Source organism: Neofelis nebulosa, assembly GCF_028018385.1.
Source record: "Neofelis nebulosa isolate mNeoNeb1 chromosome Y unlocalized genomic scaffold, mNeoNeb1.pri SUPER_Y_unloc_3, whole genome shotgun sequence".
In the NCBI taxonomy this organism is placed as follows: domain Eukaryota; kingdom Metazoa; phylum Chordata; class Mammalia; order Carnivora; family Felidae; genus Neofelis; species Neofelis nebulosa.
This window is the reverse complement of record NW_026691919.1, coordinates 211,297-342,679: the sequence shown is the minus strand read 5'-3', so window position 1 is coordinate 342,679 and position 131,383 is coordinate 211,297. Positions and strand designations below refer to the sequence as shown.

The following is a 131,383-nucleotide window of genomic DNA, read 5'->3' as shown; positions in this document are numbered from 1 at the left end:
TACTGGAAGACAAAAGAAAGCTGGAGTAGCCATATTTATGTCAGACAAACTAGACTTTAAATTACAGGCTGTAACAAGAGATGAAGAAGGGTGTTATATGGTAATTACAGGGTCTATCCATCAGGAAGAGCTAACAATTGCACATGTCTATGTGCCCAATACAGGAGCCTGCAAGTATATATAATAACTAATCACAAACATAAGCAACCTTAAGGATAAGAATGTGGTAATTGCAGGAGAGTTTAATATTCCACTTACAACAATGGGCAGATCATCTACACGGGATGAATAAAGAAACAAGAGCCCTGAATGATACATTGGATCAGATATACTTGACAGATATATTTAGAACTCTACATCCCAAAGCAACAGAATATACTTTCTTCTCAAGTGCACATGGAACATTCTCCCAGATAGATCCCATACTGGGTCAAAAAACAGCTCTTATTAAGTATGAAAGAAATGGGATCATACCATGCACACTTTGAGACCACAAGGCTGTGAAACTTGACATCAACCACAGGAAAAGGTCTGGAGAACCACCCAAAGCATGGAGGTTAAAGAACACCCAACTAAAGAATGAATCGGTCAACCAGGCAATTAGAGAAGGAATTAAAAAATATATGGAAATAAATGAAAATGAAAATACAACAATCCAAACCCTTTGGATGCAGCAAACAAAGGCAGTGCTGAGAAGAAAAAAACATGGCTACCGAGGCCTATCTGAAGAAACAAGACGAAATCCCGAATACAAAAAGCTAACAGCACGCCTAAAGGAAGTAGAAGCAGCACAGCAAAGACACCCCAAACCCAGCAGGAGAAGAGAAATAATAAAGACCAGAGCAGAAATAAACAGTATAGAATCTCAAAAAACTGTAGGGCACATCAATGCAACCAAGAGTTGGTTTTTGAAAAAAATAAACAAATTGATAAGGCTCTAGCCAGGCTTCTCAAAGAGAAAAGGGAGATGACTCAAATAGATACAATCATGAATGAAAATGGAATTATTACAACCAATCCCTCAGAAATACAAGCCATTATCAGGGAATACTATGAAAAATTCTATGCCAACAAACTGGACAACCTGGAAGAAATGGACGTTTTCCTAAGCACCCACACACTTGCCAAACTCAAACAGGAAGAAATTGAAAGGACCCATAGCCAGCAAAGAAGTGGAATCAGTGATCAAAAGTCTCCCAACCAATAAGAGTCCAGGACCAGATGGCTTCCCCGGGGGATTCTACCAGACATTGAAAGCAGGGATAATACCTATCCTTCTCAAGCTTTTCCAAAAAATAGAAAGGGAAGGAAACCTTCCAGACTCATTCTCTGAAGCCAGCGTTACTTTGATTCCTAAACCAGACAGAGACCAAGCAAAAAAGAGAGAACTACAGGCCAATATCCCCGATGAATACGGATGCAAAAATTGTCAACAAGATACTAGCAACTCAAATTTGACAGCATCGAAAAAGAATTATTCACCGTGATCACGTGGGGTTCATTCCTGGGCTGCAGAGCTGGTGCAACATTCGCAAATCAATCAATGTGATACATCACATTAATAAAAGAAAAGATAAGAACCATATGATCCTGTCAATCGATGCAGAAAAAAGCATTTGACAAAATACAGCATCCTTTCTTAATAAAAGCCCTCAGAAAAGTCGGCATAGAAGGAACATACTTAAACATCATAAAAGCCGTTTATTAAAATCCCACAGCTAATATTATCATCTTCAGTGGGGAAAAACTGAGAGCTTTCCCCCTGACATCAGGAACACGACAGAGAGGTCCACTCTCACTGTTGTTGTTTAACATAGTAAGAAGTTCTAGCATCAGCAATCAGACAAAAAAGGAAATCAAAGGCACAAATCAGAATTTGCAAAGATGAAGTCAAGCTTTCACTTTTTGCAGATGGCATGATATTATACATAAAAGAGCCAGTACACTCCACCAAAAGTCTGCTAGAACTGGTACATGAATTCAGCAAAGTTGCAGGATAGAAAATCAACGTACAGAAATCAGTTGCATTCTTATACACTAATAATGAAGCAACAGAAAGGCAAATAAAGAAATTGATCCCATTCACAACTGCACCAAGAGTCATAAAATACCTAGGAATAAACGTAACCAAAGATGTAAAAGATCTGTATGCTGAAAACTATAGAAAGCTTATGAAGGGAATTGAAGAAGATACAAAGAAATGGAAAAACATTCCATGGTCATGGATTGGAAGAATAAATGTTGTTAAAATGTCAACACTTACCCAAAGCTATCTACACATTCACTGCAATCCCAATCAAAATTGCACCAGCATTCTTCCCTAAGCTAGAACAAGCAATCCTAAAATTTGTATGGCACCACAAATGACCCCTAATATTACAGTAATATTAAAGAAAATAACCAAAGTGGGAGGCATCCCAATATCAGGCTTCAGCCTCTATTACAAAGCCGTAATCATCAAGAGCATACGGTATCGGCACAAAAACAGATACATAGACCAATGGAATAAAATAGAGTCTCCAGAATCGGACCCTAAAATGTATGACCAACTAATCTTTGACAAAGCAGGAGAGAACATCCAATGGAAAAAAGGCAGTCTCCTTAACAAATGGTGCTGGGACAACTGGACAGCATCACACAGAAGGATGAAACTTGACCACTTTCTCACACCATTCACAAAAATAAACTCAAAAGGGATAAAGGACCTGAATGTGAGACAGGAGACCATCAAAACCCTAGAGGAGAAAGAGGGAAAAAACCTCTCTGACCTCAGCCGCAGCAATTTCTTACTTGACACATCGCCAAAGGGAAGGTAATTAAAATAAAAAATAAACAATTGGGACCTCGTGAAAATTAAAAACAACAACAACAAAACAAAACAAAAACAAACAAACAACAAACAGTTCCTTCTGCACTGCAAAGGAAATAATAAACAAAACTAAAAGGCAGCCAACAGAATGGGAAAAGATATTTGCAAATGATATATCGGACAAAGGGCTAGTATCCAAAATCTATAAAGAACGCACCAAACTCCACACCCGAAAAGGAAATAATCCAGTGAAGAAATGGGCAGAAAACGTGAATAGACCCTTCTCTAAAGAAGACATCCAGATGGCCAACAGGCACATGAAAAGACACTCAACATCGCTCCTCATCAGGGAAATACAAATCAAAACCACACTGAGATACAAACTCACGCCAGTCAGAGTGGCTAAAATGAACAAACCAGGAGACTAGAGATGCTGGAGAAGATGTGGAGAAACGGGAACCCTCTTGCCCTGTTGATGGGAATGCAAACTGGTGCAGCCACTGGAAAACAGTGTGGAGGTTCCTCACAAAGTTAAAAATAGACCTACCCTATGACCCAGCAATAGCACTGCTAGCAATTTACCCAAGGGATACAGGAGTGCTGATGCTTAGGGGCACTTGTACCCCAATGTTTATAGCAGCACTTTCAGCAATAGCCAAACTGTGGAAAGAGCACAAATGTCCATCAACTGACGAATGGATAAAGAAATGTGGTTTACATACGCAATGCAATACTACGTGGCAATGAGAAAGAATGAAATATGGCCTTTTGTAGCAACGTGCATGCAACTGGAGGGTGTTATGCTAAGTGAAGTAAGTCATACAGAGAAAGACAGATACCATAGGTTTTCACTCTTATGTCGATCCTGAGAACCTTAACAAAAGACCATGGGGGAGGGGAACGAAAAAAAAAGAGTTTAGAGAGGGAGGGAGCCAAGCCATAAGAGACACTTAAAAACTGAGATGAAACTGAGGGTTGATGGGGGCTGGGAGGGATGGGAGGGTGGGTGATGGGTATTGAGGAGGGAACCTGTTGGGATGAGCACGGGGTGTTTTGTGGAAACCAATTTGACAATAAATTTCATATTAAAAAAAAAAAAGAAGTCTGCCTTAGGAGAGAGCAACAAGAACGGAGAAGGTGTATCCATAAGGTCTAAGGAAACTTCAGAAATTCTAGCAGGGCTCAAAGACGGTGTCTCCCTACTGAATACAGTTAGTAAACAGTAGAAGGGGTGGCTGCTATTTCCAATGGCAATAAAACAATGCAAAACTTCTAGGAACATGAAAAATAAGGACCCGTGACAAACCAGAAGAGCACAATAAACTGTTGTAACCAACTTAAAGGCATAGAAGAGACACGTGGTTTTAACCGAGAAGAATTCAAAAATCACTTTGTTAAGAAAGTCAATAGGCTACCAAAACCCCACAAGGACAATGCAACAAATCAAAAACCTCATAACAAAAATGAAAATTTAGTGAAGAGATGGTTGTCATAATAAAGAACCAAACAAATTCTGGAACGAACTAGTTCAATGAATAAAATAAATATCCAATAAAGAGCATAAACAGCATAATCAAGAATATTCTATCTAGAACATTTACTCTTCAGAAATGGAAAGATAAGAACTTTCCCAGTAACACAAAGGTGAGAGAATTCACCACTAGATTTGCCTTAGGAGAAAGGCTAAAAAGAGTTCTTTAGGCAGAGATATAAGGACATTCATTATTCACTAAGGGGACTAAAAGTAATATAAAAACACAGCTAAAAGCAAGTTTATACTGAAGTGCAAAAACGGTGGCCTATAACACAATTCTAGTGTAAAGATTAAAAGACAAAAATATTAGGGACCCCTGGGGGGTCAGCTCGTTAAGCATCTGACTCTTGGGTTCATGAGATCGAGCCGCACACTGGGCTCCAGGCTGACGGCGCGGAGCCTGCTTGGGATTCTCTCTCTCTCTCTCTCTCTCTCCCTCTCTCCCCCACCCCCCAACTGTCTCTGCCTCTCTCTCTCAAAATAAATAAACTTCTTTTAAAAAGACAAAAATGTTAGAAGATGGCATCAGTGTAGGAAAACCCTAGGCTAGTTTCGTCCCACAAACACAACTGTATAACTATCATATCATTCTAAATACCCCCAGAAAACAGCTGGATGACTGACAGAACAAACTCCACCCCTAGAGAGAGAAGAAGCCACATCGAGGAAGGTAGGAAGTGTAGAGATGTGGTTTGGGTGAAATGAATTGTGGATGCTACAGAGGGGAAGGATCCCTGGTCACAGAGAAGAATGAGAGAGAGAGAGAGAGAGAGAGAGAGAGAGAGAGAGAGAGAGAGAGAGAGAGAGAGAGAGAGAGAGAGAGATGGAAGGAGAGGAAGAGAGAGATGGAGGGAGAGAAAGAGAGAGAGGGACGGAGGGAGGGAGGGAGCGATAGAGGGAGGAAGGGAGGGGGGGGAGGAGCACATAGGGGATTTCAAAAGCAGGATGGTTCCTCAAAGCCATTGGTAGGAAGAAAAAGCAAGGCTGATTTTCAAGAGTTCTTACAACCAGTGGGGCTTGGAGCTTGGGGTTTCATAGGTCAGAATACTGGGCTGGGATAGAGCCCTGAGGGCACTGCCCTACTACTAGAGTAGGCAGTTAGTGTGATCTGAGGCATGCCTAGGGCACACAGTGGGGATTATTCACTCTTCTTGGATAGAATCACTGTGAGGTAACATTCATGCAGATTCCTCTCTGGAAACAAAGTAACTGGCTGGAATCATTTCCCTCCCTATCCCTGCAACATAAACACACAGCTGTATGAGGGAAGAAGCGCACAGTTGAACTAGCTGCTAAATGAATGATACACCAGGTCCCACACCTTGCGTGTGGTGGAACTGCCCTTTTAAGTCATGCTAGCCTCAGTCACAGAATGTGCAGGCCCCTTCCCCAGAAGACCAGCACAAAGTCCCGCCCATGCCATGTCCTGACCAGAGAGAACTCTTCAGGCCCTTAGTTCTAGCTGAAGGAGCATCAGGTCTTATTTCACTAGCAGACCAGAGTACACCTAGTTAAAACTCACCACATTCTGTCAAAGGACCACACACTGCCCAGAGCAGGGAAGGACAGCTGTGCAGACTACTGGCCTGAAAGATGGAACAGCCACAACCCAGCACCAGAGTTAAATCAGCACACACTAGAGATTACTCCGGGACACTACATGACCTGTTCTTCATAAGGCCATTGCTCTCAGGAACAGGACAAATAGCTGGTTTCTCTAACACAGATAGAGAAGCAGAGACCTAGACAATGCAAAGAAGTACGAATTTATCACACATGAAAGTACAAGATAAGGCCATGGTCACAGATCTAAGTGAAACAGATCTAAGTAATCTGCCTGATGGAGAATTTAAAAGAATGATCATAAGGAAACCTACTGGAGTCTAGAAAATAATAGAAGATGTCAGGGAAACCCTTACCACACAGATAAAATAGTTAAAAACAATCCATTAGAAATTGAAAATACAATACACTACATTGGAAACAGGCTTGGTGTGGTAAACATCAGGTGGAGAGAAGGGGATAAATAAATTAGTAACCTAGAAGAAAAATTAATGGAAAATACTGACTAAGCAAAAGAGACAAAGAAGAATTCTGATACATGAGAGTGGACTTTGGGAACTCCCTGGCTCTTTCTAATGTAAGAACATTTATATCATAGGAGTCTCAAGAAGAAGGAAGAAGAGGAAGAGGAAGAGGAGCAAGAAGAGGAAGAGGAAGAGGAAGAGGAAGAGGAAGAGGAAGAGGAAGGAGAAGGAGAAGAGAAGGAGAAGGAGAAGGAGAAGGAGAAGGAGAAGGAGGAGTGAATGACTGGGTGCAAGAGAGGCACAAGTGCAGGAGGAGTATGACCAGGAGAGGAGGAGGATGAGCATGAGCCAAAGGAGAAGGAGCAGCTGGGGGAGGAAGGTGAGGAGGAAGAGAGCAGTGGGAAGAAGAGGAGGAAGAGAGAAGATAGAGCCAGGGCTGGAAGAGCAGTAGCAGAAGAAGAGGAGCAGAAGGATGAAGAGGCCGAGGAGGAAGAAGTGGAGGAGGAGGAGGAGGAGGAGGAGGAGGAGGAGGAGGAGGAGGAGGAGGAGGAGGAGGAGGAAGAGGTGAAGGAGGAGGACGAGGAGGTGGAGTTGAAGGAAGAGAAGTGGGAGGAATTAGAGGAGGAGCATTAGCAGGAAGAGGAGGAGGAGGTAGAGGAGGATGACAGGAGAGGAGGAGGAGGAGGAGGAGAGAGGAGGTAGAGGGGAGAGGAGGAGGAGTGGGGAAGAGAGAAGAGGAGTGAATGACTGGGTGTAGGAGAAGGAACATATGGAGGAGGAGGAAGTCCAGGACAAGGAGGAAGAGGCCAGGATCCAAAGGAGCAGGAGCACTGGGGAAGGATGTTGAGGAGGACGAGAGCAGAGGGAGGAGGAGGAGGAGGAGAAAAGAGAGAACCAGGGCTGGAAGAGCAGTAGCAGAAAAGGAGGAGCAGAAGGATGAAGAGGCCAAGAAGGAAGAGGAGGAGGAAGAGGTAAAGGAGGAGGACGAGGAGGTGGCATTGAAGGAAGAGGAGTGGGAGGAATTAGAGTAGGGGCATTAGGAGGAGGAGGGGGAGGAGGTAGAGGAGGAGGAGAGGAGGAGGACAGAGTAGGTGGTGTGGGGAGGAGGAGGAGGGGAGAGGAGGAGGAGAAGAGAGGAGGTAGAAAGGAGAGGAGGAGGAGGGGAGAAGCGGAGAAGAAGGAGTGAATGACTGGGTGTAGGAGAAGGAACAGTGGAGGAGGAGGAAGTCCAGGACAAGTGGCAAGAGGCCAGGAGCCAAAGGAGCAGGAGCATTGGGGGAGGATGTTGAGGAGGATGAGAACAGAGGGAAGAGGAGGAGGAGAACATATAGAGGCAGGGCTGGAAGAGCAGTAGCAGAAGAGGAGCAGCAGAATGACGAGGCAGTGGAGGAGTTGGAGGAAGAGTTAGGGAAGAGTTACAGGAGGAGCAGAAAGAGGAGGAGGACGAGGAGGAGGAGGAGGGGGAGGAGGAGGGGGAGGAGGGGAGAATATCTGGGTGCAGGAGAGGGAACAAGTGGAGGAGGAGGGAATCCAGGACAAGGGGGAGGAAGAGCATGAGCCAAAGTAGCAGGAGAAGCTGGGGGAAGAAGTTGAGGAGGACGAGAGAAGAGGGAAGAGGAGGAGATAAATAGAGCCAGGCCTGGAAGAGCAGTAGCAGAAGAGGAGGAGCAGAAGGATGAAGAGGCCGAGGAGGAAGATTTGGAGGAGGTGGAGGAAGACGTGAAGGAGAAGGATGAGGAGGATGAGATGGAGGAAGAGGATTGAAAGGAGTTACAGGAGGAGGAGGAAGATGAATGATTGGGTGCAGGAGAGGGAACAAGTGGAGGAGGAGGGAGTCCAAGACAAGGAGGAGGAAGAGCCTGAGGCAAAGGAGCAGGAGCAGCTGGGGGAAGAAGTTGAGGAGGAGGAGAGCAGAGAGAAGAGGAGGAGATAAATAGAGCCAGGGCTGGAAGAGCAGTAGCAGAGGAGGTGGAGGAGAAGGCGGAAGGGGCGGAGGGGGAGGAGGAGGAGGGGGAGGAGGAGGGAGAGGAGAGGCATGAGCGAAATAGGGAACAGATGAGTGCCCTTACCCAGGCTTCCATGGCTCCTGGGCCAAGCCTGTGTCCTTCTTGCTTCTGGTGGAGGGTCCAGATGGGACTGGGCTTGTGCAAGAGCAAGGAAAGGCAGGTGACATTTACAGGAATGTAGTACAGCGAGTGGTGAAAACCTCCGCTCCAGTGGGCAGGAACGTGCCAAGGGGATCCCATCCAATGGTGCTGGCTCTGGAATGAGTGTGGGGGGAGGGGAGTGCAGGGGCGGTGTAAGCATGTGTGCTTTAGGTCCCACCTGGCACTGAAGCACCACTGGGGCCGTGGGGACTGGGTGTGGAGGTCCAGGCCAGACTGGGGCCTAGACCCAGGGCTTCTTCGCACACAAAACAGCGTGGGGGCACGCTTCTGGGTCCCCTAAGCATCTTGCTGCGGGGAAGGCGGTGTGAATGCCCAGTGGTCAGCGTGAGCCCAGGTGTGTGCTGTCTGGCTGTCTGCGAGTAAGCGTGCTCGGTGTACTCATGAGCACACAAGGATAGGCGTGGATGGGGGTGTCTGGGCATGCACAGCCTCCCGTGGGTGTGTAGCAGGGCCCTGAAGAAATCTGAGACCCCGTGGGCCTAGGGGCAGCCTGTGGGGAGGACGTGAGTCCCTGGGGGAGGACGGGTGAGAGCAGTGCCAGGCTGGGAACCCCCCTAGATGTCAGCACGGAACAGGAAACAGCTGAGGACGTCCTTCGCTCCTTGTGGAACCTGAAAGGCTGGCTGGAGAGCTGGAAGCTGTGTTGGGGAATGGGTGGCTGCGGACTGAAGGTGGTAGGGCATGAGATGTATTTCTGAATTCAGGCGGGGGCAAGTCTCCTGGAACAAGATTTCGCCTTGTGCCCGAACTGTATGCCAGCAGTTGGAGGAACTCAAGCTTCCTGGGATTGCTGCAGGATCCCACTCTTCTTTGGCAAGAACTCCTGCTTCCACAATGAAGTCGTTGCTATGCAGGATGCCCTTACCCTTTCTAGCAAGAGGCCTCCAGCGCCTCCTCACCTACGTGTCTTCCTGCAGGGCTTAAGGCGTCTCATTCCGTCTCATCCAGTGCTACCCAAATAAGGACACAGGCACGACAACAGCCGCCTCCCCTCCTTCAACAGGTTCAGGACCCACAGCATTGCCGGCCCTAGCAGGAGTGCTGAGGTGGGGCCTTGTGACAAGGGAGGTGATTTTGATGGGTTCTCCGGCTGCTTGGGGTACAGATCTGAGCCCTGGCCTGTCTCCCCTGCCAGATCATGATAGAGGAACATTGGCCCAAACCCCTGCAGTATTCAAGAGGACAAAGGCCCCAGGATTGGGAACTGAGAGGGAGACATGTGAGCAGAGGAGCGAATGGGCACTGAAATGTGTCCTGCAAGTTCCATGGCACGGTTGTGTTCCACATGGGGAATGTGAGCCTCGCAGGACGAATGGGATTGACCCTAGGTTAAAGAGCGTCTGCCTGGGACACGGAGTCTTCAGACATGAAATGACATCGAAGTTTGTGTCACTGGGGAGGCTGAAGGTGGGCAGTGGCTAAGCAACATGAAGGAGCTGGTTGGACATCAAAATTGGGTCATCAGATACCCCTGTGACAATTGTGATTCCAGGACCACGAACCCCACCCTCAAGACTCCTAACGCCGTCTTACATGCTGGCTGACCTGTGGTGCCACCTGTCACCGTGGGCACAGTTTACCACCCCATCTCATCACGTTGTTGGTGTGAAACACTCCAGCAGCGTTCAACGTAGCCAATATCGGACACTCACCTGTTGAGAGAGAGAGAGAGAGAGAGAGAGAGAGAGAGAGAGAGAGAGAGAGAGAGAGAGAGAGAGAGTGTGTGTGTGTGTGTGTGTGTGTGTGTGTGTGTGTGTGTGTGTGATATATTCCAGGGATCTGCCAGATCTTGTGAAGACTATGAAGGAGCATCACACTTCCCCACCCCCAGTGGAAACCCTTCCGATGCACGCAGATGGTCAGCAAGATTCTCCTGCCCATGAAATAAGGACAAGTGTGGTGGTGAAACGTGGGGCAGGGAGGGGTTCCAATACATTTGAACAAACATGGAATGGGAGGTAAACAGCATGAAGGGTTTGTGTGGGTTTCCTGCTTGTGTAGCGTTTGGGGTGTGTCGGCGTATACTTGCAGCTGTCTGTAGGTGAATGAGTTCTGTGCCTGCACATTGGAATTGCAAGGAATGGCCGGACTAGGACATTGTCCATAGGTATGGGTCACACTTTGCTACTGCATGTGAGGACATCAAGGTCTAACCAAGAGGGAGTTGAGTGAGGGAGGACACAGCAAAAACCTGAGAGAAAGGCCAGTTTTCAGATTCAAATCTTTCCTGGGAAAGTGTGCCTATTCAAGGGAAGGGAGAAGCCAGCACAGGCCAGGGATGTCCAAGACTGAGGGTTTCGAGAGGACTATGAGAGTACCCCCAGAATCCCGCATGGTGACATCCTCAGGCACGTTGGCTGAACCGCCGCAGAGGGAGGAGTTCTCAGGGTTGATTCCACTGTGGTCTTCAGGCAGCTGTGAATGCAGAGTGTCTTGGAGAGAAGGTCAGCATCTCAGGACCAGCCACATTTGAGGGAGCCTGAGCAGGCTGTTGTATTGGTGTCCCAGGGAACGAACCGTGGGACCAGAGGGACAGTGGGTGGGTAAGACAGATGATGATCTGGTTCAGGCAGAGGTGACAGGGAGAGAGTACACACTGCCACTAGAGCCTCACGCACCTCCAAAAACACACCCAAAATGTCTAGTCCCCCTTCCTCATCTCGGGCCCCCCACACACTGCTTCACTGACTGTCAGGTACTTACCCACATACACACAACCGCACCATAGAGACAAACAGTCACTCCGTCTCACACTCACACTCACAAGGACTCTTGAAGGAGTGGTAGTGCTGATGCCCTTGCGAGAGGTCCGCTGTGTGTGCAATGGTCTCAGGTTAGGAACTGGTGGCCCAGACTGCAAGTGGACACAGGGCAGGGTCGTGGGGACGGGGGGCTCTCAAAGGCCAGGAACAGGCCACCCGGTGCCATGTGCCCACAGCCCTCTCATCGTCAGGCATGATGAGTCGGATGCTGCTGTTCCTCTGTGTGATACAGGCTTAAGCCCTTTGCCCAACACGCCATGTGAGGGAAGACTCCCGAGCGCAAACACAACAAGAGGAACTCATTGATCTAGCATTGTCCCAGGCAACCTGTGTCCCCGCGGCTTACTTGTCTAGACACAGGCTGGTTCCTCATGTAGGCACCAAGAAACTTCTGCGGCCTTCGTCTTCTGTGCAGAGGTCCTGGGAAATCCAGGAACTCACAGTGCACCAGGGAAAACCTCACCCTGGAAAAGGTGAGCGCTGGGGTGCTCCTTCCACAGCGGAAGGCAGCTTGCCACACATGCCTCTGCCTAGGGAGAGGCAAAAGCCCTATTGTGCAAGCAGAGAAGTAGACATACTTCTGCGTTGTCCATAGGAGGCTCTGGTCTCTCCACGAGAGTTCCTCTTTGCGGGCGTCCTCATTTTTGTTGAAAGCTAGAGTGTTGGACCAGAGAACGTTGGTATCCCCAAACACCTACCTCCCAACCTCACTGGGGCTCCGCAAGGAGTCCAGTCAGGCACCAGGTGCCGGAACTTGTCCGGGCTGTGCTCTTTGCTCATGTCAGCGCAAAATTTTCTATTAGCTCCTTTCATGTAAGGCCATGGAGGTGGGGTGGGGCTGCGGCGAGTGACCCTGGATCCTGGTGGCGCCCACAGCATCCTGGTCCCCACCGTGAAGGCAAAGAGGAGAAACCCTGTAGACAGCGGTGTGGCGGCTGTTGTAGCAACACCTAAGGACTCCCCAGTGCGGCAGTGAGACTTGTGGTCTTGAGCGCAAACGTGGCCCAGTTGGGAGGGACTCAGTGTAACCGCTCTGTTCTCCACTAGATGGCACTGCCAGCCTACTGGGGTGGATTGTTGAGGCTCTCCTGGCCATGTATGCACATGCACGAGAGTGGTGAAAATGGTGTCACCCAGGTACCTAGTCTGTTCTCCTGGGTCAGCAATCGTGCACTGTCCTCTGTCTCCAGCTTCCGTCCACTGCCCGCTTTTGCACTCTCCGCGACCAGGCCCCAAGGGGTACCTCTCTCCTGAGTTTTGTCTCAGATGTGGTTGTTTTCCGTGGCCCCTTTCTTCTGAAGGCCTGCGGCTTTGACCTGTTCCGCGCCTCCGCGGGAGGGTCTCACTGAGCAATGGCCGAATGAGCAATGGCTGAACATTGGCTGCAGCTAGGAATGCTAGTTGGACCCTGCTGCTGCCGGTGCCCAGAGACTAAGGCCCAAGGCCAGCCCACCCCAGAAAAGTTTGCGAGGTAGTGTAGCAGCAGCATTTCAGGGATTATGGCAAACCACAACACACAGGCTTCACTCTTAATGACCTTCTTCCAGCACCAACGAATGTGGCCATGTTCTGGGGTCTGCTGGGTGCAGGTGGCTTCAACCGTCTCTACCAGATGCCCTTCCAGCAGTGGAACCACTTTTCCCCGTGTGGACTGAGAGCCTCCTACACCGAACCCTCTCTTGAGAATGTGCCCTTCCCACCACAACACCGCCAGGTTTTGAACTGCAGATTTGTGGATATTGCGCTCCCCTTGCTGACAGTCTTAATGGAATTCAAACCCTCTCCTTTCTCCTTTCTCCCTTTTTAGTTTAGTCCCTGCTGCCATTTCTATTTTCCGCGATCTCTCCACCTGCTTTTGGGACGGGTGGTATCCCGTATTCTCTGCCCCCCTTCCACCTTCCCAGTCTCCTTGGCCTCTCCACACACAGAAGCACCGCCCTTCCTGCCCCTCCTCACTCTCCAAGTTCACTTCTCCATGCCACATACCTGCTGAATTCTGTGGCTCAAGATATGCAATTGCTGTGCTAATCCTCCAGTCAGTTCCCTAAGTAGGTAGGATGGTTTAGTGTTGGTCTGGCTGTGTTTCATGCACACGAGACACTTAAGACACTTCCATGCTGTCTGCCATCTTGGCTCCTCCCCAAAGAGGTGAGATGTGTAGCACCGGTTCTCCGATATGAGGTATCCCACAGGACAGACTTGGTCAGTGACAAGGCTGAAAAGGACATGTAGCAAAAAGGGAGGCCACCCTGGAGGGGGAGGCAGAGAACTGGCTCCAGACCTGGGAGGGGAGGCAGGGGCTCAATTGCGGGAACTACAACCACTGCCCTCTAGCTGATTGTTCCTAAACAGTAGCCAACTGTCTGGGTGTGGCCCGGAGCTCCTTCACCCCAAGGACACATAGTCAAAAAGTTCACTGCCTCTGCCTCTGCCTCTCCGCCACGTCCACCGCAGCCACAGCCACTGCAGTGTCCTAAGGGCCACAGAGCTATGGGTGTGCTACCCAAATGCTGGTGGGCTCAGAGGAGACAGCAGGCATGTAAAAGCCTTGGGCCTCGACACTCCACCTGCTGGGCCTAGCCCGGAGCCTCATGCCTCACGTTCCCACTCCTTGTGCTGTATGGCCCTAGCCTGAGGATGGGCTAGGGCCCCAAAGCAAATGAGTCATGTTCCAGAAAACGCTGAGACTTCTGAGAATCCTGGGCCTCCATTTTGCTGGAAGAGGGTGTTCAAGAGTCCAGGAATCGTGGCAACACCCTTCTCTCAGACCCTTCACTCATTCGTACACACACACAAACACACACACGCACACGCACACACACACACAGCAACACACACTCCCCTCTGTGGCTGTCTCTAGTTGTGACTTCCTCCCCTTCCTCTGCCTCCTTCAATATTCCTCTGTTCTCTGTCTCTGAGTCCCTGTGATCATTTTCTTTAGGGAACGCTCCTCCCTCCCCACCTCTCTCTCTCTTTCTCTTTCTCTGTCTCGTCCTTGGACAGTATCGGTGCATCTGGGTTTCCATATGGACATAGTAGGTTGCTGATGGCACAGGGCTGCAAGGGAACACCCAAAGAAACACAAAAGTGACAGGGGTCAGAGCGCATCCAGACCTCCCAAGCTGTGAACGCCTCCAGGCAGCCCACATAGGCTCGGTATACATGTGAACTGTGAAAGGTCCGTCCCTTTCCCTTTGCCCTGTAGGTTGCAGCCAGCTGGGAGGTCCTGAAACCCAAGGGACTGCCCAGTGTTGAGAGGGTCTGAAGAAAGGGTAGGAACTGAGGAGGCTGGGAACCTAGTCATAGTTGGTGTTTCTCCACATGCCATGTTTCTCCTCCACCATGTCCTTACCAGAAAACAGCTTAATAGAACTCACCGCACTGAAACTCAGGAACATGGTATGTCTTTTCCTCTCTTTCAGGTTATTTTTGTTTGAAAGTCATTTTTATTTTAAGAGAGCATGAGCACTGGAGGGCAGAGAGAAGAGGAGAGAAATAGTCCCAAACAGGCTCTGCACTGCCAGTGTGGAACCCGACGTGGGGCTTGTACTCATGAGCCATGATTTGAAAACAAGGGCTGGATTTTTAAACAACTGAGTCACACAGAACCCGTATTTACTTACTTTTTTAGTTTAACGAGAGAGAGCATGAAAGAAGGAGAGGGACAAAGGTAGGGAGAATCTCAAGCAGGCTTCACACCCAGTGCAGAGCTCTGATGCATAGCTTGATTCCAGGATGCTGGGATTTAGTAGATGTCTTGGAGTAGGACTTGGAGAAGGGACATATGCTAAGTCTCACTCATTCCTAGAAGCTCAGTTCATATTTACTTTTTCTATTCAGCACTTATATTTGTGTGTGTGTGTGTGTGTGTGTGTGTGTGTGTGTGTGTGTGTGTGTGGTTTGGGGCGGGAAATATCTCTTCTCTTTTGGTGATATCAATACAACTGTTAATGTAATTATTTTTAAGTTGTATTAGGAGTATAGGTCTTGTTTATACAAATTTAAATATATTCTTCCAGAACCCTCCCCAGTAGGTATGACCTTTGTGGACTTCTTCTCCCAAACTCTATAGGTGGCCTAGTCAGCTTCGGCTCCCAGGGTAACTTCTAATCCCTTCTATTGGATTGCATTCCAGAATCATGCTTAAGACAGTCCTTCACCCACTGATGAATTCTTTCACCAAAAATTCACTGGGTATCTTTCACATGCAAAGTGCCACCAAAACATTTAACCAAGAGCCTTGGTGATACCGAGTATATAAGACTTCTACCTTCTACTGTGCTGCTTGGTTGCTAATAGGATTCACACTCTTCAGATGTTTAAATGACCTCAATTAAACTAAATGAATGACTGAAAAAATAAGGTTTTAATAGGTTAAGCATTAAAATGAAGGTGACATACTCATTTTAGTCTAAAGTGACAGTCTATGGCCCATGCAAAATTCCCAGAAGAGAAATCAGAGGGCTAACATGGAATGTCCTTCTTTCCAAAGAATATTTAAGTCTTTGATGGCATAGTGTTTGAACTTTTTTCCCGTGGTAACATAAGTCTATCAGCTGTTTAAATATTTTCCAAAACCACTGCCTGTAGACCCAAGCGGGCAGAGTGCTCTGGTAGAATGTTAAACAGGCACTTTGCCTTTAGGCTTTGTATTATGGTTTCTGGGCAACAAATTCTTCCTCTTGATGCAGATTTTGGAAAAAAAACAACAACATTTTTTTAATGTTTAGCAGAGACGTAGAGAGAGAGAGACAGACAGACAGAGACAGAGAGACACAGAGAGAGAAACAGAGTTCAAGTTGAGGAGGGGCAGAGAGAGAGAGAGAGACAGAGAGAGAGAGAGAGAGAGAGACAGAATCTGAAGTAGGCTCCAGGCCCTGAGATGTCACAGAGCCTGGCGTGGGGCTCAAGCTCACAAACCACAAGGTCATGACCTGAGCAAAAGCCTTACTTATGCTTAACCAACTGAGCCATGCAGTCACCCCTGAGATTTTGTAAAATTCTAATAGCATTCTAATATTTTTCAGCTGGCCGTTACTTACCTGACACCCTTAGCTCTCAAGTAGTGGGCAATGGGAGAAAATCCCATCCTTTTCCTTTAGTTAAAGAGTTCCTGGCTCCCTTCCCACGTCTTTGAAAAGACATGATGGCAAGTCTGAGTCCCATTCAGACTTTCAGGGTGGCCTAGGCCTGAGTCCCACATATTCTCCAGGAAACTGTAATGGCTTGTACAGTGGCTTCTGGGTAAACATCACGTTTCCCCCAACGAAAGCTTCCACTGTAATAAGTCTAATTAAGGCCCACTTCACAGATAGGGGCTTCTAAAGCGGAGTTGTGTAAATTAAGAGGATCCATGCCGCAGGTTACTTGGAAAACATAAGGTTGTAGAAGACATGCTTATGAGAAAAGGCTGCCTCAACCCACTTCTCTCACAGGAGTCGGTGACCACCAACAGAGTGACACACCTGCCACCTGTTGGTCACAGGGGAGTGGCTGAATTGCCTTTGGTGGGTGTTTGGTGGGTGTTTGAAGCTCTTTTGCCTGCAGTCTCAAGAGAGAACAACCCACTGGATCATAAGGACTTTAGATACATAAAGCAAGGGGATTGCCAGGGCTGGTTTTGCCTTGGGGGAGATGGGTAAAAGAAGAAAAGGAGAAAAATGAGTTTCAAGACCTCCCAAATTACCTCTTGGAACGATTATTTTTTACAAGAATAAGCAAAAAGAGTATGTCCTGTGTATTAGACATGGGAATGTATCTAGCACTGACTTAGGTACCAGAGGATGCTATGAGGGCTGGGGGCATTTCTTACATTCTTTCTCCCTCATGGATATCCTTCCAAGGTAATCAGGAGCAAGAGGGATTCCATATGGCATCTGGGCTGGAGACGAAATCGAAAGTGCCAGAATATTTGTTGTTGAGACTTGGAAATAGGGAGCCACATAAGAGTGACAGCACTCCCTGACCAAGGCAGGGAAGGTAGCACAGGCTAATGCTGGCAACTCCTCATCCTCTCCAGTAGTCCCAGCTCAGGTTCTGAGGAAACACCAGGAGGTGACAGTTATCATAATGCCCAGTGACTTGATGTTTCATGGTTCATGAATTGCTTTTACCTTTCTCTGTCTGGTAGCCCTGGAGAATGTGCTTGATTGCCTAAGCACCGGGAAGCACGGAGTTCCTGTGGCACAGAAAGGATGTGGGGCAGGTGGCTCCCACCCTCCACATGAGAGATCAAAATATAGAGATTCTAAGTGGCTTGTCACTGGTCAGAGGATGAGCTGGGATGAAATCTGAGGTCTTTTGACGGTCCTCCAACATAGTAGTCGACACAATAATAGAATTATCTGCGGGGGAGTAATTTTTATGCTCCAAAAGCTATTATTCACATGACTGAGTGTGCTATCAGAGACTGCACAGCCCAACTCAATGCCCTCTGCATATTTCTCTAGGATATATACTTTTTCTCTGCAAGAATGACGCAAGTCTTGTGGAGAATACAAGTTTCCATCCACCTGCCTTTCCTGGCTTTCTCCTCTTCTAGAAGACTCCCCCCAAACAGTGGAGCAGCAAATAGTGTGTGGGTTGTCTGTGAAGTGTTAAAAGTCCGTCTAGATTCCTGACTTGCCACATTTCTTTAGAAAACTAACTCTACAGGCAGGGGCAGCTAGCTGATTCTGTTGGTTGAGCATCTGACTTTGTCTCAGTTCAGGATCGGATCTCAAGGTTCATGAGTCTGAGTCCTGCATCAGGCCTGTTGCTGTCAGCACAGACGCTGCTTTGTATCCTCTACCACTCACTCTCTACACGTCCATAGCTCACACTAGCTCCCTCTCTCTCCCTCTCTCTCCCTCTCAAAAAAAAATCTAATTCTACAAAACACAGATTTCCTAACTGCTGCTTGAGCAAATGAGTTGACTTATAAAGGAAATATATGCTTTATTCTTAAAATATTAATAAACTCCTCCCCATAGTAGCCCCAAACTGGAGACAACCCAGATATTCATCTACAGAAGAATGGGTACACAAATCGGGTATGGCCAAACAACGGAATACTATGCAACAATAAAAATGAACAAAGTGATGATGCATTCGACAGCACAGGTGAATCTCACAAACAGTATGCCAAACGAAAGAAAGCTGACAGCGAAGATACGTTACATTCCGTGTGTTTCCATATATGTGAAGTTTAAGAATACACAACCAGGGGCACTTGGGTGGCTCAGTGCGTTAAGCGTTCAACTTCAGGTCAGCTCATGATATCATGGTTGGTGGGTTGGAGGCCCACACTGGGGTCTGTGCTGACGACTCAGAGCCTGGAACCTGCTTTGTATTCTGTGTCTCCCCCTCTCTCTGACACTCCCCTGCTCACGCTCTGTGTCTCTCTCTCAAAATTAAATATACATTAAAAATTTAAAAATAATATGCAAACACATTTATGGTAGAGGAAACTAGATTAGTTGTTTACACATGGGTGGGGGGGCAGGCCTACGTGACTATTGACTAGCAAGAGTCAAGAAAGAGGTTTGGGGGACTGGAATATTCTTTTCCTTTAAATGGAAGTTACTGTGGGAAATAGGTAAATCTTCCCTGAGCTGTACATTTAAGGTGAGTATTTTTTACTCTTTGTAAATTACACCGCAGCTAAAGTATGAAACAAAAAGAAATAAAAAAATGATAGTGTAAGTTTCTCTGTACTCTCCCTATTTGCTATAAACCTTTCTACCCTTGTGTCTCCTCTCTGCACAGTTCTGGGTCTGGGTCACTTAACATCTTGCTTACTGTGTGAGTTTTGATAATTTTGATCGTAGCCTTAGATTAAAATTATATAAGTTTACAACAATAAGCATAGCTGGCAACAAAAGGGGGGAGAATAGAACTGATCTTTCCAACTGAAACAAAACACAAAGAGGCCACATATGAGACCTACGTCAATATCTATCCACGCATCCCTGTCCACGGAAGCTTAAGGAAGGTGCATTCCTGTTGGCCCTAACTTTGGCTCCTGTCATGACACATCTTTCTTCCAATTCAATATGGACCTTCTTATAGTTTTCCGACTTAAGACTCTCATGAAGTACAGTGATTATTTGATGTAGGTCCTCCAAAAATAAATTTCTCTTCTAGAAATATTTGTCACCTCTCCAAGGGGTGTTTCACTGCTCTGGTGCTCTATAGCATCTCTTGGAATGTACCTGCCACTCATAATTCACAGATCCGCACTTGCAGTCATGGAAAAAGAAGGACATTTGTTTGTTTGGTAAATCACCTGTAGGCCCAATGTGGGGCTGGAACTCACAACCCTAGATCAAGAGTCAGGCTCTGACAGCTGAGCAAGCCAGGCACCCCAAGAATAATTTGACTTATTTCCCTTACAGTTTGGCAGCTACTACGACTCTGTGTGTCCTTAGAAAGGCTTTTTTTGCCACAGTAGGGAAACTACTGTGCTTTATCTTTTTCCCTGGCCAAGGAGAGCCTTGAGACATCTTGGGGGTCATTTTAGTTTAATCATTTCATCTTGTCTGTGAAGAGCTTACATGTCATTCACTGGATGGTCCAACAAAGAAAGTTAAGTCCAGGGCCCTGTTGTTCTGACATAACCCAGCATCTTCACATTTTTACCATGGCCTACTAGTCTCTATGCCATCGGCTTTTAAAACTGAGTTTATTTGAGTATCACTTTGATTATGAATGAAAACTCACAATATGGGGTAATGGCTCCCCGCCATCATACCTGTCTTTCCATGCCACAGTGATATGACTGTGTGTTTGTGGGAAAGCAAACTTGTAAACGTTACTGGTTGTAACTTAGAAATGCAGGGACGGTGTTGCCAAACCACGGGGTGTCATTTCTTCGATAGATTGAACACAACTTTGTTCTTTTTTTCTTCATAAAATACCTGCTTTTTGTGTCACTTTTTATGGTAATGAAATATCTATCACAAAGAATTTTTCATTTAACCATTTTGAAGCGTTCTACAGCATTGGCGACATTCACATTGTTGTGCAACCCTCACAACCATCCCTCTCCAGAATTTTTTCATGTTCCAAAACAAATTCGGTACCCATTGAACACTAAGTCCCCTTCCCATCCACTATTGAACTTTCTGTCTTTATGAGTTTGATTAGGTTACTCATAGAAGTAGAACCATAGAGTATTTGTTCTTTTTGTCTGACTTATTTCCCTCGTTATAATGCCCTTGAGGTTCACCCATGTTGTAGCAGGTGTCAGAATGTCCTTCTTGTAGAAGCCTGAATATCATTCTGGATATGGATAGACCACATTAGCGTATCCGTTCATCCACTGACGGGCATCTGCGTTGTTTCCACGCAAGCTCTTGTGAATAATGTTGCTACGGACATGAGTGGGCAAATTATCTGTTTGAGTTCCTGCTTTCTCTTCTTTTGGTTGTACATATCCAGAAGTGGAAGGGCTGCACCACATGGCAATCCTAAGTTTCAATTTTTGAGGAATCTCTGTACTGTTTTCCCCAGTGGCTGTGCTATGTAACATTCCCACCAGCAATGCACATTGTTGACTAAGCTTGTAATTTATTTTCCGATATGTTGCTGTCCTTCAGGATTCAGCTTCATTTTTTATGGGACATAAAATATGGGCCACTATTATAATTGTGATAGAAATTGCCTATTTTTTTAAGTTTACTTATTTGTTTTGAGACAGAAAAAACAGAGGAGAGGCAGAGACAGGGAGAGAGAGGGAATCATAAGCAGTCTCTGCACTGCCAGCACAGAGCTCCACGTGGGGCTTGAACTCACAAACTGTGAGATCATGTATGACCTGAGATGAATCCAGAGTCAGACGCTTAATGGATTGAGCTGTCTAGGCACCTGTATTTTTTATTCTCTTTGGATGTGAATAAATGCCATCTAGTATCAGGAGAGCCATGAATAACTCTGTCAACACCAAGAGCTCTAGAGTCTGGCTTTGCCATTTATGTCTATGTGACCTAGAGTAAGTGACTCAACCTCTCGGAGCTCAAGCCCCTCGTTTCAAAACTGGGGGTCATAACTCTATATCTATCATTGGGATGCTATGAGAATTGAAATGGGTTAATGTGAATTATCTGGATTAGGGAATGACCTTTACAAAATGCAAGCTATGTAGTATAAACATTTGGTAAGAGGCAGGGTATGTTGGGCTTTCTTCGGAGCCCCAAACTCTACATTAACTGTAGCTTTTTTTTTTTTTTTTTTTACTATAGGTCGTTCCTCTCTCTTTGTGGATCTTTGAATGTTGGCTTGACATTTTCCCCTTCCAGTTTAAAATTCCTGCTGCTACGAAGAATATTTACCATTCTTTAATCTTCTGCACACTGGAGTCCTTCTACGTGGCATATGGGTAATATGTTAACATAAGATACAGGGAGTGTTTAAAATTTGATCACCAGGAAAAATATGTTCTCATTCCACTGGTTCCACACACAGATGTACCCAAACTTCCTTGAACTGGCATACTTTTCTGCATTTGTAACATTCTTCGTCCTGATTCTTCATGCTGTCAAAACTCCTTGGTCCTATGGACCATTCGCTCAGACCTCCGTGGGCAAGGAAATATCATTCCTGGAGAGTGACGTCATCAAACTGGCAGTCAGCTCCAAACTCATCTTTCTAATTTTACTAAAACTGCTGCTTTCATGCAATGAGGAAGTGCATTCCCCAGAAGATTATGGAACAGAGAGGATACAGTGTTGGGGATATCAGGCTTCATAGCAAGGAGATGTAGTTTGGACGGTCCTAAAACTCTTCTACGTGGGTGGTTGTTTATGTTCCCCACTCACCATTCCACTCTGAGCATTCCACTCTGTCTCATTCTTTCTGCTAATCAGCAGAGGGAGAAGCCCTAGGAGTATCATTTTCTGATTATCCTTGCCACGAACTCCAAGGGTTAAAACTGAAACAGATGCAAACAGGTTGGGTCATAATCTAGATTTTGCTTTGTAAGAGATATTTGCTTCATGCCAAACACACCAAGCTATTTTTAAGTTGGACCCTTAAAAGAAGCCAACATCTAAAAGGAGAGTTTTAAGCAAGGGATGGATTTAAAAAAAGTAAATAGGCATGAATTTTTTAAAGTAGGCTCTGTGCCCAGTGGAGGAGCCATGTGGGGCTTTATCTCATGACCCTGAGATCAAGACCTATGCCGGGAATACAAGTCCGACAACTGACACTGCCACTCAGGCACCCTTAGCATGATTTGTTGTGTGCAACATGTTACAGATCATCAAGGTTACGTTTATTCTGTTTTCCATTTTAAACTATACACCATACAGATTATAGAAAATATGAAAATAAGAAGGAAATTCTCTACTTCTGTCAGTTGATCAGGGTTCCTCTTTTTGTGTGCATCCTTCTAAACTTTCAAAAATGTATGTACATATCTATACTTGCAGATATATAAAGAAAGTTGTGAGTTTTCTTTTGACACAGATTGTCATACCATATGGATTAGTTTTCATTTTGCTTTCCCATGGAGGTTTCTTCAGGTCATTTACATGGATTCACTCCTTCATAGTAATGGTCGTGTAATATTTCACTATAATCCTTGATGTACTATAATTTAGTTAATGATTCCTCTATTAGTAGACATTTACTTAATTCCAATTTTTCTCCCTGATAAATGGTGCTGAAAAAAAAAAAACATCTCTCTATGTATATTTTTGCAAACTCTTAGCAATAACTTGGCAAAAGTCCTGGAATTGGAGTTGCTAGATAAGAGATATTGAACAGTTTGGTGGTTGAGAGATATGTCACCCTGTGTTCCAATATGGCATGTAAATTTATACCGTCACCGGGGTCATTTTATCCTTACATAAAACATTTAGAAAACTAATTGAAAGCGAATACATATATAAGACTATTAAATATGACGCTTAGACCAGAAGGACAAGACATAAATATTGAGCACTTTCGGAAATGTGATACATTCATTCTGTTTCTTTTTTCTCTTTGCTGTGTTCCTGGTTTGATTTCATGATGCCTCTACCCTGTCATCCGTCAACTGGAATTGAAGCACCTGTTCCTCAAACTGATGGGACTGTTTTTCAGTTATCTGGCCTGGGCTTTTGGCATCAGTCTAGCCAACAGCAGATCCTGGCGCGTGTGGGAATTTAACAGCAACATTGTTTCCATTGTGTATATTGGACTTTGGGAATCTTTCTACTTTCAAAAATTTAACATCTCTGGTGCAATTGTTGAGTGGTCTATGTATGAGAGGATCAATGGAAGCTGGGTCATTTCAGATGAAATCTGGTATGGGCAGGGCCTGATATTGTTGGCAAATTCTTTGAATTGCGTAGTCCTGATTTTTGGTTCAGTGGCACTTGTGGTCCGCTGGATCCATGTCCCATACCCAGATTTCCTTCGATTGTGTTACAACATCTCTGCCTTCTTTCTCATCTGTAGTTGTGGTTGTACTGCAATTACAGTGAGCTGGAATTTTGCTGTGGATTTTTATGGCCAAACCACCCTTGATTTCCCACTTAGTTTTCCCATTGGAAAAGAAATGCTGATAAGGAAACGCTTCTCCTATGTATTCCCACTAGGAATCACAACTGCCACCCTCTCGCTAATAAGTGCTGCCATGTTCTTCTGTGGAACATTTTCCACAAAACAGAGGAGTAAAGTGAAACCCATGACTGTACGCAAACATCCCCCAATAAAAGGTGTGAATGAAGGTCCTACTGCTTGCAATGGCTGCCAATAAATTTCTTGAAGAAATGTCCTACATACATATAATATTGTTGTGATCATCTAAAATAAAACCTATTTGTTTTCAGGGTGTGTCTGACGTTTTATTCTCCTCTTCTACATTTTTCTGCAAACAACTTCCTTTCTTTGAAGCCTTTCAGTTTCTGAAATGTGTAGGCAAACATGTTGTGTGCATACACTGTCAAAAAATAAAGTTAGGAATAAAAAATATTTGAATGCTGCAAACACTCGGGTGCAAGCAACAACACATGCAACAAACTCTAAGCTGAAACTTAGATTTTAAATAAGCTTACATATACACACAGAAAAATAATCATGTCAAGAGCTTAGAGATCTTTAAGGCATTATAATTGGTTAGGATAGAACGGGAGTTCTCAAAATCAGCGCCAACGACATTTTGGGTGAGATTTGTTGGGGGTGGGAGACTATGTTGTACCTTGTAAGAGGTGTATACCCATCTGTTGCCTCTACCCACTTGGTGCAAGGCATGCTTCCTCTCCCCTTGTGTTGAGATAATAAATCTCCAGACATTTCCCAATATCCTTGGCGTAAAATTCCTCCCCATTGAGAACCTCGGGGTTTCAGGTTGCCAAAGGCCCTGGGTAATGAATGCTATGGCATGTTGGGAGGATTTTGGGGAAAATATTGAATAAAATTGTATTGGATCAGTATATGATAACATCCTGGGCCTTTCATTACCTTAAACTCAAGGGTCTACTGGGAGTGATTTTGTTCCCTCCACCATGGAACATTTGGCAATATCAAGAAATATGACTTTTGAAGTATAAAACTGTATAGTAGTGTTAGGTAGCTAGCTAGATAGGGGGTAAATATGAAGAAGTTTCCTGAAACAGAGCCTGGAAGATAAACATAATTTAAAACATGGAAGCACTTACAAGGCCTTGAAAATAGAATGAGAAGGCTCTGTGTATGTCTCCAGGCATTTCCGTGGAATACAGACTGTGAAAAACTTGACATTTGAAGTGACGTTGAAATTTTTCCAGGGTTGATGAAATAAGTGCAACCTCAGAATGAGAAAGTACACTGAGTCTTGAGTAGATTCACACCTACCCTAGTGAAAATGCAGAAACTTCAGACCCATGGAGAAATCCTTAAACGGCACTAGAAGAGAAAACAGAAATTAAATGATAAAAGATCTACAATTAGACCAACAAATGCCATACTTCTCAACAAAGATCAAAAACAGTAAAATGTTCTCTTCAAGGTGCTGATAGACTATAATGGTCAATTGGTAACTCTGTGTCTATTAACCCACCACTTGAAAATAAGGACAGAACAAAGACATTTTCAGATAAAGAACATAGAAAAGGAGCCCTTTGGGAAGACAGTAATTGCGTCCAGAATGAAGGAGTTGATTCAAGAAGCAATCATAAACAAAGAAATTGGTGAACAGATGGGAATATCTAACCAGCACTGATTATATTTTTAACAAATCAATGCCATGGAGGTCACATATGGCATGTTAGACAAGAGAGGAATAATTAAGACTAATGCTTTTTTAATTGCTCGTTTATTTTCAGTCATTGAGTAACTTGATATTTCATACAATTGAGTATATATGCTCAATGTTAAGGATAACCACTAGACAACTAGGAAGAGGATGAAAATAAATTAAAGGCATAGGTACTGGAAAGGTGGAAACAAAAGTGAAAGTTTTCCAAGACAGCATGATTATGTAGGAAATCCAAGAAAAGACTGCATAGTCATGATTTCATTCATGTGAACTCTCTAGAATGAGTTAAGTTGGCAGAGGGGCAGGGGACCCTAAGCTCGTATGGTCCTTCAGCAGAGCTAGATAAATATCAAATCATTATGAACACCCAGGAAATCAACCTGGGAACTAAGAGAACAAAGCTGCAAGTCAACAAGTCGAAAAATATCCACCTCACGGAAGATAGGAGCTGTGTAGAGTTGATTTGGAGCAGAGAAGAACTGTCGATGCTATGGATGGAGCCCTGCTTATAAAGATTTCCACAAGTTCCTTTATGCAGCAAAGCACAAAATCTGAAAGTTTACAAGGCTGCCATCACCAGGGTTATGCCTGCCTGCCTTTTTCACTGTGGGGAAGGAAGGCAGTGACCCAGGTGCAGACAGTGTGGCTTAATGGTCCCCTTTATCGCACAGGTAGAAAAGGTTCCCTTTCTTTCAGTGCATCGGGGCATGGCAGCAAGGCCTCTCTCATGAGAAAAACTCATGGCTCCAACATGCCACACTGTACCCAGATGTAGAAGCAGAGACAGTGGCTGAGGCCATCAAGCTTTGATGTTGGCCTTCTGCTGCAATATGCCATGAACTCCAAACTGTGTGGCCATCAATCACTTTCCTGGGATGAACTGGAAAATGGGAAAAGGGTGGTCAGATTCAGCAGTGTTTTTTGATGTGGGAGTCCCTAATATTTGGAGTTTAGACATCCAGCGTGTCCCTGAGATAAGGCACGGGGATACTATGCTGCCTGGCAGGCAGATGGACTCAGGCACAGAGTGAGGGAAAGAATCTTATGAAAGTCAGGTACAAAGGAGTGGTGATTGTTTGCTTTTCCGAGATAGCTTCCCAGAAAATGGCAAGAGCAAACTCTCCATTCCAGGGATGACAAATCAGGGAGATGCCATTTCCTGCCCCACCTAACATCAGTGACTGACCTTGGTGAGCTAAACAGTGCCAATAAGTGGCTACTAAAGCCAATTACACCAGGACTCACCCCTGTGCACCTCACAGGTGCATCTCCACTAAGGCATGAGATTAAGCTCAACATAACCACCGTCCCCCAGAACACCAGCACAAACCCTCACTCAAAACAAGTGTACTGATTAAGAAGTGGAATCCTGCAAGAATCCTGAAAGAAAGAACAGGGAGAAGAAGTAATGTCCAAGGACTTAATCAATGCAGGTATAAGATGTCTTCACCAGAATTTGAAACAACAATCAGGGTGCCTGGGTAGCTCAGTTAGTTGAATGTCTGACTCTTGATTTTGGATCAGATAATGATCCTAGGGTCATAGAATCAAGCCCTATGTTGAGCTCCACACTAAGTATTGAGGCTGCTAAAGATTCATTCCCTCTATCTCTGCCCCTTCACCCAATTGTTCATGCTCACTCTCAAATCATTGTTATCGTCGTCACCCTCCTCCTCCTCCTCGTCCTCCTCGTCCTCCTCCTCATCATCCATAATCATCTCAGATTTTTAAAAATAAAACAAACAATCATAATGATACTTGCTATCCTGAAAAAAGCATAAAACACCAGAGAATCCTTGCTGCGGATATACAAGACCTAAAGTCAAGGCAGGCTGAAATTTTAAAAGCTATGACTGAGATGCAAGCCTGAATGGATGCCATGACAATGGGGATGGATGAAGCAGGGGAAGGAATCAGTGATATAAAAGATAAAAAGTATGGAAAATAATGAATCTTAAAAGAAGAGGGAAAGAAATAATTGAATCACAAATGTAGACTTAAGGAACTCAGTGACTCGTTAAAGTAATATAATTTATATCATTGGAGTCTGAGAAGTTGAGCAGAGAGAAAAAAGTGCAGCACGTTTATTTCAGCAAATTACAGCCCAACACATCCCTGATCTGGGGAAAGTCATAGACATTGAAAGGCAAGAAGCACACAGAACTCCCATTAAATTAAACCAAAGCGAGCCATCACCAAGATATATCGGAGTCAGATTTATAAACTATACAGAAAAGGAAGGAATCCTGAGAGTAGGAAGAAAAAAAACAAGAAACAAACAAGAAAACAAACAAAAAAACACCTAAACCTACAGAGGAAGACAAATCAAATTCACAGCAAATCTGTCCACAGAAACTTACTAGGCCATAAATGAGCTGCAGGATATATTCAACTGCTAAATGGGAAAACTATTCAACCAAAAATACTCTATTCATAATAGAAGGACTGATAAGACATAAGGAGTCCCCCTAATAAAAACTAAATGAAGGTGTGACCGCTAAACCAGACCTGCAGGAAATGTTAAAGGAAACTCTTTGAATGAGCAAGCAAAGAACACAAACAACAAAGTCCAGAAAGGAAAAGAGAAAACCTCCAGAAATGACAAGTTTACAGGTAATTACAATGGCAGTAAAGTCATATCTACTGATAATCTGACTATAAATACACTAAATGCTCCAAACAAAAGAAACAAAGTAACAGAATGGATTAAACAATAAGAACTATCCATATTCCGGTTACCAGAGACTCATTTTATATGTAAAGCCACATACAGGTTGAAAGTGATGAGGTAGAGAACAATCTATCAAGTTAATGCACCTCAAAAGAAATCTAGGGTAGACATATTTATATTGGACAAACTAGATTTTAAACCAAAGACTATAAGAAGAGGTGAAGTTGGGAAGTATATCATAATTAAAGGGTCTAACTGTCAAGAATATCTAACGATTGCTGTGTCTCTGACATCTTTCTTCCTTCTTTAGGAAAGCCTGGCTTGCTAGATAGTTTCCTCTTCTGACCGGCTTTGCTGCATCCCAGAGGTTTTGAGTTGTGGTGCTATCATTTTCATTCACTTCCGTATACGTTTCAATTTCCTCTTTAAACCGTGGGTTAGCCCACTCAATTCTTTATTAGGATGTTCTTCATTCTCCAAGTATTTGTTCCCTTTCAGAATTGTTTCTTGTGGTGGATTTCGAGTTTCGTAGTGTTGTGGTCTGAAAATATGCACGGTATGATCTCGACCTTTTTGTACGTACTTAGGGCTGATTTGTGTCCCAGTATATGATCTATTCTGGAGAACGTTCCATGTGCACTGGAGAAGAAAGTATATTCTGCTGCTTTGGGTTGAAATATTCTGAATATATCTGTTAAGCGCATCTGGTCCAATGTGTCATTCAAAGACATCGTTTCCTTGTTGATTTTTTGATTAGATGATCTGTCCATTACTGTGAATGGGGTGTTGAAGTCTCCTCCTCTTATGGTATCACTATCGATGAGTTAAAATGCTTGAGATTAATTGATTTATATATTTGGGTGCTCTCACATTTGGCACATAAATGTTTACAATTGCGAGGTCTTCTTGGAGGGTAGACCCCTTGATTATGATATAAGCCTCTTCTGCATCTCTTGATGCAGTCTTTATTTTAGTGTCTAGATTGTCTGATAGAAGTATGGCTACACTGGCTTCCTTTTGTTGACCGTTAGTATGTCGGATGGATCTCCATCCCCTTATTTTCACTCTGAAGGTGTCTTTACATGTAAACTGGGTCTCTTGTAAACAGCATATTGATGGATATTGTTCTCTTATCCATTCTGTTAACCTATGTCTTTTGATTGGAGCATTGAGTCCATTGACATTTAGAGCGAGAACTGAAAGATATGAGTTTACTGCCATTATGTTGTTTGTACAGTTGGAGTTTCTGGTGGTTATATGATTATGAATATATTGAATATATATTCATATGATCTCCTCATGTCTCCCCTCAGAGTGTCCCCCTTAAAATTGCATGCAGGACTGTTTTAGTGGCCACAAACTCCTTTAATTTTTGTCTGGGAACTTTTTCTCTCTCCTTCTATTTTGAATGACAGCCTTGCTAGATAAAGAATTCTTGGCTGCGTATTTCTCCTATTCAGCACTTTCAATATGTCCTACCACTCCTTTGTTGCCTGCCAAGTATCTGTGCGTAGGTTTCCTGCAAACGTGGTCTGTCTTCTCTTGTAGTTTAGGGACTTGTTTCCCTTGCTGCCTTCATGATTCTCTTCTTGCCTGAGTATTTTGTGAATTTAACTGTGAAATACCTTGCTGAGGGTTGTTTTTGTTGAATCCAATGGGGGTCCTCTGTGATTGCTGGTTTTTGATGTCTGTGTCTTTCCCCAGGCTACCAAAGTTTTCTGCTATGATTTGCTCACATAACCCTTCTACCCCTATTTGTCTCCCTTCCTCTTCTGGTACCCCTAGGATTCAGATCTGGTTACTTTGGCATGAGTCACTGATTTCTCTAATTCTTCAATCATGCTCTTTTCCTTAAGCTCCCTCGATTTCCCTGCTTCCATATTCTCCATAAGTTTGGCCTCTATATTGCCAATTCTCTGTTCTGTCTCATCCATCCTTGACACCGCGGCATCCAGCCGTCACTGCAGCTCAGCTATATCATTTTTCATTTCATTCTGGCCAGTTTTTACTTCATTTTTTCTCTGCACAAAGGGACTCTAAACTCTTTTGGACTCCAGCTAGTATTCTTACAATCGTGATTCTAAATTCTGCGTCAGACACCTTGCTTGCATCTGGGTCGGTTAAATCTCTGGCTGTCGTTTCTTCATGCCCGTTCTTTTCAGCTGAATTCCTTCCTTTTGTCATTTTGAAGGGAGAAGAGGAATGAATTCATGAGGTAGAAAAACTTAAATGAAAAAAATTCAAATTAAATATTAATATTAAAAAAGTCAGCACATGAATATAAAAAGTAGAAAATGATGCTAGAGTCTAGGCATGTTTTGTCTGGGTGTTGAAAATGGTTTGATACAGTTGAGGCAAAAAACGGGGGGAGCAAAATAAGAAAAAAATAATAAAAATTTTAAGATGAAAAATCGTTTGAGAATTTGAAAAAAAAATACACTGAAGCAGACTAAAATGAGATGATGGGAGTAAAACAGATTTAGTGAAATATACACAAAATTACAGAATAAAGTAGAAAAAGTTAAAGAAAATTAGTAAAAATTAAAAAAATACGAATCTTTTCTCTTTCTGTATTCAAGAAAAAGAAAAGAAACGAAGTAGAGAAAAAAGATTTACTAAGGTAAAAAAGGAAATAGTTTGAAAATTTGAAAAAGGGAATACACTGTAGTACACTAAAATACATTATGGAAGTAAATAGAATTTGGAAAAAACTATAAGCCAAAACTTATAGCAAAAAGTGGGAAAAAAATATTTTAAAGGAAATTGGAAGTGAAAATGAAAATTTTCACCTACTGCAATCAAGAAAAAGAAAAATGAAGAAGAGAAAAAAACAAAAACAAAGAAAAATGGAAATCGTTTGAAACATTGAAAAGGTGAATAAACTGAAGTACACTAAAATACAATATTGGGAGTAAAATAGAATTTGGAAAAAAAGTACACAAAAGTACAAAACAGTAATATAAATTAAAGAAAACATATTTAGTGAGAATTGAAAATAAAAATGAGTTTTCTCTCTTGCTGTATTCAAGAAACAGCGTAAAAGAGAAAAGGAAAAAAGGAATGAAAGAAAGAAAGGAAAATGAATAGATGGACCTGCTAACAGATTGAAGTAGGACTGAAATTATTTCTCTTTCTTCTAGAAGTCAGTCTATGTACCGCTTTATAGTCCATAAACTAAGCCGGGTGTGAGACTTGTGCTGCTGAGAGCAAAGGTGGCCCAGTTAGGCGGGGGTCCGTGTAACCGCTCTGTTGTCCACTAGATGGTACTGCCAGCCCACTGGGGTGGATTGTTGCCACTCTCCTTGGTGCATATGCACATGCCCAAGAGCGGTGAAAATGGCGCCACCCAGCTACCCAGTCTGTTCTCCTGGATCAGCAATCACACACCCGTCCTCTGTCTTCAGCTTCTGTCCACTGCCCGCTTTTGCATTCTCCGTGACCAGGCCCCAGGGAGTACCTCTCTCCTGAGTTGTGTCTCAGATGCGCTTGTTTTCCCTGGCCCCTTACTTCTGAAGGACTGCGGCTTTGACCCGTCCCGTCCCTCTGCAGAAGGGTCTCACCAAGCAATGGCCGAATGAGCAATGGCTGAACGTAGGCTGCACCTAGGAACGCTTGCTGGGCCCTGCTGCTGCCAGTGCTCTGACACTATGGACCAATGCCAGCCCGCCCAAAAAAAGTTTGCAAGTCAGTGTAACCGCAGCGTTTCAGGGATTATGGAAAACCACAACACACATCTGGCACCAGACTTCACGACACTTAACGACCTTGTTCCAGCACCAGGTGTGGGTGTGCATGGACCAGGTGGCTTCAACAGTCCCTACCAAATGTCCTTCCAGCAGTGGAACCACCTTTTTCTGGGTGGCCTGAGAACCTCCTACCCCGACCCTGTTCCTGAGAATTAGCCTTTCCCGCCACAGCACTGCCAGGCATAGAACTGCGGATTTGCAGACTTTGCGCACCCTGTTTACAGTCTGAATGGATTTTAAACCCTCCTGTTTCTCCTTTCTCCCATTTTAGTTTAGTCCGTGTGGCCATGTCCAATTTTCCACATTCTCTCCACCTGCTTTGGGGATGGGTGGGTGCCCTGTATTCTCTGCCCCCCCCCTTCCACCTGCCCAGTCTCCTTCGCCTCTCTGCTCTGGACAGAAACATGCAGAATTAAACTAGACCATTTTCTTACACCATTCACAAAAATAAACTCAAAATGGGTGGAGGACCTGACTGTGAGACAGGAAACCATCAAAACCTTAGAGGAGAAAGCAGGAAAAAAACCTCTCTGACCTCAGCTGCAACAATTTCTTACTCAACGCATCTCAAAAGGAAGGGAATTAAAAGCAAAAATGAACTATTGGGACCTCGTGTAGACAAAGAGCTTCTGCACTTCAAAGGAAACAATCAACAAAAATAGAAGGCAACCAACGGAATGGGAAAAGATATTTATAATGACGTATGGGACAAAGGGCTAGTACCCAAAATCTATAATGAACTCACCAGACTCCATACCTGGAAAACAAATAATCCAGTGAAGAAATGAGCAGAAGACATGAATAGACACTTTTCTAAAGAAGACATCCATATGGCCAACAGGCACATGAAAAGATGCTCCACATGACTCCTCATCAGGGAAATACAAATCAAAACCACGCTCAGATACCACCTCTCTCCAGTCAGAGTGGCTAAAATGAGCAAATCAGGAGACTACAGATGCTGGAGAGGATGTGGAGAAATGGGAATCTCTTGCACTGTCGGTGGGAATGCAAACTGGTGTAGCTGCTCTGGAAAACAGTGTGGAGGTTCCTCAAAAAATTAAAACTAGAACTACCCTATGACCCAACAATGGCACTGCTAGGAATTTACCCAAGCGTTGCAGGAGTAATGATGCATATGGGCACTTGGACCCCAATGTTTATAGCAGCACTTTCAACAATAGCCGCATTATGGAAAGAGCCTAAGTGTCCATCAACTGACAAATGGATAAAGAAGATGTGGTTTATATATACAATGGGATATTACTTGGCAATGAGAAAGAATGAAATCTGGCCATTTGTGGCAAGGTGGATGCAGCTGGAGAGTATTATGCTAAGTGAAATAAAGTCAGGCAGAGAAAGACAAATACCATTATGTTTCACTCACATGTGGATCCTGAGAAACTTAACAGAAGACCATGGGTGATGAGAAGGGGCAGAAAAAGCTACAGGGAGGGAAGTAGGTAAACCATGAGACTCTTAAATACTGAGAACAATCTGAGGGTTGATTGGGGGTGGGGGAGAGGGGAAAGTGGGTCATGGGCATTGACGAGGGCACCTGTTGGGATGAGCACAGATATCCATTTAAAAATACATTGTATACATATGTATAAATAAATGATGTACATACATATATATGTATGTATATGTATATAAATACAATTATATATGTATGTATAAATAAATATAAATGTGTAAAAATATATATTTATTTTATATATAAACATATAAATACAAATACATAAAATATAAAGAGAATTCATAAATTATATTTTTATAAATAGAATTCAAGTTATATATATAACTTGAAAGAGAGGGAGAGAATCAAAGGGTTAACCTAGAAATTAACGACCAAATTAAAAAACAAATTAAGAAGTATATGGAAGCCTAAGTATATGAAAACACAACAGTTCAAAATTCTGGGATGCAGGAAGCACATAGCAATTCAAACATTCCTAAAGAAGGAAGAAACATCTCAAAAACACCTTATACCTAAAGGAGTTGGATAAAAGAAATAATGCTCAAATTCCAGCAGAGGAAGAGACATAATAAAGATTAGAGCAGAAATCCATGGTACTGAAATAACAAAAAAAGTACAACAGATCAACAAAACCAGGAACTGGTTCTTTGAAAGAATTAACACGATTGATAAAGCCCAGACTGGTCAAAAAGAAAACAGAAAGGACCCAAATACATAAAGTCACAAATAAAAGAGGGGAGATCAAAATCACAAATGAAAGAGGAGGTATCACAACCAACACCACAGACACACAAATAATAATTAGTGACTATTATAAGAAATTATATGCCTGGGGCGCCTGGGTGGCGCAGTCGGTTAAGCGTCCGACTTCAGCCAGGTCACGATCTCGCGGTCCGTGAGTTCGAGCCCCGCGTCAGGCTCTGGGCTGATGGCTCGGAGCCTGGAGCCTGTTTCCGATTCTGTGTCTCCCTCTCTCTCTGCCCCTCCCCCATTCATGCTCTGTCTCTCTCTGTCCCAAAAATAAATAAAAAATGTTGAAAAAAAAATTAAAAAAAAAAAAAGAAAAGAAATTATATGCCAACAAACTGGGCAATGTGGAAAAAAATGGACAAATTCCAATAAAGACACAAACTAACAACACTGAAAGAGCAATAGAAAATTTGAACAAAATCATAGCCAGTAAAGACACTGAGTAAGTAATAAAAAATTTCCCAAAAAACCAAAAGTCCAAAGACAGATGGCTTCCCAAGGGCATTCTACCAACATTTCAAGGAGAGTTAATAAGGAAAACGTCCATATTCATTCTATGAATCCAGCATCACCTAGATTTTAAAACCCTAAAAAACAAAAAAAACACTAAAAAGGAAAGCTACAGACCAATTTCCCTGACGAACACGGATGCGAAAACTCTCAACAAGACACTAGAAAAACAAATGCAATAATATATTAAAAGAATTATTCACCATGATCAAGTGGAATTTATTCCTGGACTGCAAGACTGGCTCACTATCTGCAATTATCTCAATGTGATACACTCCATCAAAAAGAGAAAGGATAAGAACTATATGATCCTCTCAACAGATGCAGAAAAAGCGTCTGACAAAATACAACATCTTTTATTAATGAAAACTCAAAAGAAAGTAGAGATAGAATTAACATTCCTCAACAATATAAAGGCCATAAACAAAATATCCACACCTATTATCATCCTCAATGGGGAAGAACTTAGGGTATTCCCCCTATAGTCAGGAACATGACAGGGATGTCCGCTCTCACCACTGTTGTTCAATATAGTGTTGGAAGTGATGCCTCAGCAATTAGACAACAAAAAAGAATAGACGGCATACAAACTGGCAAGAACAAAGTCAAAATTCACTTTCACAGATTACATGATACTCTATGTGGGACTCTTGAAAATCTCCACCAAAAACTGTTAAAACTGACTGGAATTAAGCATAGATGCCAGATATAAGTCAATGCAAAGAAACTGGCTGTATTTCTATACACCAATAATAAAGCAGAAGAGAAATCAAGGAATCAGTCCCGTATACAATTGCACCAAAACCCATAAAATACCTAGGAATAAACCAAACCAAATAGGTAAAATATCCAATATGCTGAAAAGTAGAGGAAGTTTATGAAAAGAAATAGAAAACACAAAGAAATGGAAAAATATTCCATGCTCCTGAACTGAGAAAACAAATATTGTTAAAATGTCGATTCTACCCAAAGCAATCCACACAGTCAATTCAATCCCTATCAAACTAACCCCAGAAACATTCAGAGAGCTAGAACAGACAATTCTAAAATGTTTACAGGACTAGAAAAGACCCCAAATAATCAAAGTAATGTTAAAAGAAAAAAGAAAACCAAAACTAGAGGTATCACGACTCTGGACTTCAAGGTATACTGCCAAGCTGTAATCATCAATACAGTATGGTACTGCACAAACACAGACACATGGATCAATGGAATAGAAAAGAAAACCCATAAGCGGACCCATAAATGTATGGCTAACTAATCTTTTACAAACAGGAAATTGTATCCAGTGGAAAAAAGACAGTCTTTTCAGAAAGTGGTGTTGGGAAAACTGGACAGCAGCAACATTCAGAAGAATGAACCTGGACCTCTCTCTTACAACATACATGAAAATGAACTCAAGTGGATGAAAGACCCAAATGTAAGACAGGAAGCCATCAAATCCTAGAAGGAAACACAGGCAACAACCATTTTGACCTTGGCTGCACCAACTTCTTAGATATTTTTCCAGAGGCAAGGGAAACAAAAACAAAACCGAATTACTGGACCTCACAAAGATAAAAATCTTCTCCACAGCAAAGGAAACAATCAACAAAACTGTAAGGAACACAGTGGAATGGAAGAAGGTATTTGCAAAGGACATAAAGGGTAATATCTAAAATGTATAAACAACATCAAACTCAACACCAAAAAAACAAATAATCCAGTGAAGAAATGGGCAAAAGACATGACAAAAGACACTTTCCCCAAGAGGCCATCCAGATGGCCCCTCTGTTTGGGAGGGGTTTGTTCTGGGAGTTTTCTGGTCAATGTCTGGGATATTTAGGATTATTTGATAATTATTTAGTTGTGTTCCTGTGTTGATGGGAGCCTGAAATAAGTAAGTAAGTAAGTAAGTAAGTAAGTAAGTAAGTAAATAAATAAATAAATAAATAAATAAATAAATAAATAAATATTTAAATAAATATAAATATATTTAATAATTAAATATAAACAATAAATTAAATAAGTAACTTAAAAATGAATAAATAACTTAAACAAAAGAAGAAAATCCTGCCATTTGCAAAAAACGGATGAACCTGGAAGATATATGCTAAGTTAAATAAGACAGAGACATAAAGAAAAATACTTTACGGTATCATGTATATGTGGAACCTAACTAAAAAACAGAGCTCAAAGAAATACAGAGTAGAACGGTGATTTCCAGAAGTTGGAGTTGGAGGAAATGTAGAGATGTTGGTCAAAGAGTAAACAAATTCACAACAACAAATTAGATAACCTAGATGGACAGGGACTCATTTTGAGAAGCACAAAATCTACCAAAGTGGAAAAAAGAAATAAGCTAAACAGACCTAAAGTAAGAGATTAGTCAGTTAAAAAAAAAAAAAAACTGTAATCAAAGGAAAGCACAGGATGCAGATGCTTTTTCCTCCAAATACAAAAAAGACATTAAAAAAATGAATTCCAGTACATCTTCAACCTTTTCAACAAATGGAAGAAAAGGGAAAACAGCACCATGGCTATAAAATATGTTACACCTCCGTGGAAAACAGTCTAATGATTATTCAATTACAATGTAACATAGCAATTCCACTTTTTAGAATATGACAGAACAATTCCATTTCCAGGTATGCACTGAAAACACCATTTATTCAAACACTATCAAGAGATATTTGTATATCTCATGTAAATACAAAAGTTCCTAAGAACCTATTCCCAATCTTGGAGGAAGACAGAAGCAGAGCAGGAGGACCTCAGGCTCCCATCAACACAGGAACACAACTAGATAATTATCAAATAATCCTAAATATCCCAGACATTGACCTGAAAACTCACAGAACAAACTCCACAACTAGGGGGAGAGAAGAGGCCACACTGAGTAAGGAGGAAAGTGCAGAGATGTGGTTTAGGGCAGAAATGGAAAGAGGGTGCTACAGAGGTCCTGGTCCCAGAGAAGAATGAGAGAATGGAGCTACAGAGGAAGACTCCCAAAACCACTGTGTGGGAAAATGAGGGTCTGAATTTTCTGAGTTCTTGCAACCAACCAATGGGGCTCAAATATTAAAGGTCGGAGCAGCTGGCTGAGATGGGGCCCAGGGGTACCCATGCACTGCTCCTGGAGAAAATGCAGGCAAACAACTTGCAGGTAGATGGCATGGAAACAATGATTAGAAGGTCACCTGAGGCATGGGGAGGGAGGGGCGCGGGCATTAAAGGTCGGAGCAGCTGGCTGAGATGGGGCCCAGGGGTACCCATGCACTGCTCCTGGAGAAAATGCAGGCAAACAACTTGCAGGTAGATGGCATGGAAACAATGATTAGAAGGTCACCTGAGGCATGGGGAGGGAGGGGCGCAGGCATTATTCAGTCACTCTTATTGGAGTTTATCCCTGAGAGGCAGCATTCAGCATTCACACAGATACCTCTCTAGGAACAAAGGATCTGGCTAGCCTCATTTCCTTTCTCCAGTCCTCACCATAAACCCAGAACCAACTGGAACCTACAATGACTGCCTAACTTGCTACACCAAGTTGCACACCCCTACACTCTGACAAGACCACCTTTCTCAGTCAAGCATGCCTCAGTCCCAGTGTGGCATGCCAGGTCCCTCCCACAGAAAATCAGCATAAACCCCTGCCCACACCACATCTCCCAACCAGAGAGTCCTGCAAGGCTTCAGTTCTGGTAAAAGTGGTGTCGGCCCTCATGTCACAAGCATACCAGAGCACACACCGCATTCTTTCCAAAGACCAAAAGCAGCCTCTGGAGATACGTCAGAAAGACAGAGAAGTACTACACAATGGCAAAGTACGCACAGCACAGTGGAGACACTCCCTGAAGTGGCAGGCCCTGGGTACTACATGACCTCTTCTTCATAAAGCCACGACTCTCAGGATAGGGAGCCATAAGTGTGTTTTATAACACAGAGAAGGAGGCAGAAATGAAGACAAAATGTGAACATGGAAGAATTTATTCCAAATGAAAGAACAAGATAAGGCAAGTAGAGATCTAAGTGAAACAGATATAAATGACATACTTGATGGAGAATTTAGAACAACCGTAAGGAAACAAGCTGGGATTCAAAACAACAGAAGACCTCAGGGACATCCTTACCACAGAGATAAAAGTGTTAAAAATGAATCCATCAAAAATGAAAGATGCAACAGATGAGATTAAAAACCCACTTCATGTAATGAACACTGCACTGGAATGAGGAGATAAATAACTTAGTGACCTAGAGAAGAAAAATGGAAAATAATAAAGCTGAACAAAAGAAAGAATAATTACGGAACATGAGAATAGACTTCAAGAACTCAGTGACTCCATCAAACGTAATAACACCCATATTATAGCAGCTCCAGAAAAAGGAGAGAGAGAAAAGGGGGAAGAAAATTTATTTGAGGAATAATAATAGCTCAAAACTTCCCTAATGTGGGGAAGGAAACAGACATGCAAATCCAGGATTCAGGAAACACAGAGAATCCCCATCAAAATCAACAAGATCAGGACAACGCCAAGGTATGCTGCAATTAAACTGGCAAAATATAGCATCAAAAAATCCTGAAAGCAGCAAGACAACAAAGTCCCTACTATACAAGGAAAGACCCAGAAGGCTAGCTGCAGATCTCTCAACAGAAAGTTAGCAAGCCAGAAGGCCGTGGAATGATGATATATACAATATACTGAATGGGAAAAACCTACAGGCAAGAATAGTCTATCCAGGAAGGTATCATTCAGAAGAGAGGGACAGATAAAGAGCTTCCCAAATAAAACTAAAGGAATTTGACAAATTAGTTTCCCAGACAAATAAAACTAAACCAGCCCTGAAAGAAATATTAAAGGGGACTCCTTGAGAGCAAAGGAGATATCAAAAGTGACATGGGGCGCCTGGGTGGCGCAGTCGGTTAAGCGTCCGACTTCAGCCAGGTCACGATCTCGCGGTCCGTGAGTTCGAGCCCCGCGTCAGGCTCTGGGCGGATGGCTCGGAGCCTGGAGCCTGTTTCCGATTCTGTGTCTCCCTCTCTCTCTGCCCCTCCCCCGTTCATGCTCTGTCTCTCTCTGTCCAAAAATAAATAAAAAACGTTGAAAAAAAAAAAAAAAAAGTGACAGAGACACAACGTCCAGAAACAAAAAAAGCAACAAAATGTTACTAAGTACATATTTATCAATAATTACTTTGGATGTAAAGTTGACTAAATTCTCCGATAAAAAGAAATTAAGGAAGAAATAAAAAAAAATACATGGAAACAAATGAAAATGAAAACACAACAGTACAAAACCTTTGGGATACTACAAAAGCAGTTTTAAAGCCAGCAGAAGGAAGCAAATAATAAAGACCAGAGCAGAAATAAATGATATAGAAAAAAATCAGACAACTCCATGAAACCAGGCGTTAGTTCTTTGAAAAAAAAAAAAGAAGATACACCGCCAGCCAAGCTTATCAAAATGAAAAAAGAATGGACCCAAATAAATAAAATCACAAATAAAAGTAGAGAAATAACAACCAACGCCACAAAATTATTTAAAAAAAAAAAAGAATATTAGAAAAACTATAGGCCAAAAAATTGGACAAACTAGAAGAAATAGATAAATTCCTTGAAACATAAGCTGCGAAAATGAAAAACAAAAACAAAGTGAAAACTTGAGCAGGTCAATAACCAAAAAGAAACTGAAACCGTCATCAAAAACTTTCCAAATAAAGTAAGTCTAGGGACAGACGGTTTCACAGATGAATTATACTAAACATTTAAAAGAGTTAATACCAAGGGATACAGGAGTGCTGATGCATAGGGGCACTTTTACCCCAATGTTTATAGTAGCACTTTCAACAATAGCCAAATTATGGAAAGAGCACAAATGTCCATCAACTGACGAATGGATAAAGAAATTGTGGTTTGTATACACAATGGAATACTACGTGGCAATGAGAAAGAAAGAAATATGGCCTTTTGTAGCAACGTGGATGGAAGTGGAGAGTGTTATGCTAAGTGAAATAAGTCATACAGAGAAAGACAGATACCATATGTTTTCACTCTTATGTGGATCCTGAGAAACTTAACAAAAGACCACGGGGGAGGGGACGAAATAAAAAAGACGTTAGAGAGGGAGGGAGCCAAAACGTGAGAGGCTCTTAAAAACTGCGAACAAACTGAGAGTTGATGGGGGATGGGAAGGAGGGGGTGGTGGGAGGGAGGGAAGGGTGGGTGATGGGTATTGAGTATGAGTCCTGGGTGTTGTATGGAAACCAATCTGACAACAAATTTCATATTAAAAAAATAAAAAAATAAACGAGTTAATACCTATTCTTCTCAAACTATTCCAAAACAAAGAAAAGGAAGGATAACTTCAAACTCATACTATGAGACCAGCTTTATCTTGATTCCAAATAAGAGGAAGACTACACTGAGAAAGAGAACTACAGGCCACATCCCTGATGGACATGGATGCAAAACTTCGCAATAAAATACTAGCAAATATAATCCAACAATTTATTAAAATAATCATGCACCAGATTATTCCTGGGTTTCAAGGTTGGCTCAATATTCACAAATCTACATGACACTCCACATTAATAAAGAAAAGGATAAGAACCATATAATCATCTCAACAGATACAGAAAAGCATTAACCAAAAAAAAAAAAAAACCATCCACTCATGATAAAAATCCTTAATAAAGAATATTTACAGGGAATATACTTCAACATAAAAAAGGACAATTATGAAAAACACATAGCTAGAATCATCCTCAATGAAGAAAAACTGATAGGTTTCCCTTTACAAGACAGGGATGTCCACTCTGCACTAATGTCATTCAGCACAGTAGTAAAAGTCATACCCTCAGCAATCAAAACGAAAGAAAAAGCAGAAAAGAAAGAGAAAGAAAAAGAAGGAAAGAAATAAAGAAAAGGAAGGGAGGGAGGGAGGGAGGGAGGGAGGGAGGGAGGGAAAGAAAGAGAGAGAGAAAGAGAGAAAGAGAGAGAAAAAAAGAGAGAGAAAGAGAGAGAAAAAAAGAGAGAGAAAGAGAGAGAAAGAGAGAAAGAGAAAAAACTGGTGAAGGCACTCTAGGAAACAGTATGCAGATTCTCAAAAAGGTAAAAATAGACTATATAATCCGGCAACTGCACTACTGGGTACTTACCCAAACAATACAAAAACACTAATTCAAAGTGATGCATGCACCCCAATGTTTACAGCATTTATTATTACTATTTATTATTATTATTATTATTATTATTATTATTATTATTGTTATTAATATTATTTATAACAGGCAAAATATGGAAACTGTCCATATGTTCACCAACTTTGAGTGAAAAAGTAGTTATATATGTAGGGACGCATGGGTGGCTCAGTCGGTTACACATCTGACTTTGTCTCAGGTCATGATTTCGCAATTTGTGAGTTCAAGCCCTGCATCAGGCTCTGTGCTGACAGCTCAGAGGCTGGAGCCTGCTTCAGATTCTGTCTCCCCCTCTCTCTGCCCCTCCCCCACTTGTGTTCTCTCTCTCAAAAATAAACATTAAAAAATTAAAAGAATTTAATTTTTTAAAAAATTTAAATTTAAAATTTAAATTTAAAAAGAACTTAAAAAATTAAAAGAATGTAGTGATCTACATACAAAATGGAATATAAGCCATAAAAAAGAATAAAATCTTGCCATTTGTGATGACATGTTTGGAGCTAGAAGCAAAATAAGTTAGTCAGAGAAAGGGAAATACCATATGATTTCAACCATATGTAGAACTTAACAAACTAAACAAATGAGCAAAGGCAGAAATGAAAGAGAAACAGACTGGAAATGGATTTCTAACTCTAGAGAATAGAAGAGAGGTGGTAAGGGAGGTAGTTATGGCTTAAATAGGTGGTGGGCATTAGAAAGGTACTTGTGATGAGCACATGTATTGTACAGAAGGACTGAATCTCTATACTGTACACCTGACACTAAAATTATAGTGTATGCTAACTAACTGGAAGTTATATAAAACTTTAAATTAAGAACAATTCCCAATACCTGCCCCCCCCCCACCATAGTAAAGGTGGGAATCAAAAGGTGGAAACAATCCAAGTGTGCATCCAGTTACAAACTGATGAACAAAATATAGTACAGATATACAGTGGAATATTATTTTGACACCAAAAACGATAAAAGACTCCTATAACATTGATGACAGATCATCCTGTGTAAAGGAATGCAGAAACAAAAACCCACATATCATACGATTTAATTGCTAGGCAATAACCAAAACAGAAAAGTCAGTATCCACAGAAAGTTGATTAGTAATTGCCAAAGCCTCCAGGGAGAAGGTAAGTAAAGTGACTGCTCAATGTGTACTAGGATTCTGTAAAAAGTCATGAACATATTCCAGAGCTAAATAGGGAGGATGCTTGTGGAAACCAGCAACACTTACGCAGCTGCTCCTTTCATTTCCCCTCTTAGCCTCTGGCATCTATTAAGCTACTTTCTGTCCGTCTCTACGTCTATTGTTTGTATCTATGAATTAACTAAATTTCACCCAATTTCCTATCTCTAAATGGTTAAAATAATAAATTTCATGTTAGTCTACCACTCACAAAACATTAGTTAATTACTCACTGAAAAACATTGAACTTACGAGGACACTCGGCTGGTGAGGACTCTCTCCCCGCTGTTTCTCTGAGACAATTTATGCTTACAGACTTTTTCAATAACAAATTCTTGTTATTAAACAGAAGAGTAGAAATTTAAGGTGGTAAAAGAAATGTGAGGCACTAAAAGAAAATGTTACACCAGTACATAATGTCCCCACTCTTCCCCTTCAAAAAGCAAGTATTATTTGGGGGAGCAAGACTTTACATATACAGAGAAGTAAGAGTTTCAAGAAGGCTTAGAGCATAGATTCTTCATCAATTTCAAGTTAAACATTTCTTAAAGATAGAAAGTTCTAAATTAAAAACAATACATTATTAAAGGGGGAAAAATTAGCCATAAATAATCTAAATTACTTAATGCAGCATCTTCTTTAAATAAATACCTTGATATACTCAATCCAATGCTGGAGAAGAACTTGAAAGCCACATTCTATCCTACTGAATACTTGGTAGACTAAAGACAAATCCTCAATTCTATTTTCATCAAGAAGAAAGCTTAAGCCTGAATATTAGAAACATGAAGGCAAAATTAGCAATACAAATACCCACCTCAGATATACGTTAAATGATACATTAATTTGAGATTGTTACATTCAAGACATTTACTCTGGATTAAAAATGCTACAGTCCTCAACTTTGCAAGTAAGTGTCGTATCAGTAAGTGTTTATTAAGAAATAATTAGATGGATGGCAGAAAAAAGAGTGTAATTTATTCCTCTGGACTGTTTGTTTTTCCACTGTCATAAATGCTGTCTTGTAAACCACTGTGTATTTCGTATTACTGCCGCAAAACATACATCACATAAATTTATAGTAAATAAGTTTGTAATATAGATATTACTGTGCATGAATTAGAAAATTACAGATTTTAAATAGAACTTTAATTAGACGCATTAAATATCTGATTAAGTGCCAGATACTGATTTTTACATAAGAACAGGAAGGCATACAATATACCCAAATATATGGACAAATATAATCATTCTATAAATAAATAAAGCATAAAAACCCCAGAATGCAAAGGACATATAGCAGTATATTTGCTTCTAAAAAGCCACGTGTTCAGCATCAGAATACATCACTATCGACATGTTGCTTTTCTCTATTCAACATTACCTGAAGAACCCTCACCGTCCAAAGAAACTTTCTGCCAACTCTATTCTAGAAATATATATACCATACTGAACATATAAAATAAAAAAACTAAGGTTAATAAAATATCATAATTTACTAGTATCTGCCAATTTATAAATTAATAACTTTTCAGCATTCCTCAACTTCGGAGATCTAAACACTATGCTATTTTAGTTCACCTCTCACTTCCCAGTAACTGTGTTGATAAATTCCTACCTTTTTAATCAATCCATACTACCAGTTTGCCATTTATTATTATGGTTTATGTGAAGTATAAATCGTTTTCTGTTCAAATTTAAATTCGTTATAAAAACAGAAGATGAAAAAAGGCTATAACAGATGACATATTCGGATGTAGATTTTTTACTGGCATTTCTAAGCATTAAAACTGTCACGGTAAACTGAAAACTGTCAATCATTAAAAAGTTGTTCTAAACTGCACAGGGGCAATGACTGCACATTGTCATTAATATACCAAAAACCAATCAAATATGTGTGTTAAAACAGACTGATTTTATGACATGTAAATTATATATCAATGTTTTAAAGAGAAGTAGGACTTTGGGTAGTGAAATATTTCTTAAATCCAAAGATAGGACTTGAATAGAAAAATATCTTAGTTTTCTACATCTGGGGCCTCGTTATTTACAAATCTCTATTTTCAATTTACATTATAAAATATTATTGTTGAGGTGAACACTGAACCATCCTACACACCTACAAAACTGATTGGAGGATTAACACAAGACTCTGCACAACCTGAACCACAGAATTCATCAGGAATTCACCCCAAAAGAAAGAGCACGAAGAAACGACAGCCAGGGATTTAACCAACACAGATACAAGCAAGACGTCTGAACCAGAATTTAGAATCACGATAATATGAATACGGGCTGGAGTCCAAAATAGACTACAGTCCCTTTGTGCAGAGATAAAAGAAGTAAAAAAATACCCAGAGTTAAATTAAAAATGCTATAACTGAGCTGTGATCACGGATGGATGCAGGGGCAGCAAGCATGGATGAGGCAGAAAAGAGAATCAGCGATATAGACGACAAATTTACAGAGAATAAGAAAGCAGAGAAAAAGAGGGAGATTAAGGCAAAAAAGCACGATTTAAGAATTCGAGAAATCAGTGACTCATTAAAAAGTAACGACATCAGAATCATAGGGGTCCCAGAGGAGGAAGAGAGAGAAATAGGGGTAGAAGGGTTAAGTGAGCAAATCACAGCAGAAAACTTTGCTAACCTGGGGAAAGACCCAGACATCAAAATCCAGGAAGCACAGAGGACCCCCATTAGATTCAATAAAAACTGACCCTCAACAAGGCATATCATAGTCAAATTCACAAAACAGTCATGCAAGGAGAGACTCATCAAAGCAGCAAGGGAAAAAAGTCCCTAAACTATAAGGGAAGACAGAACAGGTTTGCAGCAGACCTATCCACAGAAACTTGGCAGGCCAGAAAGGAGTGGCAGGATATTTTAATGTGCTGAATCAGAAAAATAGACAGCCCAGAATTCTTTATCCAGCAAGATGGTCATTCAAAATAAAAGGAAAGATAAACATTCCCAGACAAACAAAAATTAAAGGAGTTTGTGTCCACTAAACCAGCCCTGCAAAAAATTTTAAGGGGGACTCTCCGAGGGGAGAAAAGATGAAAAAAAAATGTATGTATACACACACACATACATATATACATACACACACACATATATATGCACACACACACACATGCATACATACATACGTACGTACGTACATACATACATACCAAAATCAAGAAAGAAAGGACCAGAGAAGATCACCAGAAACTCCAATTCTACAAGCATTATAATGGCAATAAATTAGTATCTGTCAGTACTCACTCTAAATGTCAATGTACTCAATGCTCCAATCAAAAGACATACGGTAACAGAAGGGGTAAGAAAACAATTACCATCTATATGCTGTTTACAAGAGACACACTTGAGACCTAAAGACACCTTTAGATTGAAAGCAAGGGGATGGGGAACCATCTATCGTGCTAATGGTCAAGAAAAGAAAGCCAGAGTAGCCACACTTCTATCAGGCAATCTAGACTTTAAAATAAATAATGTATCAAGAGATGCAGAAAAGGCATTATGTCATAACCGAGGGGTCTACCCACCAGGACGACCTAACAATTGTAAACATTGATGGGCCAAATGAGGCAGCACCCAAATATTTAATTCAATTAATCACAAACATAAAGAAACTCATTGATAGTAATACCGTTATAGTAGGAGACTTCAACACCCCAATCACAGCAATGGACAGATCGCCTAATCAAAATATCAAGAAGGACACAATGGCTTTGAATGACACACTGGACCAGATGGACTTCACAGATATATTCAGAACATTTCATCCTACAGCAATAGAATATACATTCTTCACAGGTGCACATGGAACGTTCTCCAGAATTGACCATATACTGGGACACAAATCAGCCCTAAGTAAGTACAAAAGTATAGAGATCACACCGTGCATATTTTCAGACCACAACACTATGAAACTCAAAATCAACCACGAGAAAAAAAAACATTGGAAAGGTAACAAATACTTGGAGACTAAAGAACATCCTACTAAAGAATGAATGGGCTAACCCAGCAGTTAAGAAGGAAGTTAAAAAGCGTATCGAAGTCAATGAAAATGATAATACCACATCCCAAAACCTCTGAGATGCAACAAAGGAGGTCATAAGAGGAAAGTACACAGCAATCCAGGCCTTCCTAAAGAAGGAAGAAAGATCGCAGAGACACAACCTAACCTTACACCTTATGGAGCTGGAAAAAGAACAGCAAATAAAACCTAAAACCAGCAGAAGACAGGAAATAATAAAGATTAGAGCAGAAATTAATGTTATCGAAAACAACCAACCAACCAACCAACCAACCAACCAACCAACCAAACAGTAGAACAGAACAATGAAACCAGAAGCTTCTTCTTTGAAAGAATTAACACAATTGATAAACCACTAGCCAGTTTGATCAAAAAGAAAAAGGAAAGGACCCAAGTAAATAAAATCAAGAATGAAAGAGGAGAGATCACAACCAACACAGCAGAAATAAAAACCATAATAAGCAAACATTACGAGCAATTATATGCCAATAAAATGGGCAATCTGGAAGAAGTGGACAAATTCCTAGAAACATATACACTACCAAAACTGAAACAGGAAGAAATAGAAAATTTGAACACACCCATTACCAGTAAGGAAATCGAATTAGTAATCAAAAATCTGCCAAAACACTAGAGTCCAGGGCCAGATGGCTTTCCAGGGGAATTCTACCAAACATTTAAGGAAGAGTTGAACACCTATTCTCTTGAAGCTGTTCCAAAACATAGAAATGGAAGGAAAACTTCCAAACTCTTTCTATGAAGTCAGCATTACCTTGATTCCAAAACCAGAGACCCCACTAAAAAGGAGAACTATAGACCAATTTCCCTGATGAACATGGATGTCAAAATCCTCAACAAGGTATTAACCAACAATACATGAAAAAATACATTAAATACACTAAATCAATACATTAAAAAAATGGTGAACATGGATGCAAAATCCTCAACAAGATAGTAGGCAACTGGATTCAACAATACATTAAGAAAGTTATTTACCACGACCAAGTGGGGTTTATACTGGGGATTACAGGGCTGGTTCAATATCCGCAACACAACATGATTCACCATATCAATAAAAGGAAGGACAAGAATAATACGATCCTCTCAATAAATGCAGAGAAAGCATTTGACAAAATACAGCATCCTTTCTTGATAAAAACCCTCAAGAAAGTAGGGATAGAAGGAGCATACCTCGAAATCATAAAAGCCATATATGAATGACCCAATGCTAATATCATCCTCAATGGGGAAAAATTGAGAGAATGGGGAAAAATTCCTGACCCTAAGGTCAGGAACAAGACAGGGATGTCCTCTCTCGCCACTGTTACTCGACATAGTATTGGAAGTCTTAGCCTCTGCCATCAGACAACACAAAGAAATAAAAGGCTTCCAAATCAGCCAGGAGGAGGTCAAACATTCACTCTTCACAGATGACATGATACTCTACATGGAACACCCAAAAGATTCCACCAAAAACTACAAGAATTAATTCATGAATTCAACAAAGTTGCAGGATATAAAATCAACGCACAGAAATCAACTGCATTCCTATACACCAACAGTGAAGCGACAGAAATAGAAATCAAGGAATTGATCCCCTCTTCAGTTGCACCAAAAACCCATAAAATACCTAGAAATACATCTAACCAAAGACGTAGGAAATCTATACACTGAAAACAATAGAAAGCTTATGAGACAAATTGCAGAAGACACAAAAAAATGGAAAAAGATTCCATGCTCCATAGGAAGAACAAATATTGTTAAAATGTCAATACTACCTAAAGCAATCTACATATTCAATGCAATCTCTATCAAAATAACACCAGCATTCTTCACGGAGCTAGAACAAACAATCCTAAAATTTGTATGGAACCAGAAAATACCCTGAATGGCCAAAGCAATCTTGAAAAAGAAAACCAAAGCAGGAGGTCTCACAATCCCAGACTTCAGGCTATACTACAAAGCTCTAATCATCAAGACAGTATGGCACTGGCACAAGAACAGACACTCAGATCAACAGAACAGAAGAGAGAACCCAGACATGGACCCACAGACGTATCACCAACTCCGGGATATTAGTTCCAGTCTTTTGAACTCATTATCCAGGGCAGCTTTGTCCTGTGGCTGTGTGGAGTGTGAAATGAAAGGCTGCTCCAGTAATGGCAAATACTTTAGGTATGGCATCTATCAAACTTAATTCCCACAGAAACATTGCTAAACTTTCAACTTTGCAGTCTGCAGACTGCTGGTGGACACGTTATGGTGGAGAACTGATTTACTGTTGGTGCAAGTAGGTAGATTTCTTCTAACTTTGAGGCTAACAGCATAGAAGTGTGCCCAGAAGGTGAAGATTTCCTGCACAAAGACACTGACGAAAGAAATCTATCAATATAGTTCACAGCCAAATGCAGGGTCTCATTCTGTGCTTTGTACTATTCTCCTATTTAAACCAGTCCACAAGCACAGCTGTCAAACTGTTTGTGAGCTCTTACAGATTTCTCCATGTAACCCACTTGAGGCCTACATTTAAAAAAAATGTTAACACTGAATTCATTTTTGAGATACAGAGAGACAGAGCACAGGTGCAGGAGGGGCAGAGAGAGAGGGAGACACAGACTCCGAAGCAGGCTCCAGGCTCTGCTCTGTCAGGACAGAGACCTAATCGGGTCTCGAACTAATGAACTGCAAGATTATGACCTGAGCCCAAATTGGACACTTAACGCTTCACTGACAGAGCCACCCAGGTGCCCCTTTAGGTTTACATTTAATCTCCATTCCCCTAAGGTATGTATCAATATCCTCATGATAATCCAGGACTTCTTTAACATTCATTGGGTTTCCATCTTCTAGTACAATTGATATGTCCGTAATGCGTGGTGACTCAAAACTACTATCCATTGGATAATCAAGAGATACCAGTGGTTCTCTTGGTCTAGGTAAAGTAAAAGCTAAATTGAAAGCCAGCACATTTTCATGATTTTTTTTTTTTTTTAGATTCATCTGGCCTTTTTCAGTCTATTCTTGTGTTTTATCCGCCTGGTAAATGGAGGATGCTTACTGTTTGCTTCCCAGGGAGGTACAGCAGCATGTTCATCATGCATAGGAAGATCCTTAAGAGGCGCAATCTGTTGTGTCTTGGGCCTTTGCTGTGACACCGCAAAGCATGGTTCCTGGCCTTCAATACAGCCACGCCTTCCCAAGTTTATTGAGCAGGCACCACCTTCTCTTGGTTGATGTTCTTCTGGTCCTCTTGGATTGTCATGTGCTACAGTTATCAGCAGCCCCTCTGGTTCTAGGCCTGGGCATGGAGCTGCCCAACATCACAGCTTCTGGGATCTTGGTGGGATTAAGTCTGTGGCGCAAAGCAGTGTGTACTCTTTCCCAGGCCAAGAAACACTCCAGCCACATCCAGCTGCCCCGTCTCTAGGCAGCCTGCCCGCTAAGGATAACGTAGTACCAAGGAGGTTGCAAAAGGCATATGCAAGCACTTCCCACAGTGTGCAGGGATAAAGATGCTTCCAAGACGCAGCAAGCAGCCCACTGGAGTGGCAGCTGGCTGTTCCTGCAGTTCAGGTAGTTAATACACCAAATAACTCAATAAGGCATTTTCAGAGACGCTTGCCATATCTTCTGCACTGTAACTACATTTATATTGAAAATAGTTAAGTTAAAATGCAAGCATCAAAATATTTAGAGTGCACTGTTTAGCTCATACAGGATTCCTATTCCTAAAAGGTTCCGCAGGTGGATGGTACTGATGGCTCCAAATATTGTGAATGAAATCACTGCCACTGAAATGTATGCTTAAAAATAGTTAAAACGGTGAAGTTTAAGTTATGTATATTTATCACAAGAGGAAATTTACAATCAGAAGTAACGGTATTTCACTGTTGGCTTATAAATGTATACTTCCTCTACCTCTCAGACATAATTTTAGATTAATAAAACACGGCTGCATCTTGTAGACTTTCTGGTTTGGAAAACAATTTTCTTCAGAATGTTGAAAGACTGTGCTCATTTCAGCAGCATATATCCTAGAATCTTGAAAGACTTTTATCTTTTAATTTTTGCCATTATTATGACCTCTGTGTAGATGAACTCACGGGATGGGTTTTGTTTTGTTTTGTTTTCTCTGGATCCAACCATTTCTCTGAACCTTCACTTTGCAGTAAATTGTACTCTAAATATCTTCAGTCAGTATTTAGTGAATACTGAAGGTAGGGGAAGATATGGGACTTCATTTTAGCTAGAAAAAGTTACTAAAATGCATTTATTTAATATAAATGTGAGGATCTACATAAGACTGCACATAATTACAAATGCTTCAACTGAAACCCTGAGATACAATGGACCCTTAACATTTCTAAGGAGAAATTTAATTTTAAATAAGGAAATCCTATAACTAAGCCAAGGTTCGTAAGAATATTTGTATTAAGATGATCCAGAAATCACCCCTAGTTCATAACTTCTCGGGGATACCTAATGTTCTAATGGGTGATTTGTCTTCTGAAATGTCTGCCTAACATCCATGTTAGAATCCGTCTTTGTTCCCTGACCATCAGCTTAATTATTGCGAGGACTGCAAGCCCAGAAGAGATGTAGGTATGAAAGGATACAGATAATGTACACGATGGTTAACCCATAAATAGGCATCCATGAAGTTTACTACTATTTGGAACCCTAATAAAAATTTTTCTTTCCACTAATAAGCAAGAGTTCACAAATTTTTTCCAATCCAATATATGTCCATCTGTCCATTCAGCAGTGAAAAAACTAAAACATTTCCTCATTCTTACGGAGAATCCTCTCCTTAATTCTGGTGCTTCACAAACTATGTGGAAAGCCTTGTAGATATGCACATTTTTCTGTTACCACAGAAACAATAATCTATTTAGTAAGTCAAACAAACAAACAAACAAACAAACAAAACCCACTGGTTTTCAAGGACAAACACCTGTTATACCTGTAGAAACCCATCCCAAAGATGTTTCCTAGAAGAGTGAAAATGTCCGTAAGTCATATGGGGGGCTTCCAGTATCACTCTATTCTAAGACCAAGATTAGAAACACAATTATTTTAATTTTATCTAATTCCATTCTATTACTGTGCAGTAAAGGATATCTCTTGCTTAAAGAAAAGTCTGGCCTTTATACAGCTTCTGGAAGGTAATCAGTAAACTCTCTGAATACCACGCAGGATAACATTTTATTTACTGGGGGGCAATGGGCCATGCTACACAGTTCATGGTAAAATGTGACTCATGGTGGGGGGGTTTGGGCCAGGAAATACCAGCCTGATCTCTGAAGGGACTGGACACTAAGATCAGTCATGCTGAAAGTCATCCATGTGATGTGAGTTTCCCTACTTGGCAACACTAAATGCATGCTGTCAATCACAATTTCTGGGAGAGCTAAGCTCTGTCCGTACAACCCTAGTGGGAGAAGACCACTGAAAGTTCATGCCTGGAGTTTGTTCTATGATCCTCTTCTCTTTGATGATTTCAACTTACATTTTTCATCATTATCTTTTCTGAAAACTTGGGAGTACTTTTTAGCAAATTGCTGAACTTGAGGGTGATCCTGGACACCTCACCCAGCTGCATTCATATTCCAAAAAAAAAATAATATGATAGAAAAATTTTAAATTATGAGTTCTTCTGACTCTATTTCATTTTAATTTCAAAGATCTGAAATACCTTTCTGATGATATGAATTTCCTTCTAATAGAAAAATTCACAGTACTGGTGCTCTCCCCACTCTATATTTCTGTTGTGAAATAAATAGTTAGGGGTGCCTGGTTGGGTCAGTCAGCTGGGCATCCAACTCTGGGTTTCAGTGGCTCAGGTCATGATCCCAGGGTCATGAGACTGAGCCGGTGTCAGGTTCAACAATAAGTGTACAGCCTTCTTAGGATTCTCTCTCTCTCCCTTTGGCCCTCTCATCAGGGTCACTCTCTCTTCAAGTGAAATGAAATGAGATTAAATGACATGGAATGAAATGAGATGGAAAGAGATGAAATAAGATAAATTAAAATATAGTTAAATTTTATGTATTTAATTTTTTTTTAATTTTTTTTTCAACGTTTTTTATTTATTTTTGGGACAGAGAGAGACAGAGCATGAACGGGGGAGGGGCAGAGAGAGAGAGAGACACAGAATCTGAAACAGGCTCCAGGCTCCGAGCCATCAGCCCAGAGCCTGACGCGGGGCTCGAACTCACGGACCGCGAGATCGTGACCTGGCTGAAGTCGGACGCTTAACCGACTGCGCCACCCAGGCGCCCCTTTATGTATTTAATTTATTTACAAGGCACTTCACGTGATAAGGAAAAATAATAACCAAATGTATACTGTGGACAGGAATAAAACTTAAAATTATAGAATACTCTGGATTAACATACGAAAAAGTCCTTTCCCAAGAATAAAATTACCTGAATTAATATGACATTCTCCCTTCTTCAACCATAAAATCAAGGCTCCAGTTACTACAATATTCTCCTACATGCTCTTTGTGCTCAGGAAGTTTTTAATCATATCTAGAATATAATCCAATTTTTCAAAAGGCCAATGTGATCAACTACACTTACTCTCTCCAGTTTCAACTAACATTCACGATTCCCTGAAGCCTTGTTAAGTATACTTCAGCAACACCAGGATTCCATTTATGATCATGCCTAAATCTTTTCCTTGTGGGAGGTCACTAGACACAGACTCTCCTTTCAATAATGTACTTCTTTTCAACGTCAGGTTTTAGTTTACATGCACTCATTTAATAAGGTTTTCTAAAAAAGTATGTCCTGTATTGAATCCATTTATTTTGCATCAAGAAGCAAAAGCTCATCACAATTTGTTGAACAAATGTTGCCCTTACGTGAAGAAAAGGGAAAATACCAGAAGCAAAACATGTGCTCAAGAGCCCTAACCTACAATCTAAAATTTTAAAACACCAGAAAAAAAGGTAACAATACAGACTATTTTTAAAACATCAGCCAAAAATAAAGCTTGAGCACATTACTATCTCAAGGTATATGTGTAACTCTCATTTAGTATTCTTATAAAAAAACCCTGAATATACTACATGACACAAACTGCTTTGGCAAATGAGAGAATGAGAAAAAAATTGTATCTGGTTTTATCAATCATTTTAAAGGAAGACTTACACACAGAACGCATTAATAATTACAATTATTTAAAAATGTAAAAAAATAAAATTATTTTCTTTAATAATGCCTTCTCAAAACATACATATTCTCATTTACCTTTCTGAAGAACTGCTGATAAGTGTTCACCTAGAAGCTGCTTTTCTAGCAGAGTGATCAGTTGTTTCCTGTTTAAAAAAAAAACGAATTTAGAATCACTGCAAGATTCTCCTAATGGAGAGTTAAAATGGTTTTCCAAAACCCTGCTGCATATATTATTGTCATCTGTCCTGATTTCTGTTTTACATTGTTATGCATGTATGAGTGCCATAAGATTTGTAGTTTGGTCTTCAGGAGACTGAATTTCATTGCATGAACTTCTGATTTCAGAGTTATAAATATCATTACATAACTACAGGAAATTATGTGATAATAATAAACATCTAGTTTATATAAAAATTACTATTTTATCTCTAATTAAACAAGACCAACAACAAATTTTCTGAAGTTTCCCACTCATCCAAAAAACTAAAAAATAAACTTATGAAGAAAGTTTTATTTGTCAGGCTTTCCCATCTTTTTGATACAAATGAAGAAAGGAGAAAGGCAGGAACTAAGCAAAAAAGGTGAAGAACTATATTATTTAATCCTATCATATGACAATTTAAAAGATTTTTAACATTTATTTTTGAGATACAGTGAGAGAGAGAAAGCATGCACACGATCAGGGTAGGGGCAGAGAAAGAGGGAGACACAGAATCCAAAGCAGGCTCCATGCTCTGAGTTATCAGCACAGACATGACCTGAGGCGAGGTGAAGTCAGACGCTTAACTGACTAAGCCACCCAGGTGTCCCGGATAATTTCTGATCTAAGGAAAGCAAAATCAAAGTGTATATAAATATGGTATATAGAAATTACATATACAAATACAAAATATGTAATTCTTACTGTGTGTTAAGGCATAGGTAGGTTCTAACTCTGTCTACTTCTCCTTCTAGGAGCTTCTTGATGTGGTAAAGACACCCAGGAATCTGAAAATAAAATTTTTACCTTCCTATTTTAAGAATCATGGGACTTAAAGAACGAAAGTTACAAAGTTTTTGTAGCAAGCAAACAAAAACATTCGTCTTTTAAATCAACTTAGTGTCATAACCTTGAAAGACACAGCTATCATATCCTTGAAAGGCACAGCTATATGGTCAGTTTGTTTCTATCAAGTCAGAATGTCAAGAATTATTAAACTGGTTACAGCTTGTAACTGGAATCCATGCTTTTGAAATTTTTTTGTATTATTTTATTTTATTTATTTTTTTAATATATGATATTTATTGTCAAATTGGTGTCCATACAACACCCAGTGCCCATTCCAAAAGGTGCCCTCCTCAATACCCATCACCCACCCTCCCCTCCCTCCCACCCCCCATCAACCCTCAGTTTGTTCTCAGTTTTTAACAGTCTCTTATGCTTTGGCTCTCTCCCACTCTATCCTCTTTTTTTTTTTTTTATTCCTTCCCCTCCCCCATGGGTTTCTGTTAAGTTTCTCAGGATCCACATAAGAGGGAAACCATATGGTATCTGTCTTTCTCTGTGTAGCTTATTTCACTTAGCCTCACACTCTCCAGTTCCATCCACGTTGCTACAAAAGGCCCTATTTCATTCTTTCTCATTGCCAAGTAGTATTCCATTGTGTATATAAACCACAATCGGGAAATGAAAATTTAATATAACCAAACAAAAATATAAAATACATGAAGCAAAGGGCTGTTATAAATGAAGAGAAACACTGAAAATTCAACAAAAGCTGATGACTTGACTACACACAGATCTATGATGTACAGTACATACAGAACGTACATGGTATATAAAAGAACATATATTATATCCAAAATAATGGATAGAGTACTCAGACAGAAACCAGCAAGTTAACATAATACTTTAACAACACTAAACACGAAAAAGTATTTATAGAACACTCCACTCAACAACAGAATACACTTCTGCTCAAAGTACACACAGAATATTCTGCAAGACAGACCTCATCAAGTCACAAAACAAGCAAATAAATTTTAAATGAATGAAATTATAAAAACTGTGCTCATTCATCAAAATGGAGTGAAACATAGGAAAATAAGAAAATTTGAGAAAGTCACAAATATGTGGAAATTAGACAACACATTTCTCAATAATCAAGGTGTCAATGAAGAAATCAAAGAGAAACTACAAAGTACCTTATAATAGGTGAAAACGAGGCTAGAACATACCTAAATTTAATATGGCAGCTAACACATTACTTAGAAGAAAATTTATGGTTATAAATAATTACATCAGAAAAACAAAGACCTCAAAACAAAATAAGCTTTAAAAAAAAAACCTACTTTCTACCTAAAGACACTGGAAAAAGATCAAAGTAAACCGAAAGCAAATGAAGAAACAATATTTAGCATAGAATTTAATGAGAGAGAAATGAAAAAAAAAACAATAGAAAAAAATTAACCATACCAAGAGTTGCTTCTTTGAAAAGATCAACAAAGTAGACAAATCTTTAGCATAACTGACCAAAAAAAAAAAAAAAAAGAAACAAAGAAAAAAAATTGTCAAGAAGAAAGGTTTGTCAAAATTTATAGGAATTATAAAGAAACATGGTTCTTTACATTTTAATAATCTTTTCTATGGATATTGAAAGAATTTATAATTATCATCTTGATCTCAAATACCTCTTTTTTTTGTGCTAGCTTCCTTCCCTCTGCTGCATAGAACCTGCTTGTTTCTTCTAAGAATTTACTCTCAAAAGATTCTTGGTAAATCTAATAATGGAATATATAAAAGAAACTTAGTTAAAAGTTATCTGTAAGATATCACATTAGAAATCAGTTTCAATTTAATGAAAGTTACGAAATTACTTACCCGCAAATCAGAAAGCATAGTTACAAGCCTTTGAATCAGACATCGATCAACCATTTCGCCATTTCTTTCTTTCGCAATCAACACAAGAATTCCATCTATGGTCCTGCTACGAACATTCTGATCACAAATTATATATGATTTAAATAATTCAAGGCCCATATCCCTAAAACAAACAAAAAAATCTGCCTAAATTTTGGCTTATATTTTCCCCATCAGTTACACTTCTGTGTATATAATGCATTTCCTAGTCAAAACAAAATATAACTTGATGTTAAATTCACTGTATCTACAGTTGGATAAATATTTCTATTTTGTTTCTTGATGGTCTGAAATCAATAAATAAGATTCAGTGTAAATAAGGCACAGTGGATGACATGTATAATTCAGTAATTTCTTAAAAATTAAGCAAAATTTAGGACGCTAAAGCTTCTAAACTGGCCTTAGATTTTTAGCCTTCATAATAAGCACAATGGTATGAATAATATCGACATTAATATCAACTTAGTGACCTTCTAGTTTTTTATAACGAAGTATTTCAAATGGGATTCAGTGTCCTAGATTAGATTCTAGAACTAGTATGTTTCCTAATTAAGACAGGTTTTTAAATTGAGGTAAATTATAAATTAACACTTAAAACTGTGTTACCATGTACTCAAATATCATTTTAAAAAAGTCAAAGTTTTATGATACAAAGAAATACACATTTTGAAAATGATTTTTCTCTTATTGTGTTTTCTCTCAGAAGATAAAGGAGGTGATTATAAATCACACGTAACAGTGTTTTAAGTAATTATTTGTATCTTACCAAATTGAAGACAACATCAAAATTTGAAACGCATAAGTTCTATCTAGGAACAGAAAAATGTTCCTAATCATGCTCTGTTAGAAATAAAAAAATAAAGGTAAAACACTACGTCTCAAAGATTTTTTTGTTAAATTATCATCCCATCAAATAAAAACTTAACTCTTAAGAAAAGCACATAATTTATAACATTCTTATCAATCAAACATGGGCAATAATGTATTTATTTCTCTTGTAAAGATAACCTTTCAAATTTTTCACTCTTTTCTACGCTGCTAGTTCTTAAATAATAAAGATTAATAGAAATATATAAAGAAAATTTATTAATGGGTTATTTTATGTAAAAACTGCCGATATATGAATATTAGTGGTAAGTATAGTTTGCTCAACAAATCTTTGAAAAACACCTACATATATATTTTCAGCAGACTGAAATTATAAGACAGAGCTGTACCGCAAAAGAGGAGGAAATATGAAAAATTAACAGCAATACTTAAGAAGACCAAGGCCGTGTACAAATATAACATTTCTCCGCTTTTATTTAAAAACACACACAGCAGGGGGCGCCTGGGTGGCGCAGTCAGTTAAGCGTCCGACTTCAGCCAGGTCACGATCTCGCGGTCCGTGAGTTCGAGCCCCGCGTCAGGCTCTGGGCTGATGGCTCGGAGCCTGGAGCCTGTTTCCGATTCTGTGTCTCCCTCTGTCTCTGCCCCTCCCCCGTTCATGCTCTGTCTCTCTCTGTCCCAAAAATAAATAAAAAACGTTGAAAAAAAAATTTAAAAATTAAAAAAAATTAAAAAAAAATAAAAAAAATAATAAAAAATAAAAACACACACAGCAGGAAGAGAATTCTTTATAATGAATATACTGGTTATGTACAAATGTCTTTATTATGAATATACTGGCTATGTAAAAATTAACTGTGATGTGAGCATATATAAGAAGAGTAGTTCTCACACATTATTGTCTCAAGTCCCCTTCATATTTTTAATTTTTTTTTTTTTTCAGCGTTTTTTTTTATTTTTGGGACAGAGAGAGACAGAGCATGAACGGGGGAGGGGCAGAGAGAGAGGGAGACACAGAATCGGAAACAGGCTCCAGGCTCCGAGCCATCAGCCCAGAGCCTGACGCGGGGCTCGAACTCACGGACCGCGAGATCGTGACCTGGCTGAAGTCGGACGCTTAACCGACTGCGCCACCCAGGCGCCCCTCCCCTTCATATTTTTAAAAAGTACTGATGAAACCAAAGAATTATCACCAGTGTAAGTATCTGCTAATACTTACCGTACTAAAAAATTAAACTGACAAAACTTTAGGTATTAAATTCAAGTTATACTAATATAGTAATGAAAATGTAATTAATCTGTAAAGAAATAAGGTTTTAATCATTTAAATTTTAAAATAAATTACCAAAGGGCATGAACTTTCACTTGTAATATGAATAAATTTTGGAGAGCTAATGTAAAGCATGGTGATGAAGTTAATCACCATATGTGCTGGGAAGATACTTGGCAGTTGCTAATAGCAAAGATACTTAACTGTTATCACCACAAAAAGTTAATGGTAATGATGAAAAGTGGTAATTGAGGTATTAGCTAATCCTACCATAGTAATCATTTTGCAGTATACAAACGTTACCAAATCATCACATTGTCCATCTTAAACTTGCACAATGTGATGACCCTATTAAAGCAAAAAACTTGGTAAAGAATTCATAATCTACAAAAGGAAATAGAGCATTAATGCTTTAAACACACCTTTTAAGTGCTATATTACAAACATGCTTTTAAGTGCTATAATACAAAGAGATGGGAGAAAGCAAATGAGAAGCAAAAGAAAACTAGGGTGGAATAAAAACCAGAGTGGAATAGCCTAGAAAGCATGAAAGAAATGATAACCTTTGAACTACATCTTAAAAGAATAAGAATTTTCCAGGAAATATTTTTCAGAATGATTTTTACATATTGCATGGAATAATCAACATGCATGGCATATTATTTCACACACACTTAATTTTGTGGCAAGTTCACCATCATTATAAATGATGTAATCAACTGTGTAGGATTTAAAATATGCTTGTACAATTTAACATCAGCAACAACTGTAGCCATAAATACACTGTTTTTAGAAAATGTCTACTTTTTTTGCTTCTAACTTAAAACATTTATGGCACCTCTTTTGCTGGTTCCTCTTTTAACACTACAGAGGACATCTGGAAATGTTGTGGGAAGGGGTTATTATGCTGCTGAGAGAATTTTGCCATGTTAACACTTTTGGGGAGGTTAAAAGAAATGGGTATTTGTATGGATTACAGCCCTCATTTTTAACCAAGACCCACAATTACTTTTTTAAACAAAGAAAACTAGAAAGATGGGATGTGGGAGCCATCAATGACTTAGGACACATCTTATTGTCCTAATGAGTGAGAATAACAACTCCAAATACAAAGAACTAGATCGGCCAATATGCTTGGCAATTCATTAAAACCAATTAGATAAATACTTTCATGTCATAATTCATGTGGGGACCTCCTTTTATATTTTAAAAATATAAACTCTTCAGTGTCACTATTTTATTGAACTGTTTAGTCTATTCTAGTTTTTATTCTTTACATATGAAACTGAGAGAAATGTTTTCCATTAGTGAAGATTTAAACTCACAGCAGTTTTCTTTTTATACCGTAAATAAACTTTTAAATCTAATAATAGTATCAACATATCATATTACCTTATGCTTTATTCTGCCAAATAGAAAAGCAAACACAATTTACATATTTTCATTTTCAAAATATAGACATATTTTGGGGCGCCTGGGTGGCGCAGTCGGTTAAGCGTCCGACTTCAGCCAGGTCACGATCTCACGGTCCGTGAGTTCGAGCCCCGCGTCAGGCTCTGGGCTGATGGCTCGGAGCCTGGAGCCTGTTTCCGATTCTGTGTCTCCCTCTGTCTCTGCCCCTCCCCCGTTCATGCTCTGTCTCTCTCTGTCCCAAAAATAAAAAAAAAAAAATAAATAAAAAATATAGACATATTTTGTGTTGAAGTATTTACAAGTTTATCTATCTTATTTAGTATAGCTTTGTTATAGCTCTACTATACATTCCTCCGTATATTCAAAACTCAGATGATAAATTACTAATTTCACACACTATTTAGTAAGACTAAATCTGACATATATTTCGTGCCTCTTATTTAAGCTCCTATTAACGTTAAACTCAATTACATCTAAAGTATAATTATCTGTTTGGAAAAAAACACCTAATTGTCAGCGAATAAATAAATTAAAATTAAAACGTTAAAGAACTGAAAATTTTGGTCTACCATAAAAGTACTTCCAGAAGCTTTTAAATAAAGTATGGGCTAACTACAGTTTGAAGTTTTTCATTTACAGAACCATTTAACATATTCCATGATAATTCTCTGAACTAAAAATATAATTTCTATACTCTACCATTTGTCTGCTATGATTTTGCCAGCATATATCCATTTTCTTTAGAAAAGGGCCATTATCCACAGAATCCATGAGGTAATGTTAAGAAAAACTTTATATTCTAACATTAACACACATTCTGCAAACGGAAGATATGACTTCTAAAAGACAGTATTTAAAACTGCTTAATGATAACCTTAGGTCCAAGGATGTCTGTCTTAAACAGAACACAAAGAGAACAAAAATAACATTAATCCCATATACCAAGTCAATTATTCCACTCGATAGATACTGACATGGAAAATTTGACAAAAGACAGGAAACAACTCAAAGAGGAAAAAAAAGGATACTCTCTGAATTGATGAATTTGTGCTTTGAGGTGCTGTTCACAAAGCTGCTTCAACTGTTTATACAAGTTTGCAGATAAATTGTAGGAGCAAAGGTTTTCAACACTCTGAAAAAATGAAATTTTTGTGCTTAAGTTGAAAAAATGCAAAACAAAGTTACTTTGTCTACAACTGTTGATTATATACGGACCACTGATTGTGAACTTATTTTATATGAATTAATAAGTGAATAGGAATGTCATGAATATATTCATGACTATTAAATGATGAAAAGCTATTTCAAAATTTGCAGTATCTGAACCCTAAGAAAATGAATTTAAAGTCTTCCATCTCAATCAGTACGTACAAACCCATTCTTTATGAGTAATTCTAAGCACCAAGACATTCATAGTAATCAGCTTTCTTTAATTTAAAAATAATTCTCTGAAATTAGCTGTTCAAACCATACGTTAAACCACGTCTTAATTTTCAGAATTTTTAAAAGATTACAATCTTTCTTTAAAATTTTAAAATTAGAAAATACATTTTAAAAATGTGTACAATACAATGAAACACAATTTTATTAAGTGTGACTTACAATTCCTATAACAAACAATAAAACAAACCATTTGTTTATATTAAAATACACCCTACTGAGCACTGCAGTGAAGTCACCAAAAATAGTGCAAAGCTCTCACTCCTCATTAAACAAAGAATTCATCTGGCAAGAATGTTCGGAATCAACATTATAAGAGTTCTAGAGTCTAACCGAAACTTTATGACCAAAGGCACATTTAATAAAGAAAAAGTATGCTACATCTCAGTAATAGAGCCTTTCGGAGGCTTAATTGTCAGAGCTACATAAGTATGCCTCGGTTCTTTTTAAACTAAGAAAAAACACGTACAGGAGCAGGCTAAATTACATTTAACTAAAACAACTTGGACAATGGAACATCATAAAAGCCATATAAGAAAACCTCACAGCCAGTACCATCCTCAGTGGGGAAAAACATAGCTTTCCCCCTGAGATCAGGAACATGACAGGGATGTCCACTCTCACCACTGTTGTTTAACATTGTGCTGAAAGTGCTAGCATCAGCAATCAGACAACAAAATGAAACGAAAGGCATAAAAATTGTCAAAGAGGAAGTCAAACTCACTTTTCACAGATGGCATAATACTCTAACAGGGAAAACCTGGAAGTCTCCACCAAAAAGTTGCTTGAACTGATACATTAATCCAGCAAAGTCGCAGGACACAAAATCAATGTACAGAAATCAGTTGCATTTCTATACACCAATCGTGAAGCAAAAGAAAGAGAAATCAAGAAATCAATCCTATGTACAATTGCACCAAGAATCATAAAATACCCAGGAATAAACCTAACCAAAGATGTAAAAGATGTGTATGCTGAAAACTACAGAAGACTTGTGAAGGAAAGCGAAGAAGACACAAAGAAGTGGAAAAACTTTTCACGCTTATGGACTGGAAGAATAAATACTGTCAAAATGTCAACACTACCCTAATCAATCTACACGTTTAATGTAATCTCATCCAAAATCGCACTGGCATTCTTCTCAAAGCTAGGACAGCCAATCCCAACATGTGTATGGAACCACAAAAGACCCCAAACAGCCAGAGTAATGTTGAAAAAGAAAACCAAAGCAGGAGGCATCACAATCCTAGACTTCAGCATTTACTACATCAAGACAGTATGGTACTGGCACAAAAACACACACACACAGACCACTGGAATAGAACAGAGAACCCAGAATTGGACCCAGATGTATAGCCAACTAACTTATGACAAAACACGAAAGGGTATCCATTGGAAAAAAGACAGTCTCTTTAGCAAATGGTGGTGGAAGAACTGGCCAGCAACATGCAGAAGAATGAAACTGGACCACTTTCTTACACCATACATTAAAAACAACAACAACAACAACAACAACTACTCAGAATGGATGAAAAACCTAACTGTGAGACAGAAAACCATCAAAATCCTAGAGGAGAAAACAGGCAACAACCTCGTTGACCTCAGATGCTCCACAGGTCTCCAAAGCCAAGGGAGGAACAACAAGCCAAGAGGAGCAACACTCTCCAGTTGCATCCACGTTGCTACAAAAGGCCATATTTCATTCTTTCTCATTGCCACGTAGTATTGCATTGTGTATATAAACCACAATTTCTTTATCCGGTCATCAATTGATGGACATTTAGGCTCTTTCCATAATTTGGCTATTGTTGAAAGTGCTGCTATAAACATTGGGGTACAAGTGCCCCTATGTCTCAGGACTCCTGTATCTCTTGGCAAGGGAATTAAAAGCAAAATTGAACTATCGAGACCTCATCAAGATAAAAAGTTTCTGCACTGCAAAGGAAACAACAAAACTAAAAGGCAACCAACAGAAAGGGAAAAGATATTTGCAAACGACATACTGGATAAAGGGTTAGTAACCAAAACCTATAAAGAACTTAGCAAACTCAACATGTGAAAAATAAGTAATCTGGAGAATTGAGTAGAATGAATGAATAGACACTTTTCCAAAGAAGACATCCAGATGGCCAACAGACACATGAAGAGATGCTCAACATCACTCATCATCAGCTAGATACAAATCAAAACCACAGTGAGATACCACCTCATACGAGTCACAGAGGCTAAAATCAGCAACTCAGGAAACTACAGATGCTGGCGAGGATGTGGAGAAACAAGAACCCTCTTGCACTGTTGGTGGGAATGCAAACCGGTGCAGCTGCTCTGGAAAACAATGTGGTGGTTTCTCAAAGAATTAAAAATACAACTACACTATGACCCACCAATAGCATGATTAGGAGTTTATTCAAAGGATACAGGAGTGCTGATTCACAGGGGCCCATGTACCCCAATGTTTGTAGCACCACTTTCAACAATAGCCAAACTATGGAAAGGGCCTAAACGTCCATCAACTGATAAATGGATAATATAATATAATACAAATTGTATATAAAAGATTATATTATATAGTAATATAATAATATAATAATATACAATATAATAATACAATTAGTATTATTAATATATTAATAACATATATAATATGCACAACACACGCACGCGCGCGCACACACGCACACGCACACACGCACACGCACACACACACACACACATATATTTGTTGGCAATGAGAAAGAATGAAATCCTTCCATTTGCAGCAATGTGGATGGGGCTGGAGGGTACTATGCAAAGTGCAGCAAGTCAAACTGGAGGGTATTATGCCAAGTGAAGCAAGTCAGTAAGAGAAAGAGACATATATGTTTTCACTCATGTGTGGATCTTGAGAAAGTAAACAGAAGACCATGGGGTAAGGGTAGGGGAAAAAATAGTTACACACTCTCTTAAATACAGAGAGCAAACCTAGGGTTTATTGGGGCACTAGGGGAGAGGGGGAAATGGGTTATTGGGCACTGAGGAGGGCACTTTTTGGGATGAGCACTGGGTGCTGTACGTAAGCAATGAATCACAGGAACCTACCCCCAAAACCAAGAGCACACTGCATCCACTGTGGGTTAGCCAACTTAATCATAAATTATATTTAAAATTTAAAAATTAATAAAATAAAATAAAATACCCTGAACAATAAGAATATATACATAAAAGTACATAATTATACACACCATAATTGTAACTAAGTAAATCAATCAAACATAAATACAGAAAGTGTACTGCATGATTGTAATCTTGGTGGATCCCATGATTACGATGCATGATGATAAAAATTATCCAAGGAATTATAATTCAATTATTACTATAAACCCTGATTCCATTATGATTAGTGAATACCTGTATCCAAAAGTGACACACACCTGATAGAGTTCTTCCAAGCTGTATTTAACAGAGATACTATTCTGGATAGCCTGTACAGCTTCTTTTAACTTTTGCCATGTTTCTTCAGTGTAGTTTTCCAGTGGCAGGGGTTTATCTAATAAATAAATGAAAGTTTAGAGAATAACTGTTTGGGAGACAATGTCAAAATACTAGAATATGTAACATATCCTCACACACTTACAATATAATGAAGTTACTTTAAACAAAGCTTGTTGAGGCCATTCAGTGGGTTAAGAATAGTCACTTCAGCAAATGGTACTACGACAAGATACCCACATATGAAAGAATGAAGTCAGTGTCATAATCAAAACATAATTCAAAATGGATCAAAGACATAAATCTAAATATGAAATAAGCCACACAGAGAAAGACAGATACCATATGGTTTCACTCTTATGTGGATCCTGAGAAACGTAACAGAAACCCATGGGGGAGGGGAAGGGAAAAAAAAAAAAAAAGAGGTTAGAGTGGGAGAGAGCCAAAGCATAAGAGACTGTTAAAAACTGAGAACAAACTGAGGGTTGATGGGGGGTGGGAGGGAGGGCAGGGTGGGTGATGGGTATTGAGGAGGGCACCTTTTGGGATGAGCACTGGGTGTTGTATGGAAACCAATTTGACATTAAATTTCATATATTAAAAAAAATAAATAAAAAAAAAAAAAGACAAAACAAAAAAATAAAAAATAAAAAAATAAAACAGCTTTACTTGGAGTTCAGTGGGATAAAGATGTGATTGGATCTATCATTTATGAAATAATCACTAAAGGATATGATTAAATGTTTTGCTTCATAAAAAAAAAAATAAATAAATAAATATGAAAGCAAAATCTATAAAACTTTTAGTAGGAAACAAAGGGATAAATCTTCGTGACCTTGGACCTTGCACTAAATTCACACATGACACCAAAACATAAGTGACAGAAGATAATGTATTGGGGTTCATTAAGTTAAAATGTAAAATTTTTGTGGATCAAAGGTAAGGAATAAAGAAAGCAAAACACAACCATCAGGATACAATAAAATATTTTCTAATAACTGGTAACCATGACGCATCCAGAATAAAAAAACTGTTGCAATTCATCCACAAAAAAGAATATCAACCAATTAATAACTAGGCAGCGGATTTGAATAGATACTTTCAAGAACATATACAAACGGCCAAGTAACCCATGAAAGGCTGCCCAACATAGTAATAGATTTATACAAGTCAAAATCATGACATACGACTTTATGCTTAATAGGAAGGATGTAACAAGTTTTTTAGAGGATGTGGAAAAACTAGAACCCTTATACTTCTCTGGTAGGAACATAAAATTGTACGGAGAATGTGGAAAATTTAGCAGTTCTTCCATTAACCATAAAATTACCATATGACCCCACAATTCCCTTCCTAGTGTATATCCAAAAGAATTAAAAACAGGTATTCATACAAAATAGTGTATATAAATGTTCATGGCACTATGTACATCCATATGATAGGATTTTATTTAAGCCATAAAAATGAAGCATTCACACATACCACAACCTGAATGAACTTCAAAAACACTATGCTAACTGAACTCAGCCAGGCACAAAAAAGATTATACAATGAAACATCCAGAAGAGGCAAATCTATAAAGACAGAAATCGGAGAGCTGACTGCCTTGTAGAGAGAGGACAGAAATGACAGGAAAAGGAATGGGGCAGAGAAATCATAATGCTTGTGAACATAGGTTTTCATTTTCTACCTATTAAAATATTTCACAATTAAACTGAGGCGGTAGTTACATAATACCGTCAAGTGCTAAGTGTACAACTGTATACTTTAAAAGTTAACGTCCAATTTATTCTTTGTGAATTTCTCCTCAGTAAAAATATCAGCACAAAATTTGTAAAAGAAAGTCTCAACAAAAAACAAGAAACTTTTATGTTTAAATTACTAAACAAAACTAATCTTGCAAATAAATGATAAGGTTATACTTAAGAAGCTGGCAAAGATAAAGTGAATCTAAAATAAGAAGAAAAATAATACAAAATTAAGCACAAATTAGCTGAGGTAGAAAACAATCAAAACCAAGATGTGGGGCCTTCGGAAGGGAAACTATATAAGCTAATATATAGTATATATAAAATTACATTATATATAATATATATTATATATTAGTTATTAATATCCGTTAATAATTATATATAACTAAATTTACACTATATTTAATATAATATAATTAACATCATTAATACGATTATATTAATCATTATATATAATATATATTAACATATATATTAGGGTTTATATATAAAATACACAAAGTTATGTTATATATAATATATATTATATAATTATAATTACATATATATATATATATATAATTAAGTTTATTTTTCTTTGTACCACATTCACTCTCTCACTCTCAAAAAAATTTACTATTATCCAAGAATGGTAACCATTCCTTCTTCTACGCAGAATTTAATACAAACTTTACCCTGAAATAAATGAGTTATTTTAAAAATCTGAAAAGCATTATTAATTATGTCACGGAAAAAGGAATATGAGTGTTGCTTCAAATCCAGTTTATATAAAAAAGTTAGCAAGAACACCTGAAAGTCAGATATCGGATGATGATGATCTACAGAACTATTTCAATATTCCATCCCACTAAAACAGAATATTTTCTAAGTTTATTTGTAGTGTTTTAATACATGAGACAGAACAGCAAATGTTGGATATCCTTTATGTAGGAGTATTAAATTTGTAGAGGCACCTGGGTGGGCCACTTGGTTACGCTTCCAACTCTTGATTTTGGCCCAGGTCAGGATTTCATGGTTCATGAATTCGAGTCCTGTGTCAGGTTCTGTGCTGAGAGTGGGAAGTCTGCTTGGGATTCTCCCTCTCCCTCTCTTTCTGCCCCTTTTCCCTGCTTGTGCTCTCTGTCTTAAAATAAATAAACTTAAAAAACAGTCAAAATTATTTAAATAACTTTAAGAGATACTTGATATAGCTCTGCCCTGAGTATGAGAACCCAGATCAAATTAGTAATATTGACTAAAACAATGAAAAACATATGCACAGACCAAAGCATTTCAGTTCCTTAAATTCACCCTAATGCTGAAATATACCAAAAAAGATTGGAAAAAGTAAATTTTTCAATCTATGCAACAATGCATGAGTATAACATGAATTCAAATAATTCATGCTATTTGAAATCTTACTTGGCCACTAAAATAAGATTGCTTTTTGAAACTTCAACAATCTAAAGTCAAACTTCTGCATAATAAATCTAGCATGCACTAGGTTCTGGATAAGGCGAAAAGGTAAAAAGCAAACCACCAAGGGGCAAAATGTTACAAACATTTACTTTTGAAAAGTTCTAGAAAATTTGAGGTCTTATTCATAAATTTTGGATTGTTTGATATTTACTTACAAAACTAGTTTTTTGACCAGAAAATAACTGAATTCAAAAGTTTTTAAATAATATTAATTAAAATTTTAAAAAGTTAACTTTTTTCTTGACAACTAAAGATGGCAACAGGGTTGGAATATGCCCTTTAAAACCTGTAACCTAAAAAATGAGAATCTTGACAGGATATCAAAAACATTGGTTTATAAAATGCCAAAATACCATGTGAGGATTCTGTTTTATGAATTCTATATGAAAATATTATATGAAAAATTACGCTAACTCTATAAAAATGGTATGAAAAACCAATGATTATCATGAGTTTTTAATTTTTATATTAATATTTCTTCAAAATGTAAAATCTACTCCTAATAAAGGATCTTACTATGGTTTCACTGTTTATGTCCAAATGCACAATTTTTTACCACCTGTTCTGTAACTTATTAAAAATTTAAATTGTTGCCTTTGGACTCCCCATGTAAGAGCTTTTCTCAGTAATATTATAGATCCACTCACTAAAAAGATGGAAGAGAATGTATTCTACAACGGTGTGGCAACCTAGAGTATTTCAAACAGTAAGGGAGGGCATAAATGTATTTTAGAGAGAAACAAAGTACTGAAGAGTGGAGTAATTTTCCCAAGGTCTCGAGTTATTCCATGGTTAAACTGGGGCCAGGATTCAGGTCTTCAGAGTGTAAAATCAATGTTCCTAATCTTCTAAAAATTAACTACCTCGAAAAATATTAACTGTATCTCTCTGAATTTAAAGTAAGAAAGCAGCAACAGGGTATGAAAAGCTAAAACTGAAATCTTAAAAAAATTATCATTAAGTTACCTTTAAAGTTTTTGATTGCCAACTTCTTGACAGAGCCAGTGCCAAGCATGTTACTGGCAAAACTAGACAGAGTTGTTGGGGCTTTAGTCAAGTCATTGTTGTGATGGTCTGCAGCCACAGAGAAAACCAGCAACTTTCCGTTTTTAAGTTGTTCTTGTTTCTGAGAGGCAGCAGCAGCTGCAGATGATGATGAGTCTTCCTGAGGCATTTTCACATTAAGTCCTATGAAATCCAAGAAAATTCAAGTTTATAATTTTATCTAGTAGAAGACTTAAGAAGTTTTGGTGACAGGAAAAAGAAGCAAAAGGAGATAAACACGAAGAGCATTTAGTAATATTCCTGACCCTTGTTCCTATATTTTACTCATTGTTTTTCTTAACACTACATGGAGGCAGATGCAGGGAGACCATCAGCAGGTAGTCACAACCTCTTGAGAAATAGTCAAAACACTAATGACCAGATGAGGAGATGAAATATTGTGAAAATGAAGAGAATGAAAAAATGAATAATCGTCAAAAGAAAAAGAGGAAAATAACCAAGCACAACTGCTGAAATAAGAAGTGAGTTTCAGTACAGCATAGTGGCAAATGACAAAATGGTTGTAAAAGTGTTTTGGAATATGCAAGGGCAAACATGGGAAGGAAACACAAGAGATTAGAAAACAAGAGGAAACTGGGAAACAGAGGGGAAAAAATGAAAAAGAGAGAGACAGAAAGAGAACACAATGTAAATACAAACTGCAAAAGAAAAAAAAAAAACGTACAAGGCACCTGTATCAGAATATTTCACAACCTCCTGCAACACAGAGCTTACCCGAGGGGGGGAAAAGAAACACAAACACAAACACAAACCACAGAAACAGCTAAGAGAGAAATCAATGAGACAAGAAGTGAAGTACAGAAAGTCAGAAAAGCCAGAATATAATACATTTGTTTACTCTGTACCACTTTACATCACGGTTAGCTATACAGACGTTTGTAATATACAGCAAATAAGAGACAAAGCTCTGCACTCTCATGGAACATTCACTATAAAGGTCCAGAAAATCTAGCAAGTATGATACCCAAGGTGCTAAATGATAAAATAAATAAAAACACACACATGGGTGGAAAGAGTTAAGTTTAATGAAGGATTAAAGGTAAGAAGAAAGTCAAAAAGAGGTATGTAAGAAAATGAAGGGGAAAGCCTGTAAAAGAAAATAAAAAGCAAGGCAAATTAGCTACATAATGAATTAGGCACAAATAAACAGGGATTTTAAAAAATCATGGATATTTTGGATATCCCTCCGAAATCACGGAAAAACATGAGAGAAGTTTAGGGAGAGAGGGGGGCGGAGAGAGAGAGAGACAGAGAGAGAGAGAGAGAGAGAGAGAGAGAGAGAGAGAGAGAGAGAGAGAGAGAGAGAGAGAGAGAGAGAGGGAGAGGGAGAGAGAGAGAGAGACGCAACGGTAGAAATAGGCAACATATATTCACACATAATTCCGGTTACAAAGTCGACGCTACAAGCCTCCTGACTGCTAGAACTAAAACAGCAACACGGCACCCTTACGATCAAGGCATAAGAAACCAGTAATAATTTACACATTTTCTGGTTGTTTGGTGCAAAGTACTTGCCTCTCTGAAACCGGAGAAAGTACTCAGAAACGACGGTTGACGTCACCCACAGCCTCGCCGTCTCGCGATGCGACACCTCAAGATGTCTCCACCGGAAATGACGGAGTCCAAAATTCTGATTATGACGTTCGCTTGCATAGCACAACTACCCTCTGCGCTGCCAGGCAAAAGAGAAAAGGAGCTAGAGCCATGTCCGGAGAAAGATATTGTAGAGAAATACAAGATCAATTAACACTGCGTGGAAAAAAACATTTTTTTTTTTAGGAGATTGCGGTAGATCGCTTAGCCCTCAAATGTATGCCGTTATTTAAATAATCTGAATGTGGAGCATAAATGTATCAATCTTGTATATCCTTTCCTTGGGAGGCCAAGTCGTCAAGCCGTTCCATCCACGGCCTTTAAAGCAATGTATAAAAGCTGTCAGAAGCTGTCAATGACGATGTAGGGAAAAATAACCATTAACCAGCTTTATTAAAGCTATAAAGTTCTTACGGAAGGAATTATTTTTTTCTGATTAGTTTTTTTGTTGTTGTTTTGTGTGTGTGTCTGTGTGTGTGTGTTTTTTTTTTTTTTTTTTTTTTTATGCTGTAAGTCCTGGTACTTTTCTTTAAATTAACCTCTATGTAGAATGCATAAAGTGAACATTATTAATTTTGGTGTAGATGCATAGATGAAAATGAATTTCTCTTCTTAATTCTATTTTGCTGTAAGGCTTAGCTCATATTCTGAGTTATTCCATTCCCCCTTGCACATCTGTGAATGGCTTTTGGTAACTGGTACTTTCACCTTTTATATTGCTACATTGTGTTGCTAAATCCTCCAAATTAATGAAAGTTAATACATTTAAACAAGCCTTAACTAGACATATGTCCACTACGGACATCTACTTATCAAACATATTTCAATTACTGTGAGGTACACCAGACTAATATTATACATTATATTAACTAACTGGAATCTAAATAAATTTGTAAAAAAATATTTTTGACTACCTTTTTTCACCTAACTCATTTGTGTGTGTGTGTGTGTGTATTTTACTAAGCTTAACAATTCTATCAATTATTTAAATGCCTTCAGGCCCACTCTCCTTTGTAGCTGCAGAGGAATTAGTATAATAAACAATAACACAGTGCCAAGTACTACATTAAGTGCTTCCTTGAAGTTAGTTCGTTTAATGTTGTTGCCAATCCTATGAGGTGTAGAAACACTAATTATTTCAGTTCTTCACTAGAACTTGAGAGAAGTGCAAGAAAGTTAAATAGGTTACTTTTGTTTATAGTGTGATGGAAGAACATTTACCTGTTCTTACAATACTGTAGAAAAACCTTGATTTTTTTACATGTAGTGATGAAAAATTATGACAGCAAGGGCAGTACGAAATATGAGATTCATAAGCACTTTTGTGTCTTCTATTACCATGTACATACTCATTCCATAGAATACTACTTACTACAATCAATATTTGCTAAATGAAGTGAATCATTCAGCCTTAAGAAAGACGGATTGAAATACTGATCCCCATGATTCACAAAATGTAAAAAAGGGGCAGATTGTAAAACAACTGATTTTGCTTTAAATCTACTAGAAATGTTTGGCTACTATCTTAAAGCATTAATATTAATGTCCCTTAACAATGACCTGTTGATCTTCTTTATGTTTAGATGATAGAGGTAGATATTGGAGAGTTCCGTAAATGAGTGTTCTCCAGAAGGATGAATTTGCAAGATTTAAATAAAGGTTACAGTGAGTCAACAGTATTCTCCAGTCAGGGATAGACATGTTTCTATCCTTGGACAATTATTCTCATATTTTCAACAATTTACCTTAACTTACTTTCAGTAAAGCAATGTATCGCTCTAAATAGTGAGCTTCATTTCTTCTCTGACCAGGTCAAAGAGAGAATAAAATGCCACTTAAACTGTCTCTTTCCTCAGAATCCAAACAAAAGAAAGACACCACCATCTTCCTCTTCTTTGTATAATTAATAAATGGTAAAACTCTCGCTTCCTCTTAACGAAATCTAAAATATGTATATTTTCCGCTTCCAATTTTAACAGATGTTGGTAAGCTGCAACATGATTTTGAGCAAGAAACAACTATACTACCTTGTACTAATTATATAGTTAGGTAGAAACTTGATTTTTCTTTCTATGCATCGTATATATGCCCATACTCTCCAGAAATCCTACAACCAAGTTTGTTTTTTTGTTTTTTTGTTTTTTTAATTTTTTAATTTTTGGGACAGAGAGAGGCAGAGCATGAACGGGAGAGGGGCAGAGAGAGAGGGAGACACAGAATCGGAAACAGGCTCCAGGCTCCGAGCCATCAGCCCAGAGCCCGACGCGGGGCTCGAACTCACGGACCGCGAGATCGTGACCTGGCTGAAGTCGGACGCTTAACCGACTGCGCCACCCAGGCGTCCCCCAAGTTTTTAATCCTTTGGGAATCTTATCAGGTTCTTTTATCTGTTATATACTGCCACAATTACATAACCTCTTTGGCTTGCTGATATTATCAGAGTATCTTACCTCCATGCTCTGTCAGATTTACTATAATCGAATTATCTGCCACCTAAGTAATAGGATATTTTGATCCAACCTTTTTTAGTAGACCAACACAAACACCCATTCATTAATCTTTCCACCACACTCTAGTCTTACACTCTTTGGCCACAAAAGAATCTGACAAAACAGTACTAATACTGGTTCTCAGTTTGACTTATCCAAGGTGGGAAAAGACATAGTTTGGACTATCAGCCACTTACCTCGTGTAAAAGATTCCAGAATAAGTGAACTTCATAGTCTTTATAAATGTTCCCTTGTGAATGGTCATTGGGTATCTGTATCAAGGGTAACTTCAAATTGTATATATATATATATTTTACTTTTTATCAGTTTGTAGAATTATTTTGAATGGGTACGTAGGCTTTGTTTGGAATGATGAAATAACTCTGTGAATGCATAGCGGTTACTGTTGTTCAACATTTTAAATGTACTTGATGCTACAGAATTGTACATTTAAAAATGGTTAGGACTGACATCAATATCATGGCTGAATAAGTCATCTTTTGGTTTTGTTCTCTTCCCTCATTCACAAAAAAAACTGGCATCTATCCATACACAAAAGTGCTTCTGTAAGAGACATTGGATCCCCCACCATATATCAAGGGACCCAGGAGGGTCTTAATTAACCAAGTGTCAGGCAATATGCAGACAGACCTCAGACCTGGCTATAGTCCGTGTCCCGTGAACTGCTTTAGCTAAAGTTCAGGACCCTGAAAAACACTGTCTTAGATAAGTGATCACAGGAAAGAAACATTTATGGAAGGCCAGAGAAAACGTTGTACCACATACTTAAACAAATGAAACACAGGTTTGGATATATTAGAGAGGGTAAGAGGAACAGATTATATCTCTTCTCCCCCAACGAACTCAGTGTAAGACCAAGAAAAGAATGAAACCATGGGAGTATATACTCAGTTTCCCCAACTTTGTGGGATACTGCCAAAGAGCCTCATTTCTCTTTCATCTGATCCAGCGTACTGATTCACGAGCTGTTTGGTGAGCTGTTTGGAAAAACGTTGGCAGGATGACAGAACACTGAAGGTATTAAAGTGACGTGGATTCGATTGACCACACCGTAGACTCTATCAAGAAACAATGCTCGGGGCGCCTGGGTGGCTCAGTCGGTTGACCGTCCGACTTCGGCTCAGGTCATGATCTCACAGCTCGTGAGTTCGAGCCCCGCGTCGGGCTCTGTGCTGACAGCCCAGAGCCTGGAGCCTGCTTCTGCTTCTGTGTCTCCCTCTCTCTCTGCCCCTAACCCACTCACATTCTGTCTCTGTCTCTCTCAAAAATAAATAAACATTAAAAAAAAAAAAGAAACAATGCTCATGGGTGATGATTCACCCACAAATCCTCAACTGGCCCAAAGGAACCACCAAGCCTCTGCATACCTCACCCACACCCACCCACCACTAGTGGCCGGCTTCTTGTGTATGCTCCCGATAAGAGCACCATACATTGCAGACAACAATTGAGTATGTGCAGAACAGAGCTCTGATTCTACAGACTTCAATGAACCAAACCACTAAGTGGAATTAAGCATCATGCCTTTCGGAAAACAAAAATGAAGTTTTTTAAGCCCAAAGTCTGGTTGGTGGTAGGATCAAGAAAAGGCATACAATCTTAAGAAGCCAGCCTTAGGAGGAATAGGGAAGATGGCAGCGTAGGAGGACACTCGGCTCACCTCATCCTGCTGATCACTTACATTCCACTCACATCGGCCTAAATAACCCACAAAACCGCCAGAAGACTAGCAGAATGGACTCTCTGGATCCAAGCATGGACAAGAGGCCCAAGGAAGAAGGTAGGAAGGGTGGAGAGGCGGTGTGTGCTACACGGACTGGTGGGAGGGAGCCCGGGCAGTGGAGGGCAGCCTGCCTGGCAAGGCAGAGCCCCTGAGTCTGGTTTGCAAGAGTGGAGGGGCTGGACTGTGTGCATTCTGACAGCCAGGAGGACTTAACATCTGGAAGGTTAAAAGTCAACAGCTCTGCTCTCAGAGAGCGGGGAGGGTGAGAGGGCACCAGGAAGGAGAGTTGCTGAGTCCAGGAAGACAGGGCTCAGCTCAGTGGGGAACAAAGGCACTGGCAAGCACCATGTCCCTCTCCCATCCCCCAGCCGAAATTCCAAAGGGAACCAGTTTCCATCACCGAACTTGCTTGCACCCACAAATGCCCAATGTTGTGCTTCTGTGGATCCATCTCTCTGACTGGCCTGCCTCTCTTCTGGTGCTGCAGGGCCCGTCCCACAGGGAACCACTGACAGCAAAGTGCGCTAAGCCTGCCCCGCCTGCCCCTGTGCACCTCGTGGATCCACCCCAGTTAAGACGCCAGATCCCCCTGAAGCCTGGCAATGTGCAAGTAGCCCAGACAGGGGCACCCCACTCCACAGTGAGTCCTGCCCCTGGGAGAGGGGAAGAAAAGGTACACACCAGTCTGACTGTGGCCCCAGAAGTGAGCTGGGGATAGACAGCGGGTCTGACTGTGGCCCCGCCCACCAACACAAGTTACTCCCGACAGCACAGGGGAAGTGCACTGCAGTTGGGAGCCACCGCAGGGACTGCCCAAAATGACAAAATGGAACAACTCTCCTCAAAAGAAATTCCAGGAAGTAGTGACAGCTAACGAATTGATCAAAAACGATTTAAGCAATATATCGGACAGTGAATTTAGAATAATAGTCATACAATTAATCACGGGGCTTGAAAAAAGCATAGAGGATAGCAGAGAATCTACTGCTACAGAGATCAAGGGACTAAGAAATAAATAGTCATGAGGAGCTAAAAATGCGATAAATGAGGTGTAAAATAAAATGGAGGCGGCCATAGCATGGATTGAAGGGGCAGAGGAGAGAATAGGTGAAGTAGAAGATAAAATTATGGAAAAAGAGGAAACTCTGAAAAAGAGAGAGAAAAAAATCCAGGAGTATGAGGGGAGAATTAGAGAACTAAGTGATGCAATCAAACAGAACAATATCCGTATAATAGGAATTCCAGAAGACGAAGAGAGAGAAAAGGGGCTGAAGGTGTACTTGAGCAAATCATAGCTGAGAACTTCCCTGATCTGGGGAAGAAAAAAGGCATTGAAATCCAAGAGGCACAGAGAACTCCCTTCAGACGTAACTTGAATCAATCTTCTGCATGACGTATCATAATGAAACTGGCAAAATACGAGTATAAAGAGAAAATTCTGAAATCAGCTAGGGTTACACAGGCTGTGACTTACAAAGGGAGACCCATAAAACTGGTGGTAGACTTATGTACTGAAACTTGGCAGGCCAGGAAGGAATGACAGGAAATCTTCAATGTAATGAACAGAAAAAAAAATTGCCCCTGAGAATCCTTTATCCAGCAAGCCTGTCATTCAGAATAGAAGGAGAGATAAAAGACTTCCCAAACAAACAAAAGCTGAAGGAGTTCATCACCACTAAACCAGCCCTACAAGAGAGCCTAAGGGGGATTCTGTGAGAGAAATGTTGCAAGGACCACAAAGTACCAGACACAGCACTACAGGCATGAAACCTACAGACATCACAATGACTCCAAACCCATATCTTTCTATAATAAACACTGAATGTAATAGGACTAAATCCTCTGACCAAAAGACATAGAGTATCAGAATGGATTAAAAACAAACAAACAAACAAACAAACAAACAAACATCTATTTGCTGTCTACAAAAGACTCATTTGAGGCCTGAGGACACCCTCAGACTGAAAGTGAGGGTATGGAGAACTGTCTATCATGCTACTGGAAGTCAAAAGAAAGCTGGAGTAGCCACACTTATATCAGACAAACTAGACTTTAAATCAATGGCTGTACCAAGAGATGAAGAAGGGCGTTATATAATAATTACAGCGTGTATCCATCAGGAAGAGCTAACAATTACAAATGTCTATGTGCCGAATACCGGAGCCATCAAAGATATAAAACAATGAATCACAAACCTAAGCAATCTTAGTGATAAGAATGTGGTAATTGCAGGGGACTTTAATACTCCACTTACAACAATGGATAGATCATCTAGACACAGGATCAATAAGGAAACAAGGGCCCTGAATGATACATTGGATCAGATGGACTTGACAGATATATTTAGAACTCTGCCTTCCAAAGCAACAGAATATAGTCTCTTCTCGAGCGCACATGGAACATTCTCCCAGATAGATCCCATACTGGGTCACAAAACAGCCCTTAATAAGTATAAAAGACTTGAGATCATACCAAGCACACTTTCAGACCACAAGGCTGTGAAACTTGACATCAACCACAGGAAAAGGTCTGGAGAACCGCCCAAAGCATGGAGGTTAAAGAACACCCAACTAAAGAATGAATCGGTCAACCAGGCAATTAGAGAAGGAATTAAAAAATATATGGAAATAAATGAAAATGAAAATACAACAATCCAAACCCTTTGGATGCAGCAAACAAAGGCAGTACTGAGAAGAAAAAAACATGGCTACCGAGGCCTATCTGAAGAAACAAGACAAAATCCCGAATACAAAAAGCTAACAGCACGCCTAAAGGAACTAGAAGCAGCACAGCAAAGACACCCCAAACCCAGCAGGAGAAGAGAAATAATAAAGACCAGAGCAGAAATAAACAGTATAGAATCTCAAAAAACTGTAGGGCACATCAATGCAACCAAGAGTTGGTTTTTGAAAAAAATAAACAAATTGATAAGGCTCTAGCCAGGCTTCTCAAAGAGAAAAGGGAGATGACTCAAATAGATACAATCATGAATGAAAATGGAATTATTACAACCAATCCCTCAGAAATACAAGCCATTATCAGGGAATACTATGAAAAATTCTATGCCAACAAACTGGACAACCTGGAAGAAATGGACGTTTTCCTAAGCACCCACACACTTGCCAAACTCAAACAGGAAGAAATTGAAAGGACCCATAGCCAGCAAAGAAGTGGAATCAGTGATCAAAAGTCTCCCAACCAATAAGAGTCCAGGACCAGATGGCTTCCCCGGGGGATTCTACCAGACATTGAAAGCAGGGATAATACCTATCCTTCTCAAGCTTTTCCAAAAAATAGAAAGGGAAGGAAACCTTCCAGACTCATTCTCTGAAGCCAGCGTTACTTTGATTCCTAAACCAGACAGAGACCAAGCAAAAAAGAGAGAACTACAGGCCAATATCCCCGATGAATACGGATGCAAAAATTGTCAACAAGATACTAGCAACTCAAATTTGACAGCATCGAAAAAGAATTATTCACCGTGATCACGTGGGGTTCATTCCTGGGCTGCAGAGCTGGTTCAACATTCGCAAATCAATCAATGTGATACATCACATTAATAAAAGAAAAGATAAGAACCATATGGTCCTGTCAATCGATGCAGAAAAAAGCATTTGACAAAATACAGCATCCTTTCTTAATAAAAGCCCTCAGAAAAGTCGGCATAGAAGGAACATACTTAAACATCATAAAAGCCATTTATTAAAATCCCACAGCTAATATCATCTTCAGTGGGGAAAGAGGGCATTCAAGGGTCCTGGAATCACAGCCACACCCCTTCTCTCAGTCCCAGATACTGACACTCATTCATAAATGAACACACACACACACACACACACACACACACACACCACGTACAAACACACTTCCCCCTGTGGCTATCTCCAGTTGTGACTTACTCTCCTTCCTCTGCCTCCTTCGGTATCCCTCTGGTCTCTGTCTGTCTCTTTGTCTCTGTGATCATTTTCTTTTCGGAACGCTTCCTCCCACCCCACCTCCGTCTCTCTTTCTCTTTCTCTGTCCAGTCCTTGTACCGTATGAGTTCATCTGGGCTCCCGTGTGCCGTGCATGTCCATATGGACATAGTAGGCTGCTGACGGCACAGGGCTTCAGGGGAACACGCAAAGAAACACACAAGTAACAGGGGTCAGAGCACATCCAGACCTCCCAAGCCGTGACTGCCTCCAGGCAGCCCACACAAGCTGGGTATACATGTGAACCGTGAAAGGTCAGTCCCTTGGCCCTTGCCCTGTAGGTTGCAGCCAGCTGGGAGATACTGAAACCCAAGACACTCCCCAGGGTTGAGAGGGGCTGAGGTGAGCGCAGGGGCCGATAGGCTGGGAACCTAGTCGTGGCTGGTGTTTCTCCACCTGCCACGTTCCAGTTTTGTTGGTACTGGAAGGTTGGTATCAGTTGTGGCTCTCTTTCCTTGGCATGTCAATGCAAGCTTCCTTGACCCAATGGAGATACTGAATGTGCCCTAGTTTTCAGCCAGCTTTGGGCCCCAGGACAAAGGCATGTGCTGTGTGAGGGGGGAAAGCAAGTGTGAGTCGTGGGAAGGAGCTAGCCTCGCGAGCGGGATGTGGCAGAGGGCACGTGTGAGTGCAGAGGTCCACTAGAGTGTCTGTGAGTGTATCGTGGCTGGCGCCTTTGAGTACTTTTGCGTGAGACCTGGCGTTTGCGCTGGCAGCGTGTGCGTGTCTGTGTCCACGTGCCGCGTGGCCGTGCATCTTTGTGCCTGAGTGAGTGTGTGTAGGCCGTTGGGGAGCAAAGGAAAGAGACTGGGGGCTTTCCTGATTTGGTGCGTACCGGGGTGGTTCAAGTGCCAAAGTTCAGAGAGTGCCATCCCTTTGCTCCTGGGATCGCGCATGATAGGCAGCCTCCCCTAGGGTGGTGTCCTCTCCATGTCACACACCTCTTGTCACCGAGTGACAAGAGTTTTCCCTAGCGGGAACAGTGTTCCCTAGCGGGTGCACTGCTAGCCTGCTGTCATGACATACGTGTCTTCTTGGAGTAGGGATGGACGTAGGGCGTATGCAAAGGAGGCAGACCAGATGCAAACCAGGGTGCAGACAGCGGGCGCACAGCTGGAATGCGTCTCACGGACAGCTACGCTGACCCGCTCAGTGGATTTGCCAGACTATGGGCACGATGACCAAAGGTGGGGGTGTAAACGTGAAAAGCGTGGAGGTCCCCCTTTTCCCGTGTGTGTAGATAGCCTCGTGCCCAGGCCGTACGGGACGCCGAGGGGGGGAATGTGAAAGTCCCCTTCTCATTGACAGAGGCCAAACAGGGCACACAGAGGCCTAAGTTGCAGGCCCCTGGAGGCGCCGCACTGCCGAAGCCCGGGGCTCACTGTGTGCCGTGACACGCTCGCAGCAGATTCCCACCGCCCTGAAAGGTGGGGCCGCCGACGCCACGCCCACTGCCGTCCTCATGATTGGTCCTGGAGCCTGGCTGGGAGTCTGGGCGTGGTTTGCAACGCCCTCAGCTTCAAAGCCGCATGCGCACTTCTCTCAGCGCAAAGGCCTCTGCAGCAGCATCACCACAGCGACAGCCACCGCCGTGGCTTCCTGGGTACAGCGCCTGTGCGCATGCGCCCCCTGGGCCCTTGGTCCACGGCAGAAGGCGGGAGGGCGTTGTCAGCCGTTGTCGTCAGGGCTCCACTGACTGGGTGTGGTGAGAGAGGCCCGTGCTTTCACCTCCTGCCGCTTCGTTTGAATCTGCCCCACCTGCGGTCCTGGGCCAGCTCCACATGGCGAAGGATGTAGTGTCTGGAAAATGTGGCAGTGCCCCGTAAACTGCGGTCGCGTTCGTCATGGAAGGCGGTAGTCAAGAGACCGGGGCTCGAGGGCATACAGTATTCCTGGACGCGACTGAGGCGCCACACGACGACGCTGTCGGGGCCAGAATGCCCCGAAGTGCACAAGAACATCCGGTCCGACGTGAGACAGAGGTGTCCGGCCGAAGGGAGGATTTGAAGCTGCTGGTGGACAACATAATATCGGTGGCGGAGCTGTTGGGCCTGGTGGAGGAGGGAGTTGAGGCGGCGGCCACAGAAATACACGTTCTTGCAGACGAGAAGGATGACGAGAGGAAGCATGAGGAAGACGGGGGACAGGCGGGGGAGCAGGATAATTATGTAGAGGAGAAACAGGAGGAGGAAGAGGAGGTGGAGGATAAGGACCAAGAAGAGGGGGAGGAGGAGGAGCGGGAGGAGGACGAGGAGGAATGGGAGGAGGAGGACGACGGGGATGAGGATGAGGATGAGGAAGGTGATTTTCAAGAGGAGGAGGAGTGGGAGGAGGATGACGATGAGGATGAGGATGAGGATGTGGAAGATGATTTTCATGAGGAGGAGGACGACGAGGAGGAGCAGGATCATAAGAGAAGTAGGAGGAGGAGAAGTAGGAGGAGGAACAGGAACAGAAGGATTAGGAGTAAGAGGAGAAGGAGGGGGAAGAAGGTCAAAAGCCGACGATCAGGGGGAGGAGGAGCAGGGGCAGCAGCAGCAGCAGCAGGAGCAGCAGGAGGCCTTACAAAAGGAGCAGAAAGAGAAGGGGGAGGATCAGGAGCAGAGAGATTAGGAGGAGGATGGGGAAGAGTTAAGGGAAGTTGCGGAGCAGAAAGGGGGGGAGCAGGGGCAACAGGATTTACAAGAAGAGCTGCAGGAGGAAGAGGCAAAGCTGGGAAAGGAGGAGAAGGAAGAGATGGAGCTGGGGCACGAAGAGCAGGAGCTGAGGAGCAGGAGAAGGAGGAACCAAAGTGGAAGGAGCAAGGTGGCTGGTGCCTGGCGAACGCACGGGAGCTGCAGGTGAAGCAGGAGGAAGAGACGCAGATGAGTGCAAGCCTACATCCTTTCCTGTCCTTGCTCGAGGCTCTTCAGACGGAGGTGCAGCCCTTGAATACACATGCCAGCCGGGAGGACTCTCAACTCAAACCCAGCATATGGCAGAGGCGGCAGCGTCATCTGCAACAGAGAAGTGTGCCCTTATCCAGGGCATCCGTGGTTTCTGGGCCAAGGCTGTATCCTTCCTGCTGCTGGTGGAGGGTCCAGAGGGGGCTGGGCTTGCGCAAGAGGAAGGAAAGGGAGGTGACATTTAGAGGAACCCAGGACAGGGACTGGAGCTAAGCCGCGCTCCAGTGGCCGGGAACGTGCAAACGTGATCCCATCCGGCGGTCCTGGCTCTGCAATGAGTGTGGGAGGAGGGCAGTGCCGGGGTGGGGGAGGCATGTGTGCTTTACGTCGCACCTGGCACGGAAACAGCGCTGGGAGAGTGGGGAGTGGCGGTGGAGGTCCAGGCCAGGACGGGGAAATGACCGAGGGCTTCTTCCCACACAAAGCCGCGTGGGGGCACGTTTCTGGGTCCCGCTCAGCATCTTGCTGCGGGGAAGGCGATGTGAATGCCCACTGGTCGGCGCGAGACCGGGTGTGTGCTGTCTGGCTGTGTGGAAGTAAGCGTCCTCAGTGTCCTCATGAGCACACAAGGCTAGGCGTGGTTGCGGGCGTCTGGGCATGCACAGCCTCCTGTGCGTGTCTAGCAGAGCCCTGCGCGATCCTGAGACCCCGTGGGCCTGGACGCAGCCTGTGGGGAGGGCTTGAGACCCTGGGGGAGGACGTCAGTCCCGGGGGGAGGACGCCTGGATGCTGTCCACACGTGTTCTCTGCTTCGAGCTCTCTCATGCCCAGCACCTGAAGGCTCTTTGACCTGCAGCAGTTTGTGAACCACCCTCAGATGTCAGCCCTGATTAGTAAGCCCGATGCAAGCATGCTTCGCCACATGACCAATTTGAAGGTCGGCCTGGGAGTGGGAGGTGGTGTGGGGGGCGGGCTGTGTGGGGAGGGGAGGTGGTGGGGAGAAGTGATGTGTTCCTTCCTCAGGGGAGGGCGGGTCTCCTGGAACAAGATTTCACATTTCTGACCCACTGTACCACGGCAGGTGGAGGAACACAAGTTTCCCAGGGAATGCCGGAAGATCCTGCTGTTTTTTGGCAAGAACTCCTACTTCCAGAACGAAGTCGTTACGAAGGAGTATGTCCTAGGCCTTGCTGGTAAGTGTCCGCTGACTGCGTGGGCGGCAGTGGGTGGAGGGTTGAATGTGATTGGTTCTCTGGCGCCTTCTCACATACTCGTCTTCCTGCAGGGTATAGGGCGTCTCATTCCAGTCCCATCCAGTGGTACCCAAGGTACAGACAGGAGGCCTACAGACGCAGGCATGACAACAGCAGCCTCAACTTCTTCAACTGGTTCTCTGACCACAGCTTTGCCGGCTCTAGCAGGATTGCTGAGGTGGGGCCCTGTAACAAGGAAGGGAGGTGATTTTCATGGGTTCCCGCACTGCGTGGGATAGCTACCTGAGGCCTGGCCTGTCTCCCCTACCAGATAATCATAGAGGATCTTTGGCCCAATCCCCTGCCGTATTTCAAGATGAAGGAGGCCCCAGGAGAGAGAACTGAGAGGGAAAGACGTGAGCAGCCAAGGGTGTGGGCACTGAAATATGTGCCGTGGGGTCCGTGGCACAATTCTCTTCTGCATGGAGGCACCGAGACTCACAGTGGCACAGGAGGTGACACCAGGTCAAAAGGGCATCGGCCTCAGACAGGGAGTCTTAAGAAGTAACGTCTCAAAGAGGCTTTGCCCCTTTCGGGAGCCTGACGGGGGGAAGGGGGCTAGACAACAAGAATGAGCAAAGCGGGACAACCAAAGCTGGCTCATCAGATAGCATGGTGACAACTGTCATTCCCGGACCATGAACCCCACCGTCAGGCCTCATACCACCATCCCACATGTTGTCTGGCTTCGGGAGCCCCTTGTCAGCTTTGGCACAGCTTATCACACCCTCCCATTCTACTTTCCGTTTGGAAACATTCAAGCAACCTTAATCAGGGCCAAGATAAGACTCTCACCTGTCGTGTGTGTGTGTGTGTGTGTGTGTGTGTGTGTGTGTGTGTGTGTGTGTGTCTGTGTGTACCCATATATCCCAGGGATATGCACGATCTTGAGAAGAGTATGAAGGAGCATCGTACTTCATCGACCCCAGTGGAAAACCTTCCGATGCTCACCGATGGTCCACAAGATTCTCCTCCCCACGAAATGAGGACAAGGGTGGTGGTGACACGTGGCGCAGGGCGGGGGTCCAATACATTTGAAGAAATATAGAATGGGAGATAAACAGCATGAAGTGTTTGTGTGTGTCTTCCTCTCAGGTACGCTCTGGGGCGTGTCCATGTATACATGCGGCTGTCCAGAGGTGTAAGTGTTCTGTGCCTGCACATTGGAGTTCCAAGGAAGGGCGGGACGTAGGACATTGTCCGTAGGGATGGGTCACACATTGGGATTGCATGTGAGGTCAGTAAGATTGAAGCAATGGGGACTTGAGTGAGGAAGGCCAGGGCACAAACCTGAGAGAAAGGCCAGTGCCCAGGTTCATATCTTTCCTGTGAAAATGAGGAAATTCAAGGAAATGGAGACACCATCACAGGCCAGGAAGGTCCAATATTCAGGGTTTGGGCATGTCCATGAGGGTGCCCCCAGAATCCCGCACGGGGACACCCTCAGTCATGTTGACTGAACCGCCACACAGGGAGGAATTCCCAGGGTTGATTACCCTCTGGTTTTCAGACGTCTACCAATGCAGACTGTCTTGTGGACAAGGTCAGGATCTCAGGACCAGCCATACATATTTGAGGGATTGTGAGCAGGTTGTAGGATTGGTGTCCAGGGGAGGGAACTGAGGGACCAGAGGGAGAGTGGGTGGGTAAGACTGATGAAGTTCTGCTTCAGGCACGGTTGACAGGGACAACGTACACACTGCAGAGAAAACAGCCCACTACAGTCTCACACAACTCCAAAATCACAGGCAACTTTTCTGGTTCCACTTCCTGAAGCTGAGCCTCCCAAACACCGCTTCACTTATTCTCACACACAAACACACACACACACACACACACACACACACACACACACACACACACACAAAGACTCCTGAAGGAGTCCTAGTACTGATGCCCTTGTGTGAACTTCGCTGTTTCTGAAATGACCTCAGGTTACAAATGGGTGGCCGAGATTGCAAGCGAACAGAGGGGAGGGTCGTGGGGAGGTGGGGCTCTTACAGGGCACGAACACGTCATCCTCTCCCGTGTGCCCTCTGCCCTCTCATCATGAGCCGTGATGAGTCGGGTGATGCTCTTCCTCTGTGTCCACAGGCTTAAGCCCTGTGTCCAACACGCCATGTGAGACTTGTGAGAAGACTCCCAAGTGCAAACACCAATAGGCGCTCAGGGAGGTCACCTCATCCCAGGCAGCCTGTGTTCCTTTGCCTGAGTGCCAGGACAAAGGCTGCCGCAGCCACATAGGGAACGATGGACTTGTGAGGCCTTAGCATTCTGTGCAGAGGTGCCGGGCAGCCCTGGAGCTTAGAAAGGACTGGGACGAGCCTCACCTGCAAAGACGTGAGTGCTGGGGTACTCCTTACACGGCAGATGGCTGCTTGCCAGAGATGTCTGTGCTAGGGATGGGGCAAAAGCTCCACCGTGCTAGCAGTGCAGTAGACAGAGTTCAGCCTTGTCCATCTCAGGCTCTTCTGTATCCCCAAGTAACACGGCCCCCAGCCCTGTCAGTCTCAGCGTGCCTGAGACTGACATCCCGACACTAATATTCCTGTCTCCCAAGCTGCCCAAGCCCCCCAGGATCCCCACTGCACAGCTCTGCAGTACAAGAGCCTTCTCTGCAGTGGCTCTATTCCAGAGAAGGCGAGGGCAGTCCCAATGCATGGAGGCCTCTTGTCCCTCTCAGTATGCAGACAACATGGTCAGCAGCGTGTCACCAGGCTGTGGAGTTGAGGATCTGTGCAACCAAGCCTCACCTCTTCCAGGGCGGAAGCTGTCGCACTCTCTAGAAGGGAAGGCAGGTCTTTCTCTCGCTGCTGTCTGCACACTGGCTGGAGAAGCACGTCTTCTCAGCTGCTTGATGTGTAAATGTCAGGGTACTCAGGAAAAGCTCCCTGTGCTGACCCGAGTCTTTGGGTGTGAACATCCAAAGAAAGTATGGCCCATGATTCTGCAGTGGGAATACGGCCTCAGTGGTCATGAGGCTGGGCCCCTTGGGGCATCTTTCTGCACAAGCAGGCCGTTACTTGATAGGTCTTGCCGAGCAGGAACACTTTACGGGACAGGTGAACACAGGGTCCCCCACACGTTAATATCTCCAGCCAATACCTCCTTAGGGGCCAGGGTGACGTTTCCGCCCGGCCTGTCCCAAAGACAAGGTACGGACAAGGTGTGGGTGTGGTTGCACTCACGGCCCCCAGAGCCAAACCCTCAAGTGTGGACACTTGAGGTCCGTGGTCAGAGGCCTCGGTGCTCTGTGTCCGAGGGATTACAGCCCTCATGCTGCACACACGGCAGCCCCGGATTTCCTCCCTAATGCGCAGCACTCCCTGGGGACCCCTAGGGTCCAGGAGCTGCTAAACCGCCTGCACAACTGTATCTGCTGCCCAGCGGCCTCTTCCACCCCAACATCAGCGTGTGTGGGCTCCAGAGTGCTGTCCCTTGAGAGAGGACACCCTCAGCAATTCAGGAGCCTTCTGACTTCCATGTTCCTGAACCACACGTGTCTCTCATTGGTCTGTTGGGATCGTCATGTTGTCCTCTGTGCACAGGAAATGTCTTGCTTTGCCTGTGCTCCTCTGTCTCCCTGAGTGAGCCCTGGCGTGTTTGTGTCTTTTCCTGGCTTTGCCTGTGCCGACACCTCTCCGGTGATGCCTCCTTGCCTGGCCTAAGTGGGCACAGCTGTACCCGTGTAACCGCCTTCGTCTCTGCACACCTGTGTCTTGTGTCAGCTGTGGCTCTGGTGGCCTGTCTTGACTTTGATGTATGCTTCTGCGCTTGAGTGTGTTTCCCTCTGAATTCAAACCCTTTCTTCCACTGACAGATCTAATTGCTGTCCTGCTGTCAGGTGGAGGGGCTTCTGCGCGTTCTGTTATGTGTTCCAGGAGCCAGAAATCCTTCCGTGCCTGGAGGACCTTCGTCAGAGGATTGGCCATGCACTCACTGCCATCCAGTTAATGTCCCCAAATGCAGCTGCCTTGCTGTGAGCATGCAGTCACACCTCTATTTTCTGTCCCTCTGTTTTCAAACCCTTTGCACCTGAGGGGCTCAAACGTCATTGGCCTGCACCTTGCACATGCAGGCGTAAATTGTGAAAAGCGGTCCAGCAACGTTTTCCCACTTACTCTTTTGCCATGTGGCATGTTCCTGGCTGGGAGAGACTTTCCCCTGCCAGTGTGTGTCTCGTTTCCGTGTGCCTCCTGTGTGTTCAGGTCCCTAATTTGTCCATTACGTCCTACCTGGGAGTCTGATTCATGTTTGCGGGAACGAGGCTGACCCCTGTGACTGCTGGGTTCTGAGCTCAGCTTAGTCCCCCAGGACTAGTGCGTGAGTGAGGGACACAACGGGCAGTGACGGATGTGCCCGTATCCTTCACGTGCAAGCGCTCTGTCCAGCCACCTTCACCGGGACATTTCTCAGCGACCCCTCTTTGTTTGTGGTGAGAGCCCTTGCCTCTGAGAAATCTGACGAGGCGGTGAAGCATTGCTTACGGCTGCCCTGTGCAAGTTAGATCTCCAGAACTCATGCACACGGCAGGACTGCATCTTCACACCCGAGGCCCGACACCTCCTCATCGCACCCTCCCCTGATTAACACCACTCTGCTCTCTGGTGGACTGCATGCCTTTAACTCCTTTAGTCTCCTCAGGAATCCATCAGGCAGGGCTCACCACCACTGTGCTTCTGTCAGGGGCTGGCCTCTTTCAGTGAGCCCCGTGCTTTCTGCACCGATGCTCAATGCACCCGCCCAAGGGTGAGCCACACTAAGCCCGGCGGCGAGCCCTTTGGCCCTACGTTTCCCACCTATGTGCTTGGTGGCAGAGGTGCACAAGGAGCCCGCCTGCATGCGTGTCCCAGGTCCTCCACAGGGTACAAAGTACCGCCTCAGGAGGCTGATCCGCATCACACGGGCATAGCTCTGCTTGCACGTGTTAGCCTTTCGCATCATACAGGCAGCGCAGACTTAGAAATCCCGCCACCTGCTTACAACTATCCAGCCCTCGTGCTTCTGCAGACGCTCTGTGTCTGTACAGACATTTGAGTCACGGTCTCATCACCTTCCAATACAGCTTGATGGTCTGTCCTTAGCCTACAGCCTGGGATGCGGTTCTCACTCATTGTCCTCCCCTCGGGTGTCAGTTTCCTCCATCACTGTGGTGGAAGGTAAGCTTTATAACCATCCATTGGCTTGACAGTACTGGGAGGATCACCTGTCTGCGTCCGGGGATCCGAAGGAGACCTTGGCTCTTTTGCTCACGGTGCACCCTTTCTCCGTGATGAGTCGCTTTGGATGAGAAGCTTGCCAGAGGCGAGGGTTCTCAGAGTTGAGCACATTTCCTGGGCATCTGTGAGAACCTCGTTGGTTCCACTCAGACAGCATTGACATTCATGCATGTGCAGCCTCTGCCTTTGCTTGAGTTTGCTGAGCTTTGGGACGTGATTTCTTCCCGCACGTGCTGTGCCTAAATCTCTGCTGTGTCTTTCCGGCAGTCCCGTTTCCTGTCTCCTGCTGGTAACTACAGGGCTTCCAGCAGCCCTGTGGGGATCGGGTCCTGGTTTTCTTCCCTGCGGTGCCCTCTTCCTCACCCCGAATGACCTCAGTCATTCCTCAGTCTAGGAAGCTAGAACTAGCTTCCTTCTAGTTCAGGGTTCGTTTCAGACTGCCCTTAAGGTCCAGGTCGGAGTGGTGCCTTTTGTGCTGAGGGCTGACCACTGTACAGCATTCGTCTCTGTGCAAATTGCACAGGTGAATTTCACCAGGTGAAACTGCACACTGCAGTTGCCCTGTCTTCAGAGTCAGCCCACCTGTCTCTGCCTCAGCTGCCCCTGCTCTCCTTCCTCCTACCCTCTCCTTGCCTCCCCCTCCCTTGTCTTCTTCCTGTCCCTCCCTCCCACTTTCCTTCCAGCTCTCTTTGTCTTCGTCTCCCTCCTCTCCATCACTACTGCCTCCCCCTCTCTCCGCCGGTCTTCCTTGTAATAGGTGCCCCTCTGTCTCTTCTTGTCTTGCTCCTCCTCCCTGTCAGTCCCGCCAATCTCCCTCGGACTCCCCCTCTCCAGGCCGGTCTTCCCCTCCACTCGTCCTTCCTTCATCTGCTTGCACGTGTCTCTCTCTCTCCCTCTATAGCTCCCTCTCTCTGTGTGTCTCTTTCTCGCTGTCTCTCTCAGTGGACCTTCTGTGTCTGGGTGCATGCTTCTTCAGAATTCTCGTTGGCGCCTGGGAAATGTGAAGGGAACTCGTCTGCTATCATGTGTACTAGTGAAAGCAGGCACGGGGCTTTCTCAGAGACAGACACAGACAAGTTTGCAATTCTCGGTGAAGGGCCCCCTAAGTGCCCTGCTTGGTTGGAGTCGTCCTTCTTTTAGTGGAAGGTTAGATTTCCGGACCGGAGCAAACTGCTAAATCCTACTACCCCACCTCCCTGGCCCTCTGCACGGAGATCAGTAGGGCACCAGTGGCAGATGGGGCTCTGGGGGTTGTTCTTTGCTCTGATTTGCAGTGCAGTGAGGTCTACTGAGCTGCTTTCTGGCAGGGACACGGCACTGGGGTGGATCTAGGGTGGGTGTCACCGGTTCTGGGTGGGCACCCACCTTACCGCTGCCCTCAGCCTGACGGCCAGGGAGGAGAAACCGTGCGGACGGCCATGTGGCCCCAGTAGGCGCGACACCTAAGGACTTCTCCAGGCCTTGCCCCAGCTTCATGAAGAAGGGGCAAGGGACGGAGCATGCAGTGGCTCACGGCGTGGACGTTCCTGTGCTGAATGCTCTGGTGCCCGTACTGAGGCCTCTGGGGAAAGGGTGTACAAGCGACCACAGATTGTGTGATACCGGGGACCTCGCAAGTCAGGCCTGGAAGGTGACAGCGCTGAAGAGGACATGCGGCAAAACGGGGCTCACGTTGGTGGCTGGGCACTTGCTCCAGAGCCCGGACCGGCCGCTGGGGCGCACTTGCTGGCGACCAGCACCCTGTCTTGCTGTCTTGCAACTCATTGTTCCGCGAACCTGGCCAGCGGGCCTGACCTGCCCTGGAACCACTTCGCCCCAGGCCGCATGCGCCCACTCTTCACTGCCTCTGTCTCGGCCCCTCCTCCACAGCAGCCACAGCCAATGCGGAGTCCTCAAATCCCACAGCCTGTGCGCCTGCGCCCAACTTGGGCGGGTGGCAGCGAGAGGCAGCAGGGAGCTAACAGCCTTGAGGCCCAGGCTCCCTCCACCTGCTGCCACTTACTTCCCTGTCCTTGTCCTGAGGCTGCCCTAGCTACACTGGGGCCGTGGCCGAGTGTCATGGCCAGCGTGTCGCAGTCCGGAAAAAGCAGCGATTCCCGTCGACCCTGGACCCTGATCGTCCCGGATGAGAAAGGTCAAGAGTCCCGGACCCGCGGGAGTGCAGGGGCGCTGGAGGGCGTGGGTTGGCCGCAGTCCCCAGGTTCAGGGGCGGCAAGCGCCCATCGTGTGCAGGAAGCCCAGGCCGGGTGTGAGATACAGGTGGCAAGCCCAGCGGAGGAATTGGTGCTGATATTGGATGATGGAATGGTGGCCGCTGAGGTGGTGATTGGGGTGGAGGAAGAGGACGGGGAGGCGACTGAGGAAGAGGTGGCTGGAGAGGAGAATTCTGAGGAAGCCAAGCCAGAAGCAGAGGACATGCACGAGGAGGAGGAGGTGGAAGTTGAGAGACAGCAGCAGGAGGAGATTCAGGAGCAAGAGGAGAAGCGCGAGGCAGATGCAGAGGCGGAGGAGGGGCCCCAGCTCTCACAGGAGCTGCAGCAGCGAGAGCCAGCGCTGCGTCCTGCCTCAGCCCAGGACCCGCTGGCAGCACTGGAGCGTCTTCAGCTGGAGATCAGCGCTGGGAATGCCCAGGATTCCAGGGCCTTACGGCGGCTGAAGCGCAGGATTCTTCGGAGGCGGATTTCTCACCTGGATCACAGAAGGGCCGTCATCAAGCACATCCCTGGCTTCTGGGCCCAGGCGGTATCCTTCCTTGTCCTGGTGGTGTTGGCTTGGGCTGTTGCGCAGGAGCACTGAGAGGAGGGTGCCTCAGGGCGATGGCCCCCTGGAGGCGAGGAGAGGAAAGGGAGCAGGGAGAAAGGTCCCTGGACACTGGGTTGGGTGTGGTCTAGGCTCAAACGCACAGCTTCTGATATGAGTGGATTTTGGGGGGTGACTTGGATAGTTACAGCTTCTCCACGTCTGTACCAAAGGTGGCCTTTGGGTTGCTCTCATGTGTTACGTGGGGACACTAGACAAGTTTCCCCAGGCTACACGAACTTCAAGCACCCTTCACTCAGAGCAGATACTGGAAGGAAACAATTAGCTGTGAAACTGGGCATATAGTGGGTCCACACACCCAACTCTGACATTCATAGCCTGTGTACCTTTTCAAGTTATTCCATAAAAAGAGAGGAATTTGGACACACACTCCTATCTTTTGAGGTAAGCATGCCCCTGCCCTTAGTTAGAGAATAGGAAGACACACACTCTCCATCTGGGTTACAGAGTGTCTCCAACCACGTGCATGCTTGCACACACACACACACACACACACACACACACACACTCAAAGGTCTACAGTCCGAAGAGACTAATCAAATCAGAGATAGGCAGCAGGGGTCTATGTATCCTATTGTTTTGCTAAACTTTGTATAGAATGTATAGATAAAGGAATTCTTCAAAGAATGTGATAACACCTTGGAGGCAGGCATTTCAAGAGACGGACACCGCTCCCAAGTTTAAGTCACCCACCATAATCTCCAGGTTACAATTTAGTTAGCCAAGCATTATGAATAATCCCATCATCCTCAGTAATAAACCCAGAATTGAATATTAATGGAAGACTGGTGTTACTAAATGACCTAGAATTGAATATTAATTATATTCAATAAATAAACCTAGAATTGAATATTAATGGAAGGCTGGTATTACTAAATGGCAAAGGATGATGGATTATATCCAACCCACCAAAAGTCTTATTTTTCTAATTATTTAAGGTTAATTTATTATTTAATGTTAATTTATATTTCAGAGAGAGAGATAGACCGACTGTAAGCAGGGGAGGGGCATCAAGGAGACAAAGAATCCAAAGAAAGCTCCAGGCTTTGAGCCTAACACATGGCTCAAACACCTGAACCCAGAGTTCATTGTCTGCGCTGAGGTCAGATGCTTAACCAATGAACCACCCAGATCACCCCATACTCTTCTAAAAGCTATTGGAATTGTCTCTTTTCATACCTAAACAAACATGTGTATACAAGGGAGGAAGGACTGGACAATATGTAGTATGCAAACAAAAGCAAACAGGAAGGTAGGTTAGCAATACATAGATTAGGTAGATAAATCAAAATATAGACTGCAACCACAGACATAGAATAACAATTCATAATCGTAACAGAATAGTCCAACAAGAAGTACAAGACAATGTGAACTATTCCTGAACCAACAACAAAACAATCAATCAAATACAGACTACAAGCCAAAGGGACACATAAATAGAAAAAAAAAAATCACGGGACTTGAGGGAAGATGGTGGCGTAGGAGGACGCTGGGCTCACCGCGCGTCCTCTGATCACTTAGATTCCACCTACACCTGCCTAAAGAACCCAGAAAACCGCCAGAGGATTAGCAGAACGGAGTCTCCAGAGCCAAGCGCAGATGAGAGGCCCACGGAAGAGGGTAGGAAGGGCAGCGAGGCGGTGCGCGCTCCACGGACTGGCGGGAGGGAGCCGGGGAGGAGGGGCGGCTCGCCGGCCAAGTGGAGCCCCCAGTCTGGCGGCAAAAGCGGAGGGGCCTGACGGACTGTGTTCCGACAGCAAGCGCGACTTAGCGTCTGGGAGGTCATAAGTTACAGCTCTGCTCAGAAAGCGGGAAGGCTGGAGGACAAAGGGAGGGAGAGCTGCTGAGCCACAGGAGGGCAGAGCTCAGCTTGGTGGGGAACAAAGGCGCTCCCCAGTGCCATCTCCCCTGCCCATCCCCCAGCCAAAATCCCAAAGAGAACCAGTTCCTGCCAGGGAACTTGCTCGCTCAGCGCAAACACCCAACTCTGTGCTTCTGCAGAGCCAAACCTCTGGCAGCGGATCTGACTCCCTCCCGCTGCCACAGGGCCCCTCCTGAAGTGGATCACCTAAGGACAAGCCAGCTAAGCCTGCCCCTCCCGCCCCCGTTCGCCTTGCCTACCCACCCCAGCTAATACGCCAGATCCCCAGCACCACAAGCCTGGCAGTGTGCAAGTAGCCCAGACGGGCCACGCCACCCCACAGTGAATCCCGCCCCTAGGAGAGGGGAAGAGAAGGCACACACCAGTCTGACTGTGGCCCCAGCAGTGGGCTGGGGGCAGACATCAGGTCGGACTGCGGCCCCACCCACCAACACCAGTTATACACCACAGCATGGGGGAAGTGCCCTGCAGGTCCTCACCACTCCAGGGACTATCCAAAATGACCAAAGGGAAGAATTCTCCTCAGAAGAATCTCCAGGAAATAACAACAGCTAATGAACTGATCAAAAAGGATTTAAATAATATAACAGAAAGTGAATTTAGAATAATAGTCATAAAATTAATCGCTGGGCTTGAAAACAGTATACAGGACAGCAGAGAATCTCTTGCCACAGAGATCAAGGGACTAAGGAACAGTCACGAGGAGCTGAAAAACGCTTTAAACGAAATGCAAAACAAAATGGAAACCACGCCGGCTCGGATTGAAGAGGCAGAGGAGAGAATAGGTGAACTAGAAGATAAAGTTATGGAGAAAGAGGAAGCTGAAAGAAAGAGAGATAAAAAAATCCAGGAGTATGAGGGGAAAATTAGAGAACTAAGTGATGTACTAAAGAGAAATAATCTACACATAATTGGTATTCCCGAGGAGGAAGAGAGAGGGAAAGGTGCTGAAGGTGTACTTGAAGAAATAATAGCTGAGAACTTCCCGGATCTGGGGAAGGAAAAAGGCATTGAAATCCAAGAGGCACACAGAACTCCCTTCAGACGTAACTTGAATCGATCTTCTGCACGACATATCATAGTGAAACTGGCAAAATACAAGGATGAAGAGAAAATTCTGAAAGCAGCAAGGGGTAAACGTGACCTCACATATAAAGGGAGACCTATAAGACTCATGACTGATCTCTCCTTTGAAACTTGGCAGGCCAGAAAGGCTTGGCACAATATCTTCAGTGTGCTAAACAGAAAAAAATATGCAGCCGAGAAGCCTTTATCCAGCAAGTCTGTCATTTAGAATAGAAGGAGAGATAAAGGTCTTCCCAAACAAACAAAAACTGAAGGAATTTGTCACCACGAAACCAGCCCTACAAGAGATCCTAAGGGGGATCCTGTGAGACAAAGTACCAGAGACATCACTACAAGCATAAAACATACAGACATCACAATGACTCTAAACCTGTATCTTTCTATAATAACACTGAATGTAAATGGATTAAATGCACCAACCAAAAGACATAGGGTATCAGAATGGATAAAAAAACAAGACCCATCTATTTGCTGTCTACAAGAGACTCCTTTGAGATCTGAGGACACCTTTAGATTGAGAGTGAGGGGATGGAGAACTATTTATCATGCTACTGGAAGCCAAAAGAAAGCTGGAGTAGCCATACTTATATCAGACAAACTAGACTTTAAATTAAAGGCTGTAACAAGAGATGAAGAAGGGCATTATATAATAATTACAGGGTCTATCCATCAGGAAGAGCTAACAATTATAAATGTCTATGTCCCAAATACCGGAGCCCCCAGATATATAAAACAATTACTCATAAACAAAAGCAACCTTATTGATAAGAATGTGGTCATTGCAGGGGACTTTAACACCCCACTTACAGAAATGGATAGATCATCTAGACACACAGTCAATAAAGAAACAAGGGCCCTGAATGATACATTGGATCAGATGGACTTGACAGATATATTTAGAACTCTGCATCCCAAAGCAACAGAATATACTTTCTTCTCGAGTGCACATGGAACATTCTCCAAGATAGATCATATACTGGGTCACAAAACAGCCCTTCATAAGTTTACAAGAATTGAAATTATACCATGCATACTTTCAGACCACAATGCTATGAAGCTTGAAATCAACCACAGGAAAAAGTCTGGAAAACCTCCAAAAGCATGGAGGTTAAAGAACACCCTACTAACGAATGAGTGGGTCAACCAGGCAATTAGAGAAGAAATTAAAAAATAAATGGAAACAAACGAAAATGAAAATACAACAATCCAAACGCTTTGGGACACAGCGAAGGCAGTCCTGAGAGGAAAATACATTGCAATCCAGGCCTATCTCAAGAAACAAGAAAAATCCCAAATACAAAATCTAACAGTACACCTAAAGGAACTAGAAGCAGAACAGCAAAGGCAGCCTAAACCCAGCAGAAGAGAAATAATAAAGATCAGAGCAGAAATAAACAATATAGAATCTAAAAAAACGGTAGAGCAGATCAACGAAACCAAGAGTTGGTTTTTTGAAAAAATAAACAAAATTGACAAACCTCTAGCCAGGCTTCTCAAAAACAAAAGGGAGATGACCCAAATAGATAAAATCATGAATGAAAATGGAATTATTACAAGTAATCCCTCAGAGATACAAACAATTATCAGGGAATACTATGAAAAATTATATGCCAACAAATTGGACAACCTGGAAGAAATGGACAAATTCCTAAACACCCACACTCTTCCAAAACTCAATCAGGAGGAAATAGAAAGCTTGAACAGACCCATAACCAGCAAAGAAATGGAATCGGTTATCAAAAATCTCCCAACAAATAAGAGTCCAGGACCAGATGGCTTCCCAGGGGAGTTCTACCAGACGTTTAAAGCAGGGATAATACCTATCCTTCTCAAGCTATTCCAAGAAATAGAAAGGGAAGGAAAACTTCCAGACTCATTCTGTGAAGCCAGTATTACTTTGATTCCTAAACCAGACAGAGACCCAGTAAAAAAAGAGAACTACAGGCCAATATCTCTGATGAATATGGATGCAAAAATTCTCAATAAGATACTAGCAAATCGAATTCAACAGCATATAAAAAGAATTATTCACCATGATCAAGTGGGATTCATTCCTGGGATGCAGGGCTGGTTCAACATTTGCAAATCGATCAACGTGATACATCACATTAACAAAAAAAAAAAGAGAAGAACCACATGATCCTGTCAATCGATGCAGAAAAGGCCTTTGACAAAATCCAGCACCCTTTCTTAATAAAAACCCTGGAGAAAGTCAGGATAGAAGGAACATACTTAAAGATCATAAAAGCCATTTATGAAAAGCCCACAGCTAACATCATCCTCAACGGGGAAAAACAGAGCTTTTTCCCTGAGATCAGGAACACGACAGGGATGCCCACTCTCACCGCTGTTGTTTAATATAGTGCTGGAAGTTCTAGCATCAGCAATCAGACAACAAAAGGAAATCAAAGGCATCCAAATTGGCAAAGATGAAGTCAAGCTTTCGCTTTTTGCAGATGACATGATATTATACATGGAAAATCCGATAGACTCCACCAAAAGTCTGCTAGAACTGATACATGAATTTAGCAAAGTTGCAGGATACAAAATCAATGTACAGAAATCAGTTGCATTCTTATACACTAACAATGAAGCAACAGAAAGACAAATAAAGAAACTGATCCCATTCACAATTGCACCAAGAAGCATAAAATACCTAGGAATAAATCTAACCAAAGATGTAAAAGATCTGTATGCTGAAAACTATAGAAAGCGTATGCAGGTAATTGAAGAAGATATAAAGAAATGGAAAGACATTCCCTGCTCATGGACTGGAAGAATAAATATTGTCAAAATGTCAATACTACCCAAAGCTATCTACACATTCAATGCAATCCCAATCAAAATTGCACCAGCATTCTTCTCAAAACTAGAACACGCAATCCTAAAATTCATATGGAACCACAAAAGGCCCCGAATAGCCAATGTAATTTTGAAGAAGAAGACCAAAGCAGGAGGCATCACAATCCCAGACTTTAGCCTTTACTACAAAGCTGTCACCATCAAGACAGCATGGTATTGGCATAAAAACAGACACATAGACCAATGGAATAGAATAGAAACCCCAGAACTAGACCCACAAACGTATGGCCAACTCATCTTTGACAAAGCAGGAAAGAACATCCAATGGAAAAAAGACAGTCTCTTTAACAAATGGTGCTGGGAGAACTGGACAGCAACATGCAGAAGGTTGAAACTAGACCACTTTCTCACACCATTCACAAAAATAAACTCAAAATGGATAAAGGACCTGAATGTGAGACAGGAAACCATCAAAACCTTAGAGGAGAAAGCAGGAAAAGACCTCTCTGACCTCAGCCGTAGCAATCTCTTACTCGGCACATCCCCAAAGGCAAGGGAATTAAAAGCAAAAGTGAACTACTGGGACCTTATGAAGATAAAAAGCTTCTGCACAGCAAAGGAAACAACCAACAAAACTAAAAGGCAACCAACGGAATGGGAAAAGATATTTGCAAATGACATATCGGACAAAGGGCTAGTATCCAAAATCTATAAAGAGCTCATCAAACTCCACACCCGAAAAACAAATAACCCAGTGAAGAAATGGGCAGAAAACATGAATAGACACTTCTCTAAAGAAGACATCCGGATGGCCAACAGGCACATGAAAAGATGTTCAACGTCGCTCCTTATCAGGGAAATACAAATCAAAACCACACTCAGATACCACCTCACGCCAGTCAGAGTGGCCAAAATGAAGAAATCAGGAGACTATAGATGCTGGAGAGGATGTGGAGAGGCGGGAACCCTCTTGCACTGTTGGTGGGAATGCAAATTGGTGCAGCCGCTCTGGAAAGCAGTGTGGAGGTTCCTCAGAAAATTAAAAATAGACCTACCCTATGACCCAGCAATAGCACTGCTAGGAATTTATCCAAGGGATACAGGAGTACTGATGCATAGGGGCACTTGTACCCCAATGTTTATAGCAGCACTCTCAACAATAGCCAAATTATGGAAAGAGCCTAAATGTCCATCAATTGATGAATGGATAAAGAAATTGTGGTTTATATACACAATGGAATACTACGTGGCAATGAGAAAAAATGAAATATGGCCTTTTGTAGCAACGTGGATGGAACTGGAGAGTGTGATGCTAAGTGAAATAAGCCATACAGAGAAAGACAGATACCATATGGTTTCACTCTTATGTGGATCCTGAGAAATGTAACAGAAACCCATGGGGGAGGGGAAGGAAAAAAAAAAAGAGGTTAGAGTGGGAGAGAGCCAAAGCATAAGAGACTGTTAAAAACAGAGAACAAACTGAGGGTTGATGGGGGTGGGAGAGAGGGGAGGGTGGGTGATGGGTATTGAGGAGGGCACCTTTTGGGATGAGCACTGGGTGTTGTATGGAAACCAATTTGACAGTAAATTTCATATATTAAAAACTAAAAAATTAAAAAAATTAAAAAATGAATATAGGAAAAAAAAAGATATGTTACTACTTCATCTTTCCAGTTTCTTCAAGTATACCTTTATGTCACTAAATTTCCCTACCACCATAACATGGTACCATACCACTGAGTTCCTGTGTTGTGTTTCCTATTTCTACGGTTTCATGAATTGTTTTCCCTTTGAGTACCTTCACAGACTTTAGTTCTTAGGAAACGTGATGTTTTATTGCATCCATTTCTAAGTTTTTCATGATTCCTCTAACAGCTGACCTTTAATTTCCACCTCACGGGCTGAAAACATACTCATTACAATTTAGCTTCTATTATATTTATATAACTTCATTGACGCAATATTGAATTGGACATCATTTTGAATGACATGAGTATCAGTTGACTTTTATATCATTTATATTTGTCGTTCATAGGGTTTTTCTCTGTGTGAAATTTACCTTGAAACTCCACTTTGTGAACATTTGGGGAAATGTGGATTTCAGGAGTCAAATTTAGTTATTTATCTCAGACATACAGCACCAAGTTTTCACCCTAACAAGTGGTTCCCTTAATTTTCATGACTCATTCTTCCTTGACCCCACCAACCTTCCTCCATTAACCATCATTTTACTCTCCATAGTTAAGAGTCCCTTGTGGGACTCCCCTTGTCTTTTTTTTTTCCTTCTCATATATTCATTTCTTTTGTTTCTAAGTCCCACACTTGTAAAACCCCATGATATTTTTCTGTCTGATTGACTTATTTCATTATAAAGACAACCACACCACTGAAAATGGCAGAATTTCATTGTTTTCAATGACTGAGTAAAACTCAAGTATATACCATTCATCTGTTGATGGACATTAGCACTCTTTCACCTTTTAGCTATGTTTTTTTTTTTAATAATGCTTCTATTAACAAAATTGTGCATGTGTCACTTGGCATCTCTATTTTTTTCCTTGGTTAAAAATGTAAATGTACAATTGCTCATTCATAGTTCAGGTCTATGTTTATTTTCTTTAGATACCTCCACAGAATTTCTAGGGTGGCTTACACCAGTTTATATTCCTAAACAGTGAAAGAGGGTCTTTTTTTCTCGCATCCTTACCAACATCAGTTCTGTCTTGTGTTTTTAAATTTAGTCATTCAAACAGGTTTGAGGTGGCATTCATTGTGGTTTTAATTGTTAATTCCTTGACAAGGTATGATGTTAACCCTCTATTCTGGTCTCTGATGTCCATGGGTATCTTTCTGGGAAATAGTCCATCTTTAATGTTTAAGAGAACCTATTAAGTTTCTTAGGGTATAATAGGGTTGGGCCTTTAAGTTATTTTTCAAATTGAATGCCCTATATATCTTATTTGCAATATGTATTTTTTCCTATTAGGCTCTATAGCCTATTTGTACTTCAATCATAATTACAAGATAAAAGTCTTAAACTCTAATAAGTGATGCAGCCAGGCACTTTGAATGAACATTGCTTTACCTCTACTTGATTTTTGAGAACTTGAGTTTATCATATATTCCTGGTTGTCAGGTTTGTAATTTTTAAAATTGAGAATTACTATACAATTTTGTTTTTTTATAATAGCTTTGGTTTGTAATCTGCCACCAACACCTTGAAAAAATATCACCCAAGTTGTCTATATACTATTCCCTGCATTTAAAATATCACTGTGACATTTGATAATTTTATATAACATATTTCTCTATTAGCTTTATGTCATATCAATGTTTATTCATTTACTTTCAAAATTGTGCCTATCCTTTTCCCCAATTAAAAGGATAATTTTGTCATTTAAATTTCTCAGAAGGTTTTTGAGTGTTTCTATTTCAGTTCTCAAACTGGGGCTCTCATGATGTAAATTGTCATTCCTGTTTGCACAAAGTGGGTTTGCTCATTTAAAACCAATACACTGGGGCACCTGAGTAGCTCAGTTGGTTAAGCATCTGACTTCAGTGCAAATCATGATCTCCTGGTCCCTTGGTTAGAGACCCACACCAGGCTCTGTGCTCATGGCTCAAAGCCTAGAATCTGCTTCTAGTTCTGTGTGTGTGTCTCTCTGTCTTCACCTCCCCCATTCATACTTTCTCCCTCTCTCTCTCTCTCTCAAAAATAAAATACACATTAATTTTTTAAAAAATGCTTTTGGCAGAAATTTGGTGTACATGAGGACACGTTTTACCTTCTCTGAAACTATTCCAAAGGAGTGGGAGGAAAATAATAGAACTACACTCATTTCAGCATGTTAAGAATACCATGTTTCCAAAGCAGATACAGACACGACCAAAAAAGAAAACTACAGGCATATTTCTGTCAAGAATATAGATGCAAATACCAAAAGTGAATATTAGCAAAACATATTCAACAATACATGAATAGACAGCAAGGAGTTTGATTCCAAGAATATAAGAACACTTCATTATTCACCAATCAATCAACGTGATATCCACACTAACAAAACAAAAGACAAAAACAATGTGCAGAAAGAGCATGTGGCAAAAGAATACATAATTTCTAAGTAAAATCTCTCCACACAGTAGGCTTCAATGAAACATTCCTCAAGCCTGCACCTGTCATAGATGAAACCCTACCTCTAATGTCAAACTCAAAGGTAAACTCTGCAAGTAGGTTTTTGGAGATCAGGAACAAGACAAGGAATACCACTCTCTGCACTTTTACGCATCGTTCACCTCAGAGGTTATACCTATCATGATCACACACAAAACATGTAATTACAACCATCTGCTAGTTAAGGAAGATTAAAACTACCGTACACATGACAATACACTCTCTAAAAGACTCCCTAAATTGTGGCGTGTAACTGAATCAGTCATTTGAGGATGACTCTTCATTTCAACTAAAATCAGAATCCCAGGTTCTTTGAATAGAGACCCTCTGCTGAATTTTGGTAAGTCTGTAGCTTGCTTTAAAATCCCTCGATCTCTGCCTTACCCTCTCTCACAACCACTCTGTGTGTGTGTGTGTGTGTGTGTGTGTGTGTGTGTGTGTGTGTGTAATTTTATTTATTTATTTTCTGTATTTATTTATTTATTTTATATTTATATATATATCAATTAATTAGTTATTAATTAATTAATCATGTGAAAATCATTACAAAAATTACCAAAAAATCTTCTAAGAATAATTGTTATTCATCTCACTAACTATAATTATCCCAAAGATCAATTGAATAAACTATGTCATGTGAATACAAACCAAAATAATCAAATTCTTCAGAAGGAACTTGTGCAACAGGCAAAGGACCTTTATTCCCCAGATCATAAACTATTGAGAGAGTGCAATACTTTGAGGCCCAAAAAAGCACAATTTCCACACTGAAGGATTGGAAGTACCAATAATTTAAAATGGATATACTACCCAGAACATTGTATGGATTTTAAAAATTCCTAGCAAGAGACAAAAGCAGCATACAGAGAATTAGAAGAGACATCCAAAAAATTTGAATGGGATCACAACATATCCCAAACAGCAAAAGTAATCCTCTCTTTTTCTCCTTTTCACCCATTCTCCCTTTCTCCCTTTCTCATCCTCCCTTCCTTCCTTCCTTCCTCCCTTCCTTCCTTCCTTCCTTCCTTCCTTCCTTCCTTCCTTCCTTCCTCTTTCTTTCTCTTTCTTTCTTTCTCTTTCTTTCTTTCCTCTTTCTTTCTTTCCCCTTTCTTTCTTTCCTCTTTCTTTCTTTCTTTCTTTCTTTCTTTCTTTCTTTCTTTCTTTCTTTCTTTCTTTTTCTTTCTTTCTCTCTTTCTCTCTTCCTCTCTTCCTCTCTTCCTCTCTTTCTCTCTTTCTCTCTTTCTCTCTTTCTTTCTTTCTTTCTTTTTCTTTCTGTATTTGTCTTTTGTATATCTTTGTCCCTATTTACACAAAAGAGATCCACATGTCCTTATCATAACACAGACACTGTAGGTTGGCTTAAGCAGTCAATAAATATATTGATATTTAACACATTTTAGAAGGCTGTTATGTTTTCATAACTGCAACAAGTATGTAGGCTTCATAGATTTTTTTAGTTTAATGAAGCTTTTAAAATTTGATATTCTGCACCTTAAGTGCATGAGTGACCTTCAGTAAATCTGAAGTGCATTAACTGATTATTTAAACAGAAACAAATGGAATTTTACCAAATTCACACTCAAAATGATGAAAGACTTTAAAACAATTAAAGAAAAAGAATGACCTCTTCATCCAACTATAACTAATTTCTCAGTCAGAATATTCCATCAACAATATGATATTACATACTGAATTCACACACTTTTCAAGGATCATCACCCATGATAAGCTGAGGTCCATTACTGCATGAAAAGATTACTCAACCGATATGAATCCATAAACATGACAACCCACATTAACAACACCAAGAGCATAACCATAAATGGAGCTCAATAGATATAAAGAAAACATCTGACTTCATGCTACTATTTCATTATAGATATATTCATCAAATTAGCTTTAATGGAATATACTTCATCATAATAAAGGTCTGATAATGATAGCTCTTATCACATACAATGTTGAATGACTCCCAGCGATCCTTTGGAACAAAGGTGAAACCCAGAGGCACACTGCCATCAATCCTATTCAATATGTTTATTGGTAAGTCCCTGACAATGTTTCCAGGAAAGGGAAAATGACACAAAACAGTACAATTCTTTCAGCTAATGGATGACATGATGTAGGAACGAAAATTTCAGAAATGGGGTTCCTGTGTGGAGTACTCGGTTAAATATTTAACTCTGGCTCAGATCAGGATATCACAGTATGAGTTGAAGTCACATTGTGTTCTTTATTTTCATCATAGAGAAATTTCTGACCCTCTATAGCTATGTCTCTCCCCACTGGGTACCTCTCTTTCAGGAAACAAACAAACTACAAAAGTGTTTCAAACTGATAAACAAATTCTGGAAAGGATAAGGTAGAGTATCAATACAAGAATAACACAAATATTTCTACATAGTAACAACTGCTATGCCAAAGACAAGTAAAGAAACATATTTATAAGTATGTTCAAAATGATATCTAAACTATCAGTAAGATTCACAATAAGATAAAAAGTTTACATCAAAATACAAAACACCAATGTAGGCAATTTAGAAAGATATACATAAATAGACAGACCTTTGTTTCAATGTATCCAAAATTTTCAGCAAAAGTTCTAAAACCACACAATGATGAAAATATAGCTGCTTCCTTATGAGCTTTGTAATATCTGACAACCACATGCCAAGAAATAACAGCATTAGATACCAATCATGCAACAAAAACCAAAACCAAAGCCATTTGAGATAAAGACAGAACATAAGACTGAAACCAAAGAACAACAAAGAATCTCTGCAAATATGTTCTGTACATTAGGAAGCCATAGGTTTCTGCAACAAATGATGAAGAGAATAAGAATAAGAATAAGAATAAGAATAAGAATAAGAATAAGAATAAGAATAAAAGAATAAGAATAAGAATATAAGAATAAGAAAAAGAGGAAAGGAGAAGGAGAAGAAGAAGGAGAAGGAGGAGGAGGAGGAAGAGGAAGAGGGGGAGGAGGAGGAGGGGGAGGAGGAGAAGGAGAAGTAGAAGAAGGAAGGAGAAGGAGAAGGAGAGGAAGAAGAAGAAGGGGAAGAAGAAAAATTTTTAAAAATCAACAAAGGTCAAATTTTCTATTGGATAATAGGTGCAATTGGACAATGCCAAAGAGATGATACAGATGCTCTACGTTGTCTAAAGAATGCCAAATACAACCCATCAGGGAAATGAGGATGAAAAGCACACTATATATCATGACACACATGTCACAATATCACTTAACATAAAATAAGACATGTCAAATTTGGCATGATTTAGAGTAAAGGTAAAGCTGTTTTCAAAGTATTTGAAAATTGAAAATGTATAACCATGAAAGAAGTAACTATTCACGTAGCTCCATGCAGTTACAGAACATTAGTTATTCCATCTCTGTATTTAGATGTCAAGGAAATTATATCCTAGTCTCAAGAATGTAGCTGCACTCAAGTGTAAATTGCCAGAATGAACACAATGAAAAATATAGAAAGAAAGAATGTCTCTATTAGTAGCTCTCAAAAAAAGATAATGTGGAATTCAAGCAATGGGGAATATTATTAAGCCATCCGATAAATATATAGATGATAGATGATAGATAGATAGATGATAGATAGATAGATAGATAGATAGATAGATAGATAGATAGATAGATAGACAATAAAAGTTATCCATTTGTATCCATACAGATGTACCTTCAAAATTTACACTAATGAAAGTAAGCTCCTCAAATACCAAATGACATGTCATCTCGCTTGCACATGACATCCAAAAAGAGGAAAACATGGACTGTCAGTGGTTCTACACTCACAGTGGTTTCTATGATTTAGTACTAGGCTTAATGTGTGAAATGTGCATAAGTCAAGGTGCATAAGTTTTCATTATTCGCTGAATAGTTTCATGATGTCTACTCTCGCATTAAATGAGACTATATAACAACACTGCATTTTATTGTACAAAAATGTCAAGAGAGAAGACCTTAAATATATTCACACCTACCCCCCATGTAAACAAATGGTAAGTATATCAGATAACAAATATGTTATGTAACCTCACAGTGTTTGCCATTTCGAAGTATACATTTGAATAGTGTCCATTGAAAACTTGAAAAGGTCCATGGCAAATGATTTCAAAAATCCAGGGGAAAAAACCATGAATGGGGTGTGTGTATATGTATAGAGAGATGTTTAATCTGTCTATACATCCATATATTTAAGTGCCTCAATATAAGAAAGGTGAATATTATATTAACAGCAATGACCAACCTAGTCCATTTAACAACTTATCAATCAATTTCTAGATCAAGAACTAATCTTACTGTAGGAACGAAAGAACAAATCTTTCAGAAATAAGAGCTGGTTTAGATAGGTAAGTCGAAGTGCACCTTGACTGACGGGATTGGCTTGAAGAAACCAAGTTTAATAATTCTCCTGACGAGCCCTGGGCATGACAGAATGAACGATTTATGGGGAAGATCATTCCACTCCCATGCTCATGTGTGTTGTGTTTTTAATGTAGATAGTGGCTACAGACTTCACATACTTCAGATAATTCTCTGAGTACCACCCCAACCACAGTTGCCCCTCACCTTCATTCTAGCATCAGCTTGACACCTTTATTTTTAAAACTAAAGAGCTGAAAATCAGGATTATTAATTCATGTTTATACTGTAGGAGGGCTTACTTTGCCCATTACAAGTACGTCCTGTAAATGCTGAATAATGTCATCTCATGTATTCAGCAGCAGCGTTTTCTAAAATCCTTTCAAAACCTACATATTCTCTTGCTTACCTACTCATATTTCCCTCCTACTCTAACACCTGTAACTGCTCAAAATTTTACTATGTCATTTGTACTTTCCTGGAACATCATCTTCATGAATGTCAACAGGAAGACAGTAAACCTTTCCAATTGGCCTCTTTGACTGAGCAATATAAATTTAATATATCTGGCTGTCTTTTAATGACTTCATAGGTCATTTGTTTCATTATTAGAAACAGCACTTTGTATTTGACCTTATATCTGCCAAAAGAGATATGTGTAATGGATTTCGGTTTGTATCTTGATATGAATGTTTCTGGTACAAAAAGAAACAATAAGGAAGCGAAAAGAAAGATCATACCAGCCAGGTAACTTCTCCAGATATCACTGTGATAGAATCCATTTCAAAGAGCATAAGGGAGAGGAGCAATGGAAGGAGAATTGTGGTCCACATAGCAGTTTAACTGATGTTTAGGATTTAACCAGAATAACTCTAGTTGTTTTCTAACACTGACAGAAGTTGTAAGAAGTTCCATGTTGTCAGTAAAGCATGAACAGTTGTGAAGGATAAATCCCTTTTTCTAAAATTTTGGTAAAATATCGTTGCCTTAGGCTATTTAATTTTTGAAGGTTATCACATGCTATACAAAATAGTTATCCTTTACATCAGCAGGGTGTCTATAACAATCAATGACATATGAATAATATTTCCAATTTCATACACTGTTAAGCATATAGTCTAATGTTATTTACTGTAATCCATCACAGGTTCAAAATCACCAACCTTCCTTAAAGGGTTTTTACCTTACCATAATGAAATATTGTACCCATGAAAAGAATTCCCTTTTGACATGTCCCCAGCCACTGTAGTCTTACATTAACTGTCTGACTCCATAAATTTAACTGTACTTTTACCCTTTTCAATTTGGCTGTAGACAATACGCTCCTTTTATGATTTCTTCATTTGCTCAGTTTATTAAAACATTTGACTTCTAGGTCCTCCACACAGCGACCTATATCAATAATTTCTTCTTTTTTTAAATTAACAATATCGTGTTTTATCAATTTGTCCTGTGATTTGGATACTGTCCACAACATGATATTTTTAATGATTATAGAAGATATACGTTCTCTTTCTCACAACCAAATAGAATATGAGACTTAGGTTTTCAAGATATGGCTTGCAGTGCATAAAATTGTGTTCCATCTACACGTACTTGTTGGTAATTTTGTCCTGACAGGCGGTCATTGCAGAAGTGCTGTTCCTAGATGTCTAGAGAGCTCAAAGGATTCTTCTGTCCTTTTATGTGAATGAACTTTCACATTGATGGGCTTGCGTAGGTTAACTCATCCTTATAGTACAGGCATTTATCCTACCTTATAATGGCCTAAGATCCTCGGAATGTTTTCCCGGATGCAGTGTCCTGTATTTGGTTGAGAATGTTTGCATACACATTCATTAGGGTTATGGCTCTATACTTTCTTTTTATGTATAGTTTACTTTGGGGGAGTTACCTTTGTTGCCGTTGGTGTGTTTGCATACATGGCATCTTACCATGAGTTTTCGAATCCCAGTGTTTGAATGCTTAAGAGTATTTCATGTTGTATTGGAGATAATGTTTTCTCAAATGGGGGGAACAGTTCCTCTGTATAGATATCTGGTCATAGGCCCTCCTCGTTGCAGGTTTTTATCTTTGATGATAACTATCCTTCCATGTTATTGAGCCTGTCAAAATCTCTTCATCTAAAGGATACAGTTTGGTTTCATGGAGTTTGTTAGGAATTTTTGAATTATTTCTGGGTTATCCCTATGGTGCTGTGCAGGAAATTGTTTACAAGAATATCTGTTACCCTTTTTATTGCTCTAGGGTCAATCACAGTGACTAAGCTTTCATTTCTCATTTGCTTTGTATTGTGTCCTTTTTAATCTTTCAGGGTAGTATTTTCTTCTTTTGCATTAACATGACATATATTTAAAACAAGAATTCACATCCTCAATATTTTTCAAGCCAATATGTCATTTCTTTGAGTTCCTCCATGTCCTCTTTCCTTTGTCTGATACACTTGAGTTAGTTGTTCTTCCTATAGTTCTCAATGTTCAAAGATTTGCTGTTATTTGTGTTCTTCTATTCTGAATGAATTCTTAAATTTTACACCAACCCATAGTTCTCAGAGTTGGTTTTGTTTTCAGATTCAAGAGCTTTATTTCCATTTAAGATTCTTGATTTTCCCATTAGTAGTTATGTCATTTGCTAGTTTCAGTGTGCCCTTTGTCAGATTTCCATTACTCTCTTCAGGTTGAGTTTTCCTTTCCCATTCCACTGGTCCAAAACATTTTGTAGGAAGATGGTAACCTTATAACTGTCAGTTTCACATAGAACATTTTAAATTGGACCTAATGTTAGTAGTCATGAAGATAGGGTCTGGCTCTCTGGATTACTATTTTTATGCGATAACATTTTCCATCACATTCTTCAGAATATCACCAGGGCTTTTGAAAAACAACAGGAGAAAGAGGAACCCCCAACTTTTTCTTACAGAAGCTTAAGTGTCAAATGAGGAAATATTCAGAGCTATATCTGCCTAGTAGGGCAGGGCCTCCTGAAAGTAAATTTTATCACTAAAAGTTGTCCTGATATATTTCCATAGCCCATGTAAGAACTCAATTTTTTTGCTGTCTCCTTCATTTGTCCTCTCCCAAATATCATCTACACGTATTGTAGATGACACCTTGTCATCTACAGGAAGATTGTAGACCTTCCAATTGGATTCTTTGACTTGGCAATATACATTTAAGGTGCCAGATTGTCTTTTAATGGCTTTGGAGGTCATTTGTTTTATTATTAGAGATAGCATGTTTCGTTGGCCTACATACCTTCTGAAAGACAAGGACATAATGGATTTAGACGTGGGTCTTGTCTTTCATGTTTCTGGTACACAAAGAAGATAGCATGAAGCTGCAAGTATCTCACCTCAGGCAGGGAAGCTGTCTAGAATACAGAATTCATATTGAAGAACATAAGGTAGAAGATCATTGGGAGGAGAAGAATTGTGACCCACTTAGCAGGGAATGGATATTCTGGATTTAATAAGAATCACTCTTGTTGCTGGGTAACACAGAAAGAAGTTCTAAGAAGTTTCATTAGGTCAGTAGATGGTTAACAGTTGTGAACAAGAATTAATATTTCTAAAATTTTGACTAGATATCCTTTATTCAGTTTCTTAATATTGAGAAATATATTATGTACTTCTGACAATGGATATCCTTCATATCCACATGATTTCCATGGGAATAAGTGAGAAATCACGGATATTTACAATTTCAGTCCCTACCAGACATACAGTTCATTGGAAGGTAGTGTGTTCCATCTGATGTCCACAAGCACTAACATTCTACCAACCATTTTTGAAGTCCCCAGGAGAAGGTTTCAACATGAAATCTCTCATTTCAAGATGATCCAATCCCTTGATAACTACATTCAATTTCAATCTTCATAAGATTTAACTGTGCTAGGGCCCTCTTCAATTAGTTAGAAGAAATTATTTTCCTTTTGGTTTTGCTTCACGTCATCAATTAATTAGATATTCAGGCTTCCAGGTTGCTTTACACAAGAACCTATATCAACATCTTTTTTCTTTTTAAATAAATAATATTATACACTACCTCCTCAGTAATAATGTCAGCCTCAGGCTATTGGATCTTGTACATAACATGGATATCTTTCCTGATTGTGGAGGAAATACTTTCCATTCCTACCACCATGTAGAATAGGCCCATGGGTTTGTCCACTATGGCTTTCAGTGTATAGATGTGTGTTCCATCTAAACGTACTTGGGATTATGTCCTGACAAGGCGTCATTATGGCAAGAAATATTCTTGCATGTCTTGAGATTTCAGAGGATTATTCTGTCCTTCTAATATTTTGAAATTTCACGTTGATGGGAGTGCGTATATTGCCTCATAATTACATACCTCCTGGTATAAATCCCACTTCATCAAGGCCTAGAACCCCCGTTTGTGCTATTTGGTTGCGAGTCTTTGCGTACACTTTCTTTAAGGCTAGGGCTTCTCCACTTCAATTTTATATATAGTTTATTTTGAGGAAGTGTCCTTTCCTGGCTTTGATATCTTTGCACACATAGCTTCCTTCATGAGTTTTCAAATGTAGGCTCTTGAACTTCTTGAATTACTTCATGGTGAATTCAAGGTAATATTTGTTCAAATGTGGGAAAGTCTTCTAGGTAACATTGTTCAAGTGTGCACCTTGCGGATCACTTTAATTTCAGTGGGTGTAAAATTTTTTTTAAGAAAAGGAATTGAACAAACACATATGCCTCATATGTATCACTTTTGACCTTCTGCAAGATTCTCTTCTTCTGTTTGTTAATTTGAGTTATCATCTTTATTGATTCACATAGTTTAGATCATCCTTTCATGCAGGGATGGATTCCAATTGACCATGGTGAATGGTTCTTGTAATGTGTTCTGAATTTATTGTGTATGGTGTGATTGTGGATGAAATATGCTTGTTGCAAAAGCAATTATGTTTAAAAGGTGAAAACATTTCCTATCTGTGAACTTTTACATATAAATGAACTTTTTCATTACTTTTCATATGGCTTTGTGAAATACCATTTATTGATAGGTAATGAATTGGTTTTAATGGAATTGGATTTCCTAAAGTCCATTCACATAGACTATTTCTATGCTTTGCTTTTTAAGACACACAATTAGGTAATTTTCTCTAAGCTTCGTGAAAGCTGCTAAGAACAAACACTAACCATGCAAACTGTTTGCTGCCTTGAGAGAACAGCTTCCTGAAATATGAGCAATATCAACACACATAACAACACACCATAAGCAAGTCAGAGTATATCAGCAATCTTGGGAGAGACAATTAAAATGGGAATAGAAACATTAAGAAAGAGTTAAAGACAAACACAAAATAACTAAGAAGTATAATGCACATGATATTTGACAGAGAGAAATTAGAATGTGAATATTTGGTCAAAAATTTCAATAAGGACTGGTCAAAAGTAATATCTGATTTAGTTCAACATGATTACAGGGAGTTAAAATGGATAGTGTTGTGTAGTGTAATGTAGTGTAGTGTAGTGTAGTGTAGTGTAGTGTAGTGTAGTGTAGTGTAGTGTAGTGTAGTGTAGTTCCGGTTCAATCTGGAAAGGCAAATATATAGGATTCATGTCCACATTTTGCACTTATATTAATTTGTCCAAGTATTTTCCCAGGAACACCTTCAATTTTATAGATCAAATCCTGTCTTTAAAATAAAGATATTTCAAATAGGCTCAGAAGATGGATGTGTAGGAGGATGCTGGGCTCACTTCGTCCTGCTGATTGCTTATATTCCACCCACATAGGCCTAAATAACCCAGAAAACTAGCAGGAGACTAGCAGAGCAGACTCTCCACAGCCAAGCATAGACAAGAGGCCCACAGAAGAGGGTAGGAAGGGCAGAGAGGCTGTGTGTGCTATACGGACTGGCAGAAGGGAGCCAAGGTGATGGAGGGACAGCCCGCTGGGCAAGGTAAAGCCCCCGAAGTCTGGCTTTCAAAAGTGGAGGGGCCAGACGCCATGAGCTCTGACAGCCAGCAGGACTTAACAACTAGAATGTTAAAAGTCAACAGCTCTGCTCTCAGAGAGCAGGGAGGGTGAGAGGAAGCCAGGAGGGAGAGTTGTTGAGCCCTGAAGGACAGAACTCAACAGTGGTGGGGGAACAAAGGCACCAGCAAGTGCCATTTCCCTTTCTCATCCCCTTTCTGAAATTCCAAAGGGAACCAGTTGACAGCATTGAACTTGCTTGCACTGAGCAAATACCCAACACTGTACTTCTGTGAATCTCTCTCTCCCAGGGGTCTGCCTCCCTTCCAGTGCTGCATGGCCCCTCCCACAGGGGACCACCCATGGCAAAGTTAGCTAAGCCTACTCCATCCGACCCTGTGCACCTTGTGGATCCACCCCATCTAATACGTCCTTGGCCAGATCCCATCAAAGCAGCACCACAAGCCTGGCAGTGTGAAAGCAGCCCAGACAGGGGCCACACCACTCCACAGTGAGTCTTGCCCCTGGGAGAGGGGAAGATAAAGTACACACCAGTCTGAATGTGGCCCCAGCAGTGGGCTGGTGGCAAACATCTGGTCTGACTGCAGCCCTGTCCACCAACACAAGTTTCTCCAGACAGCACAGGGTAAGTATCCTGCAGTTGGGTACTATGACAGGGACTAGCCAAAATTATAAAAAGAAAGAATTATCCTCAAAAGAAACTCCAGGAAATAGAGACAACTAACAAATTTATCAACACAATTTAAGCAATATAATGGAACAAGAATTTAGAATAATAGTCATAAAATTAATTGCTGGGCTTAAAAAAGGCATAGGAACAGCAGAGAATCTATTGCTACAGAGATCAAGGTAGTAAGAAATAGTCATGAGGAACTAAAAAATGCTATGAATGACATACAAAATAAAATAGAGGTGCCCATAGCACAGATTGAAAAGGTGGAGAGAACAGGTGATTTGGCAGATAAAATTATGGAAAAAGAGGAAGCTGGGAAAAATAAGATAAAAAATCCATGATTATGAAGGGATTATGAAGGGATTAATTAGAGAACTAAGTGATGCAACCAAATGTAACAATATCTGTATCATAGGAATTCCAGACTCAGAAGATAGAGATAAAGGGGCTGAAGGTGTACTTGAACAAATCATAGCTGGGAACTTCCCTGATCTGAAGAAGGAAACAGGCACTGAAATCCAAGAGGCACAGAGAACACCCTTCAGAGCAAACTTGAATGAATCTTGTGCTGGACATATCATAGTGAAATTGGCAAAATACAAGGATAAAGACAATTCTGGAAGCAACTAGGGATAAATGGCCCTGACTTACAAAGGTAAACACAAAAGGGTAGTAGCAGACCTATCTACTGAAACTTGGCAGGCCAGAAATGAATGGCAGGAAATATTCAATGTGATGACCAGAAAAAAAAATATGAAGCCAAGAATCCTTTATCCAGCAAGTCTGGACCATTCAGAAAAATAAACTCAAAATGGATAAAGGACCTGAGTGTGAGACAGGACACCATCAAAACCCTAGAAAAGAAAGCAGGAAAAAACCTCTCCGACCTCAGCTGCAGTAATTTCTTACTTGCCACATTTCCAAAGGCAAGGGAATTAAGAGCAAAAATGAACTATTGGGACCTCATGAATATAAAAAGCTTCTGAGCTGCAAAAGAAACAATCAACAAAACTAAAAGACAACCAACGGAATGGGAAAAGATATTTACAAATGACATATCGGAAGTTAGTGACATATATTCATCAAACCAATAATTGTAATATTATACATTCTTCTCAAGAACACATAGACCATTTTTTTCAAATGATAAATCACCTCTACGGCAAGAAAACTGGTCAGTGCCAATTCAAAATAATTGAACTTGTTTATTACAGTGTCTCCAAACACAATGCTATACAGAGCAATCAATCAACCACAAACAAAACACAGGAAGAACACAACTTGGAGGCAAAATAATATGCTATCAAAAAGGACTGGGACTACATGTAATCAGACTAATGAAAATAAGAGATGCATAGAGACCACTAAACTGGAAAACACAATATTTTAAAATCTTTGGAATTCAAAAATGTTTCATCTCAGAGAAAAGATGTTAGCAATAGATAGAGGTCTACCTGAACACATCAGAACAAAGCCTAATGTAGGAGGTAATGTTCAACCTATACTATCAAAAGCAGAAGAACCAGTAAATCTCTTGAGTAGTAGAGAGAGGGCCCCAAGAAAGATTTCAGTAGAGGAATATAATAAACAATAGAAAGCAGTAGAAGAGTCTTTAATCTGGAGATGGACCTCTGAGAAGCTTCAGAAAATTGATGACTTTGTACACCAATTTATTGTGTTATTGTTTAAATCTACTTTATCAAAAATATTCAGAGTGAGAACTCCAACAGAGGTAAATAGAATATTAGGAGATGAAAGAACAATCACAATCCAGAAATGCAAGAGTTAGAAGAGAATTATGTGCAAATATATATGCTACCATATTGGACCATCCAGAAGAAATGCACACAGCTGACAAACGAGTCATCTTGAAAAATCCAATGAGCAAGGAGAGAAAAGTTTTCAAGGTATGTTATCATGAATTGTGGGCAAACTAGCTGCTTTGACTAGCAATGACCACCAGTATACAGAAATTTCCCAATTAAGCAGTGCATAGGACCATGTGTCCATACCTGTGAAGTCTACCAAATATTTAAGGGTTAGTTCATAACTGGTATTCTGAATAAAATCCAAAATATTGGTGAGGAACACAGATTCTAAATTAATTTCATGATGTCAGGAAAACCCTGATCCAAACCCACATGGTGATACTACCAAAAAAGAACACAAGCACAACTACCTGAAAACATAGATGTAATCATTTGAAACAAACATTAGCGTAATGACCTCCCCCCACAGAAAACATGATAAAAATCATTATGCATGATCAGTTGGGGTTGATTCGTGAGTGCAAGTGTGCATGAATATTCATGACCCTTTTCACATTATACTCCACTTCAAAAGAAAAAAAAATTAAATCAGTGGAATATTACAACAGATAGTGATAAGGTAAATTATTTGATCAAATTAGCTCTAGAGGACACACCTGTGTCCATTTCAGGCCATATATGGAACAAACACCAGTAGTCTGGGACTCAGTGGTGAAAATCATAGACTGAATTTTCTAAGACAAGAATGCCCACTTTCTGCACTTTCATACAGCATTCTCTTGGAGGGTCACCCACAGCAGTAGGTACAAGATACTTCTAAGACTTTAACAGTTAAGGAAGAAGAAAATGATCTCCCAGTGAATCTTATATTATCCTGTATAATAATACCAAAAAGATTCTCGTAAGTGTAACAGCAAAAACCACTAGGTATGATCAATGAGGTCACTGAATTTGCGGGATACATACCTCCTATACTGAAGTCTGTGGCATTGGCAGAGACCAATAATGATTTAGCTGAAGGAGAACATAATTACATCAATATCATTTTATCATGTGCACGTGTACTAAATGTAAAAAATACATAGGTATTAATTACACAAAGGAGACGAATGATCTCTACTCCAAAAAGTATAAAGCTTCAAGGACCCATTTTTAAGACACCCATATCAAATGGAAAGGTTTTCCATCCCTGGGATATGAGAAAACAATTAATGTTGAAGTGGGGATGCTACCTAGTACCCTGTATAGTTTTCAGGCAATCTCTATCAAAATATAACCAGCATGTTTTTGGCCCAGTCAATGAAATGTTCAACTCTTGATTTCATGCAGTTCACCCTCTCACTGCATGTGTTAAAGCCCCAAGTCCAACTATGCAATGACAGTGGGAAGCCTGCTTGAGATTATTTCTATCACCCTCTATCCTTAACCCACTGCTGTTCTCACACTCTGTTTCAAAATACATACATACATGTGTACATACATACATACATACATACATACATACATACACACATACATTTAAAATAATATCCATGATATTCACAATAGTACAATGAAGAATATGCACAGTGTTTAAAGATACCACCAAAGATTCCTAGAAACCAAAGCAATCCTAAATAATGAAAACAGGTGGAGCTACTACTATACCAAACACCAAGATATAAGCACAGGCTGTACCACTCAAGATGTTTTGCCTCAGTCCCTTGAGCTATGAGTTGATGTCTTTTCAAATCTACCTTGCCACTGCTTACAAATATAATCAGTGGTATTCCCCTGACTGGTGTCTCTCCTGTCAATACAACCTGCTGAATGAAGTGGCATCAAATATGGGTTCTCAGTAACCATTTGAGATTAGAGCTCAGATAAAATGTCATCTCTGCCTACTGACTTTATAGGAATGAGAAAGTTAAGTGTGCCTCTAGCCTACAGTCTCTTGCCTCCTGACAAATCTATGAAGGACAAACATCCTCGGCCACAAGTTTTCCTGCAGGTTCCTTGCATTTTATGATGAGAGTGGCATATTAACAAAAACATCACTTTACTACCATTTACAATGTAGGTCTACCTTCTCAGCCTGAGGGATAAGGAAACACTTCTGGGATCTTGAAGTAATTTCTCTGATGCAAATGGTGTTTAAGGGTGGATTTTGTCATCCACGACTAGGATGGGGCCCTTCTTTCCAAAGGATGTCTTTTAGTTGTTTTTAGTCTTTGAAGATGGCAGCAAGACAAGACGTTATTGTTTTCAAATCCAGGTTCAATGCCAAATAACTATGGCTATTTCATAAAAATACCCAAACCAAAACCTAAGTGCGGTTAAGAATGGAGATAGAGACAGAGAAGAGTTATTGATACCATTCAAAAGATCTAGTGCCCTAGAGGATTTTGTAGATGGTGGGTGCCTCCTAGGTCCTATTCATGGCTGCACTATATTATCTCTAACATCAAATCAGGTTTGTAGTAAGATGTGAAAACTACTCTCTGGGGAGAAACCCTATCTCTCACTTACCAACCTGAAAGAACGCTGCTGGCTTCAATGAGATCCTCATTTTCCAGAGATTTCCTGAGATCCAAAGCTGTGATCCACTGATATGTAAGCCAATTCCATACTTGATACAAAACAATGCACTCTCTCACTATTCAGAACATGCACTTGTTACACCCGTACACACTCAAGCACACACACACACACACACACACACACACACACACACACACACACACGTGTTTCCTCCCCTCTGGAGACACAGGTGTCATGTTATAGCGTGTTCCCACAACTTAGATGTTTGCATACGAAAATCTACATAGAGGAAAGTCAAAATCATCCCCTATGTGGCACATAATGTGAAAAGAGCATATAATGGTCATTGAGCTGAGGATATATAAGGGAAGGCCCAAAGTAGGATGAGTCAGAAATTTTCCTGGTGCTGTTCTACCCTCCTGAAATGTATATTGTCACTCTCCCTGACAATACAGTCACTGTTAAGACAATAATGCCATCTATAGAGATTAAGCTTACAAATTGAGGACCTTCTGTTTCTGATGTACACAAATATGCATACTACCATTGTGATTCTTTCCTCTGTCTGCCACTTATATCACTTGGCAATGATCAGAAAGGAGATGACACATTAACCCTCTCTCAATGCTATCATGACGCTTCAGCAATCAAAATGTGGACCATTTTTCAGTCTTGATGTTCCAGTATGATAGCAAAGCTTCATTCCCTGGACATTCTTGACCTACAATGGTTTAAGTTTTCAAAGATACCACATTTTGTAAGTGTGCTCCTCTAGTGTCAACAAATGGGAGACAGTCAAATCATTGACTGTCCACTTATTAGATAATGGTTCCACTTATGAGATAATGGTTCCAGGGCTGGCTAGAATAGGCTCTCCTGTGAGGCATGAAATACATTTTTTTTCAAACCTTTGGCCCATTAATACAAGGTATTCCTGGTAATGTACCTACACAGATATGATGTAACTTAAAAATGATAAAATTAATCCTGTATTTGCCTTTTGTATATTTTATCAGGATCTGTCTTCTCTTCTAACACTATACCACTTTAGATCATTTGCTTTATATTGTGTTAAATCCTATCTCATTTCCTACTTGCTCTGTCTACGTTTATTACCTGATTATGTCCATTATGACCTACCCAAGGACATAACCCTGCCAATTAATTTCAAACTGGTTGCTTTTAAATTTCCACCATGAAGAAAGTCTCTAAGGACAAGTATATGATAGTATCCCATTTTGATTTATATTTTCATCAAACACAGAAAGAGAAATAAAGGTTTCTGGTAGGTTTCTGTTTTATAGAGAAAAATAAGGGCTATTTCTTTTATATAGGCTTACCTTCACTGGGATCACTGTTCTCTTGCATAAATTAGTAGTCTCTTAACAGATAAGATGTAATTGGATTGATGTACAAGGATGGTTGATGCGTTGGTGTTGAAACTGGTGCAGTAGAGGTATGAGGTAACTTTGACATTGGAATCTTGGGGATGTGAGATGTTTGTAATTTAGACAAATGGCATCATTGGCTGTAAAAAGATGATATATGGTGGGAATATTGGAAGGTTCCAAGTGTAGCACAAAATAACTGTTTTTTTTCCACCTAATATTCTATGTAGAAAACTTGGTAGAATTTATGAAAAATTGATAAAGAGATACTTGACTTCAGTAAAGCCTAAGGATATAAAACTAATGTGCTGGTACCAATCACATTTGTATACACCAATAAGAATCCAGCAGAAAAAGAAATCACATATTTCAACCCTTTTACAATTGTATGAAACACAAGACAACTAGAAGGAAAAAACAATTAGAGGGGAAAACCTCTATGCTCTGTTCTTAGTTTTCTTGAGATGAGAATGGAACTCCAATAGTGATTGATGAATTATTAAAGAAGGAAGTATGGAAAAGAAATACTCCTTACCGAATATCTGAAACTGAAAGAAGAATCTGATATGTTACATTCACATTAACAGATTTTGCAAAGCACATGCGAAATTTACAAGATTGCTTTCTGTAGGTGCTTTCTTGCAAAAGATCAACTAGTATCCATTTTAACCAAGATACTAAGATTTATGTAGAATATCCTTCATAGCAATATATGAAACTCATAGTACATATTGAACATCAGACCACCCATATAAGAGAAGTGAGGAAAACCGGAGTTTGAAAACTATGAGATACGCCTAAGATTAAATGTATATAAGATATTGTTTATTCCTTTAAGCTACTACTTTGGCTTTTTACATTTTCCAGTATCTCTGAGTCATTGCAGTAAACTCTATAAAAAAGTACTAAGGCCTGCAGACTTGTAAAAATATTTTAAACCTGCTAATGTATGACACATTAACTAGACATGAGAGTTCTTCCTGATGTCCATATTTTCTCATGTTTGTTTCCCAGTAAGTGAACATTTAAAGACAGTAGTGGAGTTTATGGATGAATTTATCCTTGAATGTTTTACCTCTTGCATGAGACTTGATAGGGCATGCTGTTATCCTCTATATGAATTGACAATGTATTTCTATAGTGTTCTTTTTCGGTTTTAGTTATAATGCTACCATAATCCAAAACTTAAAATAGACTGTCCCATATTTTACAAAGAATTAAATGGAGAGCAAGGATTCCAAATACTTTTTCAGTATCTTCATTATTTCAAGATTTCAATAAGAACCTGAGAAGAGATGTGATTTCATTCTCACTGTGGTTTTGTTGCTTGAACTAGTCAAGAAATGGGATTGTCAATCTCCACCAAATCAAATGAGCTTTGAAGAAATAATCTATCAACGAGCCATAGGATTTCAAATACACTGGCCCAAGGAGCTGGATTTTTTCTACATCACCAATGTCTGTTAGACCAAGAGAAGCAATTACAATGGAGCATAGCTTAAAGGAATAAACAATATCTTATATACATTTAATCTTAGGCGTATCTCATAGTTTTCAAACTCCGGTTTTCCTCACTTCTCTTATATGGGTGGTCTGATGTTCAATATGTACTATGAGTTTCATATATTGCTATGAAGGATATTCTACATAAATCTTAGTATCTTGGTTAAAATGGATACTAGTTGATCTTTTGCAAGAAAGCACCTACAGAAAGCAATCTTGTAAATTTCGCTTGTGCTTTGCAAAATCTGTTAATGTGAATGTAACATATCAGATTCTTCTTCTTTCAGTTTCAGATATTCGGTAAGGAGTATTTCTTTTCCATACTTCCTTCTTTAATAATTCATCAATCACTATTGGAGTTCCATTCTCATCTCAAGAAAACTAAGAACATCGATTACTTGCAACTGTTTTCCAAAGGTTAGACAATCTTTTTGCAATTTATTTTTTTACATTTTCATCCAAGTTAGTTATCATATAGTGCAACAATGACTTCAGGGGTAGATTCCTTAATGCCCCTTACCCATTTAGCCCATACCCGCTCCCACATTCCCTCCAGTATCTCTTTATTTGTTCTCTACATATAATAGTCTCTTATGTGTGTCCACCTCCCTGTTTTTATATTATTTTTGCTTCCCTTCCTTCACTTTAATCTTTTTTTATGTTAACGTCCTCATATGAGTGAAGTCATATGATATTTGTCTTTCTCTGACTAATTTCACTTAGCATAATAACCCCTAGTTCCACCCATGTAATTGCAAATGGCAAGATTTCATTCTTTTTGATTGTTGAGTAATATTCCATTGTGTATATACCACATCTTCTTTATCCATTCATCAATCTATGGGCATTTGGGCTCTTTACACACTTTGACTATTGTCAATAGCTCTGCTATACATTGGGGTGAATGTGTCCCTTAAAAACAGCATACCTGTATCCCTTAGATAAATACCTAGTAATGCAATTCCTGGGTCATAGGGTAGTTTTATTTTTGATTTTTTGAGGAACCTCCATGCTGTTTTCCAGAGTGGCTGCACCAGCTTGCATTCCCACCACCAGTGCGAAAGAGATCAACTTTCTCTGCATCCTATCCAACATCTGTTGTTGCCTGAGTTGTTCATGTTAGCCATTCTAACAGGTGTGAGGTGGTATCTCATTGTGGTTTTGATTCATAGTTCCCTGATGTGAGTGATGATGTGCAAAGAAAGTTCAGTGCTGAATGGCCTGAAGATATCCATGGGAAGGTCCACTGTAGGAAGACACATCAAGAGTCCTCATAGTGATGAAACACTTCTGAACCCTGCATTGTCACTGTCAATAGCTGCCATTAGATAATGATTTTATAAATTACATGGCATTATGTCTACAGTGTACAAGCCAACACTGCATGCTACTGTTGACTCTGCTTCATTTTGGCCTACCTGTCTCTTGGCAAAATCAGAGATGAGGCATGACACTTTTGCCCTATTTCAGGGCTAGCATGGTGCTTCACAACTCAGATGTGATCATTTTTTCAGCTTTGATGATACAGTATTTGTGACAAGCCTCAGTGATCCAAGACTTACATTACTACAATGTTTTAAGTTTTTTCAGGATAATCATATCAGGCGAGCGCTGCAAATTTCAGTGTCAAGTAATGGGTTCCAGTTAAACCATCACCTATATGCATTTGAGAATTTTGAACACAGGAAACATTTATAAGCTTTGCCATCACCTATTTTTTGTCTCACGTTTTAGCAAGGTAGTTTCCTAATGAAGGCAAATATCATGTTAATCTGTTTTCCTTACCTATTTCACAAGATGGAAAAACAGATTGACGGGGAGATATAAATACCAGTTTTGAAAATGTAAGATCCACAGTGATCCTTCTGCATCAAGGTCAGGAAAAAGCCTGGCCAATTTTTTTAGACGGATAAAAACAAGTTTTGTCTCAGTATACCAGCAAGTAGACAGTGGAGCAGGTAAGTACAAACCTAATCTAGCTGATGCCAGACCTTTAAGGGATTTATTAGCCATGTTATACTGGAGGCTTAGAACCTGAAAGTGTACACATTCATAAAATATTAATAAAGTGTTTACATGGAACAGGAAATAATATACAGGAAAGAGCACGATGGGAGACATATGGAGGAAACACAGACACAAAGGAGCAAGATTGGGAAAACAGCAAAGTAAAACAGGACATTAATAATACCACTTGTAAAACTACACAGCATCCTGACAGTAGTGCAGTCGATGCCCATGTCATGTGATATTTATTAGTTCACTGGTGGCATTATAATCCCTGGGCTGGCAAGAGAAAGCTCTGCTTTCAGGTGTAAATACATTTTTCCAGTAGAAAACATTTGGCCTATGACATCGAAGGTGTTTTTGTTAAAATACCTAAATGAATGTAAAGTAATTCAAAAATGCTTAAATGAATCCTGTATATTTGACTTTTCAAGATTGTATCAGGATCTATCTTCCCCTCCACACTATCCTCGTTTAGATCACTTGATTCCTATTGGACTAAATCAGATATCACATATTATTTGTCTCTATCTCCATTCTTCCACAACTGTCCCCATTCTCATTTCTTTCTGTTAAACACCATTTTAATTAGTTTATACTATAAAAGTAACTTACATTTCCACAAATGAGAAAGTATATTGCATAAACTTACATTGGCATCCTATTTTGGTTTTTTTTACTTTTTCTAAAGAGGGGTACCTGGGTAGCTCATTCAGTTAGGTGTCTGACTTTGGCTCAGGTCATGACCCTATGGCTTGTGAATTCAAGTCCCACATCTTGCTGTGTTCATAGCTCAGAGCCTGGAACCTGCTTCAGATTCCGTGTCTCTGCCTCTTCCATATTCCTGCTATTTCTCGCTCTCTCTCAAATAAATAAACACTATTTTTTAAATTTAAAAATAAAGTCTTTCTAAAGAAATCAAGGGAAATATAAGTACACATGTAGATTTATTTCTCATAAACACTAGCCCACCTAAGTTTGGATTGACATTCTCTTGAATAACCTAGTACTAGTCTCTTACCACATCAGGTGTAGTTGTAATGACATACACAGGATGAATAGGGTTGATGAGTTGGTGCTACAAGTAATACAGCATAGATATCCACTATCATTGTCATTGACAATATAGGATGCTTGCTGGTGGCAAGTTACAAAAATTAGCATAAACAGCTGAAAAAGTATGATATTCAATGGGAAAGTGAAGGGCTCTGGGATTGTTCCAAAGTAACCATTCTACACAGGAAATTATCATTGGAAACAAATCTCACTATGGTGCCAAATGGATGAGTACTCATGCTATGTGACTGCATGTGTAAAGTATAGAACTATTTGAAAATAGCATTTACACTTTGTTCTTATAAACTAACAGACATTGGTGATGCAGAAGAAAAATCATTTATCATAGGGGCAGTTTTATTAGCAGCACTGTGGATTGTAGAAATGTTCCTTATTATAGGCACATTTGAGTTGGTGAAGGTTGATAATATCCTTGCTCCAGTAGTTCCAGCAATTAAACCGCAATTAGGATGATGCACAGTACCTCTTTCTCTATACAGTTCCTTCTTTAAATCCTAAAGTAGGGAAGATCCTGGAGAAGCATTTGGAATCCTGCCTTTTCTCATTATTATTGCAAAAAGTTAGGGCAGCCTAATTTAGAGTTTAGGTTAAACCAAAGGAGAATGTTATTATTGAAAAGATTTTCCCTCAAGATCAGAGACTGTAAAAAACTGATCCTATGAAATCTCAAAGATTAAGTTCATGATAAGAGGATAAGGTCAGCAATATAAGTGTACTATTGTCTATCTAAACATTTACTTACTGTGAAATACATGTGAGAATATATATGCACCTCATTTAGAAAGCTGTTACCTAGTTAAACTCTCATACTTTGCACATTTTTAAGTACTTTTAAAAGTCTTTAGTCTTCTATGTAGATTTTACTGCAATGAACCAAAGTTACTAACAAAAATTCTAATCCAGAATGTTACATGCAAATTAGTTCTTAAGCACTTGCATAAAATAGAGAAAAGTTCTTATTCTTAAAGAAAAATAAAGAATATTTATGTATTTAGCATTTATGTTTCTTAGCAAGAAAATCAGCTAGAAAAGCTGATTTTAGCCCAAGCTGAAATTAAGAGCAGGACACTCAAAAGACTGAGCTATTTAATTCCCATTCTAGCGAAATGACTGACATTGATCAATGGCAACTATTTTCCAGAGGTGTCTGGGAAATCACAGAAAGACATTCACAATATTTACTTGGTTTGGATACATACATTGTGTAACATGGTCTTCTTCCTGGTGATATTTCTGTCAAGGCTTCAGAGCATATCCTTTAATCATAGACCACATGTTGAAATCCCCCATGGACTCACGATCACAGAAAGAATTAATGGAGGCTGAAACACAGGTAGGTCCATCTCTTGGACAACCCTCTTAAATTTTTTGAGGAAACATGGGCAATCTCAGTTAAGATTATCTGCAGCTCTGTTTCTCATCTGCAAGAGCTGCTTTGGCCAACCAAATGGATAAGCTATGTAAACCAGCAAAATTGTCCTCACAGGATACCTGGTTTCCTAGCAACTGAAGTGTAAATTTAATAACCATCTTAAAGTTAAACTCATTCAGTTAAAAAAAATCTATGATGATTAGTTATATGAGGTGATCAGCAGCATCTCACTCCCACAAAAACTCTGAAGGAAGTAAATCTTGGACCCTTGAAAGAAAAGCAATTCCCTTGAGTTCATATCAGCATTCATATATGATTGGTGATCATAGCACAAAGCTTGACAAATGGGTCTTTGACAAAATGAAAGGAAATATGGTTCAATTTAAGGAATTTGAACTGAAATATGTGATAAATGTATACAAAAGGAAGGAGAAATATCTCATAACAGTGCATTGGGAAAAGAAATCTCAATTTGATTGTAAAATTGAAATGTGATTTATGTGTGTATTTTACAAAAGTAGTGCCAGGTTAAGCACATTCTTCTCACATGTTTGCAGCTGTAGGCAAATGGAATATACATCACATCATGACATATATTTGTAATATCTTGACAAGTTATTGATTGCAAAAAAATAAGGACATCTGAGCTGAAAAGTTACTAAAGCGGGAAAAGTTGAAAGGAGCACATATATTCAGGTATTATTAGTAAAGGAGGATTAGAAGTAAAATAAGTGGCTTGTAATGCCCCATTCTAATAGTCAAATTGAAATACCTTACTCACACATAAGAGTTTTTCTTTTCTTCTTTGCTCCTTTCTATTATTTCCTTGTTTCTTTTACTTTACCTCCCTCCCTCTCATCCTTCCTTCCCTTTTCCTTCCTTCCTTCGTTCGTTCGTTCCTTCCTCCCTCCCTCCCTTTCCTTCCTCCCTCCCTCCCTTCTTCCTCCCTCCCTTCCTTTCTTTTCATTCTTTCTTTTTTTCTTTTTCTTTCTTTCTTTTCTTTCTTTTCTTTTTCTTTCTTTCTTCTTTTTCTTTCTTTCTCTCTCTCTCCTTCCTTCCTTCCTTTTCTTTCTTTCTTCTTTCTTCCTTTCTTTCTTCTTTCTTTCCCTTTCTCTTTCTTTCTTTTTCTTTCTTTCTTTCTTTCTTTCTTTCTTTCTTTCTTTCTTTCTTTCTTTCTTTCTTTCTTTCTTTCTTTCTTTTCTTTTTCTTTTCTTTCCTTCCTTCCTTCCTTCCTTCCTTCCTTCCTTCCTTCCTTCCTCCCTCCCTCCCTCCCTCCCTCCCTCCCTCCCTCCCTTCTTTTCCTTCCTTCCTTCCTTCCTTCCTTCCTTTTCTTTTAAAAAAATTTTTTTTTAACATTTATTTATTTTTGAGACAGAGAGAGACAGAGCATGAACGGGGGAGGGGCAGAGAGAGAGGGAAACACAGAATTGGAAGCAGGCTCCAGGCTCTGAGCCATAAGCCCAGAGCCCGACGCGGGGCTTGAACTCGCGGACCGCGAGAGCGTGACCTGAGCCGAAGCCGGACGCTTAACCGATTGGGCCACCCAGGCGCCCCTCTTTCTTCTTTCTTTCTTCTTTCTCTTTCTTCCTTTTTCTTCCTTCCTTCCTTCCTTCCTTCCTTCCTTCCTTCCTTCCTTCCTTCCTTCCTTCCTTCCTTCCTTCCTTTTTCTTTCTTTCTTTCTTTCTTTCTTTCTTTCTTTCTTTCTTTCTTTCTTTCTTTCTTTCTTTCTTTCTTTCTCTTTCTTTCTCTTTCTTTTTCTTTCTTTCTCTTTTCTTTTTCTCTTTTTTCTTTCTTTCTTTTTCTTTCTCTTTCTTTTTCTTTTTTTTCTTTCCTCCCTCCCTCCCTTCCTTTCTTTCTCTTTCTTCTCTTTCTTTCTTTTTTTTTCTTTTCTTTTCTTTTTCTTTCCTTTCTCTTTTTTTTCACTATTTCTATTTTTTCTTTTTCCTTCCTTCCTCCCTTCCTCCCTCTCTTTTCTTTTCTCTCTCTTTCTTCTTTTTCTTTTTTTTCTTTCTTCTTTCCTTCATTTCATTTCTTTAAGTTTTTATATTTCTCTTTCCTGTAGGTTTGTCCATTCCAAGAAACAGTGATCTTCTACTTCTTACTTTGCACAGATACAGTTGCTTTAAGTATTTCCTAAGTGTGTTGATTTTTATCACATTTTAGGAGGCTGTTCTCTCATATCTGCTAACAGTTGGCATTATTAGTATGTCGTCTCAGTTTAATGCAACTTTAAAATATTCCAGATTTTATGCCAGAAAAACAAATCATAGACATATTCAGTATTTGTGGCTTTTAGTAAGTTCAGTGCCACATAAAACATATTATCTCAATATTTACGGTATTTCATATAGGCCACACTCCAACAGATTATAAATATTAGTAAAGCATCAAAGAAAAGTAATGTATTATTCATATAAATTGTAAGTATTTTCTCAGCCTGTCTATTCCACCAACAATATCATACTGCATGGGCATCTGGATAGTTTAGTCAGTTAAGCTTCCAATACTTGATTTAAGCTCAGATCTTGATCTCATTGTTTGTGAATTCAAGCTCCACACTGGGCTCTGGTCTGCTAGCACAGAGTCTGCTTTGGATTCCATCTTTCTGTCTCTCTGCCACTCCCCATCTTGCTTTCTATCTCTCTCTGGAAAATAAATAAATATAAACTGAAAAAAACCACAAAATTATGTCATTTTACAAATTGAATTCACAGTTCATTCAAAGGATCATGCACCATAATCTATTGAGGTCCATTTTTTCATGAAATAATGATTCAAAATATGTGATCAATATGTGAAATCCCATGCTGATAATAGGAAAAAGAGAACCATATGATGATCTCAATAGATAACAGACAAGTCATCTGACAAGTCATTCATCTCCTCTTCATTCTAAAAATGTTCATTAAATTAGCCTTGGAGGAATATACCTCACCACAATAAACCCTGATAATGACAGCTAACATCATATTCAATGGTTAAAAACAGCAAGCTTTTCTTTGGGTAAAAACTGAAACAGGGAAGCCTGAGTGGCTCAGTTGGTTAGTGTCTGACTTCAGCTCAGGTGATGATCTCACAATTCATGAGTTCAAGCCCCGCGTCGGATTTTGGGCTGACAGCTCAGAGCTTGGAGCCCGCTTCAGATTCTGTGTCTCCCTCTGTCTGCCCCTCCGCTGTTTGCACTCTGCCTCTCGCATTGTCTCAAAAGTAAATAAACATTTAAATTTTAAAAATTAATTTAAAAAACTGAAACATTTAAAATAAATAAAAATTAAAAAACTGAAAAAAAGATTATCACTGTTATCAGTCCCATTCAATATGCTAGTTGGAATACTTGGTCAGAGCACTGTCCTAGGAAAAATAAACAAAGGGCATGCAAAAGAGAAAAATTATCTCTGTAGCTGACATGATTTTTAGGGTAGAAAATACAAGAGACATTTCACACTGATAAACAAATTCTGGAAAGGGATAGGTACAATATCAACACACACACACATACCCCACAAACATTCCTACACAATAAATTGCTATCTCTAAGTAAAAAGGAGGAAAAAGTTCTATGTTCAATTACATCTGAAATAATATAGTACCTGGAAAGAAGGTTACCAATGAGATTACAGTTTATACATCAAAGGATATAAAACACAGGTTTGTTCAGTCAGTTGAGTAACATAACCACATAACCAGGTTATGATTCCAATATCCTGGGATTGAGTCCCCCATCAAAGTCCATGCTGAGCATGTATCATGCTTACAAATCTGTCTCTCTCTCCCTCTCTCTCTCTCCTGTTTATTCTTTCCCAATCTGACTTTCTTTGTAAAAAGAATTTTAAATAAGCAAACATAATTGGACAGACATTTATGCCCATGCTTTGATAATCTTTTGGTAAAAGTGCTAAAACCATTCAAGAATGAGATGACTGATCTTCAGTACAAGTTTTGGATAATCTGACAACCACAATTTTAGAGGCCTATCATAAACAATAAACCAAAATTAAGGAAAAATGGATTAAAGACAAATATAAATGTAAAACCAAAGAACCATTTGAAGACACTGGGAACATTCTCTGTATACCAGAAGGCCACAGAACACCATAATAATGACCAAACAAAACAAGAAAAGTCACATCATCCAGTGGGCAATGATGTGAATAGATGTTTTTCCAAAAACACACGGAAATTTCCCATTAAGTATATGAAGAGATTCTCAACACCACTATTTATCCAGGAAATGCAAAGGAAAAGCAATACTAATATATCACCTCCCACATCACAATATTTCATTTCATTAAGGGAAGAAGTATCAACTACTTGCATGGCTTGTGAGAAGGGGAGAAGTTGTGTATATTGTGTTGACAACAGAAGGAGTACAGCCATTATAGAAGACACTATAGATATTCCTCTAGAAAGTTAAAAGAGAACTGCTGTAGATTCCAACAATTCCACTGCTGCAGGTATATGCAGATGAAATCAAACCATTCTCCCAAAGAGGTAGCTGCTGTCCCATGTAAATTGCAGTATTATTGACATAGAGAAAACATTGAAGGAAGGTAGGGCAAGAAGGGGCAAGAAGGATAAAGTGGCATGCCTGTAGCAGGAATCATTACTAAGCTAAAAACATAGGTATTTGTCCACTTACAACACAGATGGAGTTTCATGACTCAACTTAAAGGTAAGTGAACAAGTCAAAAACAGTAACTATGAGATATCACTTCTACATAAAATCCAATTAGGATGATTCTATGGACACTGAGTGTGGAATAGTGCTTGATGTGATGGCTTAGTGACTTAAATAAGTGAAAGGGGCCAGATATCACAAATTTACAATCATAAGTCGATTAGTTTCTGGAGGTGTACTCTCCCATGTAGTAACTCTATTTAACAACACTGCATTGAATGCTAGAAAATTTCGGAGAGAGCTGATCTTAAGATACATCCACACTTCCTGCTTGGAAACACATGACAATTTAGTGAGATGGTAAATATGTTAGTCGGACTCATTATTTTCCATAATTGTATCTACTATATCACATTTTCGGTCTTCTTGTCTTTAATCCTCATTGTGGCTATATGCAGTCATTTTTACTTCTCATTTACATAAATTTATTTCAGGTAAACAAGTCTTTAGGTCTTTTTTCTCTCTGACCAGAATTTCTCTGGTGTCTTCCATGATTTTTTTAAAGTTTAGGTAGTAGTCTCATGACTGTTGTCCTGAATCTTTTTAAAATGGTTTCATGTTTTTATTAATTTTTGAGAGACAGAGCATGAGCAGGGGAGGGGCAGACAGAGAGGGAGACACAGAATGGGAAGCAGGCTCCAGGCTCTGAGCTGTGAGCACAGAGCCCAACAAGGGGCTCGGAACATGAACCATGAGATCATGACCTGAGCTGAAGTCAGAGGTTCAAGAGACTGAGCCACCCAGGCACCCCATGTTGTCATGACTCTTGCTCAGATATATTGCTTATATATATCTTGAGTAAGTACCTGGCTGTGATTTCTTGACCTTTCATTTGGGAAGAATTCCTCCATTTTGTCATTTTGGTAAGATTGTTTTGCCTGTTTTGAAATCTTATGTCTCCTGATTCTGAGAGTAATGTTATATTAAAAAGGGGTCATACAATTCCAGATCCTAGAACTGCTCTTCAGGAAGAGTTGTGTGTATATTTGTGTATGTGTGTGTGTGCACCCACGTGTTTTGTGTGTGTGTGTGTGTGTGTTACATACAATCTGCTGTTGCATTTTGGCTGCTCCTTTCCACTGGTCAATCCCCAGCAAACCTATTGCTTTCTTGCACTGAGCAATATTTGGACATTAAGTAGGTGTCTTTTTATTTCTTTCTTAAAATAAGCCATGGCCCTGCTATGCTGTCTCCTTTTGCCAGTCTTCATATCAATTTCCTGAGTGTTGTAAGTAATATGGCCTTAAAACAACTGTGTTTGAGAGACAATGGAAGACCAAGGTCACCTTACTTCTCTGCAAACTTAATTCACAGACTCCAGACATAGCATAGTTTTGTGTAGGAACTCTCTTATCTCACAAGTGAAGAAATCTCAATTTACAAAGCTGTTTATATATTACATACAAACCTAGTAACCACAAATCAGAAACTTGGAGCAGCATCGAAAATTAAAGACATAGGAAGAGTGCTTGCAGAACTAAAGACAACCATCCAAACGCAAGAGGAACAGAGGAAGACAGAAAAGATGATGGAAGAATTGCAATAGCAAACATAAAGGGTGTAACTAAATGAAAACTATTACATAGCCCACTTAAATTTTCTGAATATCAAAAGAAGGAATGGTCCCACTCAAAGACACAAGATGATGGAAGGGATCCAACATGGGGAAATACACCTAAATGCTCCCTAGAGTAAACTCTTTTCAGACTTAAAAACGCATGCAGACAGATAGGAGGAAGTAAACAAAAATGTAGTATGCTACCAAAAAGAACACACAGTGAGGTAGCATTGCTTTCATTAGCAAAAGAGAAGTCAAAACAAAGGCTGCAATCAGAGAAATGGAAGGACACTACATAATGATAAAGGAAAGTGTCTAAAAGATGTTACAATATGACAAAATACTCTTGAAACCCATATGGGATGAATCAAATATATAAAGAATCTCTTAACAGACATGAATAAAAAAAAAACAATAGGAACACAAGAATAGAAGAAAGTTTTTGCACCTTACTTACATCAGTGAACAGGTACAAGACAGAAAATCAATAATGAAGCAGAGTCTTTGAATGACACGTTTAATAAGACAGACCTAACAGATAAGGATTATTTGCCCCCAGTAGCAGTTCAATACACATTCTTCTCAACTGCAAGTCGACAATTGTTTAGAACACATCACTTATAAGTCAACCAAAGAGTTGCTACCAGTTCAAAATAATAAATCCTATAATTCAAGTTTTCTGACCATGATACTATAAAATGAGAAATTAATCATGAAACAAAACCAAGGAAGAACACTAATTC

At 40.7% G+C, this 131,383-nt stretch overlaps 2 protein-coding genes and 1 pseudogene across 2 annotated transcripts; 1 reads left to right on the top strand and 2 right to left on the bottom strand.

The window, feature by feature from the left end:
- Positions 1-23,230: 23,230 nt before the first annotated feature.
- LOC131503602 (uncharacterized) lies at positions 23,231-24,021 on the top strand. The gene has a single exon (XM_058715066.1). It carries the CDS (start codon positions 23,347-23,349, stop codon positions 24,019-24,021), a length of 675 nt encoding a protein of 224 aa, XP_058571049.1. The 5' UTR covers positions 23,231-23,346.
- A 1,077-nt stretch (positions 24,022-25,098) lies between these two features.
- LOC131503605 (cyclin-A2-like) lies at positions 25,099-50,322 on the bottom strand (annotated as a pseudogene).
- Positions 50,323-50,499: 177 nt separating this feature from the next.
- Positions 50,500-71,553, bottom strand: LOC131503604 (cullin-4B-like). The gene is made up of 9 exons (XM_058715069.1): positions 71,349-71,553; positions 69,735-69,956; positions 65,502-65,617; positions 61,680-61,783; positions 61,351-61,420; positions 57,907-57,980; positions 57,102-57,264; positions 56,912-57,001; positions 50,500-50,622 (listed from the first exon to the last, which is right to left on the bottom strand). The coding sequence occupies exons 2-9, from the start codon at positions 69,940-69,942 to the stop codon at positions 50,500-50,502; spliced, it is 948 nt and encodes a 315-aa protein (XP_058571052.1). The 5' UTR covers positions 69,943-69,956; positions 71,349-71,553.
- Positions 71,554-131,383: the final 59,830 nt, after the last annotated feature.

Bases quoted from the DNA above. Each gene is read 5' to 3' on its own strand.
- LOC131503604 (XM_058715069.1), bottom strand. From the start codon at position 69,942: ATGCCTCAGGAAGACTCATCATCATCTGCAGCTGCTGCTGCCTCTCAG. The intron at 61,784-65,501 runs GTGTGTGTCACT...TCATTTTTTCAG, and splicing joins GCTTGGAAGAACTCTATCAG to AGTGTTGAAAACCTTTGCTC. The intron at 50,623-56,911 runs GTATTTGAGATC...CCTGAACTGCAG, and splicing joins AGCTAGCACAAAAAAAAGAG to GAACAGCCAGCTGCCACTCC.
- LOC131503602 (XM_058715066.1), top strand. From the start codon at position 23,347: ATGGGACTGTTTTTCAGTTATCTGGCCTGGGCTTTTGGCATCAGTCTA.